Below are 144,179 nucleotides of genomic sequence, written 5' to 3'. Positions count from 1 at the left end.
AAGGTTTGGAAGAGAAAAGATCATTTATCTTCTCCACACAACGTGAAACCAAAAAAAGGACGAGTTAAGTCTAAACAGACTCTCAAGAACCATGCACCAAGCAGACCGAGCTACCAGTGGCAAGAAAAAGCTCAACAGCCGTCTAAAATGCTCCCCACAGCTAAAGAAATCACCGTGCTTAAACACCCTGATGGTACTATCAAACAGAGAGCACAAAGGCTACAGGATTTTCTCTTTGGAAGACATCAACAGCAAACCTCACCATCGGAAACCCTTGAGTTACTTACTCAAGACCCAATTCTTGCACAACATGTTGAGTTGAATTGCGTTGATCTTCATATCATGGTAGAGCCAATCACGGCTCTGCATAGACACAATTGTTCAACCCATGCACACAGTCGTCCCGGAGAACGCCATCTAGGAGGGGTGGAAGGATACTACTAGATACTAAGTAATTAAGGGCAGTGTTTGAAGAGGGAGGAAAAAAGTTTCATGTTAACGTGTGATTTTTTGCAAAACTACCTAATAATGCCCTTATAATTCATCAACAAGGGAAAATTCACTGATAATATCTTTTCGATGAGTGTAAATAGTGTATATACTATCAAAAAATCATCAAAAATAGTCCTTTTTTGTGTAATTTTCATCATTTTTTTGAAAAGGAGGTTTAAAAATGGAGGAATCCAACAAAAAACAATAAAGTTGTGTTTTTCAGAGGATTTTCTTAATTAGTGGATTTTCACCTTGCTTTTTTAGAGCATTTTTATATTTTCTTTGATTTTTCAAATAAAAATATCAAAAATTAATGATAAATAGCAGGGAAGCTCAGATGGAAAAATGGAAGACACGATGGTGATCAGAAAGACAAGGCGGACAAGCACAAAAATTTCCAACAAAATCAGAAGATGGAAGCGGGAAGCCTAAATTAGGCGGCCAGACCTACTTCTACAAAATTTTTGCAGAATGAGCTACAAGAATCCGATTTGGGAAATTTTTGAGCCTAACATAGATCTCACGGCCTAATAGGACTAACGGGGGAATCTGGGGAAATTTGGTTCGGGAAGTCCAGGTATAGATATCCAACTTAGGCTAAAACCACCTCATTTCCACTTGGAGCTTTGCAGAGAGAGCATTTCGGCTTCTTTCGCGCGTCATTTCCGTAGCCCACAGTTGACCTTTTGCAGCGCCGTCTCACACGAGACATGAGGGTAAGTTCCTTACTAATCAATGATCCATTTTGTACGGCCGGTAGCTAGTCTAAAGCCCTAGAAAAAACCCTAGAGGCCGAGCAGTGTATGAAGACCTACGACCTAAAAGTGACCATAGCGGTCTATCAGCTTGACCAAATCGGATGGAATTTGAACCATAGCATGCCCTAACATAATAGAACTATTCCATACCGTCAGATGATCATTTGGCTGGGGTCAAGGGGGTCCTCAGTAGAGAATTAGGGTTTTTTGAGACATGCGAGAATTCCGACCTGACCCCACAGATGGCTTGCTTATAAGGCTCATATACAATGTATATGATTGGTTTGGGAGAAATCCATCGAGTAAAGCCCTCGAAAAGCGAAAAATGGCTTGAAGGTTACAAAGCGTCAAATTCGACATACGAGGCCAAACTGACTTCAAATGAGCTAGAATTGGACAAGTAGCTTCACGATGATGTTACGGACAAGTCCAAAGCCTCAAAGTTGACCGACCAACCCAACAGACAGAGTAGTCACAAAAGACGATGATTTCAGAGTCAACAGAGCATAAAGTGAAGCCGGCATAACCAAACTTGACTAAATTCAATTTTTGACTTGTATTAGGTGTATGAAACATGTTTAGGTCAAAATTTATGTGAATTACAAAGTTTTTGTCACTGTTGTAAATAATCGCGATTATTTACTTTTGCAAAATTTTTGCATGAAAATTGTCAATTCACCTCACCTATCATGTGTACACACCTATCACATGCCAAAAATCAAGTATGAGCCAAAATGACCACCCATTACTTGCAAAAATGCCAAAAAACGCAAAGAAGTCTGTGAAAGCCAAAATTTGGGTTATGAACAACTTTTCTTGATCCAAATCATCTCATAATTCATAAACAAGGTTTATATCATGCCTAGAACCAGTCTATGCCAAAAAATGTCATTTTGGGAAGAAAAGTTAATAATAATGATTATCTACTTTTTGGCCAAAATGGGGCAATTTTGAAAAGTTGTCATCATACATCCAAAGTACATTATGTGATAAGCCCACTAGCCAATTTTTAATCAATTTGGATTTCAAAATCTCAAATTTCCTTTATATCTACTGTTTCAGAGACCTCAAGCCAAAATCTGGTACCATTTCCACCCTGTACATCCAAATGAGCCCAAATTTCCCTCAGAGCATGCAATTCGCACTTACTTCAAACCTATAAAGCCAAAGTTGCAAAAAAGTTGGAAATTTTCCGAGCTGTAAATAATCGCGATTATTTACTTTGGATGCAAATTTTTGTTTTGACCATACAATTTTGTTCCTTGCATGATTTTATGCATCTGTGCTTGTTCAAAAATTGATTTGAAGCAATTTGGACCAGATTATCAGCATTTCAGTCTAAAAGGACATTCTGGAGAAAAATCGGACAACTCCGCTAACTTTGCACTCTATTCACTGAACAGGAGCAATGCAAGCCACGGAGAAGGACAAGAAGAAGTTAAACCAAAAGGAAAAACTGCAAGAACTGCCACCGTATCAATTGGACCCCGCATCAGTAAAGGGAGCAAAGGCATCTTATCTTTCTAAGGAGAAGTTAGAAGAACACCACACCACAGTCTTCACGGGTAGAATTAAGAGTGAAGAAGGGAATCAGGTGGAGTTGCAGATCTTGCCCAAAGAGGTTTATGATGTCGCAGCAAAGCTAGAAACCAAAGAGGCTAACCGCAGGTTGGGACTCCGACACTTCTATGAATAGGAGCCCTGCGGAGTAGACTTTCAGAAGGCTTATGAGCTTCTGTCCACCATCAAGGAAGATGGAACTGCTCAAATCTCAGACAACCAAGGAAATAAGGTAGAGGTTGTGATTAAAAGGAAATAGTGGCAGAGGCACTCAGATTGCCCACTGAAGGGATGACTATGCGGGAAAGAGATAGGAAAATAGCGGGCACGTTTACAAAGGAAACAGTTGCGGCTACATTTGCCGATCTCATCCACAAGCAGGTGGAAGAGCCAGCTCATCTGTACCATCAACATTTCCATTTCCTAGCGAAAAGGCCACCAAGGTACACTACACCAAATCATGCCGTGGCCACCACTTTTACACAAGTTCTAAGTCAACCACCAGAACCTGTGGACCACGCGCAATATGTGTTGACAACGCTGAAGGCCACCAAGAAGGAGGGAAAGATAACCTACTTGGGCGCACGTGAAGTCTTGACCAGAATAGCCTATCATGCCATCAGCATGGCCGACAATCTTTCGCCTGCCCCGGATCAGAACACATGGATCTTGGCAGCTCCACCCTCTCCAAGATCTACAAGATCTGGTAAACGATCATTTAAATCAAGTGATGAATCCGATGATAGTTCATCCGAGCAGCATAGTAGTGAAAGCTCTGACAACGAAGAGAAAAGAGCTAGGAGGGAAGAAATGAAGCGAAAAGCTGTGGCTTCTCACCAAGAGGAGCTAGCTCAAAAGCAAGCACGATTTGAAAGAGAAAAACAGGCATATCATCGCACTAGGCAAGCGCAAGGAAAAGACCCAAAAAAGTGGGTACCTACCAGCTTGAAGGGACCTCGAACGAAACATCATTCAAGGAAAGAAGCCGAGGATCCCAAGGATCATTTAGAAAGAATCTACGAAGAGGCAGAGGCCTTGAAGCTGAAAGAGGCTAAAGAAGAGGCTAAGGAAGCTGAAGACGTGGCAACTAGAGAGCAAAGCCAACCATCTCCCCGACCCACCTCACCGGCCGTCGGAACAATAGGATTAACCCATGCCTAGTCCACCATCATCACCGCCAGGCGAAGAGACCACTGAAGAGACCGAGACTGACAAGGCAACAGAGTCTGAGTTCACCAACCAAACTGAAGCTAAACAGCAAACTGACCACGCCGAACAACATAAAGAAAAGGAAGCCGAACCAGAACCAGAACAGATAGCCGAGGAAACTCACAAGCCGGCAGATGAAACTCATGAAGAGGAAGATAAAGAAAAGGAGAAAACCACTACACATGCGGAAAAAAACCGACATTGAGAAGGTAGGGAGGCCTTCAATTGAAGAAACGGTAAGGGTTGAGACCACACAACATGTCTCCACTCAGACAGAAACTGCCGAGGTTTCAAAACCTCAAGATGGCAAAGGAGAAGCAACCACCTTTATAGAAACACCAGCAATAACAACACATCAAGAAACAACACAAGAAGCTACCGGCACATCCGAACTAGCAAGATAAGAGGAGTGGCAGTCTAATGATGAAGTCATTGTACAAGTGAACGAGTATGCAAGGCAGATGCAAATCATGACGGAGAAACTCCGCTCAGCAGCCTTTAACCGCAGTACTAAGGCCAAAGAATTAGAAATGGTCATCGATGCTCTTCAAGGCGAGCTCGACGACAGACTGACTACAATTACAGATCTCCAAAGGCAAGTACAGGAGCTCAAGACTTAAGAAGAACAACATCATATAGCACAAGACAGTCAACAGAAGGAAATGGAGGAGTTGGGTGACCTCCTGACTAAGCTATCTGATGCCTGCAATTGAAAGATGAGCAGTTGACAGAAGTGACAAATGAACTTCTCACCACTTCTCTGTCCGCTCAAAAGATTCAAGTACAATTAGATGTAGCCAACACATCATTGCAGTATTCGAAACAGACGATTAATGATCAGGCCACTTTCTTGCGGCAATTAAGAGAAAATCCAGCCGTGGCCTCGATCAAGGGTACAGATGAGGTGTATAAAGCACTTGAAAAGAAAAACAGAGATTTAGAGCTGGAGTTGAAGCTAGAGCAGTCACAACGCAGAGATCTGGCGCTCATGTGGATCCAAAGAGAGGAGGAGCTCCTTAAAAAGATTGCAGAATTGAAAAGAGTAAACCAACTCCTCAGAGATGGAAAGCCAGATATACAGGAGGAGGGAGGCACTTCAGAGCCGCCCCCAGTGGAAATTCCCTCGGTCTCTTTTGCTGAATTTGAGACACAATCTACAGTAGAGCCGAGTGGGGAAAAAGATTTTCAAATCCCAGTCACAGAGGAAGACACAGTGCCGATGGTCCAGCTATCCGAAAGGTTGAAGAAGATACACTAAAGGAGAAGATTGCCTTGGAGGTAGATGAGCAATGGAAAGCACCGATGGATTGGGAGTTGAGAGTTTTACACTCTATCAACGTCACATAGCTCACTCCCAATCAAATCAATGCCCAATGGCACCAACAATCCCTGCCATACCCTCTCATCAAGGTTGAACTCTTGCAAGTAAAGGAAAGATTATACCGAGATATGCAAGAAGATGGCATAGATCAAGACCACCCGAAGTGGCGGCTAAGCTGGTTGAACAAGAATCCAAGATACTTGATTCTGTTCACGAGAGCACCTGCGACCATACAAAAGGATCCAACATTTTGTCATGTACCTTGAGTAAGGACATGGCAAGCACACGAAGCACTACAGAGGAAGAGGCCAACATGACTAAACTTTCCCAGGCTGCCAGCTCCCGAGAGAGGTCAAGCAACAGAAGAATACATGGTGAAAACCCTAACGGGCGCCATGACATTCTTCAAAAGTCTGCCAGACTCTCTTGCGCAATGCTTTACAAAATGTGCAGGATACTACTTACTTGTATACAAGTCTTCAATGATCCTGAGCAGACAGGAGACCCATGGCTCTCATTTTTGGAAGGAAACAAAGGCCTCTGCTATGATCTAAGTGGGCAACCCTCAGAGTAAGTTCTATATGGCTTTTACGCCCGATGCATGTTTCTACCCTCGCACAATATGCTAGCTTTCGAGGAGGCCTTCTACACTGGCTTTTTCACCTGGCGAACGAAGATATTTGTGCCGGTGATAAGCAACCTCACAGCCAGATTTGTCGGCTACTCGGCAGTAGAACTCAAAAACAAAGTCACCATCCAGTTTTTGCAGGTGCGAGACAAAGAACGCAAAATCAGATATGAAAAAGCACTGGAAGCACTGAAGGACCACCTCGCCCGTCAACCCGAAGATTACCTCGGTCCATAAAGCTGTGTCAAGGGACGACACAGGCGAGGAGGGGGGGAATGTTAGCAGCAAGCTAACGTGGACACCATTTTTCGGAGTTCTCCTTGTACAAACAATTATTATTTTGATAAATCGGGAATATTGTAACTCCTGTTTTCTTGATAAACCTTGTAATTAATGAGTCGGGGCTACAAGCTTCCAGATTGTATCAGCCATTCAATTCCCAGCTTTGGTAGAACTCCAGATTATCACTTTTGACCACCCAAAAACCTTGGCTAAGGTATAAAACCCAATGTTTGTAAGTTTTATATAAGTTTTTGGATAAGAAATACACAATGTGAGCTAATGGCGCTCACTTCTCTCCTTCTCGCGTTTCCTACTCCCTCTCCGCTTGTCACATTGCGAATGCATTTGTTGCATTGCAACCGCATGTAAGAGCTCTACGCATTGATGTAAGCGGTTCACAGTATTTCATAGCTTTTGGCGTCGCCGACCCACGTCCTAATTTCATCATAACTAGGAATTTACACTTTCAAATTAAAAACTAAGCATAGGCGGGCTATTGGGGCATCATTGCTAAGCATTTAGATGCATTCTGGGTCGAAAACGACTAGGTCAAAAATCCACTGCTGTTAATAATCACGATTTTGGAACTTGACCTAAAGTGGGGTTTGAGACCATAGGCATGTGTGCTTAGGTCTTATAAACTTGTCCTAGAAGTTTTGTTATGTTTGGATGTCATTTGATGCTGTAACAGATGCGATTTGCTTGCCGATGAGCGATTGGCTTTTGGTGATTTCAGTCACTTGAGTGTAGCTTGAGTTAGATGCGAGTTGTTAGTTGTTTTCCAAGAGATTGACAACCTCTTGTAGCCTCTATGCACTAGTCGAGTCAGCTTCGTCCCATGTTTTGACAAATTAATCGTGGTTCTTGCTAATACTGCAATAAGATAGGATAGTGAGGTTAGACATGCGTCCCACATGTTTGTGGAAGATTTTGTTCATCCTTTGTTGTCATGTACTAGAGATAATAATGTAAGCTCACATGACATTTATGATAGTTTGCTGCCTCTTTTTAGTGGTGGAAATTTGAATGTAAATTTGAATGAGACAAATGTACAGCTTATGGGGGTTTCTAAATGCTATGTAAGTTTGGACTTGAGGATTGCAAACTTATTGCCACTCCCATGGAAACAAGTTTGAAATTGAGTCTTCTTGATGCTAGTGATCTTATCAATGTCACTCTTTACCAATTGGATGCCTTATTTATGTATGCAGCATAAGGCCGGATATTCAGTTTGCAGTCTCACAGGTCATCAGATTTATGTATGGCCCAAGGTCTAAGAATTAGCAGGCTGTCAAGTGGATCTTTCGCTACTTGAGTGGCACTTTACATCTTGGGTTGTTTTATCCCAAGGAGGGATCATTGCAGCTAGACTTACATGCTTTTTTGGACACATATTGGGCTGGTTGTTATGACATGTGAGTGTCCACAAGTGGTTTTTGTTTCATGCTCAATAGTTCATTCATATCATGGTTGAGCAAGAAGCAACCTATTGTGGCCACTTTTAGTTGTGAGGCTGAGTACAGGGCAGTCTTCATAGCTACGATTGAGAGTGTATGGATCAGACGCCTTATGGATAATTTGGGTGTTGGACTAAACATTGCCAACACCATCTACACTAACAATTAGAGTGTATTAGCAGTTTGCGAGGAACCATGTTTTTCATGCTCGCACAAAGCACATTGAATGCATTACCACTATGTCAGGGAGAGGCTCTCAACAGGAGAAATCAACTTGGCTAATGTGCCAACACAAGACAACCTTGTAGATCTTTTCACAAAGGCGTCATGAGAAGTTCAAAGATTTCCACAAAGCTTTGGGCTTACTCCCCTTTGTGGATTGATCATGTCCTCGGGGCATGGCACTTCCCTATACTCTATGCGCTAGCTCTCGTTCACTGCATCACTCCCAAAGGAATTTGTTACCATATACATGTGGTAGTGATATGTGTGAACACACTTAGGACCGTAACGGCACACACTTAGGACTGTCGGGGCATTTTTTCCCTCACTAGGAGGTTTTTCCCCCGTGCATTGTATATAGGTCCATCAGTCTAGGGCTAACTTATATGTCCAATGTACGCCAAGTAATACACTCTTTGTTGTGTGCCTTGAGCTTCCTTCATCTTCTCCAAGCTATGTGTGTTTCCATGGAACCCTATTTCCAACATGTGTGAGGATTCTGACTCCTAAACTCTTTGTTAGTACTATTTGGTCTAGTCCTTCTAGGTGTACTACTGTCTGAAGGTATCCTTGGTGTCTGGTTTGCTCCTCTTGAAGCTCTCCCATCTAGGCTTACTAGGTGTTCCCCTTGGTTTAATTAATTAGAGTTCTCAAGGTATTGTTGCTACTACTCTAAGGGTAGTCACTTTTCAAAATATCTATCATATCACATGAATTAATAGGAGAGGGTTATTAATAGTCCAAAATGTATCTTTTATGTATACATTAGAAAGGGGTGGGGTTTTCTAAATGGGCCCTTAGGGTAAATATAACATGTACATAAATGGGTCCATAGTGTAAATATAACATGTATACTAAGGTATTATTAGTAATCAATTGAATGCACATGATATAGGGAGCATTTGATGAGTGATCTGATGAGTGATCATCCCAAGCTTTTGCTCATGTGCCCTTTTCCAGATCAAGAAGAAATGCATTTAGGTCGATTTCAGCTATGGAAAACATATGCATTGTCAGGACAAGGGCAAGGCCGAACTAGGCAGTGTGGAAAGGGAGTCCAACTAGGGCAAAGGGCTAGGAGCTTGCTATATAGTGGGAGGTTGGGAGGCGGACTCCAAGGCACTAGTTCCCTTAGTCTTACATTGGTATTAAGGGCCAGCTACTTTTTGGGAGGACAAAAATAGGCATGGAGAGCTTTTTGCATGTGCATGGGGGCATGAGACCGCGAAGCTTTCTACACAAAAAAGCTCGATGATTTTTTCGGTGGGCAGCCCCGCTTGCGAGGAGGAAGGCTGACTGTGGCACCTGCACAAAAACCCCGTTTTCGGGCTTGACGGATGTGCGAGCCCATGCTGGAGATAGTCCGTCTCTGTGGCGGGCACATTCAACCAACAATTGCAGCGTACTGAGCCTATCTTGCATCTCGACGCCGCCTGAGAAGAACGCCATAGCGCTGCAGTCTATTTTCTCCACACACACGGGTGCCCAAAACCTTAGGGTTAGTGGCCAAACCAAATTATTTTGAAGGTTTAAGGTTGGGTACCCACAGTAGGGCTCTCCCCCTTTGCTCGTGAGCAGATGGGATTGTTTCCCAAGCACTATATGTTAGTGATAACGTCATGATGGTGCAGAACTGCAAATATTGGCTTTGAAACCTTCCACCAACTGAGTCAAATCTCCTTGGTGCTCTTCAACAGATAAATTTATGATTTCATAAAGCTTGGACTACCAACAATATTTCCGGACGCTTCAAGCAACTTGGACTACCAACAAAATTGCCGGTCGCTTCAAGCTTGGAGCAAGAATGAAATTAGCAAGGCTGGTGTTTAGGGGATTCTTTCTCGATAATTACCGGTTGCGGTGCATCCTACATCTACGGGACATCTTCTCGACATCAGGTATTTTTCTTGCTAGTCCTTCCATTGCACTGTGTCTCCATGGATTCAAATATCAATATGACTTTTGATTTCAAGCATAATACGCCTGACCCTACCCGTGATGGCTTGCGGCCGGATGCTCTCACGGAGAGTGCCTGTGATGCTACGATGGGTGACGACCCATATGAACTGCTTGATATTCAAGAATTTCGTGCACTTCAGACATGCATATCAGTCATGGAAGGAAATTTTGCATCTTTAAATGAAAACGTCACTAAATTATCCACGTTAGTGATACAATTTATGCAACAGCAGGTTAAGGATCTTGCTGACACACACATGCATGAGCACGTTGCTACACAGGGGCAAGGCCCTTCTGATCATGGACAAGGTCCATCTGTCAATGCTTTAGACACTCTCACTACAAAAGAGGTGGATGAGTTGTTGAAAAACACCAAACCATCGCCTTTTAAGGGAGAAGACCGAGATCGCAATAAGGATGCACTGAATATCTTTCTCAGCAAGTGGGATGGAATTCACGCCTTACGGCGTACTTCGGACGTAGTCAGAGCACTGCAAATAAGCTTAACTCTGGAAGGCAAGGCCTATAAATGGTGGATGTCTCTCAAGGAGAAAAATATCATACCACAGAGTTGGGCAGCCTTTGAAACTATGTTTCACAAAGATTCTTGCCTACAAATGAGGTAGATCAAAATTGGATGGTTGGGACACGTGTTACACGCACCAATACCCATCATTACTTGAATATATATCTCACTATCGGGATGTTATCCTCAAGTTGGAAGGACTAGACATCTTTTAGCAAGTACTTGGGTTTATCCGTGGTCTGACGCCAGAGCTTAAGAAGCACGTCAAGACTCAAGACCCTAAAACACTTGAGGAAGCCATAGTGAAAGCACATATTCACGATGATCCCGATAAAAAGAAATCACATCATAATCACGTGCCTGCTAATACACATGGTAATACACACACACACAGTACGGGCACAATAAAAGGAAATTTATAGTAGCCAATTCACAAGCATCTAAGAAACCCAAGGGTCCAGAGGTCCTCTCTCTCCTGAGGACTTTGATAAAGCTAAGAAAGAGAAATTATGTTTCGAATGCTTGGGAAGCGGTCATGGAAAAAAGGATTGTCCCAAGGGGAAATCTGCTGCTCATGGCAAGGAGAAAGCAGTGCACACAATGCAATTGTTGCCTCTTGAGTCTTCCTCACGATTCTCTACAGTGGAAGTAACACACACCGGTGGTGCATGAATGCTGTCTCACAGCTTCCATGTGGCAACAGACCTTCAGACCACATGAGTTAGTACGTATGCACGGATCTCTGCAAGGGTACAAGGTGCGCATCTTGGTAAATGACGGTGCTACTCACAATTTTATCAATTATGGATTGGTGAAAAAACTCAAATTGCCTCAAACTCCGAGTACCCACCGCTACAAGGTAGCAATGATGAATGGACATGATGCCGAAATCTGCGATACTCAAGTCCGAGCTATCCCATTGGAATTTTTAGGGTATGAACATAGAGAGGGCAGACGTGGTCCTTGGTAGGGAATGGTTGCATAGCCTAGGACCATCACTGAAGCATAGCTATGAGCACAACAACTTGATGTTCGAATCCCATGGCGCACATGTGTTATTGTTAGGAGAGAAGGATGTACCTTCTTCACCATTGATATTTACAACTGAGCTTATGCAGCTCGTTTCTGATAATGAAATAGATCAAGTTTTATTGTGTTACTCATTGTCTCATTTTCTCTCTAACATTGAATCTATTGAACATTCCTCAATGCCGCATGCTTCTCTCTCATCTCTTCCACCAATGGCTACTTCCCAACAAGCAAAAGTTGCTAGTAAGTTAAAAATTTTATTAAAGGAATTTCACGATGTTTCCTAATGATTTGCCACCAGGATTACCGTCGACATGATTGATGCAACATAGCATCGATGTGGTTGCAGGCAATAAACCACCCTACCGCATGAGTTACTCTGAAGCTGCTAAGGTGGAACGTCAGCTTGCTGACTACCTTAGCAGAGGGTTTATCCAACACAGTTCTTCACCATGGGCTTCTCCTATCCTATTAGTGAAGAAAAAAGATGACAGTATGCGCATGTGCGTAGACTACAGTGGCTTAAATGCGGTTACTGTTAAGAACAAGTACCCATTGCCACGCGTGGATGAGTTGTTCGACAAACTCACTCACGCTCGTATTTTTACGAAAATAGACTTGTGGTCAGGATATCACCAAGTATGTATTCGACTTGCTGATATACCCAAAACTGCATTCCGAACAAGGTTTGGGCACTATGAGTTTTTGGTTATGTCTTTTGGGTTAACCAATGCACCCGCAACATTCATGACACTTATGGATAGTGTCTTGAAGTTGTACTTGGGTAAATTTGTCATCGTTTTTCTCGATGACATTCTAGTATACAGTGCTTTTGAAGAAGAACACTTACAACATCTGAGGCAACTGTTCAAATTATTACGAACAAATAAATTATATGCCAAGAAATCTAAGTGTGATTTTTTGAAAGAGGAAATTCACTATCTTGGGCATGTTATTTCAGCTACTGGCCTACATATGGATCAATCCAAAGTGGATACAATCCGGCAGTGGCCTTCTCCTAAAAATCTGAAAGAGTTACATATTTTTTTAGGATTTGCAGGTTTTATCGAAGGTTTGTTAAAAACTATACTAATATTGCTCTTCCCATGACGGATCAACTGAAAGGCAAAGGCAAAGCTTTTCAGTGGGGACCCGCTCAACAGCATAGTTTCGATATGCTCAAGGATGCATTAGCTACAGCTCCTATACTAGCTATTGTAGATCCTTTGAAACCATTCATTTTGGAAATGGATGCGAGTGACCGTGCTATTGGAGCAGTCCTGTTACAAGACAGGCGACCAATTGCATTTGAAAGCAAGAAGCTGGATGCAGCACAGCAGAACTACTCTGCTTATGAACACGAACTCTATGCAATAGTGTATGCCTTAAAAACATGGCGACATTATTTGTATGGTGCTCATTTTGAGATTGTGTTTGACCATGAAAGCATCAAATGGTTTACACAACAAACTGATTTGAAGGGTCGGAAAGCCAGGTGGGCTGAGATTCTTCAGGAATATGACGCCAAGCTCTGGTATCGTAAACGACAATATAATGTGGTGGCTGACGCTCTAAGTCGTATGCTGGAGATCAATTCTCTCTTGTTCACGGAACTTCGTAATGAATTTTTGGATTCTCTAAAGGGCAAATATGAGCATGATAACGCATATTCCAAAGTGTGGATCCATGTACAAATGAGGGATCCTTCTCACTCCAATGATGGTAGTGTAGTGTTAACCTCCACACATAGTTCTCCTCTGTCGAGTGATGAACTACAGCGATGGAAGCATTTCACCATCGACAATGGGTACCTACTCCATAGGGGAGAGTTTGTGTACCGACGGACACAGACATTTGGCGCCAAATTTTTTATGAATGTCATGATAGTCCAAGTGTAGGGCACCCAGGTATTAGAAAGACTTATGCTCTTGTACGACGACAGTTTTACTGGCCAGGTTTACATGGCTTTGTTCAAGATTATGTCTTGCATTGCCAAAAATGTCAGGTTAACAAAGCAGAGTGCCTAAAAGCAGGAGGACTCTTACATCCTTTGGAGATTCCCAATGGCAAATGAAAAAGTATATCTATGGTTTTTATTGTGGGTTTACCAACCACCGTATGAGGTCATGACTCGGTATGGGTGCTCGTAGACCGGTTGACCAAACTGTGTAAGTTTATTCCAACCAAATCAATGATTAAAACTCCAGAATTAGCCAAGTTATTTGTGGACAACCTATACAAGTTGTATGGTTTGCCAAGTAACATTGTCAGTGACCGTGATCCCAAGTTTAACAGTCATTTTTGGAGGGCTGTGTTTAAACGATTGGGTACACAAATAAAGCTCATTATAGCCAATCATCCAGAAACGGATGGTCAAATCGAACGAGATAACCAAGTGCTAGAGGATATACTACGCGCATACGTTAGCAAGAAACAGACTGGGAAGAATATTTACCTATTCTCGAGTTTGCCTACAATAGTGCTAAGCACGTCACGACTGGATTTAGTCCTTTCATGCTCATGTATGGTTTTCAACCTAGGTGACCTGTTACGGTGGGGTTGGCAACCAAAAAACTCCAACAGGTTAAGGATTTTCTCCAAGACCACATGGATATGCTGAAACTCGCTCGTCAGAATGTCCGACAAGCGCATGATCGGTATAAGAAGTACGCTGATGAGAAACATTGGCATGTTACCTTTGAGGAAGGGGAGGAAGTATTTTTACGTGTGCCAGAGCATTCAGAAAGTCTGAAAACTGGGCCAACACCTAAATTATTGTTGGGGTATAGGCGTCTGTGCATGCCCGGCCGCCCAGAGTCTGGACGCCCACTGACTTGTATACCTTATACATAGCATAAGTGTATAGGGGGCTGCTCACTCTTTTGAGTCTCCCCACCCACATCGTATGTGTGTCTCCTTCTCTCTATCTCTCTCACTCTCCGTCTGTGGTGCTCCCCGATCCCCTTCAATTGGTATCAGAGCGTAGGTGCGGAGGGAGCGCGTGTGTGCACAGTCACGACGACAGCGGAGAGCCAGTTTCATTCCCGAAATCGCGTCCGCGCGCGAGCACTTTCAAGAGTGCAAACAGGGTTTCGACTTCAACATCGGCAAATTCAGCTTTCCGAGAGCGTTTCCAGCAGGTGACCTGCAATTTTATCCCCCTTTCAAAGCCATTCGAGCCATGAGAAACCTCATTCGAGCTACGGTTGAGGAGCTGCATTTTTCAGCGCTCTTTTGGCAGTTTATGCTGCGTTTTTGGGTCGAAACGGAGGTTTTTTGGCATAGCTTTCACACCCGGACTCGGATACATGTGATCCAGGAGTCTACCTTGGGGTTTTGGCACGCTCCGGATGCGGTCGTCATATCAGAATTTTAAAATTCTGAACGCTGAATTTTTTGCAGCAGCAGTTGTTAATTGTGTGTCGAGGATTCCACACATGGTTTGCTCTCAGATGTGAGAGTGATATCAGGTGGGAGGATACAATGTATGCCTTATGTGGTTTGATGCTCAAGGAGACTAATGTGATTTCATTTTGAGCTCGGCAATGTATGCCTCGAGCATATTTTTTGGCAGTCACAGGTAGAGCAGATATTTGTGTACTAGGTTTGCAGGTGTTTGCAATGATGTATGCAAAGTGTGGAGATTGGTGCATGCATTTGGAGTGCGGTTTGATGCGCTTTGGTTGCTCATGGTTTTGAGCGTGTAGTCAGTTTGGTTACTGGTTTTGTGGACATTTTACTGACAAAACTCTGGCAAAATTTTCCCAGCAGTTTTATGCGCATCATTTATGCGATCTAGGTAGAGATTGCCAGTTGCACTCAGCATTTGCGTGCGGTGTTCTCTGCAGGTGGGAGATTTGTGCAAGTGTATGCATCGATACCGCACAGTGTGGGCTTGGTGATTAGCTCACAGATGTATGCTCTATGACGGCGTGTGTGCAGGTGATCTTCAGACCGAACAAGTCATAACTTCTTGGAGAAGTTTTGGGCTGATTCTTTATGCGCTACGGTTGGTAGTGTGGGGCTGAATTACGGACTGTTTTTGGCCATGCAAGAGGGCTGAGAATTTTGTAATTTTGGGCTGAATTTCAGGGCTGATTCGGTAAAGATTATGCACAAGGTTATGGTCGTCATGAATGCGTCTTGTAAGTAGTGCGTTTGATTGCAGTGTGATACTAGAGCAGGCGAGGCTTGTATTGACATTGCGGGAGCTCTATTTTGGAGTGTGTCTCACAGGTTTTACATTGTGTTTCTGGCCATATTGGTAGACAGTTTCCAGGTGTTGTTGGTGAGGTGGTTTTGCTTTCTAGTTTGCTACATTGTGCTCATGGCAGAGACAGGTGATCGATCAGATTGTGACCTCTCACAGATGCGCGTGTTTGATGGGTCAGACTTTGCGGCATGGAGAGAGTGTATGCTTGACGCATTGACACAGCGAGGGTTGCATGGACCATTGAGTGGTGATGCAGGTAGACCTTCAAACATGTCTGACGATCAGTGGCAGGAGCTAGAGGAGATGGCACTATCTACACTCTCTTTGCACCTTGCGGAATCTGTATATGCTCTTGTTATGTATGAGACTACTTCGAGAGAACTTTGGTGCAGATTACATGATATGTATGATAGATCTGAGTCATCACGGACTCCTGTGAGACATGTACATTCACAAGCACGCCGACAGGTGACATGTTGGTATTGTGGTCATTCTGGACACGTTAGACGGCGCTGTTTTCGTCGTATGCGACATCGTAGGAGACATGGCAGTCTCAGAGATGTATGTAGTGATGCCATGGACTCAGGTGCTTTGACAGTTGAGGCACATGTAGTGTCGGAGTATACTAGTGACGGGGATGTCACTTTTACCTCGAGCTATGCACGAGATGCTATACATGTGGATAGTGCACTCCCTTCGTAGTGGTTGCTAGACGCAGATGCTATGTTTCATGTCACGCCGCATCGTGCATGGTTTTGTAGCTATTCTAGCGGGATTCTTAGCAGTGTACGTTTGACCAATGGATCGGTGCATGCGATAGCAGGTGTAGGAGATGTGAGACTGTCATTACCGAGTGGTGCATCTTACTTGTTACGACATGTGCGCTATGTACCAGATTTGACAGTGAGTTTGATCTCGATTGGTCAGCTTAGAGATTGTGGATGTCAGATTTCTCTACGAGAGCGAGATTTTGTGATGCATTTGGGTTCGCTAGTGATTGCGAGAGGTGCCAGGAGTGGTACAGGTTACCCATTGCATGTGGATCACGAGAGAGACGATGTTGTCTCTGTGATCATGCAGCCAGGTAGAGAGCGAGAGAGCAGGCGAGTCTCTTTTGCTCATGGGTTGCAGGGTACTTTGCATGGAGTGCAGAGTAGTGAGCTCATTGTGCACACAGTTGGGGCACGACTTGAGCAGTCACACAGAGAGGTGACAGAGTCAGACATGCATGCTTCGCTAGTGACTGAGCAAAGCAGAGAGTCAGTTGTGCGAGATACTTCTATGCAGGATAGACAGGTAGAGCGGTCTTGCTCTAGTGAGTCACGACAGGAGGACGTTGTGCAAGAGTCTATGCATACGGAGTTAGAGCATGAGAGCTCTAGTGAGTCACAGCAGATTGAGTGGTCATGTTTGCAGTGGATGATTTCTGAGGAGGCTGAGATGTCAGCAATTATGCAGTCATTCCTTTCTATGCTCGACAGTGAGCATGGGGATATAGTTGTGCAGGATATGTCTTCCAGCAGACACCTAGAGCAGCTGGTTTGCTCTGAGGTTGCACGATAGGGTGATGCGTCTTTTGCGGACAGTCAGGAGATGCATGTGGCTGACACGCCTTGTCAGTCAGAGATGCCTATTGCCAGGGATATATATGTTGATGCATGCTCCGTAGAGCTAGCAGGGCCCGCTAGCATTGCATCGGCATTCGGTGGTCTCATGTATGAGATGTTGATCTTGAGACCGGATATCGCAGCTGCAGTGGGAGCATTTGCAGTTGGGGTTGTCAGTCGTTTGTTGACTGATGATAGCATAGTGCACGAGGGAGATATGCAGGTATTGCGTACATACTTGCAGTACGTGTGCGGTACGTCTGGTGGTGTATGGACTTACACGGGAGCAGGACAGTCGGATGCACACGATCACAGCCAGCCAGTGGGTATCGGTTGAGAGCGGTTTTCTCTCACCTTTTGTAGTCTTTAGACTAGGTTCTCTTGCTTAAAGGCACAGTCGCCTTTAAGTGGGAGGTTGTTGGGGTACAGGCGTCTGTGCCTTGCCCGGCCGCCCAGAGTCTGGATCCCCACTGACTTGTATACCTTATACATAGCATAAGTGTATAGGGGGCTGCTCACTCTTTTGAGTCTCCCCACCCACATCTTATGTGTGTCTCCTTCTCTCTCTCTCACTCTCCGTCTGTGGTGCTCCACGATCCCCTTCAATTATCTCCACAATATTGTGGGCCTTTCAAAATACTCAAGTGAGTAGGTGATCGTGCCTACAAATTATTGCTACCTACACATTCTCGTATTCATCCGGTGTTTCATGTAAGCCATTTACGTAAGCGGTTACATGGGGATGACAATGTCATTGGCCAACAGATTCTAGTCAATTTCGTTGAACCTCCTACTTACCGCATGAACCTGAACAAATTCTTGACTATCATGATTTACGTACACGTCATCATGTACGTCAACAAGACTTAATCAAGTGGAAAGATCGACCTAAGGAAGACGCCACTTGGGAAAAAATTACTGTTCTTAAGAAGAAGTTTCCCACTTTTGTTTTTGAGGACTAAAACTCTTCCTTAAGGGGGGAGTATGTCAAGACATGGGCAAGGCCGGACTAGGCAGTGTGGAAAGGGAGTCCAACTAGGGCAAAGGGCTAGGAGCTTGCTATATAGTGGGAGGTTGGGAGGTGGACTCCAAGGCACTAGTTCCCCTAGTCTTACATGCATCAAGGCTAGTATCATTTCTATCTTCTTAGTGCCATGGTTCTGACTCATTGGTTTTGTACATGTTCTAATGTTATTTGTCTCGACCTGAATTCTTATGTTTGGCCCCTGTAGAGAGAGTGTTTGGCTAGCATAATCATGTATTACCCTTGCACTTGTTAGCTCTTCAAGTCTCATTACTTTCTTACAATGTTCTAGTGTTATTTTTCTTGACCCAAATTCTTTTGTTTGGCCCCTATATAGTGAGTTTCTGTCTAGCATAATCATGTATGACCCTTGCACTCCTTAGCCACAGTCTTCCTAGCAGCATACTATAAGCACCTTGTACATCCATCACCAAAAAACTTGTCTTGAAGTTTTGAGAACCCACCTTGATTTGAAGTTTCTCCACTAGGCCACTAACTTGCACTATTTGTTGATATGGCATTGTGATTATGAATGGTGTAGGCTTCATCTCAGTGATCCCCAGTTTCTATCTGATGTGTTTGCCAAGTATATTCACATCAGCATCTCCATCTAGAATTACTCCAGGTAGCGGTTTCTATTGCTTCTAGACTTTTTAATCTATCTATAACATTGGTACCTCACCACCCTTAATATTCGACCAGTCTAGTGCCATGGATTTAGATTCTTTCTACCATTGCTTTTTAATGAACTTGGTGGCCTCACGTAGAGTCTTTATGATGTCATCTAGTTCTATAGTGAGCCTTTGGATTCTTTTGTACACCTTTACATATGTATAATATGTCTAATTTTTAGAACTTGAATATGAACTAGATGATCTCCCTTATAGGAAACGATTCTCACAGTGCCACACTTGTGCTAGCCTCCTCTACCTCTTGGTTGATGGATAATTTGGTGGAAAATTAGATTGTGCTTTCCCAACATTTTTTGTTTTCAAATCCTTTTTAGCAGCACTCTTTAAGTCTGCTCTGACTTGCAATACTCCATTCTCAGGATCTTCATGCCAGATCTAGTCATTGGAATTTTTGTTGTCATCTTAGGAGTCTACACACTATAACCAATCATTGGGATTCCTACCATGTGGGCTATTGAAGCTACTGGTGAAACATTTGGAATAGATCTAGCTTTTAAGCACTCAGCATCTCATGCTTTCTTAGCTCGAGATCTTGCACGATCTGAGAAGCCAAGACCCTTTGCTCCTGCCACTCATCCTTTTCTTTGGCTTTCCATATTGTCCTTTGATTCTCCCACTCCTGGCTCTCTTCACTGCGCTTGGGTTGTCTAACTGGTACCTCTAGGATGTCCTTCATGACAACACCAGAGCTTTTAGTGATCACACACACGAGTATGGGCTCTACCATCTTTCCCTCGGTCACTTCAACCTTCCAATTGTCAAAAAATTGTGCTAAAAAGTGCTTGTACTTCCCATAGGTACAAGAACTAAAATTCCTTTTGGTGAAATATGTTCTACCTTGACCTTTACCAAAAAAATTTGAGTATCTTCCTCTCCCAACCATACCACTGGTACTCGCTCCATTGTCTACGTTTACAATAGATGTTTCTTACTTAGCCAGTTTGGTCAGTGCAATAAGCAATGATACACCCTTTCATTCCTTAAAATGGTATATCTTGATTTTACAGTTGTTCCATACATGGCCACAAGCTTTGTAATATGTACACATAACACATTCATCAATTTGGTGCTCTTTTGATTTGCATCTGATATGCCAAGGTCTCTACCTTTGCCAGTGAGGGTCTAGTCTTTGAGATCTCAGATATCTATCTAGAAGGATCCTCAATTTTCTTTGTCCAAGATCCTTTCTTCCTAGTTTTGAGTTCTTCTTTAAAAGCTTGATGATATGTCTTTTGAAGAGTCACTGGAACTTGAGTTGGTCTTGCTTTTTGGTCATTCTCCTTCTTGGCCTATCATTCTAGTTTGAGGACTTTCTAAACTAAGTCATTGAATTTCCTGCTTGATACTCGTCACTTCTCAATCTTGAACCCACTCAAAAACTAAGCTTTCATTTGTTTTTCAGATGGTGGCTCATGTAACTATCTATTGAGTTCCTTAATCTTCTCTACATAGCTTCTTACAGATAGCTTGCCTTGTTGTACCTTATCTAACTTGTAGAGGATGTATTCATCCCCTTGGTTCTCACTGTACTCCAGAATAAAGTCCTTTTTTTAGTATACTATAAGTTCTCAGCTTATATGTTGGACAATGATTGTACCACTTCCTAGATACATTTTTCAGTATCTGAGGAAAGTTTGCCCAATCATCTTGATCAATGTCGTTCAGGTTAGCATATTGTTTGAAGGCTTGGATATGAACATTGGGTCATCCCTCCTGCTATCTTTGAATGTCAGGAATGGGATTTTTTGGTCATTGGTCTTTTCTTGGTGTTTAGGTTCATCATGGTACTCGACTTCTATCCATCAACGCCTGGGTTTGACTTGGTGATCAATTAATGTCTCCCAATGCTTGGGTTTTACATGGTAATTATTGCCTATCTCGGTTGCTATTTTTGGATTCTTTCCTATACGAGGTTTTATCATTGATTCAGACTGTTTGTGCTTATGTCTCCCTAAATGACTGACATCAGTAGTGACCTTAGACTCATCAATCATTCCAAATGCCCTTCCAATACAAGCTCTACATCCGTACAAAGGGAAACATGGAGTTTGCCAAAAGCAACCCTGACTTCTACACAGAATCCATTTGGAATGTTTTTCGGCCCTATGTTAAATGTGCCAGCAAATTTCTTGACCCTAAAGCTTCATGCAAATCTAGCATCATGTGGTTTGATCATGCCATATGGTTTATTCTCAACCATCTAGACCTACTCTTACCGAAAAAACCTGTGGACTTTCATCTCTCCCTTATTTACTCTTGGTTAGGTGGCCAAGCAAAACAGACAGTAATTGCTCAGATTGCTTTTAACATCTTCCGTGGGCTAATGCTGGATATTCTGAAGGAACTAAAGTCTGATGAACCTGGCATCTATCTAACCACTTATGCCAATTACAAAGGTTTCTGTGAGCCCATGTGGAAGGAAGTTTCTCAACAAAAAAGTTCCAAGCTAGGAATTTATTTACGTATACTGTCTCTTTTAGAATGAGCTTCTCGATTGGGTACATCCTAAAACACTTTTTTGTGAGTGCTTTGACCTACTTTTTGGCAATCACAAACTACTGGATGATGTACTTATCGACTGGAAATATCAAAAACGCATTAAAAACTTGGTCTACAGTAATGATTTTCTTTGACATAACTCAGTCCCGGAATGCATCTACAATCATTTTATCACATTTTGCAAAGACTTTTATACAAATGGTATGCATGTTTGTACTTGTGATCTTACCATCATTGAAAATATCAAAGTCCGGAAAATCTTGGCTAAAGGGCTTAATCACATACCTAACTTTCCAAAAAACCCATATCTTGCTCTATTAGCTTTACTTAGCTACCTAACTGACCTTGTTAGTTCTCTCCGAGTGGAGAAGATAGTCCTACTGGACTTAACCAAAGTAGTGGAAGAATGTTTTTTCCAAGAAATCTCACAAGTACCTAGGAAATGGTTGTCTACAGATAACTCCTGGCTAACACCACAAGTCGCATATGAGTTTCAAAAAGTATCGAAGATGTGGTTCATTGTTGATTTAGATAAAAGCTCTAATTGTCCCACTCTTATTTGTAAAAACTTAGCTTGGAAAGTTGCTCATTCTTGAGTATCCGGAAAGGAGTTTACAAGAATTAATACATATCTACAAAAAATTACCAATAACATCTCAAGACACTTAGAAAAATTGGGATATTTTCTTCAGGATACTAAACTGCCAGTACTTTTTCCTAGCTATAAGATTCATAAACATAAATTCAAATGGATATCAGACGCTTTAAATGGCATCTTTACAGATATCACCAAAGATATCACTCTTTGTCTTGACCTTATATTAGTAGAGTGTGAACTTATCTGTGCATCTAAACAAAAAATCTGCCATAACTTTCTACAAGTACAATACAACCCCTTCTGGATACCAAAAACTCTATTGAGGTTTCTCTTAACCTCCCTAAACATATTTTCATCTTTTCTCAGCAAATATTACTCAATGTTATGAGAATATTCCATTAGAAGGTGATATTGGGCTTAAAGATGTACTTTCACAGGTTATCAAACTAGCTTTTGTTAAAGCTAGCAAGAGAGGTTTTTTATGCATATCTCTTTCCAAAAAACCTAGATGGTTAAAAAAGACACACTTTTCCCACCCCTTACACTTCAATGAAGAGAAGTTATGTCTCTACATATCATGGTTACTTGAAAATTATACCATTCTCTCTGGAGGACATTGTTTTTACCAAAGCCTTGGCATCCTCATGGGGTTTTCCTGCTCCCCGCTTATGTGTAATATATTCCTTGCCTTCTTTAAATACAAGTGGTTTATCAAAACCATGGGAGATAAAACTAGTAAACTTTTACTATTCAAACACACTTACAGATATACGGATGACCTACTGAGCATCAACAACAAATACTTTTTTGAGGAGATCTGTCATATATATCCTAACTGCTTAAAAATAGAACCAAATTCTTTACAAGGGTTCACAACACCTAATGGATTTTTCTGCACTTAGTACAATTCCTTAATTTTTCTATTTCTTTTCATATACCCTGTGTTGGTGAGTATGACCAAAAATTTATATGGAAGAGAGATCTTCTAAAAACTTCCACCTTTTGAGTTCATAAAAAGGAATAGTAATAGACCCTACAATGCAACTCTCAGCACTTGTATCTGTCTACTTTACCTAATTATCTACTCCTCTTCTAACTACCTCCTTGCTTGGGAAGATATTAAGATACTTATAAACAAGTACCGCCTGAATGGCTTCAATAGATACGACATAATTGATAAAATTCTACTATCACTTACTTGACATGACTGGCCGGAATTACATTTAAACTTTGATATTCTCATCTCTTTAATAAGGTAGTAGGCCCATTCACAATGGGCCTACTATCGACCCATTGTGTATGGTGCCTGAGACAGGGCGGGTACACACACACACATCACTACTTGCTGATAGTGTTTTTAAGCTTCAAATAGTGTGTATCATGCCATAGATTGTCGACACTCTGGGGTTATAAAAAAACCCACACCTTTTTGCTAGATATGGGATAGGACCCTTAAAAGGGTATGATGGTTACAAGGCGTGGCTAAATTAACCACTTATTGCCCTCATTTACCATTCCGTGAGACGCTATGGCAGCCCTACTGTGTCGAATTGCATCGCAAGCGGCTACTCGTGTGCAAATCCCTAGGGGGAGCTCAATCTACTCAATACACTCTGCAAGCAACTAGCCATGAGTGATGGCGGCTTTCCTTCTTCTATTTAAAGAGGTGAGGGTGCATTCTGCCCCTCACTTAGCTCTGCGTGTGTTTTACTTTTGTTAAGTGTGAGGACTGCGTGTTTTTTTACCTCTGTTGCACCAAACATGGAGCTTACAACACAACCAACTCAGGTTGGTTACTAAGCTTAGCATCAATGATCTCGTTTCTGTCATTTTTTTAATTTAAATAGTAAGCACTATCGCATAAAAAAGCCTGTACTTAGCAGTGATTTACTTAAACATTCGGGATGGCTATACTTAGCAGTGCATGATATAAATGGTTGGACCACTGTATGGTTGGCTCGGTTTGACAGTAACAATCATTACTAAGGGGTATTGTTCCTCGTTCTTCAGCCTGGTACGATCCACTACAATGGTCGGCTATGACTAGCATCATATGATAAACAGTTGGAAAGGTTGTTTTGGGGCATGACTGAGGTATTGTTATGGGTTTTTTTGCCGCTGTTCATTATTCATAACTAACTGCAGGTACATAATGTTCAAAATTTTTAGATAATGGGGTTTCCTTACCCGATATTCACTGTTGATGACGATACATAAGCAAAAACTTGAAAAATATTGGGCGGCATAACCGGCCGCTTAGCCTGGTATAATAAACCACCGTGTGGTTGGCCTAACTTAAACAAATTACGGCTTTTGAGGATTGATGTTCCTTATTGCTTAACTGGGTAAAACCCAGTATGTGGGTTGGCTAGGTTCATATGGTAAAGGCCGAATGGGCTAAGCAAACATGAGGTAATGATCCTGCTCTACTGCTTACGGTGGCTCTGCATTGTACATTGGTTGGGGGTTAGCCTATTGGCTTGTGGCATACTAGTTGTACCTTATTGTTTACTGGTCTTTTTGGACTTGATAAAGGTACTAGTTGTTTTCTTTCACTTAGCACATGTATTACTGTAAGAAACCGGGTTGTTTCTCGATTGCATACTGACTTTCTGGATAAAATATGTTCGGTGGATTGTTCTGGGTGGGATCCCCATCGGATGCATACTGCCACTAAGACTTGGTGGTTTACTGGTTTTTTTGGTATTGCTATATGGTTTCAACATTCCTATAAACATGCTTAAAAAAAAGCGCATAAAAAACACACACACTCACTTTTTTCATGCACTTGGTCTAGCTAGATACCATGCTTATATCTAAAGATCTCTGCTAATTGGCTTACTCATCAGAGAATGAAGGTAAGTAACATACAAAATTTGAGGAAGGAGAATGCCATAAACCCTATTTGGGGTTAAACTTTATATGTCATAAAAAACTTGTTTGATATTCTTAAAGGAAATTTTATTTAAGCTGGCGAAGTAAGTATGGAGCTTCATCAATGGAGCTGGTTCACTTGGTTTCAAAGGTGGTATGGCCTTCTAAAACATAAATAAACCTTACACTTTGGGTGATAAAAGTCTTTATAAATACTTTGGACTAGGCTTGAAAGTTTCTAAAAAAAACTTTTTAAGATGGACATGGATAACAATTGGTATAGTCTATTTGATTCCTGTAAAACACATTCAAGGATAACGTATTTGTTGTCTTGTTTGGATGGATTGAGGTAAGGACTCTATCTTATCTTTGGAGGTTTTTTTTTGCTTTAAGCAGTTTTCCTTACATGATTACACATGCACCTATGGCAAGGGAAGTACTTCTAATATCTGTATACTGGAATGAAGCTTCATTCATATAAACATTGTACAAAGATGATTCTAAGATTGAGTTATTTTTGTACTTATCATTCCTTCTCTCTGGAGCCAGCTGTCTTTTGCATGTAAAAATTTCAATTATGTCATTATTTATGGTAAAATAGCTACACACACGTCCTAAACATAAGGTTTTTCCCATTTTATGGGGAAACTGGGACGCTGGCTTTAGAGAATAATTTTGGAACTTAGTTCTAAGTTGGACCCACAGTCTGTAAACTCTTGACCGATTGACTGGTGTTAGGTGGCCCCTCATAGACTATGTTTTTGGTCTCTTGCTCATGACTATCATAGTCTTTGACTTTGCCAGTTTAAGGATTGCGGGCCCAATCCACAAGACTAATTCTATGTTTATATATTTCCTTTTAGGATCACAAACACTTTAGAATGACAGCCCGCATGAAAGTAAAACACAACCCTAAGAATCATACAAGGATTCTAGAGCAGATTAAGTTTTACCTAAAAGACCATACTCCAAAAAATGCCTAAGCAGTTAGAACCCCACCTTTTCTGGCAAGAAAGGCCAAATATTGTATTACTTACTACAATAAGTAGTCATAGCCTCATTAACTTTTTGGTATATTGTAGACCTTTGCTCTCTCACAAGGTTTGGAATTATCCTTTGAACCCTTCTCTGTGGCAACATCCCTTGTCCTCAGATGTATTAGCAGCCTCGATGCTTCTCAACTAATTTATGACTTGGCTCTTACCTCAGACAAAAAGATGCCTATCCTACACATGTTATCTTTTAATGATTGGGTCAAAATTTTGGCTATCTTAGACAAGGATTCAAAAGATGGTGTTAATTTGATTTCCCAATACACAACACAACTTCCTATACTCTCTATACAATATCAGTAAGAGCTTCCTCATTCTCATCTTCTGTGGTGGCTGATCTGTCCAACTTTTTGAAAAAACTATGCGGCCTCAATCCTACCTTTATAAGTACCCCGGCTACCCCAACTATCCCTCAAACAGGTGGCATCTTTTGTAGGGATAGTGCTACTCTGGAAGCCGTCAAAGAATTTGAGAGCAATCTCTACTCCCTCAATGACTCTAACCTCTTAGAAATGGTACCAAAAATCTCCAAAGTCTTTCCTTTCCTACCTGTTAGGTAGATTGAAATTGAATCTTTTGGGGTAGACCATCAGCTCTGGGTCTTACCTAACAAATTCCTTTTAGCACCTATTCTAAGTGAAACCTGGGTTTACCTTGCTAACCTCCCTGCCTCTACTATTGAAGACTACAGACTCAAAATTCAGAGAGAGAGAGAGAGAGAGAGAGAGAGAGAGAGAGAGAGAGAGAGAGAGAGAGATTTTATTATCGTCCTCGGAGGTCAAATATGACCTATGGGACCAAAGATACATGTGATGTAGTATGTGTATTGCTGATGAGTGACTTTCGATGCTCCAAAATTGTGGTGATGAGAGTCACAATGGAGAGCTGGGAGAGGAAAGTGTGTAGGTCTAAGTCATGGCTGAAAATGTGAGAGAAGCAAGTTCGGATGTGACCATACACTCTAATAGTGTGTGGTACTTAGACTATCAAACTTGCAGTGAGCATAATGTGCACAGTCGATTTGACTCTTCTCCATTGCCCCAACACCCTGTCTCGCATCAAAGCGAATGGGAGCTAAGCCGGATGGCTACGATAGTGCATATCGTCGACAAGGGGATAGGTTCAAGCATGTAAGTGTGAGTACGATTTCCTCTTTTAGCAAAGAACATGGTTTTGCACAATATGGGTGGTGTAATGTATGAAGTTTGACCCACCCAATTTCTCCCAAGCCATAATACATTGGTGTTGTAGAAAAGCTTCATTCACTTGGGAGTCAATTGAATTATCATGTAGCAAGTGTAATGCATCCCATCTCCAAAATCACTCCACAGAGAGAGAGAGAGAGAGAGAGAGAGAGAGAGAGAGAGAGAGAGAGAGAGAGAGGGAGAGAGAGGTTGAAAAGTGTGTGTTTGGTGGAAGTGCCTATCTTTTTGAGGTTGATATCATCCTTTCTCCATTTAGCTTACCATGGGCAAATTTTAATCTTTTTTAGAGAGTTTTTTTCATATGGTTTTTCCAATCTGCCCATGTGGCTAGTGGTATTCAACTCTCAGAGTTCCAGTTTGTTGCTTCATTTCCATCGGAATCATCACCATTTGGGCATTCTTAGAGTTGATTTCAAGTGATACAATCATCGTCTTTTCATTGAGAGAGAGAGAGAGAGAGAGAGAGAGAGAGAGAGAGAGAGAGAGAGAGATAAAAATTCCTTTTATTGCTCAGATGTAGTACAATGGTAATCACAATTTGAGTTTTTCGTCTCTCTCTCTCTCTCTCTCTCTCTCTCTCTCTCTCTCCCCCCAACCCCAACCCACTATTTATCTATCTATGTGTGCGTGCAGTCAATTCACTTTTTCATTGCAAGGAAAACCCCGTTTATCATATTTTACCAAAAAGTGAAGATACGTTCATGTGAGCAATGTTGAAAATCAACCTCTCATATCTCTTTGTCTCTCTCTCTCTCTCTCTCTCTATCTCCCCCCCTATCTTCCTTTCATTGATCAATGCCAGTGTGATTTCTCTCTCTCTCTCATACACAACCACTTTCTACTCTCTCTTCTTCTCATTGATTAGTGCCCTCTAATCTCTCTCTCTCTCTCTCTCTCTCTCTCCTCCTCTCTCTCTCTTTTACATGCACACACATGTACACATGCATTGAAAGTAGCCTATTTACGATCCTAGAAGGCAATCCACAAAAGTGGATGTGCTCCTGCCAAATTTGAGTTTTTGTTAGTGTCTCTATCGTGTATGTGCACACACTCACTTCAGTATTCGACGAATTGGGAGAGGAGGGGCAGTTGCACAGGTGTAACATTCAACAATTTTCCAAGCATTTCAAGAAAGAGTATAGAAGTCTCTCTTTATAGTGATTTTTTTAAATAATTATATATTTGCACAAATGTTTAAAAAATATCAATAAATTGATCTCCAAAAAAGGCCCTTGAAAAGACAGAGCTATATATATACATTCAAAAATCAAATTTTCATTGAATAAGAAAACCTCCACCTTTCTTTGTTGTGTGCACTTAATCTGGTACATTTATTTTATATAAAGTAGAAAGTTAAAAGCTTTTCATTTGTTGCGATGTTACCCTTCACTTTTGCATTTTAAATCTTCTTATCTTTCACTTTTTCATTTTAGATTAAAAGTTTTGTAAGGGTTTCTTTGAAGTCAACCAATGTGTGAGGTTTCTTTGAAGTCAACCAATGTGTGAGACCGGGATGCCCTCTCCTTCCTTGAAAAATTTAAGCTCCATTGTATATAGTATAGACAGATGTCTGCCCCTTCACTTATATACATGGATTTGAATATCTTTTTCTTTTTTGTTCATGTAGCGTGGAACCATCACTCTAGGAACCTGTAGTATCCATTGGAAGTTAAACATTGGCCTTAAAGACATCTATGAACTTCTTCTCAAATTACGCTCTCTTAATGTATGTGTATGCTCAATGGAAAGCATATTTGTGTGTGTGTGTGTGTGTGTGTGAGAGAGAGAGAGAGAGAGAGAGAGAGAGAGAGAGGCAATGTACTACAAATAAAGGAAAATGCACATGCCCCTCCAAGCCTATGTACTACAAATAAAGGAAAATTCACATGATTTCTTTATATCTTTTGATGATGTTGATAGCTCTTAATAGAGTGTTTCACATGCATGCAAGAAGTAAAGGTAAAGGAAAAGCTCTTTAAGATTTTCATTCCAAACAAGATGCTCCAAGGCTGTTATTAGAAAGTAGTAATTTCTTTACATTTCCAAAAACTAAACGTGTCTTTGTTTTTTTTCGTTGATGTAATTGTTGCAAGAAGCAATTTAATGCCACTAAAGTCTCAGAATTGGTCACTACGCTAGAAATTGCTCTAAGGTGACGATTGTCACCAACCAAGTGGTCAAATTTTCTTGGAGGTGAGTCTCTAGAGAGGTCAAGCCACCTACAAGTGCAAGCAAGCCAAATGATATTTGTCTGTGATCGAGATGTAGCTATAGATGAAATGATCAAGGAGGATGATCATCCTACAACAAATAAGCATGAGAAACAAGTAAGGTAATAGAACCCTAGCTATAGGTGTTGATGATTGATGAAACCATTTTGCACAACATTGTAGTCGAAGACATTCAAGGGCAGAAGATAGATTTCATTAGCCACTTTATTGATATCTTTGGGTCCTTGAACAATACCAGCTTGATAAAAAAGAAGAAGTGACTTCATTGCCATTGTATTAAGTCTATGATTATATGGGTTGCTGGGTCCTTGTAAAAGCTAGTGGTTTTTAGTCATTGTATCCCCATGGCAAGCGAGCATTGCATGGGCTAGTTTTGTATCTTTCTTATTTCTGTTAATACGAATATCCCACATAATGTGGAAATTGTAAAATAAAAATAAAAATGATGAGATGTTGGAAGCTGCTAACAAAGCTTAGTAGAAGACGAATTACTATGCTCGAAGAGGAGATGTCTTCAATCTTCGACGACAATGAATAGGTTACTTTGAATTAGCTCAATGATAATTGTATCTATGTCAATCTCTCGTTTTGGCGGGTGGGATTTGTCCTTGATTTTCTCTCTCTAATACAATCTCCCACTCTTATTATAAAAAAAAATAGGTTACTTTGAATTAGCTCAATGTTAATTGTATCTATGTCAACCTCTCGTTTTCACGGATGGGATTTGTCCTTGATTTTTGAAATTTTTTTGTTCTCTAATACAATCTCCCTTTTTTAAACAAAAGCAACGAAAACACATCTTAGAATAGTTTTATGTGTGTGTGTTTGTGTGGGTTTATGCATTTCTCTCTCTCTCTCTCTCTCTCTCTCTAGCGTTGTTAGAGGAATTTGAGTGCACCACCTGATTGGGCTATACGGGCAGCGAATGCCACTATTAACACTGAAAGATAGTAATTATCATGTTTTTTTTTTTTTTTTGGGGGGGGGGGTGGATAGAGGGATTTATGGTGGGAGACACTTGTACAATTTCAAGGCAAACTAAATGTGGCCAAGAGGCTCATGCGACTCATGCACCCCTATGCCTCGAACTTGTGACCTCTTGCTTGGGAGGCCATATGCACATGTAGAAGAATATGTTCTCATCACCCCTTATTGAATTTAAACTAGGAAATACCCCATGCCAAAGTTTACTTCTCCATCATGGGTAGTTTCCCAATAGATTGAATTACATTGAGAGCTTTGAGATCCATACGTGGCTTGCATGTTGGATATCCCTTTGTGCCCCCTAATTCATGTTATGTACTCTAAAGTGTTTCCGGTGCTTACGCACCAAAATGTATCCCTTTTGGATGGGTTGAACGATGGATACAATTCTTTAGGTCTTGATAGTACAGTTTATGCTAGCAGAAACATCTTTCCTATTGGTTGTGGGCAAAGTTTTGACGGGTGGGGTCGATAGAGGCGAGTCCCATTGGGGGCGTGCAATGTTTGTAGTGCATGTGAAGGGTCTTGCTGTTGGCATTGTATGCACTATAATATATGCAGTTTTGCTCAATTTTTACATGGCATCCTACTTGTCGAGCCTGTAAACGAACCCTTCTGACGTACAAAAGGAGGTTTCTCTTCAGCTAGCATGAGCACTCACAAAATCTTTCATTGGTTATAACCGGTCTAGATGTCGCTTATTAATGATGCTATGAGGCCCTTCTATGTGCTGCAAGCACTCTAAAATCTCGGAGGGACTCAACTCATAGTTCAAGCTTCGCTTAACGATGGGGTTAGGAGGAAAGGCTACCCATGACCATGGGCGCTCCCTTCGTGGGCTGCCAACGTTGTGACGGTGCGTCGTGGCCACATTGGCACTCTGCAAAGTTTTCAGACTCTGCACCGGTCCAAAACACAAAATGCTAGCCTATGGGCAGCCAGTGTGTAAGCTCCCTTAGGCAAGCCACGAGTTTTTGAATGAGCACAAGATCTTTATCGTGTCAGCAGAATGAAAGAATCCAGCCAAGATAAAGACTGAGAGCGAAGCGAAGTATCATTTGTGCATGATAACAACGAGGAAGGGTGCTGTCAAACAGGTTTGGATATGGCGCCCATCGTGGACTCACAGTTTTGGAACCAGGAGACGGAATCGTCCAGGACAGTAGATGGAGTGGTACACACTCTGCCTTTCGAGCCTCCTCCTCTCGGCTTTCAGCGCAGCAATAGACTCATTCGCAGCCAGCAGCTTCTCCTTCTCCAGGAATATGGATCCTTTCCTGTCACTCCCTCCTTCTCCGATGGGGCATTCTCTCTTGACAGCGTAGTTGCTGTCTCTGGTGGCATCAACTGGTACCCTGTTCCCTCTTTTGCTTGATCTTGTTTGCTTTCTTCTCAGAGAGAGAGAGAGAGAGAGAGAGAGAGAGAGAGAGAGAGAGAGAGAGAGAGAGAGAGAGAGAGAGAGAGAGAGAGAGAGAGAGAGAGAGAGAGAGAGAGAGAGAGAGAGAGAGAGAGAGAGAGAGAGAGAGAGAGAGAGATCTTTTTTAAAGTCACGGTAAAATGGGCTTGATATCTTCACACTGGGTTTATTATTTATGGTAATGCAATGGGTATATTGCCTCTACAAAAATCACAGTTTTAGGTGGCAGTTCAGGGACCGGTATAGGATTTTTGCCAATTGCTTAACTAGAACAGGCAACTAGGGGTGAGCACCCAGTGGGGATAGGGTCGGTGTTGGGGTTAAAAGTGCCAAAATCAACAAGTATTCACCTAGTATTTTTAGGTTGCAGTTCAGGGACCGGTATAGGATTTTTGCCAATTCCTTAACTAGAACAGGCAACTAGGGGTGAGCACCCAGTGGGGATAGGGTCGGTGTTGGGGTTAAAAGTTCCAAAATCAACGAGTATTCACCTAGTATCCTTAGCATGTCAAAGGCCCTTCAACGAGTGAATGTGATGAACTAGTTTTTGAGTGAATGCCATAGGGAGTATACACAAGCCCAACTAGAGTTGAGTCATTTGAGGAGACACCTCCTAGTGCATCGCAAACCGGCAAAAGGTTCCTTGGCCGGCTCTGACAAAGCATATCTTCCTATATGTGTAGCTCAAGAGAGTACAACTGATGGAAAACCCTCACTTTGCCGTCGCCCTTGAGGACATATCAAGCAACCATGCATTTAGTGAGACTGTATATCTTGACTGGCCATATCCTCCTGTAAGTGCATTCGAAGAGAGTAAAAATTCACATTCAATGAAAACAACAAAGAGCTTTAGTAGAAAGCTTCTGGACCCTTTCGTTGTGGGCAAATCTAGTAGCTATGCATTCCAAGAGACCGCTGCTTCGATGGTGCTTCAGCGATGGATTTGATTCGAGTTACCTGATTCTTCACAAGCTGACTGGTTTTTATACAAGTAGATTGGAACCTTGGATGATGGGATTCAAAGGAGCAGTTCATTGATACGGAGCTGGCTGATTTGTTCTAGGTTTGGATGGCTGGCCAACTTGAGTTTCTTTTGGATCGAGTTATTTGTCACAAGTGTGAAGATGTGGCATGGTCCTTGTGGCCATTCTAAGGGCCGCCACTAAAGAGGTGTACCATGTGGCACTTCATATGGATGCTATACGGCTAGCTTTTACATAGTTTGTCGCGTGGATGTTTTTAGCAGAAAAAAGCTATTGCTTTTGGACACGCCAGTTTCAGGGCCCTCTTGTAAAATGTTTAGAAAGAGTGCCAAGGCTTCGCTCGTAGCATACGGCGCCAGTCTTTGGGGCGAATGCATCTAGAAGCGGAACTCTATCGCTTTGTGTCGGCTCTCCTCTTCTTCTCTCTCTATTGAAGCTCAATTATTGCAATCTCTGTTTGTGTGTTGCTATTGGTTTCTCGCTTGGGTGTCCAAGCATGTTACAATGGTATCACAGATCAAACTATTCTTCTTCTACGAAGGATGTGATTTTTTTTTTTTTGCAGCCCACATGGGTTCTAGGAGTGAAGCCGACAGAGAGGACAATGTTTTGCTAATTACCTGTCTCCCGGAAGATAAAGAGAACTCCAATCCCAGAGAGGGAAAACGGAGAGAACCAACAAAGATTTCAAGTGGAGCAATCCTCCTTTTGAGGAATCAAGAGAGGAAAAATGGAAAATTTTCGTCGGAGGATCTCAACAAAAAGGAGTGCAAGCATCAGCTCCAAGTTGATTGTCATAAACTGCTAACGTGTCAAGCCATTGAAGAACGGAGCCAACCTGCAGATCTCGGCCAAGGGGCTTAAACCCTAAGAAGCAAAAGCAGCAGAAGAAAAAGAAGTTTTACCAACTTACAAAGTCTTGCCGAGTGGCCTACTTTTAAAGAAGAGTTCCTACCAACTTTTGGGACCCCGTCCGATGGGACCCATGGGACTTAAAGAATAAATAAAGCAGGATACACACACACACACACACACACACACACACACACACACAGATTTGTGTGGAGTTGATAACGTGGCAGCAACAATACGGATTTTTGGATTTTGTGCTGACAGTGCTGACGTGGTAGCAAAAGTATGGATTTTCGCAATTCGCGCTGACAGTGCTGATGTGCTAGTTGTACGGATTTCCGTAAATCACGCTAGCAGCTTTTGAGCATTTGCTTTTGGACCAGATGCTTTTGAGTTTGAAGGCTTTTCATGTAAACTGCTTTTCATAGGCCAAGGGGCCTTTAAATAAGTGCAAAGGGCTCATTCTCTAGCATGTTCCGCGAGAGGTGCAGAGGATGGAGTATCGACATTATATTGAGTTCAAGTAATATAAAGAAATACCGAAAGGGGTGCCAAGGTTTGGAGCCAGTACTCTTTGGGATGGAATTCCGCCACTCCGTGTCACGTGTGCTCTCTCTTCCAGTTTAGTTGTTATTGAAGTGCTAAAACTTAAAAGCCTGTTCAGTCTGTTCTTTTCTATTGGCACGTGGTGCCCGTTTTGTGACAAGTGGCGTGTGCTTTTCTGAAAGCATACCGGTGCTGTAAAAGATCAGACAAAGCAAACTAGAGGCTATTGGAATTTTATTTAATCTTCGGGTCTTGACCCCGGACTTATTAGCCACTCCCACCCTTACTTCATCGCGCATCGGACGCGCTCCCGTCTTCGTCGCTCATGTCTTACAGGGCATAAGCCAAAAAGATCACTTGCAAGAGAAGGATCCAAGATTTGTTTCGAGCTGCTGTTTTTCTTAGAGGCAGTGCCATGCAGTGGTGGAAGTCTATAGCTACCAAGCCATGGTAGAGTGGGGTACTTGAAATGCTTGCCATGGAAACCCTAGCAGATTATAATTAGAAATTTCTCGACATCTCTCAGTAGGTGTCTCTTCTCGAGGTGATAACCTTGGAGGTGTAGTGTGATTGGTATATCTTATGACTACCATCACCGCTAGAGGAACAATGTTTGTCCAAGAGCTTATGGACCATGGTGTGGCCGTGTCACAAATTGCTGACGTGTCAAGCCATTGAAGAACGGAGCCAACTTGCAGATCCCGACCGAGGGGCCTAAACCCTAAGTGCAAAAGTAGAAGCAACAGAAGAAGTTTTACCAACTTGCAAAGTCTTGCAGAGTGGACTATTTTTAAAAGAGAAGTTCTCGCCAACTTATGGGACGCCGTCCGATGGGGGTCAATTAATCCAAAGACATTAAAATAAAGTGGCTGATGACGTGGCAACAGTACGGATGCTCCGCAGATTGCGTTGACATGCTGACTTGGCAGCATGTACGGATTTCTGCGATTTGCGTTGCTAACGTGGCAATTGTACGGATTTTCGTAAATCACGCTGACAGCTTTTGGACTAGATTGTTTTTAGTTTGAAGGTTTTTCATAGGCCAAGGGCCTTTAAATAAGTGCAGATTAATCTTTGGTACGCTTCAGGGAGAAGGTGCAGAGTGTTGTACGGATTGTCACTTGCGCTCCTCATCCTTTTCTCCCAAGATTTACATCTTCTCCAGATTTACCAGGCATGTTGCATTCTCCTCGACAGCTTCTCCGCATCTGTTGTTGAGGGGGGGTGTTAGATTCTTCATCTCCAGATGCTTTGCACATTGTCTACATGCTCCTCACCACTCACATGCACTGGCCTTTGGTTGTGGGTTGGCCATCTGTACACCTGCGGGACAGGGATCTCATGCACACTTAGGGTTGTTCGCACATTTCCCACTTTAGACCTGTTTTGGTCACATATTCCCCCGTTTATATTGGAGGGTCATATTTTTAGGTCATTGGGCTATATTGAGGATTATTGCCCGACCAATGCTCCTATATATAGGAGGGGCGGCACCCTCATTGTATTGTTTCACACCATGTAGCCATGTGGAGTTATTGGGCTGCCAGCTTTCCACCATCTGTCTCTTGTCATGTCTCTCCTCTCTCTCTCTCTCTCTCTCTCTCTCTCTCTCTCTCTCTCTCTCTCTCTCGTGCCATTGTCTCTTTCTCTCTCTCACCTTCCGTTGCACACTGTGACAAGGTTTAGCTCCTTTAAGACTTCTAGAGGCTAAGGTTCCAAAAATTAATTAAAAAGTCAATCGGCCAAAGGTGGGGAAAATTGGACGGCTATGGGAAGACTAAAAAGTCTTCCCACATCCCGAGGAAGGAGGGGGCGAGCCCTAAAGGTAGGGGAAGAGAGAGACACACATACACACTCCCAAGCTCTCCCTTTACAGAAAGGGTACAATGGATACGTGGCAGGCTCCTAGCCTAGATGCCCCCAAGCTCCCCTCAAATCCTATTGGATGACCATAGAGGTGGACCAATGAGAATTAGGCTAGAGTAAAATTAGTCTAATCAATTTAAAAATGCTTTATAAAAACCAATAGGAATTAAGCCCCTAGAAATCTATTGGACAGTCTACCAAGGGGTCCAATGAGCATTAAGCAACCCAATGGCTTGCTTGATTCCTATTGGCCAGAAGACTAAAAGGTCCAATGAGAGTTTAAATAAATTATTTTAATTAACTAAAGCTCTCACAAAAGGGGAAAGGGGGACACTTGTCACAAGACTATCAACTATGCTTCTTAATTGCCATTGGCTAAGCTTTGCAGGAGCCAATGGGAACCCAGCAAGAGCAAACGGGAAGAGGGATCGACCAAGAAGAGAGAGAGTTGGCATTTTTAGGCTAACTAATTTTGCTACACACACACACAACTCATGTGTTGAGCAAGAACTCCATCTCTTTCTCCAAGCATTGAGAAGTAGAGGCCTACATCAACAACTCTTGGCTATGGAATGCAAATCCAACCAAGAGCCAAGCTTCAACGGCATGCTCATTTCCTTTACCATGCTAATTACTAAGCTAAGCTATGCTATATGTGAGGAGAATACTTCTTTCTCGTAAGATGCATCTTCTTCCTCTTCATCTTTCCTCATTCCCTGCTAGCTCTCACCATCTTTGAAGGTGTGTGAGGTCTTGGGACTGAGGCTAGGTCCACTATGTGTGTTTTTCAAGCATAATTTGGTGCATGAAGCTTCCATCTCCTTTGCACCAATGAGTTTTGCCAAGGAACACAGAGATTGAATTGTACAAAAGTCTCCCTTGATGGGAGAAGCTATAATACAAAGCCTTTTTGGAGGGGGGACTGTAACAAACTTGGACACTCCAAGTCAAGAATCAACCGCGACAGCACCAAATAACCACTTCAAAACAATTCACAGATCACAATAGATTTGCACTGGCCCGGCGGAGTTCCGTGCCTAGAGATATTGGCCCCATAGACTGGCGCCCCTTTCGGTATTTCTTTTTGTATTAATCAATCATCAAAGTACAAGAGAGCGGTTAGGGTTTCACTCTCAGACTCTGCGTCCAGATGCTCTGAGAAGTGAGGCCCTCACCACTAATTTAAAGGTTACAAGGGATGCCCAAAAGCAGAGCCCCAAAAGCTTTTAAAATCAAAAGCATCAGTTCTCTCTCTCTCTTAGAGAGTCTTTTCTCTTTTTTTATAAAAAAACGCAAAAGCAAAATTCGCGTCGCTCATCATTTTCCAAATTTTTTTTTTAAAATAAAAAAAATAATCCGCCTCCGCGATTTCCGGAATTTAGGGTTTTTGGCAAAAATTAGGGTTTGCAGGAATTTTAGGGTTTTTGGCAGAAATTAGGGTTTCTGTTGTCCGCCTTCATCACTTTGTGACATACCCCCCTCTTGAAAGCATTGTAATCGACCGCGATTACGCCTGCAAAACCGACAAAAGCCATAAACCGTCTTAGCAGACACTGACTGTTAGTACCTACGTACTAGGAACGCACACCTAGCACATGTACAAAATCGACAGTCACATCACACGACATCACAGGACATCACCAGACATCACAGGACATCACATGACATTCAACATTCATTCGGATCTTAGACCATGATTTATCGGCAATGTAGCTAGCAATCACATCTAGGTCCAATCGGGACCTCATCGATGTCCGATTGACTAACCCCTATTGCAACCATGTCTATTCGAGATCAATCAGACCAAAATGCTGCAGTCATTTCGGCTATCAGTTCCTGCACTCACAAGAAGTCAAGAACAAATCAGTATCATAATCAGGAATTCCATTTCATAAAGTCATCCAGCAGAATACTGTCAGCTCTCAATATCCCTGAAGCTCAAAGAGACATCAGTGACTTTAGTATCAAAATCGAGGCATCTGTTGACAAAGGAGTGGAGTAACTCCCCTCTTGTGCATCCCACTGCACCAGATCTTCGGCCAAGCTGAATTCTGGGTTCCATTTGGAGTAGACTATGCTAAACCAAAAGCATCGAGGTAAAGTTTCACAATCTGAGGAGTATCTGCTAGGTCCTCCTCCTCCATCCACTTCGCATCAAGTGCAGGATAATTCTTGAACTTAACCAAGAACCGCCTTCGGACTTTACCTTAGTCTTCGTATCCTTATGTGCCAAAATCTGTTTAGGAACAAGGATCTCCTCGTTTTCTTCCACTTCGGGTTGCTCATCAGGCTCCCCATCATCAGGCACATCACCTTTAAAAGGTTTCAAGAGATTCACATGAAATGCATTGTGAATCCTCCAAGTATCTGGCAGTTTCAGTCGGAAGGAGACTTCATTTATCTTTTCAGTAATCTGGAAAGGGCCGTAGTATCGCATACTAAGCTTTGGAAAAAGCCTCTCCTTTCCCTTGTTCTTTCGTAGGCGTGCCTTCTCAAAACGTAAGAGCACCCAATCATCCTCCTTCAATTTCATGTCGCGATGATGGCGATCCGCTGCCTTTTTCTGTCGTTCTTGAGACTTCTGCAAAGTCTCGTGAGCCTTGGCAAAAGCCGTATTCAGATCTCGCGTATATTCATCCGCTTCAAAGATCTTATCTTTCGTGCTCAGGAAGGGTGGAACCTTTGCAGCACCTTCAACAATCTCAAATGGCGCCTTCCCTGTCGACGAGTGCATCGTGTTATTGTAGGCAAATTCCACCAAAGGTAAATATCTTTCCCATTGAGTCTTCTGATCTGAGATATAAGACTTCAATAAATCTAGAACCACTGAATTGGCAATCTCGGATTGCCCATCAGTCTGCGGGTGGAACGATGACGAGAACTGCAACCGCGTGCCAATGTTCTCCCAAATTGCCTTCCAAAACAAACTCGTAAATCTGGGGTCTCTGTCGGAGACAATTGTCTAAGGCATGCCATGTAATCTGAAAATCTGGGCCACAAACAGTCTCGCTAAGTGATCCGGCTTGACTGTTTTCTTCACTGGAATGAAATGAGCCTGTTTGCTAAATCTGTCAATAACAGTCCAGATACCATCATGACCACTCTGTGTTCTCGGGAGATCAAAAATGAAATCCATCGCTATACTTTCCCAGGGGCGGGTGGGTATGGGTAAAGGCTGTAACAATCCCTGTGCTTTATGCCTGTTAAACTTGACCTTCTGGCATACCAAGCAACTGCGCACAAACACTTCCACATCTTTCTTGAGTCTCGGCCAAAAGAAATATCTCTCTACCCCTTTCATGGTGGTAGCAATGCCGCGGTGACCCGTAAAAGGTGGACAATGGCATTCAGTCATAACCTTTTCCCTCAACGGTTGTGTAACGCACAACATAGTCTTTTTCATCAAGTAGCCTTCCCGAAGGGAGTATCCAGCTACTATCTCCCCATCCCGTATCCGTGTGAAAATATCTGCAAAATCTGTATCTGCGGCATACTGATCGACCATATCCTCGAAGCTCCTATGATGTATCGCGGAAATAGCCAGAACCAACGGTTTGCGAGACAAAGCATCTGCCACCACATTCTTCTGTCCCTGCACATGGACAATCTGGAAGTGGAATTGTGACAAGATGTTCGCCCACTGCAGCTGTTTTTCCGAAAGCTGCTTCTGTGACAAGAAGTAGCGCAAACTCTGATGGTCTGTAAAGACAGTAAAATCCGCTCCGAGTAGGTAATGCCGCCACTGAGTAAGAGCATGGATAACCGCCAAAAGCTCTTTCTCATAGATCTGTGTTGTCATCTCCGGCCTAGAGAACAAACGGCTCTCGTAAGCTATGACATGGCCTTCTTGCATCAAGACCGCACCCAGACTACGACCACAAGCATCACAAAATACTTCAAATGACTTCTGCAAGTCCGGCAAAGTCAAAATAGGTCCCGTAGTCAATTTCTCTTTCAACGTCTGAAAGGCAGTCACCTCTGGGGGTCCCCACGAAAAAGGTACTCCTTTCTGTGTCAAGATATGCAAAGGGGAAGCAACCTCTGCAAACTTTCGTATGAACCGCCTGTAGTACGAACACAGTCCCAAGAAGCTTTTAACTTCATGGACATTCTTCAAGTCGGGCCAATTACGGATAGTCTCTATCTTGGCCGGATCCATTTGCACTCCTGCGGCTGACACAATGTGTCCCAAAAAGTGTATCTCTGGTAGGAAAAATTCACTTTTCTTTGCATTAATCACTAACTTGTGATCTCGTAATGCCTGAAAGACCTGAAGCAGATGATCTCTGTGTTCTGCCTCATTCTTGGAGAAAACAATGATGTCGTCAAAGAAAGTGCCAACAAATAGCCTGTACTCTCGAAAAATCCTATCCATCATCCGGTTAAATGTCGCAGGAGCATTGGTTAAGCCAAAAGGCATCACCAAAAACTCAAATAACCCAAAAGTCGTCCGAAAAGCTGTCTTGTAGACGTCTCCCGGTGCTATTCTGATCTGATGATATCCACTCTTCAAGTCAATCCTGCTAAAGCATGAAGATCCCTGTAACCTGTCGAGTATATCATCGATCCTAGGAATCGGAAATCTGTTCTTGATGGTGATTTTGTTGAGAGCTCTATAATCGATGCACATTCTCCAAGATCCGTCTTTCTTCAAAACCAACAATATTGGAGAGCAATACGGTGAAGTACTAGGCTGGACAAGACCCTTTTCCAAGAGGTCTTTCACTTGGTTCATAATCTCTTCATTCTGTGCTCGGCTCACACGGTAGGGTGGCCGGTTCGGTGGTGTACTACCAGGTATCAGATCAATGGTATGATCTTCAGGACGAGCAGGTGGTAACTCTCCTGGCAGGCCTTCTAAGAAGCAATCGGCGTGAGAGTGTAGAAAATCTTGGCGTTCTTTATCAAGTTTAGACATATTTGTCCTATCATCATCACTCAACTCTTTCATAAAGATCGAGTAAACAAACAGACTGGATTTCATTAATTTTGAAATGGCCGAAGCCGATATAATAGGGACAGACTCGCCCTTCAGTTTAATATCAAGTACAATTGTTCTGCCCTTTTCTGTAGTCAAAGTCGCTTTTCTCGCCCGTTAATCGACCACGGCGTTGTTCTTGTGGTACCAGGGAATCCCTAAGAGAACATCACAACCCTCCAAAGGCATTATGAAGAAGTCCTCATGCCCCAAATACCCCTGACAATGCAACCGAAGTTTGCCAATGACAGGTGTAATGGCTACGTCCCTGCCGGGTGCCGCTAGAACTGCCTCTGCAAGTGGTCCCATCCGATCGGGAGTCATCTCGAGCCGCGCCGCCAATTCCGGTGAAATGAAGTTGGCCTTGGCTCCTCCATCAAAGAAAATCAGGGCCTCTTGATCTTTCACTTTGTCCCAAGCTCGGCAAAGTTCTGTACTCTCATCCATGGTGTCGGGATCAGTACCCACACAATCTGGAACCAGTCCTGTTTTCATCTTGCCTTTTTGTACACGGTCCTTAGCTGCTCTCGAACTCTCAGGCCTTTCGTCGTCCTTGTCATTCTGTTCTTTCTGTGCCTTTTTAGGGCACTTCGCGGAGATATGTCCAGTTTCCCCGCATCCAAAGCACTTCCCCTCCCTGATGTAGCGAGTCCGCTCCTGAGGAGCAAGTCTGGGTCGTGCATCCTTTTTCTTTGGGTTGCTCTTTCTTTTTCTACTTTCATTCCCAGAAGTCTGTCCGGTTCGTTGTGTCGTGACCTCATCTGTGGGGTAGGTTAGACTGCCAGAGTGAATTGCAAAGCCCCGCTTCGCATGACTCATCAACTCTTGAATAGAAGCTGACTTCTGTTCCAAGCAGTGGTCCCGGATCTCTGTAGGTAGACCCAATGTAAACCGCTGAATCTGTTCTCTGAACGAGATCTTCTTGAATGAAGAGGCAGGTAGAAAAGAGTTCCAAAATCTTTCACAGTAAGAATTCACTGTATCGCTCTTGGTCATCCGGAGATGGTTCCAAGCAGCTCGTATATCTCGCTCAAACTCTTGAGTCAACCAAGAAGAAATAAAAAGCCTCTTGAATTTCAGCCATGTAATTGGCACAGTCTTGCTTAATAGAAGCGTGGACCACCAAGTGCGAGCATTCCCCTTAAAATAAGAGGCAACTCTCCGAATCTTGGAGTGCTCTGAATAGCGTCCTCCCACGAAAGCGATGTCAAACTGCTGTATAAAAGACAAAGCCTTTGAAGCATCGGAGTATCCCGAAAAAGTATCAAACTTAAGTGCTTGGCCACCTTCCTTAAACTCTCGGACTTTCTTGCTTTTATCTTCGAGAAAGTCATATTGGTTGGCTTTGTAAAAATTCCTCTTGTTTGCATAAAAGTTTCCGTTGTCAAAGTCTAAACTGTCCGTAGACGAGTCCTCTGTAGAAGTGTCACTCACTGGACGAGACCTAGATTTCCTTGCCTTTTTCTTGCCCTTTCCGAAGCGTTGTTTCTTGCTTCGCTTTTTGCTTTTCCTGTCTTCTTCGCTCGAGTGTGAAGAGCTAGAAGAACTGTCAGAAGAAGAAGAAGAATTGGGTAGGCCTTCAAACTTGACGCGCTTCTTCAGTTTCTTTGCTTTGTCGAATGTCGACTGGCGACCCAAATATCCCGGGAAGTCAGTACCTTTGTTCTGCTTTTTGCCGTGCTTTTTGCCTTTCTTTTGCACGTCGAAAAGCTGAGCAATCCGTGCATCAACGACGTTCTCCAGTTCCTTCTCCGTATATTTCTTGGAGGCAGAAGGTTTCTTGAGAGCGGGTTTCGGGAGTGGTGTTGTGGTTCTCTGCCACTCCCTCTGTACCTCTTCCAAAGAGGTCTGGTTCATATATTTTGCCATCTTCGGGTCCTTGGCAAAATAGAGCATCATCTTTGTTGCATCGCCAATCAATTGACGACGCTCCATCTCTCTTTGCTCCGCCTGAGTAGGTCGAGGCGGGCCATACTCTCTGTCTGAATCTTCGTTGTGATCCCAGCCCGCATCTCTAGATGCAGAGGGAGTCGACTGATCATTGCCTGAAGCCATAGGTGCCGCGGAAAAAAATTCGGGGATCGGATTTCCCGTAGAAGAGAAATCGGCCGGGCTCTGATACCACTGTAACAAACTTGGACACTCCAAGTCAAGAATCAACCGCGACAGCACCAAATAACCACTTCAAAACAATTCACAGATCACAATAGATTTGCACTGGCCCGGCGGAGTTCCGTGCCTAGAGATATTGGCCCCAAAGACTGGCGCCCCTTTCGGTATTTCTTTTTGTATTAATCAATCATCAAAGTACAAGAGAGCGGTTAGGGTTTCACTCTCAGACTCTGCGTCCAGATGCTCTGAGAAGTGAGGCCCTCACCACTAATTTAAAGGTTACAAAAGATGCCCAAAAGCAGAGCCCCAAAAGCTTTTAAAATCAAAAGCATCAGTTCTCTCTCTCTCTTAGAGAGTCTTTTCTCTTTTTTTATAAAAAAAAGCAAAAGCAAAATTCGCGTCGCTCATCATTTTCCAATTTTTTTTTTTTAAAAAAAAAAAATAATCCGCCTCCGCGATTTCCGGAATTTAGGGTTTTTGGCAAAAATTAGGGTTTGCAGGAATTTTAGGGTTTCTGGCAGAAATTAGGGTTTCTGCTGTCCGCCACGTCATCACTTTGTGACAGGGACCGGCTCCATGTAAATCCGGTCCTTAACTATTATTGTTCTATTTCTCTCTCTTTTCAAGTATTGTCGATGCGAAACTAGCTAGGTGTAATTGCTATGTTGCTTTCTCCAACTAAGTACTTTCTCTATGCTCATTAGGAACTTGTTCTTAATGAAATGCTCACTATGTTATCATTTTCCGCTACATACAAGTTACTAGTGCATTAAATGTTACATGCGAAGGACAATTCAGCAATTCAGCCGGCACGTTATGCGCCAAGAGGTGCGAGCATGAAGAGGCAGCAGCCAACGTGGAAATGCAGCCTATGTTTCAGAATTCAGCAGCGTTTCCAGAAATTCAGCCGACGCTTGGGAAAGGGTGTAATCCTCTGGGAAGGGGTGCCACAAAAGTGGAGGGGTGCCCTTTCGCGAAGATGTGCCCTAGTGTCCTTTCACATGAAGAGGTGCGAGCGCAAAGGTTTAATTCAGCCAACGATTCAGCAATTCGTCGATTTCAATCCGGCACTTGTGCACAACGGCATGTCACTTTGGGGAAGGGCGAGGGGTACTACCCGAGAAAAGGGCGCGTGAAGAGGCACCAACAAATGGGTTCTCAAAATGCATTGGGTACGTAGCCGACACACATCTGTGTTTTGTTCTTTATTTATAGAATTGGAACAGAAAAATTCATGTTACCTTATACGTGTATGCGTGTGTGTATACCACCTTTCTTTTGCTTTCATGCAACTCCGGGAAGGGGGTAGAGGGTAGCGGCGAGGGTGAGAGGCTCACAACCTTCGGGTCCTGGGAATTTTTTTTGCTCTGATACCACTGTAAGGATTCTAGTTGCTAATCCTTCATTAATTACTTAAACTCATGATTAAGACTTAAGAAACTTGAACTGAACGACTCAGAAGACGTTGTGTTTGATTCATTGAAACTGAGTACAATGGGCTACTTTTATAGGAGACGAAGAGTCACAAATAAAAAGTCACGTCTCATGGTGAAGAGACGCGACTTTAGATGTAAAGACACATCCTTTCGGCGAAGAGTTGCAACCATTGGGCGAAGAGTCTCAACCGTAGAGCGAAGGGGTGTGACGAGTTGTCGAAGGAGTGTGGCTTTTGGCGAAGAGGCACGTCTCTTGAGCAAAGGGTCGTGACCATCCAAGCGTAGGGGTTCTCCTTGGCATGGCACTCTGCGTATCTGCAACTAGGAGTAGATGTAATACCGTAACATAGTCACAGTCGTGACAAGCTGAGCCATTGCTTTCACCAGTAGACTTCCTCTTGATTTCTTCATTCAGGGTGGAGCCACGAACACCATCAAAGATTAAAGCAGGATTGTTGCTAAGTGAAATAACCAAAGATTCCCAGCTATTAGGCAAAGTCATCAACAAGAAAATAGACTTCAATTTATCATTAAAGTTTGATAGACTTGAATCGTGCCACTGACTCAAAATCCTGGTGAAAGTATTCAGATGCTCAAATGTTGGCTTAGACTCATCCAACTCTATGTTCACAAGTTTATGCATAAGATTCACTTGATTCACAAGAGTTGTATTTTCATAAGTGTCCTTTAGCTTATTCCATATAGCATAAGATGTATCAAGACACTTAATGTGTAACAGACTTGGACACTCCAAGTCAAGAATCAACCGCGATAGCACCAAATAACCACTTCAAATAATTCACTGATCACAATAGATTTGCATTGGCCCGGCGGAGTTCCGTGCCTAGAGATATTGGCCCCATAGACTGGCGCCCCTTTCGGTATTTCTTTTTGTATTAATCAGTTCAAAGTACAAGAGGGTTTCACTCTTAGACTCTACGTCCAGATGCTCTGAGAAGTGAGGCCCTCACCACTAATTTAAAGGTTACAAGGGATGCCCAAAAGCAGAGCCCCAAAAGCTTTAAAAGCAAAAGCAGATTCTCTCTCTCTCTCTCAATGAGAGTAAAAAAATAAAGCAATTCAACTCTCTCTCTCTCTCTCTCATCCAATTCTTCACGTAGCCAAAAAGCCAGCAAATTGCATCGCTTAGCTTTTTTTCAGCCCCGTGATTCGCGCCGCAAATCCGTACCTTCTGCCATGTGGCATTTCCCCGCCAGAATTTAGGGTTTCCAGCCAGCAGTTAGGGTTAGGGTTTCCAAAAATTAGGGTTTTTGTAAAATTAGGGTTTGCAGGATTTTTAGGGTTTCTGGCAGAAATTAGGGTTTCTGTTGTTGGTAGCCACATCACCACTTTGTGACATACCCCCCTCTTGAAAGCATTGTAATCGACCGCGATTACGCCTGCAAAACCGACAAAAGCCATAAACCGTCTTAGCAGACACTGATTGTTAGTACCTACGTACTAGGAACACACATCTAGCACATGTACCAAATCGACAGTCACATCACACGACATCACAGGACGAGACCAAACATCACAAGACATCGCATGACATTCGACATTCATTCGGATCTTAGAGCATGATTTATCGGCAATGTAGCTAGCAATCACATCTAGTTCCAATCGGAACCTCATCGATGTCCGATTGACTAACCCCTATTGCAACCATGTCTATTTGAGATCAATCAGACCAAAATGTTGCAGTCATTTCGTCTATCAGTTCTTGCACTTAAAAGAAGTCAAGAACAAATCAGTATCATAATCAGGAATTCCATTTCATAAAGTCATCCAGCAGAATATTGTCAGCTCTCAGTATCCCTGATGCTCAAAGAGACATCAGTGACTTTGGTATCAAAATCAAGGCATCTATTGACAAAGAAGCGGAGTAACTCCCCTTTTGTGCATCCCACTGCACCAGATCTTCGGCCAAGCTGAATTTCCGTGTTCCGTTTGGAGTAGATATGCTAAATTGAAACATCGAGGTAAAGATGCACAATCTGAGGAGTATCTGCTAGGTCCTCCTCCTCCATCCACTTCGCATCAAATGTAGGAAAGTTCTTGAACTTAACCAAGAACCGCCTTCGGACTTTACCTTAGTCTTCGTATCCTTATGTGCCAAAATCTGTTCAGGAACAAGGATCTCCTCGTTTTCTTCCACTTCAGGTTGCTCATCAGGCTCCCCATCATCAGGCACATCACCCTTAAAAGGTTTCAAGAGACTCACATGGAATGCATTGTGAATCCTCCAAGTATCTGGCAGTTTCAATCGGAAGGAGACATCATTTATCTTTTCAGTTATCTGGAAAGGTCCGTAGTATCGCACACTAAGCTTTGGAAAAAGCCTCTCCTTTCCCTTTTTCTTTTGTAGGCGTGCTTTCTCAAAACGTAAGAGCACCCAATCATCCTCCCTCAATTTCAAGTCGCGACGATGGTGATCCGTTGCCTTTTTCTGTCGTTCTTGAGACTCCTGCAAAGTCTCGCGAACCTTGGCAAAAGCCGTATCCAAATCTCGCGAATATTCATCCGCTTCAAATATCTAATCTTTCGTGCTCAGGAAGGATGGAACCTTCGCAGCACTTTCAACAATCTCAAATGGCGTCTTCCCCGTCGAAGAGTGTATCGTGTTATTGTAGGCAAATTCCACCAAAGGTAAGTTCTTTTCCCATTGAGTCTTTTGATCCGAGATACAAGACTTCAATAAATCTAAAACGACTGAATTGGCAATCTCAGATTGCCCGTCAGTCTGCAAGTGGGACGATGACGAGAACTGCAACCGCGTGCCAATGTTCTCCCAAATTGCCTTCCAAAACAAACTCATAAATCTGGGGTCTCTGTCTGAGACAATCGTCTCAGACGTGCCATGTAATCAGAAAATCATCGTGATCATCTGTGTTCTCGAGAGATCAAAAATGAAATCCATTTTAATACTTTCCCAGGGGCGGGTGGGTATGGGTAAAGGCTGTAACAATCCCTGTGCCTTATGCCTGTCAAACTTGACCTTCTGGCATACTGCGCACAACTTTTCCACATCCCTTTTGAGTCTCGGCCAAAAGAAGTATCTCTCTATCTCTCTACCCCCTTTACGGTGGTAGCAATGCCGCGGTGACCCGTAAAAGGTGTCCGGACAGTGGCATTCAGCTATAACCTTTTCTCTCAACGGCTGTGTAACGCACAACGTAGTCTTTCTCATCAAGTAGCCTTCCCGAAGGGAGTATCCAGCTACTGTCTCCCCATCCCGTATCTGTGTGAAAATATCTGCAAAATTTGTATCTGTGGCTTAATGATCAACCATATCGAAGCTCCTATGATGTATCGCGGAAATAGCCAGAATGAACGGCTTCCGAGACAAAGCATCTGCCACCACATTCTTGTCCCTGAACATGGACAATCTGGAAGTGAAACTGTGACAAGATGTTCACCCACCGCATTTGCTTTTCCGAAAGCTGCTTCTGTGACAAGAAGTAGCGCAAACTTTGATGGTGTGTAAAGACAATAAAATCCGCTTCGAGTAGGTAATGCCGCCACTGAGTAAGAGCATGGATAATCACCAAAAGCTCTTTCTCATAAATCTGTGCTGTCATCTCCGGCCTAGAGAACAATCGGCTCTCGTAAGCAATGACATGGCCTTCTTGCATCAAGAACGCACCCAGACTACGACCACAAGCATCACAAAATACTTCAAATGACTTCTGCAAGTCCGACAAAGTCAAATCTGGTCCTGTAGTCAATTTCTCTTTCAATGTCTGAAAGGCAGTCACCTCTGTGGATCCGCACGAGAAAAGGGACTCCTTTCTGTATCAAGATATGGAAAGGGGAAGCAACCTTTGCAAACTTTCGAATGAACCGTCTGTAGTACGAACACAGTCCCAAGAAGCTTTCAACTTCATGGACATTCTTCATATCGGGCCAATCACGGATAGCGTCTATCTTGGCCGGAGCCATTTGCACTCTTGCTGCTGAGAGACAGTGTCCCAAAAAAGTTTATCTCTGAAGCAAATGATCTCTGTGTTTTGCCTCATTCTTGGAGATAACAATGATATCATCAAAGAAAGTGCCAACAAATAGCCTGTACTCTCGAAAAATCCTGTCCATCATCCGGTTAAATGTCGCAGGAGCATTGGTTAAGCCAAAAGGCATCACCAAAAACTCAAATAACCCAAAAGTAGTCCGAAAGGCTGTCTTGTAGACGTCTTCCGGCGCGATTCGGATCTGATGATATCCACTCTTCAGGTCAATCCTGCACAAGCACGAGGATCCGTGTAACCTGTTGAGTATATCATCGATCCTAGGAATCGGAAATCTGTTCTTGATGGTGATTTTGTTGAGAGCTCTATAATCGATGCACATTCTCCAAGATCCGTCTTTCTTCAAATTCAACAACAGTGGAGAGCAATACGGTGAAGTACTATGCTGGACAAGACCCTTTTCCAAGAGGTCTTTCACTGGGTTCATAATCTTTTCATTCTGTACTCGGCTCACACGGTAAGGTGGCCGGTTCGGTGGTGTGCTTCCAGGTATCAGATCAATGGTATGATCTTCAGGCCCTCTAGAAAGCAATTGGCATGAGTGTGGAGAAAAATCTTGGCGTTCTTTTGTTCAGGTCAAAACATATTCAACCTTTATCCATGTTCAGGTCTCTCCCATAAGAATGAGTAAAGAAAAACTGAAGTTCATCAAGTACAATCTCTGAGCCCTTCATTTGTCAAAGTCGCTTTCTCGGCCCGGTAGTCAACCACGGTGTAGTTCTTGTGGTACCAAGGGATCCTAAGTAGAACGTCACTCGCGTGCCCTGAACACCCCTGTCATTGCAAACGAAGCTTGCCAATGCTCGGGGTAATGGCAACATCCCGTCCGGGTGCCAGTCAAACTACCTCCGTCTGTGGTGTCAGTGAAACCGGCCTATTCAATCCAAAAAGGGCGGTAGACTTTACTTCAAACCTTGATTTAGCTTTCACCCATTATTAGTCGTCTATTATACCTGCGCTATAGTGACACAAGAGAGGGTAATGGGATACAGATGCTAGAATGCACCTGTATGAGAAGACCGACACCAGATTGGCCCCTAACTTAGGCGCCCCTTTCGGTATTTCTTTATTGTTTAAAAGAGGGAATAAACGCTGTGGTTCTTTCCAAGCTGCCCCGCACAACCTTGGCTGAATTTTGACTGTTCTGGCCTGATTTCGGCAGCATAACTGTACTAGAACCCTTCACAGTCAGTATTCCCACGCATTGACTGACTTTCCCGACGCATACGGGCACTTTGCAAAACCTGGCGAGAATCTGCAGCACGCTGAATTCTCTGTCTTCAGCCCTGAAAATGCGCCAGATCGCCTGTACAGCGGTCCCCTTGCGTCCCCGAACCTCCTGGGGGTATTAGGGTCCGTTTAGGGCCAAAACCCTAAACCTGCAAAAATACACAGCAGGCTGTAATTCACGGTTTTGGGCTCCGTTTCGCGTGCCGGTCGCAACCGTAGCAAGTCCTCGAGCTCCCGCACCTGTAGGGTTACTTGCCCTTTGAATCGGACGAGATTTCTGGCGTGAAATCTCTCCGAATTCACCTGTACCTGCGGGGGGATTAGCCGCTAGCTAATCCAATACCCTGTACAAGAGGCTCTTGCCTCGGCAATCGCGCATGAATCCACACAACTGTACATTGGTCAAATGAAGAGCCCACTAGTGGGGCATAACATACTGCCAAAGGGGATAGAGAGGGCAGTGCGTAGCGTGCAGGGCATCACTCCTGGCACCGCACTGTGCATAAGAGAGAAAGCAAGCACTCCATAGCTCTTAACCTGTGACAAATTCGGAAAATCAGCCTCCTCTCTCATTTTAGGCGCCCCCTCTCTGGCCAGGAGTAGCAGAATGCTCACAGAGTGCCACATGGCACATTTTCCGATTTTGGGCATTCCCGGCTAAAAATATCTCAACTGGTGCGTCAGTTGACTTTGCAGCAGAGCAAGAAAATGTTCCCTTTGTCATTCCAGAGGTAATGACGTCAACACATTTTCAGGTCCCAAAATAGCAGTTCCCTAAATTTTAGGAGATGCTACCATTGTATCTTTCTAGGTCATCCGACCCTCTTTGTACACTGCGGCCACATCCAGAACTGAAATGTAGCCTCTGTAGCAAAGGATTCCACTTTGGCTAGTCAATGACCCCACTTGGCTAACCATAGTCCTTGTCCAACCTTAGTGCTCTCTTGCCCTCAGGCCTGGACTCCCTCTGGACAGTTCCACACTAGCTATGCAATGCAGGGCAGTTAGATTTCCCGAGGGGTGTTTCCAAAAAGTGAAAGTAAATAGATAATAAGAAAGAAATCAACAAAAAGGATAGATAGTAGTCACACGCTGGTGACAATCAGTGTGTCGGACATAATTCCAAATTGAGCCGCCAATTCCAAGTGAAAAGAAGCTGGCCTTGGCTCCTTCAGAAGAGCTTCCTGATCCTTCACTTTGCCCCCAAAAGCGGCAAAGTTTGTACTTTCATTCATTAGATTCGGTGCAGATCCCACGCCATGTGGTACCAGTTCTGCTTTTCTATCTGCCTTTTCTGCCACGTTCCTCAGCTGCTCTCGAACTCTCAGGCCTGTCATCTTCTTTATCATTCTGTTCTTTTTGTGTCTTTTTAGGGCACTTCGCGGAGATATGTCCCTGTTCCCCGCATCCAAAGCACTTCCCCTCTCCGATGAAGCGAGCTCTCTCCTCAGGAGTAAGCTTGGGTCGTGCATCCTTTTTCTCTGGGTTGCTCTTTTTCTTTCTACTTTCATTCCCAAAAGTCTGTTCGGCTCGTTGTGTCATGGCCTCATCTGTGGGGTAGGTCAGATTGCCAGAGTGAATGGCAAAGCGCCGCTTCGCATGACTCATCAACTCTTGAATAGAAGTTGACTTCTGTTCCAAGCAGTGATCTCGGATCTCTGTAGGTAGACCCAAGGTGAACCGCTCAATCTGTTCTCTGAACGAGATCTTCTTGAATGAAGAGGCTGGTAGAAAAGAGCTCCAGAATCTTTCACAGTAAGCATTGATTGTATTTTTCCTGGTCATCCGAAGATGGTTCCAAGCAGCTCGTATATCTCGTTCATATTCTTGCGTCAACCAAGAAGAAATAAAAAGCTTTTTAAATTTCAGCCATTTAACTGGCGCAGTCTTGTTTAAAAGAAGCGTGGACCACCAAGTACGAGCATTCCCCTTAAGGTAAGAGGTAGCTCTTCGAATCTTGGAGTGCTCTGAATAGCGTTCTCCCACGAAAGCAATGTCAAACTGCTGTATAAAAGACAGAGCCTTCAAAGCATCTGAATATCCTGAAAAAGTATCAAACTTGATCGAGTGGCCACCTTGCTTAAACTCTCGAACTTTCTTGCTTTTATCTTCGAGAAAGTCATACTGGTTGGCTTTGTAAAAATTCTTCTTGTTTGCATAGAAGTTTCCATCATCAGAATCTGAGCTATTTGTAGACGAGTCCTCAGTAGAACTGTCATAATAATCAATATCTAATTCTCCTAAATGATTTTCTCATGTTAAACTGATCATTTAATATGGGGAAGTGCCAGGGGAGAAAAAGCTAGAATATTGGTTAAGTTGGCAGACCGGCCACAGTAGGGATCCAAAGGAGGGAAAATAGGTATCCAAAGGGGGGGCCATCTGCAAAAGAGCCATGTGTAACAATGGGCTAAAAAGACCCTAAGGTTCAGCCCATTAAGACTTCCAAAATGCTAAGGTTCCAAAATTCAAAGGTTGTGTCCAAAGGTCAACCTTAACACTAGGTTGGTAACCTAACAGAACATAAAAGTGTCCTTTCAGGGTTTTGAAAAAAACCTCCAAAACCATAGTAGATCTACTCATTTTGTAAAATCCCTTCATGAGGTTATAGTTCAAGGCCTACTACACATGGAAAAAATAAGAAACTTGTAAAATTTCTCATCTTTTGGTCACACCAAGCCTCCAAAGTTGATGGACCAGTACATTTTCATCAAAACAGTCATTTCTTATGTTTTGTTGCATAAAAATAAGATTAGGGATTTTTGTAGGACTTGAGATAAATTCCCTAGTTAACTTCAATGGGTTGGTGATCAGAACTTATGATTGCTTCTCACTCACTATTTTTTGTTTTGCCAAAAGAAATAGGTACAAAAAAGTTGAATTTTTACCATTTTGCAAACCTATCATCAAAGTTTCTATAGCCACGCTCAGTACAAATAATATATGCATGTTTTCTTAGTTCCCTATTGTTCTTTAGGTTCATAAGGATCCATGGAGCATGTCAAAAGAATAATACATCTCTTACCAAGGGGAATCTTGGGGACAAAGATGAAGTGCTAAATACAGCAAACATGAAAAAATTGGGTTCAACATTATGAGTTGTAGAATCCCATAGAAACTATTCAATATCTAGCCAAATTTGATCCTTATGACTGGATATGGTTACTACCTACAAAATGCATGTAGTTATCACAAGAAACTAACAATATTGAAAAAGCTATACTTGATATACTAGAATGTTTCTTTTTCTTCTATAATTGAAAAAATCAACCATCGTTGTCTACTATGCAAAATACGGTATTAGGTGCCCCAAAACTCAAGGAATATTAGCTTGATGTTACAATATGCACCATAGAAAATCAAAACTGCATTTGGATATCATGAAAGCTACCAAAAAAATCATAAAAGAGCTAAAATAGGATAAAAAACAGGATTTGACAATTTTTGTAATTTGGTCATAACTTACAACTTTAACATTTATTTCTCCCTAGAAGCATCAGGACATGTTGAGGACTATTAAAGATAGTTCTCTAGCATTATAGACCTCACAAACATGAATTTTAGAGTGGTATAGTTGCAAAAGTTGAAAAAAGCCAAAAACAGGACCCGTTTTGTCACACAGTTTAGGTTGTGAAATGTTGTGCAAGGATAAGGTTAAAGATGGAATTGATATTCCAAAAAAACGTTGAGTTTTTTTCAGCTCATGAGACAACTTTCTAGATAGATAGCACCTCAAAATCCATTTTGAAACTCGACATAATTCAAGGAAAATGGTCACTTAACAGGACATAAGAGTGTCCCAGGACATAAAAGTGTCCCATTACCAACCTAGTGTTAAGGGAATTGGATGCTTTGTGTGTGTACAAAAAAGTCTTTGCAATCCCTACTTGGGAGGGGGCGAACCTTGCATGTAGGGGATGAGAGAGAAAGCCACACACACACACACAAGCTCCCTTTACACAAAGGGAATGGGGGACACATGTCAGCTCCCTAGCCCAGATGCCCACAAGGTGTACCCAATTCCTATTGGATGGCCTTGGAGGTGGACCAATGAGAATTAGGCTAGAGTAAATCTAGTTTAATTAATTTAAGAACACTTAATAAAAGAACCAATGAGAATTAAGTCCTCTAGAAGACTATTGGACAATCTCCCAAGGGGTCCAATGAGCATTCAGCAGCCCAATGGCTTGCCTGATTCCTATTGGCTAGGAGGCAAAGGGGTCCAATGAGAGTTTAGTTGAATTATTAAATTACCTAAAGCTCTCACAAAAGGGGAAAGGGGGACACATGTCAGAAGGCTATCACTTATGCTGCTTAATAGTCATTGGCTTGACCTGGGGAGGTCCAATGAGGGTAGAGCAAGAGCAAATAGCAGGAGGGCTCGCCCAAGAGAGAGAGGGGGCTGATTTTTGGAAGGCATTATCACACACACTCTCACACAGTCTATGTGGGAAGTAAAGAAGACTATCTCTTCCCAAGCTTTAATGGAGAGCTCATCACCTACTCCAAGCTTGTGAGATAGAAGCCTACATCGACACACTCTTGGCATGTGGATGCAAATCCAACCAAGAGCCAAGCTTCAATGCATGCTCATCTTCTCTACCATGCTAATTACTAAGCTAAGCTATGCTAATATGAGTGAGTATGTGAGGAGATGTAGATCTTTCTCGTAAGATACTCCTTCTTCCTCTCAATCTACTCTCATACCCTGCTAGCTTTCACCATCTTCGAAGGTGTGTGAGGTCTTGGGTCTGAGACCAGGGATAATTGATGTTGTGTTTGCTAAGTGTTTTGCTTAGTGCATGAAGCTTTCATCTTCATTGCACTAGCTAGTCTTGAAGGAACACAAAGAATTGTATTGTACAATGTCTCTCTTGATGGGAGAAACCATAATACAAAGCCTTTTGGAGGGGGGACCGGCTCCATGTAAATCCGGTCCTCAATTGTTGTCAATAGCTTAATTTCTCTCTCTTTTGAAAGTATTGTTCATGCTATCTAACTAGGTGTTATGCTTTTTGTTGCTCTCTCCACCCAAGCACTCTTGTAATTCTCATTAGGAATCTATTCTAATGAAATGTCCACTATGTTCATGCTAATTTCCGCTACACACAAGTTTTTAGGCCATTAAATGTTACAAGAACTGTCAGGCTGTGGGCGAGATTTAGCATTCTTTGCCTTTTTCTTGCCCTTTCCGAAGCTTTGTTTCTTGCTTCGCTTTTTACCTTTTCTGTCTTCTTCGCTCGAATCTGAAGAGCTAGAAGAATTGTCAAAAGAAGAACTGGGTACTCCTTCAAATCGAACACGCTTCTTCTATTTCTTTGCCTTGTCAAATGTCGATTGACGACCCAAATATCCTGGGAAGTCAGTGCTTTTCTTCTGCTTTTTGCCGTGATTTTTGGCTTTCTTTTGCGCGTCAAAAAGCTGAGCAATCCGTGCATCCACCACCTTTTGTAATTCCTTCTTTGAGTACTGTTTGTGATCAGAAGGTTTCTTGAGAGCGGGTTTCAGGGGTGGTGTAGTGGTTTTCTGCCACTGTGCATGCACTTCCTGAAAAGAAGTCTCGCTCATATATTTTGCCAATTTCGTATCCTTCGCAAAACTGAGCATCATCTTTGGTGCATCGCCGATCAATTGACGACGCTTCATCTCTCTTTGCTCCGCCTGGGTAGGTCGAGGCGGGCCATACTCTGTCTAAATCTTCGTTGTGTTCCTTGCCCGCATCTCCATATGCAGAGGGAGTCGGCTGATCCTTGCATGAAGCCATAGGTGCCTGCCAAAAAAAAATTGGGGATCGGATTTCCCGTAGAAGAGAAATCGGCCGTGCTCTAATACCACTGTAACAAACTTGGACACTCCAAGTCAAGATTCAACCGCGACAGCACGAAATAACCACTTCAAACAATTCACAGATCGCAATAGATTTGCACTGGCTCGGTGGAGTTCCGTGCCTAGAGATATTGGCCCCAAAGACTGGCGCCCCTTTCGGTATTTCTTTTTGTATTAATCAGTTCAAAGTACAAGAGAGTGGTTCGGATTTCACTCTCAGACTCTGCGTCCAGATGCTCTGAGAAGTGAGGCCCTCACCACTAATTTAAATGTTACAAGGGATGCCCGAAAGCAGAGCCCCAAAAGCTTTAAAAGCAAAAGCAGATTCTCTCTCTCTCTCAATGAGAGTAAAAAAATAAAGCAATTCAACTCTCTCTCTCTCTCTCTCTCATCCAATTCTTCACGTAGCCAAAAAGCCAGCAAATTGCGTCGCTCAGCTTTTTTTCAGCTCCGTGATTCGCGCCGCAAAACCCGAAAACCCGTACCTGCTGCCACGTGGCATTTCCCTGCCAGAATTTAGGTTTCCAGCCAGCAGGTAGGTTTAGGGTTTCCAAAAATTAGGGTTTCTGTCAAATTAGGGTTTTTAGCAGAAATTAGGGTTTGCAGGATTTTTAGGGTTTCTGGTGTTTCTGCTGTCGGTAGCCACGTCATCACTTTGTGACATAATGTCTGTAAGTACATCAGACACAACCATTTTAATGTATGCAATGGCCTTCTTATTGAGTCTAACCCAATCCTCATCTGGCATGATCACAGGCTTAGTTTCCAAGAGCGCAGCATTGCAATCCTTGAGAAACAAAATGCCTTCCATTATGTCCTTCCACAGATCAAAGCCAGTGCCATCAAACCTCTTGATTTCAAGAAGGGATTTAATGTTACTGCTATTGGAAGCATTAGCGGTCATAATTTAACAATGCACTAAAGACATAAATGCTGTGGTTTTTGACAACAAATAACCAGTTGAATAGTCAGCCAAGAACAATCAAATTTCTGAGCAAGATAGAGAGGAAGGATCACCACCACTGTGTTCAAAACATGTACAGTAATGAAAGTGATAATTTTCAGCAGAGAAACTGAAAATTCAGTGTACAACACACATACATTGCCATCTAGTGGCTCGCACTTCAACAATATCACCAAAAAGGCATTTGCGACAGTCCCAGATCTGCAAATGATCTCTAGATCAATTGCAACATGAATATTCAGCAATATGATAACTCGATGAGAGTTGCCCGACGCACGTACTGCATACATAAGATTGCGTATTGAAATCTGATACACAAAACAATAATAAATCTCTGCAATTTCTCCACAATCTCACACGTGGGAGGTAAAACCACAATTTACTATACAAAATTTTGCTTCAGCAATGTCTCCAAAGTGTATTACACGCATCAATTTTGCCAAAATTCAAAAATTTCAACAAAACCCCCAAATTTCTTTGCCGAATTTGCGCTAATTGCATCAATAACTGATCCCTTAAGCAAATTATGAGCAATTTCTGCAAAATAATCCCCAAATTTTTCGGGTTCAATTGTGCACGAATGTCAATGAAATTGACTTAGCCGAGTGCAATTTCACTTGTACATGAAAACCCCCAAAAATCTGTGAAGCGTTTATGCACAGAACCTACAATTTTGTGACGCAAATTCTGATGTTGTGGAAGAATAACGCCGATGCTGAAATTTTTCACGTGAATTGAGTCCCGATGTATCTTGCGTGAGAGGGCTTTTTTTCTGAGAAAAGATCCTTCTATTAGTTAATAAAACTGCCCATAGGGCTACAACCACGTCTACTAGAGAGGGCTACATCAACCACAAGGGGAGACTCTCCCAATGAAAAACAACATATGTACAATGAGGGCTAAATAAAGAGATGGGAGGAGGGGAAAGCCACACAGGTGGACGGTAGTGCCATCTGAGCTCACGCCGGACCATGGTGAAGAAAGGCCTTCTCTGTGCGCTCCCGCATGCGGTCGGAGCTGCCCTGAAGTCTCTCGAATTGTCCCAGAGTATGGATCAGCTCCAGTGAAAAATCTCGAACAGTCTCCGCCGGTGGCACAATTCGAGCCTCGAAGATGCGGAGGCAGCGGACCCGCCAAATGGACCAAAGTGTCAAGCCACAAATGAGCTCCCAACACACCTCTCTCTCACTGCACCGCTCCTGTGGGGTAAGCTCTGTAGCAAGCTGGAGTGTAGGTCGACCCCTCTGTATCACTATCATCCTGCTGGTGGAGGATAGCTCAAACTGTAGTGCAGGGCCCGTGAGAGTGGACCAAGCAGTTGCTCCCCAAAGCGTATTGTCGTGCGGTGGAAAGAGCTGGCATCAGCCGAAGGACCCGAAGCCAAACCTGCTGTGCAATAGGGCAGTCCCACAAACAATGACGCTGACTCTCCAAAGGATGGTCACAAGCTCCGCATGGTGCCAAAAGGCCACTATGTAATAGCCAGCTTCCCACTGCTGTAGCTCTATGTGCAATTAGCCACTGGAACAGAGTGACTCGCCGCGGTTGTCTGGCGTCCCACAACCTCGCCCAAAAGGTTGACAAGAACTCAGCTGTGAGACCCTCCTCTGCAAATGAGGTGCTGCAGCAGGACGAGCCTCTCTCCGTGCTGCTAGTATGTGACGTCCCAGTCGAATAGTGTATTGAAAGAAAGGGACCCCTGGATGGTCGGCTGAGGAGAAAGGGTCCCTCCAAAACCACTCCCCAGGATCCCATTGCACTCCTGCCAATGGACAACTCTCCCAAGCCCAAAGCCTCCATCAGCCCGTCTCAAGAGCTGCTGGGTTAGGATCGATGACACAAGTCCTCCCCCAAATGCCCACTACTCGGATCCTCTGAAAATTACACTCTGCAACTTGTGGAGCCTCTACTGAGACTCTGTGTAGTCGACCCTCGCCCTCTATCTCGCAGAACATGGAGGGTACAGTCTCTGAGCAAGCTTGAACTTGTTGGAATTAGGGTTGCAGGAAAACACACACAGCTTGGAGAAGACGAAGGAAGCACAAGGCACACAACAGAGTGTTTTACCTAGTGTGCAATGGAAAGATAGATAGTGTAAGGTGCAGTGGAATGAATGTCGAACTTTGCTCAAGATGAGTGCTCTGAACTGTGCTCAAGGTTCCTGTCACGATTGTGACGTATTCTTTACCTTCTTTACGTGATTCTCTTGCAGATACAAAGACGTACCAGATCAGAGACCCCTATTCTCGAAAGGATGCGTCTCTTCGACCAAGAGTTGCACCTGTTCGGCGAATAGCCATGCCTCTTCAGCGAATGGCTACACCTTTACGCCGAAGGGTTACAACTCTACAGCAGAGAGACACGACTATAGGCCTAGAGTCATGTCTATTGGCCTATGGTCATGTCTCTTGATCGTGTCTTTTCAGATTCTATATAAGAAACCCTCTTGTAACAGATTCAAAGAATCAAACACACATTCCTCTCTTGTGTCTTTGTCTCTAGTCTAGTTCAGTTTTCAGTTTTCATCTAAGTACAATTATGAGTAAACACACTTAGTAGTAGTGTTCTTCACAGTGGTATCAGAGCATTTTTTTTTCCCGGGCCTTTGGACTTGGCGTCTACCTAACTTCGCCGTTGCTCACCCTACCCGCGACAATCTACGTGTTGTATGGCAGCAAAAGAACGGTGGTACACACATGAATATGAGTATGAGGTAACTTAAGTGTTTTCTCCAATTCATACTTATACTACACTACAACATACAGTGATGTGTGTGTGCGACATGTGTGTGTGCAACGTACCCGGCAACTTGCGAGTCCTTGTTCAAATTGGCCACTCGCACCCTTTCGCATGAAAAGTCTTTCCAACAGACACACCCTTTGGGCACCAAGAGACAGGACTCTCTCCCAGCGGTACTACTTTCCCAGCGATTGACTCCTTGCAGCGTTTCACACATAGAATTCGCTGGCTGGCTGTTTTTTTAACGTACTGCACACAAATTACGTGGCTGAAATTGCCCTTTATCGCTGGCTGAGTTATTCGCTGGCTGATTTTTTTACTACGCTGGTTAATAACCTTACGCTGGCTGGAAAGTCTTTACCCACTTACATTTATTAAAAAAAGGTTCTGCCTGCCCAAAGTTGACCGGCCGCCCAAAGCCACTTGGTTTAATTTACCAAAGGTTACATTAAAAAAAAAAAAGAATGGACAGCAGCGCAACCTTCTTACGGGAAATCTACAGCGCTGGCTTTCCGACACACACACTCCCTTGCGGTGATTCCTGTGCGGCAATCCCGCACTCCTCATGGAGAATGACGCTTACGATGTTCCCGTTCCGTACCTGTCTTACGTAGACGAAGTGCCGGAAGAAGTTCTCCCAGAGAATCCTCTTCTGCCAGAACCTGCTCCTGCTCCTGCGCCTGTTCCCGAACCCATTCCAGTTCCGGACATTCCCGCCGCCATTCCATCGCCGGTGTACTCTCCTGAACCACCGAACCCGCTGGAACGTGAATACTTGGTACACATTTGTGAGCACCGCTTTGGCTTCCAGCGTTGGTCGATTTGGAAAGTGACCATACAGTGTCAACAGGACGAGTTACAGCATTACGAGTTCATCCTTACTCGTTTTCCGCACTTGGCACACCATATCCCCGCGTGTTTCGTTGATAGTCTTTCGGAGATTCAGACTGCGCACACGTTGGTTCCTTTTCATTCGGAGGAAATTGTGCCAGATTATACTCCTCTTACCCCAGAGCCCGACGAGGTCGAGGATCTCACAGAGGACGATCCGGCGTTTGCAGAGTTCTTAGAGCCAGTTCACACACCGCCAACTTTGGCTACAGGGTGGAGTTTTTTAGCTTCGCCTCGCTACGAACTTTGACTTCATCATGTCAGAAACAGACCCAGGACAGGGACAGATGGATGCTACTGCACTCTTGGCTGCTATCCAACAGCAATTCGCAGTCCAAGCGTCATGTCAAGAGCAATTTGAAACACTACTTCATTCCTTATCAACAGAGGTCAAATCATTGAAGCAATCGACTTCTTCGCCAGATTCTAGTGCAGCTTCTTCCGTGAAGGGCGGAAATCATCCGATGCCAGATCAACCAGAACAAGTTAATAATCCTGAACTTCAATATCTTTTTCGCTTACTCACAGAATCTAATAAAAAGAAAGTAGACATTAAACCGCCAGAACCCTTTGATGGCCGCCGTAATAAGCGAGTCATTGACCAATGGCTGTTCAAAATGGACACATATTTCAATAATCTTGAATTGCCGGATGACAAGAAAGTGGCCTTAGCTGCTAGTCTCCTTAAAGATAGCGCCTTCCTATGGTGGCAAAATCGGGTAACCTTAGGCAAACACACATCGACGTGGGCAAAATTCAAGCGAGCGTTGTGTAAGGCTTTCGTGCTAGCTAGTGCCGATTTCCATGCACGCTCTGCTTTGCGTCACCTATGCCAGACAGGCTCAGTGGCTGCATATGTATCTCAGTTCCAAAGGTTGAACTTGGAGGTAATGACATTCAGTCCCGAGGACAAATTACACTATTTTGTCGATGGATTGGAGCCCACCTTACGTGATGATGTACATAAGGCTAATCCCTCTACACTTGAAGAAGCCATCAGTTATGTGGAAAGACTAGGAGACTATCGTAGAGAAAATTTTCCGTCTGGTAGAGCCGGTGATCGCCCATCTGGTCGCGGACCCCGTGCTTCTTTTCGCAACCAACGAGAAATCTCTTATTCAGGCAGCAGACAACAAAATGGCCCTAATTCTATGCAGTTACAATCAACTGCTAGTTCTTCATCCAGGTCTAATGTTTGGAGTTCTAGAGCACAGAATGGTAGACCTAATTTCCAAAATGATTGGTCTCTTTTCAATCGACGTCGTCGAAGCTGTCAAACTTTTCGGCCAAATTCATATTCAGACAGACGTTCGTATGGCAATCAAGCTTCAACTTCTGTCGCTCCTCCTCAGCAGTTTACTTCACAACAGTCCAAAGATGGATTGTGTACAATTTGTGGTGGACCACACAGATGGTACCAATGTGATAAGCGACCTCAACCGTCCAATTTGCAACGCAATGCTAATGCAGAGACACCTTTAATGTTACCTTCCACTTCTGAGCAATCTACACCACAGCAAGATAAAGGCAAGCGAGTGGTTAGTACAATTCGTGTTTCTAAGGTGGCTACATTTCTTATGAAAAATGCCAGTAATGCTCAGTCCTTGCCGAACACCTTGTCTAACCAAGTTTTAAGTCTTCTTGGCTTCATACATGGCAAACCGATTAACATTTTGGTCGACAGCGGTTGTTCTAATAACTTTGTGAGCACCAACATAGTGCATCGACTTAAATTGCCTACGGTCCAAAGTATTCAACCATATGATGTTGAATTAGCTGATGGTTCATTTTTGACATGTAACACAATTGTTCAGCACTTGCCATTTGATGTCCAAGATTATTAAGACAGCCTTTCTTTTGAAGTAATGCCATTATCAACTTATGATATGATTCTTGGCCAATGTTGGTTATACCAATATGATCCTCTTATCAGTTTTCGAGGACATTCAATAACACTTTGCAAGGATGGTCAACTCATTACGATGAATGGCTTATTTCAAGTACAACGAGTAGCTGTTGTTTCTGCTTTACAAGTTAAGCGGATGGTACGAAAATCTGAGAATTTTACAGCACTCTTAATGATACGTAGCACAGATGATGCTTCATTGGATACAATTCAATCCACACCAAAACCCAATCCAGCAGCTTATCTTGAGCAACCATTCTATAAACTATACTTGGACCTCTTTCCTTATGAATTGCCGAGCACCTTACCTCCTCGTAGACCAGTGGATCATCCTATTGATTTAATTTCTGGCAGTGCTCTGCCTACACGAGCTCCATATCGAGTCTCATATTCTGAATCTCAGGAAATTCAGCAACAACTCGCTGATTTGCTTGATAAAGGTCATATTCGTCCAAGTAAAAGTCCTTTTGGTGCTCCAGTTTTGTTAGTAAAGAAAAAAGATGGTTCTATGCGCCTGTGCATAGATTACCGCGCGTTAAATAAGCTGACAATCAATAATAAATTTCCTCTTCCAAGGATTGATGAACTTTTTGATCAACTTTTGGGTGCTAAGATATTTTCGAAGATTGATTTGAAGTCTGGATATCATCAAATCAGAATAAAAGCAGGTGATGAGTATAAAACTGCATTTAGAACAAAATATGGGCATTATGAATTCTTGGTAATTTCTTTTGGACTAACCAATGCTCCTGCATCGTTTATGACATTGATGAATGAGATTTTTGGTCCATATCTGGATAAATTCGTCATAATTTATTTCGATGACATTCTCGTTTTTAGCAAGAATATTGCAGAGCATAAAGAACATCTTCGTTTGGTGTTTTTAATATTGCGGACTAATGTGCTTTATATCAACAAGAAAAAGAGCGAATTTTTCAAGGATCGGATCGACTATCTTGGCCATGTTATATCAGCTGATGGAATAGCAGTTGACCCTCAGAAAATCAAAGTTATTGTCGAGTGGCCTCTTCCAACAACAATATCTGATGTTCGCTCATTCTTGGGTTTGGCAAATTTTTACCATACCAAGGTTTACAAGTTTTCGGACATTGCTGCTCCTCTTTCAGAGTTGACGAAATTTGAAAAGCTTACATGGTCCACAGAAGCAGAAAAGTCTTTTAATGATCTTAAACAGGCTTTGACTACTACTCCAGTCATGGCCATTGCAGATCCTCTCAAACCATTTTTAGTAATGACAGATGCTTCAGATTGTGCTTCTGGTGGAGTATTAATGCAAAATGACAGAGTTATTGCCTTTGATAGTAAAAAGTTTACTGCTATACAGATACGTTATCTAGTCTATGACAAAGAGTTCCTCGCCATTATCCATGCCTACCGTACATGGAAACATTACCTTTTGGGAGCCAACTCTATTGTCAAAACAGATCATCAATCATTGCAGTATATTTTTACACAACCAGTTATGAATCCTCGTCAAGGTCGATGGGTGGAATTCTTGGCAAATTTCCACATGACTATTGAATATGTTCCAAGACTTTAGAATTCGGTAGCAGATGCACTCAGTTGAATGCCACAAGCTACGAACATGGCAATATCTACAGTTACTTTTGACATTCCTGATTGTTTCAAGAATGAATATTTGACGGATCGAGATTTTGCTGAAGTATTTCGAGTACTTCGCACAAATACTCCCACACAAGCAGAAATGAATCTAGTTGCAGCATATACAATAGAAGATAATCTGTTATATTATGAAGACCGAATTTGCGTACCACACAATTTACGCATGAGGAAGATGATTATTCAAGAACATCATGAAGTTCCTTATACAGCTCATCCTGGAATCAATAAAACGTATAAATTATTGGCAGCTGTATTTTATTGGCCTCAAATGAAGCAAGACGTAGTGAACTTTGTTAAAGCTTGTCACTCCTACCAAACTATGAAGGCCTCAAGACAGTTACCACAAGGATTATTACAACCTTTACCAATTCCAAATGAACGCTGGGAAAGCATTAGTATGGATTTCATTACAACGTTGCCTAAATCATCAAAAGGCAATACTCAGATATTGGTGATTGTGGATCGATTTTCAAAGATGGCACATTTCATACCTTGCAGAATTATTGCTTTAGCACCAGATATTGCTTCGTTATTTGTGCAACATATATTTCGAATCCATGGACTGGCAAAATCAATAATTTCAGATGCATAACTTGGACTGCCAAACACACTTAGTAGTAGTGTTCTTCACAGTTCCTTTTACTTAGGGAAGGGAGAGCCTTCTGTTCTTTAATGAGAGAGTGCAAGTGATCACAACAAAGTGAATAAACACTGTGCATGAAGGTGCTGAGACTGAGAGATAGAGAAAGAAGAGAATACGACACCGGAAAGTTGTAAAACCCTCCTCCAAGGGCCCCACTCTCGATGGCGAGAGTGGCTACTATTGATTGCACAATCTGGTACAAGATGCTGATGCAAATCTAAGTGGTGCTATGTCGAGGCCGACGGTGGTGCCGATGATGACGAGACTATGGCTGATAACTGAATGCTTCGAAGATGACGGTGACGACGACGACGAACCTCTATTTGTTGCTGTGGCTTTGAATGATGAAAACGTTGCTTCTTCTTGCTGTCAAAAATGCTGGCTTGCTGATGGAGAAACGTTTGTTTTCTTGCTTGAAAAACGCTGGATCAGTGGCTGAAAAACGCTGCCTAAGGCTGCTGAAATCGCCACCATGCAGGCTGAAAAACGCAGGTTCATTGGGGCTGAATTCACTGCTGTAAAAACGCTGCAAGGCTGGCTATGAAAAACGCTGGGCTGGCTGGGTCTCAAAGCTGAAAGCGCTGATGGTTTAAAGCTGAAAAACGCCAGGTCTTTGGGCTGGTTCTTCCTTGAGAGGGGGAGAGAGATGCCTGTTGCAATTGCATTGCCCGGTGCACTTCCTCCTTATCCCCAGGCTGTGCTAGCGCTAGGTTGCTTATATATTTCATTAGCAAAATTGCCCTACCTAGTTCCCAACAAAAGTCACTTAATAAATAAGTGAAAAATGTCAAAAATAGGAAAAATAGGTTTTGCGCGTTGGAAAATTCCCCTGATGGATTTCGATGGTAATGCTGATGATCATGCTGTGTGCAACCAGAGGATATGCATCTACTCTAAGTGTCTGGACATGCACGGTCTGCGAACACTCACAAAAGTGCCAGATCACTTCCTATTCTAGACTGACTTGACTGACTGAACCCTGTTCATGCTGTAGCTTGTCCACGGACACATAGGGTTGGATGTGTCACGTGACATCCCCTTCTTTTCAAAGTGAGGCACTAGTAATGAACTGTATGGCGTCGAGGGAGATCGCCAACAGGGTCTGGAATCCTGGAAAGGACTCTTCGCCGGCCCACTTTGATGTGTCGGTCTTGCGATACTTGAACTTCATAAAGGTCTGCAACGCTTGTTTCTTTGGGCCACGCCGAAAGCGACACAAAGTCTTCTGGGGTTCCTTCAATGCTTCAACTTCGTCTATAGTCATGCGTCCAACTTCTTCAAGAATCTCCGATGCTGAAATTCCTGAAACCACTTTTAACACAAAAACATGAACCTACCCATTCCAAGTAAAGTGACTGGAAAAAAATCTTGCCTTCTATCAAAATTTTGCATGCAATGTAGATGAACAAATAGATGGAGTTCACCACACACACGCAAACAATGAGAGCGAATCTTGTGTTTCTGATCTAAATCAATCAATTGTGGCAAATCACAATGGACATGCCCATGCTTGATGCTCAATCTTTCTTGTGCTTTTTTCTACGACTGTGTCATGCCAAGGAATAGACATGGAATGTGACTTCCTTGAATGCAAACATTTCAGCTATCCATGAACAATCCGCATACATCCGTGCTCATTCATGAGTGAAAAGTGCTCAACGTACAATATGTCATGCCTAGGAAAAGGGATCACATAAAGACGCTGACTAAAATATAGGAAACGATCACGAATGAAACACTCGAACAATGCTTGCTGACTAATCATTCGAACACATAATACTTCCTGTGGGGGTTCGCTGGACCTAGGCTCGAGAGCCAAGATCGGTTCTTCGTGATCGATCGAATCTGCCTGTGGGGGTGCTGTGGACCTCAACTCCAAAGCCAAGATCGATTCTTCGTGATTGATCGAATCTACAACGAGGTTAGCTTCACTAGGAAAGCATCAACTAAACCATCATCCTTGTGAACAATCATATCTTTATCATACAAATCATCATGCTCGTGAGAAATCACATCGTGATCATCATGCTTGTCATTATCAGGCAATTCATCATGCTTATTGTCCTGCAAATCCTGTGTGTCGTGCTTTGGAGAAGACGAGACTGAGAGAGTCTCCGTCTCTTGAATCCTTTCACTCTTCGCCTGCACATTAGAAATGAGAGATGAAGAATGAACAACTTGCTCTCCACGAATAACAATGGGAGAGTCACTTTTGGCATTGAAAGTGAGCGTATTTTCCGCCCAATCAATGAGAGGGTTATGCTCACGAAACCATCGAATGCCCAAAATCATATCACATCCTGAGAGAGGAGAGACTAAAAATTTTCTACGGAAAGCAGCTTGTTGCATTGTAAACAACATATGAAGGCATTCTTTCGTGATGAGAGAGTCCATACCGGGAGCGAAGCCAGAAACATCGAGAGGAGATTTTTGACTAACCTCTAGGCGGGCTCTCTCAATAAGAGAGACACTAATCACATCATGCATACTGCCTGGATCAAACAATATGATAAAGCGCTGACCCTTAACTTGACCATAACACTTAATGAGAGACTCATCAATGTGTGTGTCAGAGACATGAGAAGATTCAACTTGGTTCATTAAAGTGCTTGTGGTTGCTATGGGTGCCTTTGGTTCTTTAGGTGGGACTGTCTTACGACAAGCCTTCTTAATGTGACCCTTGACGTTGTTGGGTTAAAAGCCCAAATGGCCCCCTTTAATGTATATTTTAAAGGTTACTAACCTTTGGCAAAGTTCACATTGAACTTGGCCACTAACTTATAAATTGGTCCTATACAAATAATAAAGGGAATGTGAGTTTTAACAACTCACTCACTTATTCCCCTGCAAAATATCGTGCCGTCTCTCTCTCTCTCTCTCTCCTCTATCGTTCTGCTAGCGCCCTGCTTCTTGCTGGCTTTTGCCACGTCTCCCTGCACACACACTGCACTTCCTCGCGTGCTCTATCACTTGCACACACCGCCGCGCGCTCATTAGACTGCACTTCCTCGCGTGCTCTATCACTTGCACACACCGCCGCGCGCTCATCAGACGTGACATTGATAACATCTACCTTCCTTAGCATAAATCACTTGTTCTTCAGCCGTGATGTATCCTCCTATAATTCCTTGTGCAGCTTTTTCATCCGGGGTCAGCTTAGGTTTTGCAGGTGCTTTAGCTTTACCCTTAGATTCATTTTGAGAGTTCTTTTTCGAAGAATTAGAGGAACATGGGCTAGAAGAGTTACCATTCTTACCGTTCTTACCATTCTGCGGGTTTTGAGAAGTCTGAGAGGTTCCTTGAGAAGTCTTGTTCTCCTTAGGCTTTCCCTTATTGTGCTTCATCTCCTGTGCGAGAGCAATCGGTACCGCTTTGTTGAGATCGATTGGATCAAGGACCTCCACATCAAACTTGATATACTCGTCCAATCCATAAAGGAATGCCTCTTTGTGCTCCGCATCCGATTTGCGTAATTGAGTGCCGAGCTGCAAGACACAATTAGAGAAAGACATAACTGGCATACCATTTTGCTTGAGAGCGCGCTAATTGTCCTTCAATCGTGCGAGGTACTGGGGTGGCATAAACCGCGCCTTGAGCTTGTCTTGCAAGTCGGCCCAATTGAAGGAAAGGGGCGCATCTTCGTCGGCTTCCTCTAGGTGTGCGGCCAACTGTGCCTCTTGCCATGCGTGGTACCAATTTATAACATCACCGACAAGGTACATTGCTGCCGTCAAAACCTTGCTATTCCTTGTCTTCTTAGTTGTCGCAAAATAAGATTAAATTGATGCAACCAAGAATGAATAATCGTAGCATCCATCTTACCATCATACTTACTGAATGTGATCTTCTCTGTGACGGGGTTGTTGGAGTCTGAATCGCGGCTTGCACCACTTGAAGAACCACCAACATCTTTGGCCGGCTCGGGTTTGGAGGTGAGGATATGTAGAACCAAGTTGTTCATGCGTTGTTCTCTCTCGGTCTCACACTCTAACTTCAAGGCCGCTTTTCTTTCTTTGCACGCGTCTCCCTCGTGCTCCATGGCTGCCATTCTGTCTGTGTTCACGACCCAAGTCTTCCTTTTTCTTTTTGGCCGCCAAGCGCGCTTGTTTCAGGTTGGCCTTCTTTTTTGCTTTTCTTGGTTCTCGTTCCTTGGCCGCCAAGCGTGCTTCGCTATCCAAGGCACTGCGATCCGCTTCTTGTTGTGCCATCGCAACGCGATTCGCTTCTTGTTGTGCCATCGCAACGCGATTTGCTTCTTGTTGTTGTGCCATCATGTCCATCATCGTCTTGACCAAAGCCTCCATAGGATTTGATGCAATCCCTGGCGTAGATGGCGAAGGGGGAGGGTCAGGAAAACCTCCATGGTGAGGAAATTCTTCTTCACTACTTTCATGCCCATCACCTCCATGCGAAGTATCCATTCCGCTTCGGGTGGTGACCATACACTGGGATCTTTGGTTTTTAAGTTCACGAGGAACTTGGGTTCTTGTGGGTCCTCGGGTCTTGAGGGTCTTGAGGTTCTTATGTTCCTTCTTTTGCTTGCAATGTGTGTTAGAGAAGGATCCGAGTTCTGCTCTTTTCCGCGGGCGCACCCCTTGCGGTCTTGCGCTCACACCAAGGTTGCTTTTTCCGACCTCACGTCGATTGGCCGGCCGTAAGTGCACGGTCCGCTCTCAATGAGTGAAAAGAGGCACAAGGGGATGCTGGACAAGCCCTTCTTTCTTGGGATTCTTGTCACTCTTCAAAAACACGATTAGGAATCGACACGCCCAAGAAATCTTGGGTTATGTGCGACCGCAATAAGCAAAAAAAATTCTTGTGATTCTTGTGGTTCTTTCCTTGAGTGATACAAAACACTGCCAAAGCTCTGATACCAATGTAAGGTGCAACGGAATGAATGTTGAACTTTGCTCAAGATGAGTGCTCCGAAGTGTGCTCAAGGTTCCTTTTACTTAGGGAAGGGAGAGCCTTCCGTTCTTTAATGAGAGAGTGCAAGTGGTCACAACAAAGTGAATAAACATTGTGCATGAAGGTGCTGAGACTGAGAGATAGAGAAAGAAGAGAATATGTAACAGACTTGGATATTCCAAGTCAAGAATCTACCGTGACAGCACCAAATAACCACTTCAAAACAGTTCACAGTTCACAATTGATTCACACTGGCCCGGCGGAGTTCCGTGCCTAGAGATATTGGCACCAAAGATTGGCTTCCCTTTCGGTATTTCTTTTTGTATTAATCTAAGTTCAAAGTACAAGAGTGCGGGCAGGCGTTCACACTCAGACTCTGCGTCCATATGCTCCAAAGGTACAAGGGTTGCCAAAAGCAGAGCCCCAAAAGCTGAGAATCAAAATCTCAAAGAGCTTTGTAAAATAAAGCAGAAGTTTCTCTCTCTCTCTCTCTCTCTCTCTCTCTCTCTCTCTCTCTCTCTCTCTCTCTCTCTCTCTCTCTCTCTCTCTCGCTAAAATAAAGCAAGAGGCCTTTTTTTTTTCTCTCCCCCAAAGCGTAGGAAAAAAGAAGCCAAAAAACTGGACCTTTGTACGGCTGGCCGCAAAACGCGCCGTAAATCGTGGGCTGCTGCCACGTTAGCACTGTTTTGGACTGCCACGTGTCATTTCTGCAGCCTACTCATTAGGGTTTCGGTTTCTGTGCAATTAGGGTTAGGGTTTTTTGAGTTAGGGTTAGGGTTTCCAATAGCGGGCAGCTATGTCATCACTTTGTGACATACCCCCCTCTTGAAAGCATTGTAATCGCCCTCGATTACGCCTGCAAAACAAACAAAGGCCATAAACTGTCTTAGTAGACACTGACTGTTAGTACCTATGTACTAGGAACACACATCTAGCACATGTACCAATCGACAGTCACATCACACGACATCAGAGGACATCACAGAACATCACATGACATTCAACATTCATTCGGATCTTAGACCATGATTTATCGGCAATATAGCTAGCAATCGCATCTAGATCCAGTTGGGACCTCATATATGTCCGATTGACTAACCCCTATTGCAACCATGTCTATTCGAGATCAATTAGACCAAAATGCTGCAATCATATCGTCTATCAGTTCCTGCACTCACAAACAAGTCAAGAACAAATCAGTTTCGTATTCCGGAATTCCATTTCATAAAGTCATACAGCAGAATACTGTCAGCTCTCAGTATCCCTGAAGCTCAAAGAGACATCAGTGACTCTAGTATCCAAAAAATTGAGGCATCTTTTGACAAAGGAGCGGAGTAACTCCCCTCTTGTGCATCCCACTGCACCAGATCTTCTGCCAAGCTGACTTCTGGGTTCCGTTTGGAATAGAATATGCTAAATATTAAAAGCTTCGAGGTAAAGTTTCACAATTTGAGGAGTATCTGCTAGGTTTTCCTCCTCCATCCACTTTGCATCCAATGCAGGATAGTTCTTGAACTTAACCAAGAACCGCCTTCGCACTTTACCTTTTTTCTTTGTGTCCTATGTGCCAAAATCTATTCAGGAACAAAGATCTCCTCGTTTTCTTCCACTTCGGGTTGCTCATCGAGCTCCCCATCATCAGGCACATGATCTTTAAAAGGTTTCAAGAGACTCACATGAAATGCATTGTGAATCCTCCAAGTGTCAGGTAACTTCAATCGGAAGGAGACATCATTGACCTTTTCGGAGATCTGGAAAGGTTCGTAGTATCTCATATTAAGCTTTGGAAAAATCCTCTCCTTTCCCTTCTTCTTTCTTAGGCGTGCCTTCTCAAAACATAAGAGCACCCAATCATCCTCCTTCAATTTCAAATCGCGACGATGGGGATCCGCTGCCTTCTTCTGTCGTTCTTGAGATTTTTGCAAAGCCTCGCGGACTTTGACAAAAGCCGTGTGTAAGTCGCGCGTATACTCATCAGCTTCAAAAATCTTATCTTTCGTGCTTAGGAAGGGTGGAACCTTCGTACACCTTCAACAATCTCAAATGGCGCCTTCCCTGTCGAAGAGTGTATCGTGTTGTTGTAGGCAAATTCCACCAAAGGTAGATACTTTTCCCATTGAGTCTTCTGATCCGAGATATAAGACTTTAATGAATCTAAAACCACTGAATTCGCTATCTCAGATTGCCCGTCAGTCTGCGGGTGGAAAAATGACGAGAAGTGCAACCGCGTGCCAATGTTCTCTCAAATTGCCATTCCAAAACAAACTCGTAAATCTGGGGTCCCTGTCGGAGACAATCGTCTCAGGCATGCCAAGTAATCTGAAATCTGGGCCACAAACAATCTCGCTAAGTGATCCGCCTTGATTGTTTTCTTCACTAGAATGAAATGAGTCTGTTTGCTAAATCTGTCAATAACAGTCCAGATACCATCGTAACCACTCTGTGTTCTCGGGAGATAAAAAATGAAATCCATTGCAATACTTTCCCTAGGACGGGTGGGTATGGGCAAAGGCTGTAACAATCCCTGTGCTTTATGCCTGTCAAACTTGACCTTCTGGCATATTAAGCAACTGCGCACAAACTCTTCCACATCCTTCTTGAGTCTCGGCCAAAAGAAGTATCTCTCTACCCCTTTCATGGTGGTAGCAATGCAGCGGTGACCCGTAAAAGGTGGACAGTGGCATTCGGTCATAACCTTTTTCCTCAACGGCTGTGTAACGTACAACATGGTTTTTCTCATCAAGTAGCCATCCCGAATTGAATATCCCGCTACTGTCTCCCCATCCCGTATCCGTGTGAAAACGTCTGCAAAATCTGTATCTGTGACATACTGGTCGACCATATCCTCGAAGGTCCTATGATGTATCGCAGAAATAGCCAGAACCAACGGCTTCCGAGACAAAGCATCTGCCACCACATTCTTCTGTCCCTGAACATGGACAATCTGGAAGTGAAACTGTGACAAGATGTTTGCCCACCGCATTTGCTTTTCCAATAGCTGCTTCTGTGATAAGAAGTAGCGCAAACTTTGATGGTCTGTAAAGACATTAAAATCTGCTCCGAGTAGGTAATGCCGCCACTGAGTAAGAGCATGGATAACCGCCAAAAGCTCTTTCTCATAAATCTGTGTTGTCATTTCCGGCCTTGAGAACAATCGGTTCTCGTAAGCAATGACATGGCCTTCTTGCATTAAGACTGCACTAAGACTACGACCACAAGCATCACAATATACTTCAAAAGACTTCTGCAAGTCCGGCAGAGTAAAAACTGGTCCCGTAGTCAATTTCTCTTTCAAAGTCTGAAAGGCAGTCACCTCTGTGGGTCCCCACAAGAAAGGGACTCCTTTCTGTGTCAAAACATGCAAAGGGGAAGCAACCTCTGCGAACTTTCAAATGAACCGCCTGTAGTACGAACACAATCCCAAGAAGCTTCTAACTTCATGGACATTCTTCAAATCGGGCCAATCACGAATAGTCTCTATCTTGGCCGGATCCATTTGCACTCCCGTTGCTGAGACAATGTGTCCCAAAAAGTGTATCTCTGGTAGGAAAAATTCACTTTTCTTTGCATTAATCACTAACTTGTGATCTCGTAATGCTTGAAAGACCTGAAGCAGATGATCTCTGTGTTCTCCCTCATTCTTGGAGAAAACAATGATATCGTCAAGGAAAGTGATAACAAATAGCCTGTACTCTCGGAAAATCCTCTCCATCATCCGGTTAAATGTCGCAGGAGCATTGGTTAAGCCAAAAGGCATCACCAAAAACTCAATAACCCAAAAGTCGTTCGAAAGGCTGTCTTGCAGACATCTCTCGGCGCGATTCTGATCTGATGATATCCACTCTTCAAATCAATCCTGCTAAAACACGAGGATCCCTGTAATCTGTTGAGTATATCATCGATCCTAGGAATCGGAAATCTGTTCTTGATGGTGATTTTGTTGAGAGCTCTATAATCGATGCACATTCTCCAAGATCCGTCTTTCTTCAAAACCAACAACACTGGAGAGCAATACGGTGAAGTACTAGGCTGGACAAGACCCTTTTCCAAGAGGTCTTTCACTTGGTTCATAATCTCTTCATTCTGTGCTCGGCTCACACGGTAAGGTGGCCGGTTCGGTGGTGTGCTTCCAGGAATCAGAATGGTATGATCATCAGGATGAGAAGGTGGTAACTTGCCTGGCAGGCCCTCTGAGAAGCAATCAGCATGAGAGTGGAGAAAATCTTGGCGTTCTTTATCAAGTTTAGACATATTTGTCCTATCGTCATCACTTAACTCTTTCATAAAGATGGAGTAGACAAACAGACTGGATGTCATTAATTTAGAAATGGCCGAAGCCGATACAATAGGGACAGGCCCGCCCTTCAGTTTCATGTCAAGTACAATGGTTTTGCCCTTCTCTGTAGTCAATGTCACTTTCCTCGCCCGATAGTCGACCACGGCGTTGTTCTTGTGGTACCAGGGAATTCCCAAGAGAACATCACAACCTTCCAAAGGCATTATGTAAAAGTCCTCATGCCCCAATTACCCCTGACAATGCAACCGAAGTTTGCCAATGACAGGTGTAATGGCTACGTCCCTGTCGGGTGCCGCTAGAACTGGCTCCGCAAGTGGTCCCATTCAATCGGGAGTGATCTCGAGCCGCGTCGCCAATTCTGGTGAAATGAAGTTGGCCTTGGCTCCTCCATCAAAGAAGATCAGGGCCTCTTGGTCTTTCACTCTGCCCCAAGCTCGACAAAGTTCTGTACTCTCGTCCATCGTGCTGGGATCGGTACCCACACAATCTGGAACCAGTCTTGTTTTCATCTTGCCTTTTTTCCACGTTCCTCAGCTGCTCTCGAACTCTCAGGCCTTTCGTCGTCCTTGTCGTTCTGTTCTTTCTGTGCCTTTTTAGGGCACTTCGTGGAGATATGTCCTGTTTCCCTGCATCCAAAGCACTTCCCTTCCCTAATGAAGCGAGCCCGCTCCCGAGGAGTAAGCTTGGGTTGTGCATCCTTCTTTTCTGGGTTGCTCTTTCTCTCTCTACTTTCATTTGCTGAAGTCTGTTCGGCTCTTTGTGTCATGACCTCATCGGTGGGGTGGGTCAATGGCCAGAGTGAATGGCAAAACCCCGTTTCGCATGATTCTCAACTCCTAAATAGAAGCTGACTTCTGTTCCAAGCAGTGATCTCGGATCTCTGTAGGTGGACCCAAGGTAAACCGCTCAATCTGTTCTCTGAACGAGATCTTCTTGAATGAAGAGGCGGGTAGAAAAGAGCTCCAGAATCTCTCGCAATAAGCGTCCACTGTATCTTTCTTGGTAATCCGAAGATGGTTCCAAGCAGCTCGTATATCGCGTTTATACTCTCGAGTTAGCCAAGAAGAAATAAAAAGCTTCTTAAATTTCAGCCATTTAAATGGCACAGTCTTGTTTAAAAGAAGCGTATACCACCAAGTTCGAGCATTCCCCTTAAAGTAAGAGGTAGCTCTCCGAATCTTAGAGTGCTCTGAGTAGCGTCCTCCCGCAAAAGCGATGTCAAACTGCTGTACAAAAGACAAAGCCTTCGAAGCATCTCTATATCCCGAAAACGTGTCAAATTTAATTGACTGTCTACCTTCCTTAAACTCTCGGCCTTTCTTGCTTTTATCTTCTAGAAAGTCATATTGGTTGGCTTTATAAAAATTCTTCTACTTTGCATAAAATTTGTTGTCTTCAAAGTTGAATTGTCTGTAGACGAGTCCTCTATAGAACTGTCTCTCACTGGGCGAGATTTAGACTTCTTTGCCTTTTTCTTGCCTTCTTGCTTCGCTTTTTGCCTTTGCGGTCTTCCTCGCTCGAGTCAGATGAGCTAGAAGAACTGTCAGAAGAAACGGAAGAAGAAGAAGAAGAAGAACTGGGTACGCCTTCAAATCGAACACGCTTCTTCTGTTTCTTTGCCTTGTCAAAAGTCGATTGATGACCCAAATAACCCGGGAAGTCAGTGCCTTTCTTTTGCTTTTTGCCGTGCTTTTTAGCTTTGTTTTGCGCGTCAAAAAGCTGAGCAATTCGTGCATCGACCACCTCTTCTAATTCCTTCTCTGTATACTTCTTCGGAGCAAGAGGTTTTTTGAGAGCGGGTTTTGGGGGTGGTGGTGTGGTTTTTTGCCACTGCGCATGCACTTCTTGAAAAGAAGTCTTGCTCATATATTTTGCAAATTTTGGGTCCTTTGCAAAATTGAGCATCATCTTTGTTGCATCGCCGATCAATTGACGACGCTCCATCTCTCAACGCTCCACCTGAGTAGGCCGAGGCGGGCCATACTCCTTGCCAGAATCCTCGTTGTGATCCCTTCCCGCATCTCCGAATGCAGAGGGAGTCGACTGATCCTTGCGTGAAGCCATAGGTGCCGCAGAAAAAAAAATTAGGGATCGGATTTCCCGTAGGAGAGAAATCGGCCGTTCTTTGATACCACTATAACAGACTTGGACACTCCAAGTCAAGAATCTACCGCAACAGCACCAAATAACCACTTCAAAACGGTTCACAGTTCACAATTGATTCACACTGGCCCGGCGGAGTTCCGTGCCTAGAGATATTGGCCCCAAAGACTGGCGCCCCTTTCGGTATTTCTTTTTGTATTAATCTGAGTTCAAAGTACAAGAGGGCGGGTAGGCGCTCACACTTAGACTGCGTTCAGATGCTCTCAGTTGTGAGAGGCCTGCTCACAAATTTAAAGGTACAAGGGTTGCCAACAGCAAAGCCCCAAAAGCTGAAAATCAAAAGCTGAAAGAGCTTTGTAAAATACAGCAAAAGTTTCTCTCTCTCTCTCTCTCTCTAAAATAAAGCAAGAGGCCTTTTTTTTCCTCTCCCCCAAAGCGTAGGAAAAAAGCAGCCAAAAAGCTGGACCTCCGTACGGCTGGCCGCAAAACGTGCCGCAAATCCCGGGCTGCCACTTTTGCATTGTTTTCGGCCACCACATGTCATTTCCGCAACCTGCTCATTAGCGTTTCGGTTTTCGTGCAGTTAGGGTTTGGAGCACCTGGCAGCCACGTTGTAATAAATTGCTGACGTGTCAAAGCCTAAAGTATGGAGCCAACTTACAGATGCCGGCCCAGGGGGCTAAACCCTAAGAAGAGCAAGTAACAGAAGAAGAAGTCCTACCAACTTATGGGGACCCCGTCCGATGGGGCCCCGAGTGACATAAGGATTAAAAGCAGGACCCGCACACACACAAATATTGATGACGTGGCAGATTTTCGAAAATTGCGTTGGCATGATGACGTGGCAGGTTGTACGAATTTTCGCGTTTTGTGTTGACTGATGGCGTGGCAGCTGTACGGATTTCTTTGATTTACGTTGGCAGCTTTTTGGCATTGCTTTTGCACCAGATGCTTTTGAGTTAAAAGGCTTTTCATGAAAAACTGCTTTTCAGGCCAAGGGCCTTTAAATATGAGGTTAGGGCTCATTCTCTGGCATGCTTCTTGGAGAAGGTGCAGAGTCTGGAGTATCGGCTTGTACTGGGTTGATGCAACATAAAGAAATACCGAAAGGGGCGCCAGGTTTGGGACCAATACTCTTTGGGGTGGATTTCGTCACTCCGTGTCGTGTGTCGTCTCTCTCTATTTTAGTTTAGTTGTTATTGAAGTGCTAAAATTCTGTTCAGTCTGTTCTTTTCTATTGGCACGTGGTGCCCGTCTTGTGACAGTGGTATCAGAGCATCAGGCGTGTGCTTTTCTGAAAGCATATCGGTCCTACAAAAGAGCAGATAGAGCTTTTGGAAATTTATTTGAGGTATCTTCGTCCTCCAACCCGGACTTATTAGCCACTCCCACCCTTACTTCATCGCGCATCGGGCGCCTGTCTTCACCTCTCATGTCTTACAGGGCATAAAAGCCAATTAAGATCACTTGCAAGAGAAGGATCCAGATTTGTTTCAAGTCACTGTTTTTCTCAGAAGCAGTGCCATGCAGATGTTGATGTCTACAGCTACCAAGCAGCATACTCCAAGTACTTGGTAAGCTTTCAAGACTTTTTTTTTTTTGCCCGAAGTTATATGGTTTCTGATATCTTCCTTCGGGGTGCAACTTCTAGCAGAGTGGGGTATCCTGAAATGCTTGCCATGGAAACCCTAGTAGATTATAACTTGAAGTTTCTCGACATCTCCCAGTAGATGTCTCTTCACGAGCAGGTGAACTTGGAGATCCAGTGTGATTGCTATCTTGGGACTACCATCGCCGCCAAAGAAAACACTCTCTGTCCAATAGCTGATGGACCATGCTGTGCTCGGCTACGACCTCATGGAAGGAACCTAACCCTAATTTTTGGTGTAGGTTTCAGGATGGAAAGTCAATCTACTTTTCGAGCTCGATTGATGTCAAGATTTCTTTTTAAACTTGAAATCTGTTTGAGAACTTGTTTGGTGATCCTATTCGGAATTTGTTTGAAATGGATGGTATCTGTTTTGAACCTGTTTGGATGCTGATTTAAATTGTTTGACTCTGGTTTTAATACTTGATTCAATGATTGGTGATTTTACTCCCGGGTGGAGTAGTGAGAAATAATGTTTGAGAATGCTTGTTCATACTCATGGCACCCTTGTGGTTATTTACTGGGGGGGGGTATTGAATGATTGAAAAGTGTTGTTTTTACTCATGACCCGGACCCTTGTGGTTATTTACGGGGGGAGTATTGTTGTTGTGACTCCCGGTCCGGACCTGGATGGTTATGCGGGAGGAGTATTAAGAAGTCTGAGCAGTGGTTACTCTCAGCACCTCTAAACGACGCAGGCTGCGGTCTGGGGTGGCGCTTGGTTGTAAAAGGCCTCTATATCTCTCGGCCCGGACCTTTTTAGGTTATGCGGGAGGAGTGATAAGGGAGTCGTTGAATATCTCCCGGCCCAGACCTTGTTAGGTTATGTGGGAGAAGTGTTCATCGGCGACTTTATGTTTCTATGTCTTGTAAGATGCATATGTGAGCATTTGTGTTGCATTGTGATGTGCCAACTACTGAATATTCCTAATTGGATGAGATTGCCTGGGTATGTAATTTTAGTGCATCAAGACACCCGTGGAAGATCAGTACGGTCTGGGTGTGATGGCTAATTTTACTACGCCGGAATATCAAGAGTTCCGATCTGGACGAAAGGAGAAGCTAACTCCTTGATCAAAAGAGCCGAAGGAGAAGCTAACTCCTTGATCAAAAGAGCAGAAAGGAGAAGCTAACTCCTTAATAAAAAGAGCAAACTGATTGTCCCTCGGAAATTTTTGAGCTAACTTGAGTTGTTTTGCAGATATGCTGTAATCGCGGACGATTACTCTCTTTCAAGAAGGGGAGATGTAACAAACTGCTGACGTGTCAAAGCCTAAAGAATGGAGCCAACTTACAGATGCCGGCCGAGGGGCCTAAACCCTAAGAAGAACAAGTAACAGAAGAAGTTCTACCAACTTATGGGGACCCCGTCGGATGGGGCCTCAAGTGACATAAAGGATTAAACTAAAGCAAGACCTGCACTCACACAAATATTGATGACATGGCAGATCTAGAACAAAGAGATTATGAACCAAGTGAAAGACCTCTCGGAAAAGGGTCTTGTCCGGCCTAGTACTTCACCGTATTGCTCTCCAGTGTTGTTGGTATTGAAGCAAGACAGATCTTGGAGAATGTGCATCGTTTATAGAGCTCTCAATAAAATCACCATCAAGAACAGCAGATTACAGGGATCCTCCTGCTTTAGCAGGATTGATTTGAAGAGTGGATATCATCAGATCCGAATCGCACCGGGAGACGTCTACAAGACAGTCTTTTGGACGACTTCTGGGTTATTTGAGTTATTGGTGATGCCTTCTGGCCTAACCGATGCTCCTGTGACATTTAACCGGATGATGGATAGGATTTTTCGAGAGTAAAGACTATTTGTTGGCACTTTCTTTGACGACATGATTGTTTTCTCCAGGGATAAGGCAGAACATAGAGATCATCTGTTTCAAGTCTTTCAAGAATTACGAGATCACAAGTTTGTGATTAATGCCAAGAAAAGTGAATTTTTCCTACCAAAGATACACTTTTTGGGACACATTGTGTCAGCAACAGGAGTGCAAAAGGATCTAGCTAAGATAGAGACTATCTGTGATTGGCTCGATTTGAAGAATGTCCATGAAGTTAGAAGCTTCTTGGGATTTTATTCGTACTATAGGCAATTCATTCGAAAGTTTGCAGAGGTTGCTTCCCCTTTGCATATCTTGACACAGAAAGGAGTCCCTTTCTCGTGGGGACCTACAGAGGTAACTGCCTTTCAGACTTAGAAAGAGAAATTGACTACCAGACCAGTTTTGACGTTGGCGGACGTGCAGAAGTCATTTGAAGTATATTCTGATGTTTGTGGTTGTAGTCTGGGTGCGGTTTTAATGCAAGAAGGCCATGTCATTGCCTACGAGAGCCGATTGTTCTCAAGGCCGAAATTGACAGCATAGATTTATGAGAAAGAGCTTTTGGCGGTTATCCATGCTCTTACTCAGTAGCGGCACTACCTCCTCGGAGCGGATTTTACTGTCTTTACAGACCATCAGAGTTTACGCTACTTCTTGTCATAGAAGCAGCTATCGGAAAAGCAGATGCGATGGGCGAACATCTTGTCAGAGTTTCACTTCCAGATTGTCTATGTGCAGGGGCAGAAGAATTTGGTGGCAGATGCTTTATCTCGAAAGCCGTTGGTTGTGGCTATTTCCGCGATACATCATAGGAGCTTCGAGGATATGGTCGATCAGTATGCCATAGATACGGATTTTGCACACGGATACGGGATGGGGAGACATTAGCGGGATATTCCATTCAGGATGGCTACTTGATGAGGAAAACCATGTGCATTACACAGCCGCTGAGGGAAAAGGTTATGACTGAATGCTACTGTCCGCCTTTTTACCGCGGCATTGCTACCACTATGAAAGGGGTAGAGAGATATTTCTTTTGGCCGAGACTGAAGAAGGACGTGGACGAGTTTGTGCACATGTGCTTAGTATGCCAGAAGGTCAAGTTTGACAGGCATAAAGCACAGGGATTGTTACAGCCTTTGCCCATACCCACCCGTCCTTGGGGAAAGTATTGCAATGGATTTTATTTTGATCTGTCGAGAACACAGAGTGGTCACGATGGTATCTGGACTGTTATTGACAGATTTAGCAAGCAGACTCATTTAATGCCAGTGAAGAAAACAGTCAAGCTGGATCATTTAGCGAGACTGTTCGTGGCTCAGATTTTCAGATTACTTGGCATGCCCGAGACGATGTCTTCGACAGGGACCCCAGATTTACGAGTTTGTTTTGGAAGGCAATTTGGGGAAACAATGGCACGCAGTTGCAGTTCTCGTCATCTTTCCACCCGCAGACTGACAGGCAATCTAAGAATGCCAATTCAGTGGGGTCCGACAGGAACCCCAGATTTACAAGTTTTGGGAGAACAATGGCACACGGTTGCAGTTCTCGTCATCTTTCCACCCACAAACTGACGAGCAACCTGAGATTGCCAATTCAGTGCTTTTAGATTCAATGAAGTCTTATATCTTGGATCAGAACACTCAATGGGAAAAGTATCTACCTTTGGTGGAATTTGCCTACAATAACATGATACACTCTTCGACGGGGAAGGCGCCATTTGAGATTATTGAAGGTGCTGCGAAGGTTCCACCCTTCCTAAGGACGAAAGATAACATTTTTGAAGCCGATGAGTACACGTGCGACTTGGACATGGCTTTTGCCAAGGTCCGCGAGGCTTTGCAGAAATCTCATGAAAGATAGAAAAAGCCAGCGAATCGCTATCGTCGCGATTCAAAATTGAAGGAGGATGATTGAGTACTCTTACATTTTGAGAAGGCATGCCTGAGAGAGAAGAAGGGAAAGGAGAGGTTTTTTCTGTAAGGTGTAGCGGAATGAATGAACTTTGCTCAAGATGAGTGCTCCGAACTGTGCTCAAGGTTCCTTTTGTTCTTATGGAAGGGAGAGCCTTCTTGTTCTTAATGAGAGAGTGCAATGGATACAAGCAAAGTGAATGGACACTGTGCATGAGAGTGTATGAGACTGAGAGATAGAGAGAGAAGAGAATACGACACCAGAGACGACGTAAAACCCTCCTCCGAAGGCCCCACTCTCGTCGGTGAGAGTGGTCTACTATTGATTGCACAATCTGATACAATGATGCTGATGCAAGTCTAATGGCTATGTTGATGTCGACGGTGTGGACGATGAGGGCGAGACTATGCCTGAAAACTGAATGCTTCTATGGCGACGGCGACGATGACGACGATGCTACCTGCTATTGTGCCTTCGTGTGCAACAAACGCTGTTTTTCTTATGGCTGAAAATTTTGGACTGTTGTCTTACAATCACTGCTCTGCTGCTGTCCAGAAACGCCGCTCTTGCTGGTCGCTTGTTGCTGAAAAACGCTGATGCAATGCCCACCAAAAACGCTGATAGGCTGAAGTCTGTTGATGCAAAAACGCTGGTATGACTGGCTGAAAAACGCAAGTTGCAGGGGTGCAAATCGCTGATCTTGCTGGGCACTTGCTTGTTGAGGAGCCTTGCTGGAATCTCCAGGCTAAGGGCTGGTCAAAACGCTAGGGCTGATGTTCTTCTTGCGGTGAATGCTGGGTGAAAACGCCAATGCTTGGGAGTCTTGCTTGGAGGGAAAAACGCCACCAAGGGTTCTTACTGAGAAGTTGCCTGTTGAGCAATGGTGCTCCTGCTGCCTCTTCTGCCAGAAAGTGCTAGCTCTGGTTTGCTTATATACAAACTTAGCAAAATTGCCCTATCTATTTTCCAACAAAAGTCACTTAAAAATAATAAGTGAAAAATGTCAAAATAAGGTAAAATAGGCTAAATGCACTGGAAAATTCCCCCGAAGGGTTCTAATGGATTGTGATGTGAATGCTTATGATCATGCTGTGTGCAACCGGAGGATATGCATCTACACTAAGTGACTGGGCATGCACGGTCTGCGAACAGACTCACAAAAGTGCCAGATCACTTCTAAATCTAGACTGACTGAACCCTAGTCGTGCTGTAGCTTGTCCACGGACACATAGGGTTGGATGTGTCACGTGACATTTTCCAAAGCTTAGTATGAGATACTACGGATCTTTCCAAATCTCCGAAAAGATCAACGATGTCTCCTTCCGACTAAAACTACCTGACACTTGGAGGATTCACAATGCATTTCGTGTGAGTCTCTTGAAACCTTTAAAAGGTGATGTGCCCGGAGATGGGGAGCCCGATGAGCAACCCAAAGTGGAGGAAAACGAGGAGATCCTTGTTCCTGAACAGCTTTTGGCACATAAGGACAGAAAGATTAAGGGTAAAGTATAGAGGCGGTTCTTGGTTAAATTCAAGAACTATCCTGCATTGGATGCGAAGTGGATGGAGGAGGAGGACCTAGCAGGTACTCCTCAGATTGTGAAACTTTACCTTGAAGCTTTTGGTTTAGGATAGTCTATTCCAAATGGAACCCCGAATTCAGCTTGGCCGGAGATCTGGTGCAGTGAGTTGCACAAGAGGGGAGTTACTCCGCTCCAAGGTTGGATCAACACGTATGTACTGATTGGTTCCGTACCGTACGGATGTTCTTTACGGATCCATACTGTACGGAACGATCCGTACGCCGTTTTTATTTTATTTTATTTTATTTTATATAATATTATTTTTCATTTTATAATAAAATTTTTTTGGTGTGGTTTTTTTTTTTGGGGGGGGGGGGTGTGGAGCCTGTACGGTGCTGATTTAAAATAAAAATCTAAGTCTCTTGCAGTAGTTATATAGTATGTGGTTGTCTTGTAAAACGTGTCTTTTAATGTCTCTATAAGTTGTTGGCTTCTCTCTGGTTTTTTATTGGAAATGTCCTAGAGAATCTAGTACTTTGCGGTTTTTTTACAAGAGTACGTATTTTTACGTACATAAATTTTTTTCCTGTACGGAACAACGTACAGTACGTACATATACGCCACGTACAGTACGTTTGGTACCACCTTGCTCCGCTCCTTTGTCAACAAATGCCTTGATGTTTGAATACTAGAGTCGCAGAATACTGAGAGCTGACAGTATTCTGCTGTATGACTTTATGAAATGGAATTCCGGAATATGAAACTGATTTGTTCTTGACTTGTTTTTAAGTGCATGAACTGACAGACGAAAGGACTGCAGCATTTTGGTCTAAATGATCTCGATAGACATGGTTGCAATAGGGATTAGTCAATCGGGCATCTATGAGGTCCTGAGTGGATCTAGATGCGATTGGTAATTGCATTGCCGATAAATCATGGTCTAAGATCCGAATGAATGCTGAATGTGATTTGTCATGTGATGTCTAGTGATGTCCTGTGATGTCGTGTGATGTGACTGTCGATTAGTACATGTGCTAGATGTGTGTTTCTAGTACGTCGATACTAATAGTCAGTGTCTGCTAAGGCAGTTTATGGCTTCTGTCTGTTTTGCAGGCGTAATCGAGGGCGATTACAATGCTTTCAAGAGGGGGGTATGTCACAAACTGGTGACATGGCTGCTGGTTGCTGCCCACTAGACCCACACACACACGTCGGAAATGCTGACGTGGCTGACTGCCGGATTCTACGGCGAAAATCACGGGCTGGCTAACACGTGGCAGCTGTACGGATTTCCGTGTTTTGCGGCAGCAGGAAAAAGCAACGTTGATTTTTGGACTTGCTTTATTCCATGCAAATTGGAGAAGAAGCTTTTAAGCCTTGCTTTAATACCATAAGAGCGCTTGAGAGGGAGGATTGAAAGTTGCTTTATTTTAGGGGTAGCTTTTTATGGACAATTTTTAAAGCTTTTGGGGCTTTTGATTTTTAGCTTTTGGGCTCTGCTTTTGGCATCTCGTGTACTCTTTAAATACGTGGGCAGAGCCTCATAACTCAGAGCATCTGGACGTAGAGTCTGAGTGTGAGCGCCTGCCCGCACTCTTGTACTTTGAACACAGATTAATACAAAAAGAAATACCGAAAGGGGCGCCAGACTTTGGGGCCAATATCTCTAGGCACGGAACTCCGCCGGGCTAGTGTCGAATCAATTGTTAACTGTGAACTGCTCTGAAGTGTTTATTTGTGCTGTCGCGGTAGATTCTCGACTTGGAGTGTCCAAGTCTCTTACAACACAAACATCACTATGCAGAAGCTGCAACTTGCATGTGGCCCTAACTGAACCATCCTTTGGAAACTTAGAACGCTGTATCTTACCCAAAATACAGTCTTCACAAATGTGTGTGACAGGTGCTTCAAAAGGCGGCAAAGAAGCAACCATATGAGATTTCTGCAAACACAGCAATCTGGCAAAATTCAGATGACCAAAACGTGCATGCCAAAGTTTTGCTGTCACATGCACATCTACCCTATGTGTACATGGACAAGCTACTTCATGACATGGGTTCAGTTCAGTTCAGTCAGCCTAGCTTAGGAAGTGTTCTGGCACCTTTGTGAGTCTGTTCGTAGACCGTGCATGTCAAGACACTTAAGAGTAGATGCATATCCTCTGGTTGCACACAACATGATCATCAGATTTCAGTCAGACCCCATTAGGAGCATTTTTTAACAGTGCATAGACCTATTTTCCCTATTTTAGCCAATTTTTACTTCTTATTTTTAAGTGACTTTTGTTAGGAACTGGGAAGGGCAAAACGAGCAAGGATCTATATAAGAAACCCTAGCGCTAGCACTCTTGGGTAGAAGAGGCAGAAGACCACCATCAAGTGCACCTTCTTAGCAAGAACCGCAAGAAGACCCTAGCTTTTCAAGCAACCAAGATCAGCCAGCGTTTTCATTTGCATTGCAGGTCAACCAGCGTTTTACATTGCAGATCCAACCTGGCAACAGCAAGACACAGTAGAAGCCTAGCGTTTTTGTTGCAGACCTCAGATTCAGCCTAGCGTTTTTACATCAGATTTTCAACATGGCGTTTTTGCAGATTTCCGGTGTGAAGACATTCCCTGCATCAGCGTTTTCAGTTTTCAGCGTCTAGACTCCGCACCGCAAGTCCCAAACCTCGCTGATCTCACCTTTCCGCAACAGATCCTCGCCGCACGGTCAGATCGACCGAAGTTTGCAGATTCAGCCCCAAAAACACAGATTTCAGCATCTACATTTTCAGCGTGTTGTCGTTGTATCGTCGTCATCGCCGTCGTCACTGACATAGAGTCAGAATTCAGCAGATAAAGATTTGCAGATTTCAGCCATTAGCATTTTCAGATTTCAGCCCGTCGTCGTCCTCATCGTCGTCAAGTCTAAAGCATTGTAGAGATTTGTGCAATCAATAGTAGACCGCTCTCGCCATAGAGAGTGGAGCCTTCGGAGGAGGGTTTGACAACATTCTGGTGTCGTATTCTCTTCTCTCTCTATCTCTTAGTCTCAGCACCTTCATTCACAGTGTTTATCCACTTTGTTTGTGACCACTTGCACTCTCTCACTAAGGGAAAACGGAAGGCTCTCCCTTCCGTAAGTAAAAGGAACCTTGAGTACAGTTCGAAGCACTCATCTTGAGCAAAGTTCAACATTCACATCCGTTGCACCTTACATTGGTATCAAAGCTTTGACAGTGTTCTGTATCACTCAGATTTTTTTTTGGCTTGTTGCGGCCGCACGTAACCCAAGTCCACTTGGGCGTGTTGATTCCTAATCGTGTTTTGAAGAGTGACATGAAACCCAAGAAAGAAGGGCTTGTCTAGCCTCCCCTTGTTTCTCTTTTCACTCATTGAGAGCGGACCGTGCACTTAGCAGCCAACCAATCGAGGTGAGGTGGGAAAAAGCAACTTTGGTGTGAGCGCAAGGCCACCAAGGGGTGCGCCCGCGGAAAAGAGTAGAGCTCGAGTAAGAGAAGATCCTTCTCTAACACAGATTGCAAGCGAAAGAAGAACCTCAAGAACCTCAAGGCTCCAGAACCTCAAGAACCTCAAGACTCAAGACTCAAGAACCAAAGAATCCAAGAACTCGAGACCCACAAGAACCCAAGTTCCTCGTGAACTTAAGAACCTAAGACTTCAGTGTATGGTCATTACTCGAAGTGGAATGGATACTTCGCATGGAGGTGATGTGCATGGCAGTGGAGAAAAAGAATTTTCCCCACCAGGAGGTTTTTCTGACCCTCCCCCTTTCTCATCTACGCCAAGGATTGCACCAAATCCTATGGAGGCTTTGGTCAAATCGATGATGGACATGATGTTACACCAAGAAGCGCAACGCGTTACCTTGAAGCGTGAGCGCCAAGAAAGGCAAGAATCCATGGAACGGGATTGCCAAGAAAGACAGGATTCCATGGAACGGGAGCGCCAAGAAAGACAGGCATCCTTGGATCACGAGTGTGAGCAAGCGCGCTTGGCAGCTAAGGAATGAAAAGAAAGGCAGCTATTGAGCAAGTGCGCTTGGCGGCCGAAGAACGTTATGCAGGAAGGTGTGTCTCTTTCCTTCAATTGGGCCGACTTCCAAGATAAGCTCAAAGGCGCGGTTTATGCCACCACAATATCCAGCACGGTTGAAAGACGATTGGTGCAGTCTCAAGCAAAATGGTATGTCAGTTATGTTTTTCTCTAATCGTGCTTTGCAGCTCGGTACCCAATTACGCAAATCGGATGATGAGCACAAGGAGGCTGGCTTTCATTTTCAGATTGGACGACTATATCAGGTTTGATGTCGAAGTCCTCGGCCCAATCGATCTCAACAAGGCGGTAGCGATTGCTCTCGCACATAAGATGAAGCACAACAAGGGAAAGCCTAAGGAAAACAAGACTTCTGCAAGTACCACTCAGACTCCTCAGAATGGTAAGAACGGTAAGAATGGTAACTCTTCTAACCAATCTTCTGATAGTCTTTTGAAAAAGAACTCACACAATGAACCTAAGGGTAAAGCTAACACAATTGCTAAATCTAAGCTCACTCCATATGAAAATGCAGAACAAGGAATTTTAGGAGGATACATCACGTTGGAAGAGCAAAGCATTTATTCTAAGAAAGGTCGTTGTTATCACTGTCACATCAAGGGTCACATAAAAAGAACATGTCCTAAGCTTGAATCTAATGAATCTAAAGAACCCACAGAACCCACTTCCTCTGTCAATGCTATAAATGAGAACACGAGCGTGACCCAAGTCTCTCATGATCCTCCTATTGATGAGTCTCTCATTAAGTGTTATGGTCATGTGAGGGGTCTCATATTGTTTGACCGAGGCAATATGCATGATTTGATTAGTGACTCTCTTGTCGAAAGAGCCCGCTTGGAGGTTAGCAAGACATCTCCTTTCGAGGTGTTAGGCTTCTCTCCCGGTATGGACTCTCTCATTACGCAATTTTGCCTTGATGTTTTGTTCACTGTTCAACAAGTATCCTTCCGCAGAAAATTTGTAGTCTCTCCTTTTTTAGGATGTGATATGCTTTTGGGCATTCGATGGTTTCGTGAGCATAACTCTCTTATTGATTGAGCGGAAAATACGGTTTACTTTCAATGCCAAAAGTGGCTCTCCCATCGTCATTCGTGGAGAGCAAGTTGTTCATTCTTCATCTCTCATTTCTAATGTGCAGGCGAAGATTGAAAAGAATCAGGAAAAGGAGACTCTCTTAGTCTCTTCTTTTCCAAAGCACGACACACATGATTTGCATGATAATGATAAGCGAGATGATAAGCATGATACTTTGCATGATCAAGATGCGATTATTCACGAGCATGATGATTTGCAGGATAAAGATGTGATTGTTCACACGGATGATGGTTTAGTTGATGCTTTTTCTAGTGAAGCTAACCTCATTGCAGATTCGATCAATCATGAAGAGTTGATCTCCACAGAACCCCCACGAGAAGATTCGATCAATCACGAAGAACTGATCTTGGCTCTCGAGTCGAGGTCCAAAGAACCCCCACAGGAAGTATTATGTGTTCGAATGATTAGTCAGCTCGCATTGTTCGAGTGTTTCATTCGTGATGCTTTCCTGTATTTTAGTCATCGTCCTTATGTGATCCCTTTTCACAGGCATGCCATATTGCACGATGAACACAATTCACTCACGAATGAGCACGGATGTATACGGACTACTCATGAAAAAATGAAATGTTTGCATTCAAGGGATTCACATTCCACGTCTCTTCCTTGGCATGACATAGTCTCGGAAAGAGCACAAGAAGGATTGAGCATCAAGCATCGGCATTTCCATTGTGATTTCCACAGTTGATTGATTTAGATCAGAAAGTCAAGATTCGACCCCATTGTTTGCATGTGTTTGATGAACGGTTTGGCACTCCATCTATGTGTTCATCTATATTGCATTCACAGTCTTTATAGAAGACTCAAATTTTTTAGTCACTTTACATGGAATGGATATGTTTATGTTTTCGCGTTGCAAGTGGTTTCAGGAATTTTCATCCTCGGAGATTCTTGAAGAAGATAGACGCATGACTATCGACGAAGTTGAAGCATTGAAGGAGCTAAAGATGACTTTGTGTCGCTTTCGGCGCGGCCCAAAGAAGCAAGCGTTGCAGACCTTTTTGAAATTCAAGTATCGCATGACCCACGCTTCAGAGTGGGCCGGTGAAGAATCCTTTCTAGGATTCTAGACGCTGTTCGCGATCTCCCTCGACGCCATACACTTCGATACCAGTACCTCACTTTTAAAAGGAGGGGATGCCACGTGCACATCTAACCCTATGTGTACGCGGACAAGCTACTTCATGACATGGGTTCAATTCAGTTCAGTCAGCCTAGCTTAGGAAGTGTTCTGGCACTTTTCTGAGTGTGTTTGTAGACCGTGCACTTCTAGACACTTAGAGTAGATGCATATCCTTTGGTTGCACATAGCATGATCATCAGATTTCAGTCAGAACCCATCAGGAGTAGTTTTTACAGTGCATAGACTTATTTTCCCTATTTTAGCCAATTTTCACTTATTGTTTTTAAGTGACTTTTGTTGGGAACTGGGTAGGGCAAAATGAGCAAGGATCCATATAAGAAACCCTAGCGCTAGCACCTTTGGGCAGAAGAGGCAGAAGACCACCATCAAGTGACCCTTCTCAGCAAGAACCGCAAGAAGACGCTAGCGTTTTCAAGCAACCAAGATCAGCCAGTGTTTTCATTTGCATTGCAGATCAGCCAGTGTTTTGCATTGCAGATCCAACCCAGCAACAGCATGACACAGTAGAAGCCTAGCATTTTTGTTGCAGACCTCAGAATCAGCCTAGCGTTTTTACATCAGATTTTCAGCATGGCCCTTTTGCAGATTTCCGGCGTGAAGACATTCCCTGCATCAGCGTTTTCAGTTTTCAACGTCTAGACTCCGCACCGCAAGTCCCAAACCTCGCAGATCTCACCTTTCCGCAGCAGATCCTCGTTGCACGGTGAGATCCACCGAAGTTTGCAGATTCAGCCCGGAAAACGCAGACTTCAGCATCTCTGCGTTTTCAGCGTGACGTCGTTGCATCGTCGTCATTGCCTTTGTCACCGACATAGAGTCAGAATTCAGCAGATAAAGATTTGTAGATTTCAGCCATTAGCGTTTTCAGATTTCAGCCCGTCTCGTCGTCGTCCTCATCGTTGTCGACAAGTCCAAAGCATTGTAGAGATTTGTGCAATCAATAGTAGACCGCTCTCGCCATAGAGAGTGGGGCCTTCGGAGGAGGGTTTGACAACATTCTAGTGTCGTATTCTCTTCTCTCTCTATCTCTTAGTCTCAACACCTTCATTCACAATGTTTATCCACTTTGTTTGTGACCACTTGCACTCTCTCACTAAAGAAACGGAAGGCTCTCCCTTTCGTAAGTAAAAGGAACCTTGAGCACAATTCGGAGCACTCATCTTGAGCAAAGTTCAACATTCACATCCACTGCACCTTATATTTGCATTTGAAATAGCCTTTGAATCCACAACTGCATTTGTAAAATTTTGCCCACACTTGTGATACAAAGTGAGCTTATACATCCCATGGCATAAAATGCCAGATGCAACAATTTCATCATTGAAACTGAGATCATGTATTGTACATCTGTCATCTACAAATTTGTCTACAAGACCAAGTCTAGCAAGTGTAGATACAGAGAAAAGATTCTTCTTGATCCCTGGTACATAAAGTACATCAACAAGTGTGAAAGAATTGCCATTTGCAGCAGTAAGTACAATCTTTCAAACTCCTTGAACCGGATAAGAGGCATTGTTGGCAGAAGTAACTGAATTTCCATGAGAGACAGACTCAAGAGAGGTGAACAAATCACGATGTGAGGTAATGTGCTTTGTAGCACCACCATCAAAATACCACACATGTGAATCTGCAACAACTGACATGCATGCATCATGGACAATAGGATTATAGGTACACTCTACACTAAAAGCCCATTCTGCATCAACGTCAACATCATAGTCTCCTTTCACAGAAGACTCAACAATAGTTGCATTTGTAGTGGAACCAACGTTTGCAGTGGAACCACCCTCTTTCTTCTTAGCCTCTTTGGCCTTCAACTTAGGACACTGCTTGATCAAGTGATCATTAGCTTTACAATAATGGCAATGCATCTTCTTTTTATCCTTATCACCAGAACTTCCAGACGAATTGCTGCAAGTAGAAGCATTAGGAACATGTGATTTTCCACTCGCAGAAGAACCATAAGAAGTGGCCGCATTGTTGTTACCACCCTTTCTTTGAGCAACAATAAAAGCCTGTTCAACTGCACGCTGTCTAGTTGTGTTTTTTCTGGAAAGCGACTCTTGCAACAACAATGTGTACAATGCATCAAACTTGACAACTTCGGGATTTCCTTGGGTCATGAGTTTCCAAGTACTAGCAAAAGTCTGGTAAGAGTCTGGCAAGGCATTAAGAACAGTCTGCACAAGGGAACTGTCTGAAACGATTTCACGTGCAGAAATAAGTTGCTCATTGATATCCTTGACACCAGCAAGGAAAGTGTCCATATCATCTTCCTTATTGATAATGTTCGACTCTAGCTCTTTACGCAACAATGCAATTTTTGCCTCATTGCTGCTTGTATAAAGACCAGCCAGAATATCTCAAGCTTGTTTTGCAGATTTCGTTGAACAAATGTAAGGAGTAATGATGCGCTTCACAGACAACGCAATTAATGCTTGAGCCTATGCATTCTTTACATCCCAACGAGCTTGCTCTGTGTAGGCAAAATAAGTCTAACAGTAGCAATCCTTGCAGCATTCTCAACATCGCATACATCCTCAGAATCAGGACGTACATCCATGCCCTGCACAATATTCCAGACGTCCTTTGACACAAGAACATGTTGCATCATGTAAGCCCAGATAGGGTAATTGTCCCAATCCAATCTGTCCTCAACAGCAAACATCTTGAACACATTTGTGTTGTTGTCAGCCATGGTAAATGCTGCACCTGATGCGAAAACTGCCTGAAAAGAGAAGAAACGAAGCGGGAACAACACGTGCTGTATAGCACAAACCGTAGAAGACTGTAAGAGACCTGCTATGCAGAAAACGGCACTGATAGAGATTTTGCACAAAATGACGAAATAGCCTGTGTAGTACTGCATGTAGTGGAAACGGAGGCCGAAATGAGCCCAAATCTGAAATCTGAGCAGACTAAGCTCTACGAGCTTACCCGAAATTTTTGTGGACGTGCGAACGCTTGCCAAAGCCCACTGAAATTGAGGAAAGTGAGCAGGCGTGTGCTGGAGCTGCTGGCGACTAAGCTCCGGAGGACGCAACGTGCTCTGATACCAATTGTTGGAATTAGGGTTGCAGGAAAACACACAGCTTGGAGAAGACCAAGGAAGCACAAGGCACACAACGGAGAGTGTTTTACTTAGTGTGCAATGGAAAGATAGATAGCCCTAGAATAATGGGCGGGGGAAAAAAACCTCCTAAAGAGGGAAAAAATACCTCGGCGGTCCTAAGTGTGTTCACACACATCACTACCACATGTATATGGTAAGAGAACTGTGATGAGGACCTCCAGTCGCGTGAAGGCTCCCATCCATCTGGGAGCTGCTGTCTCTAGAGTTGTGAGCTACTTAGCTGGTACTGCCTCTGTGATGTCCTGACACATGCTCTGCACTTCTCTCATGCCCTGCAGTTGGATGCTCTGTAACTCTTCTGGCAAACCTGAGAACTTAAGCCAGTCCCCTAGAGTGCGTGTTGGACCCTCTGCCATGGAACCCCAAGAAACATGAGGCCTATTACCAACCAAGTGGCCTCTCTGAGTGTTGACCATGGGGTTCCAAACAAGGGGCTGTCTCAAGCACTCCTCCGTACAAGTGGGCTTGTGTTGCTCCAGGTGGAACCGGCCCGTGGGGCGGTAGGCTTTGGCTCTCACCTGAAATCTTTTACTTTAGACACACACAAAGAGAACGTGCAAATGAAACCTGCGACGGGAAATTGGTGTCCCTTTCGGTATTTCTTTATACTTTGAGAGGGTAAATTACAAAGAAGAGTCGTGGGAATCCTTTAACTTTATCCCGCTAGATACCGCCTGTTTTGGCCAAATTTCGGTAGCATAACAGCCCCAAAACTTGCACGAAACCAATTTCCTTGCTGGAACTCACTTCCACTGGCATAAACCCTCCGATTCTTGCCCAAAAACAGTAAATTCAGCACGCTGTATTTACTGGTTTTTGCCCTGTTTTCAGCTCCAAACAGTCCCCTAACTGTCCTCTGCTAGTGGGGCACTATTCCCAATGGTTCTGGTGTCGGTATGGCTGAAAAACAGTCAATTTACAGCACATACACAGCGCTGAAAATGCACTTGTACGGTGAGGATATGACCCTCACCGGTGCCTGCTTTGGAGTAGCAGTTAGCTACCCCTGTTCCTGCTCAAGGAGGCTCTTGCCTCAGCACAAAAGCATGAAAGCACACAACTGTACATCAGTCAAATGAAGAGCCCTCTTGTGGGGCATCACATAACTGCTTTTAGGGGAGAGAGAGCAGTGTGTAGTGTGGAGGGCATCACTCCTAGCACCACACTGTAGATGAGAGGGAAAGAAAGCACTCCATAGCTCTTAACCTGTGACAAAAGCTGAAAAATGAGTCTCCCAGCTACAAATTCAGTGCTACTTCTTGATGCAAGAGGAAAGTGCACAGAATCCTGCCACTTGGCGCGATTACAAGCTTTTTCCCGTTTCGGGGTTGCCGCCTAAAAATCTCCCGACTGGTTGCCCAGTTGACTCCGCGACAGAGTTGGAAAGTGTTCCCCTGGTCATACCGAAGGTAATGATGCGAACACATTTCACGGCCCAAAATAGCAGTTCCCTAATTTTTAGGAAGTGATTCCGTTGGGCTCCCATTGGTCATCTGACCATCTATCCTCATTGGGACCGCATCCAAAAGTGCAATGTGGCCCAATTGTTGAATACCTTTTGTTGCTGATTCCACCTTGACTTTATGCCTTTATTGAGTTCACTTCCTAGTATCCACCAACTTGCTAAGTGCGACGGGGGGACCTATATGATCTTGCACTGAGCCTAGACATCCTCTTACTATATGAATTCCAGTGCCGACCAACTTCCCGTGTGCGGGTGAAACTACCGTTCACATTGGCCATACAATGTTCGACCGTTTGCAACTTCAAAAAGAGGGTCTCAAAAATAAAACAAAAATCATTGGAAAGAAACCAACAACTAAGGTTAGCAGTTGCCACGTCCTCGTGACATAGTTAACAGCTGCCACGTCCTGGTGACACCAGGCCTCTTTGCAGCTGCCCCCAAGAGCGAAGCAGGCTCACAGTGAAACGATCCTCCAGTCTCCTGCTCAGACCAACTCTGCACATCTTTGTAAAGATCCATCTGATGGAAGGTCTCCAAGGGCCTCCTGCGCGAGGCACTCGAGCTCTAAGCCGTTGAAGCAAAAACTCCTTTCAGGGCTCCTCCCCTGGAAGCAATCCTCTGACTACAAACTTCCCAACAAGGGCTCTGCTCTTCTGTGCTGGGTCTATGATCCCTAACCCCCCCCTGAGAACAAGGTTTGGCCCGGGCTATCTGAGTGTCACGCCCTGACCAAAGAAAGTTCCCGATCAGCCTCTGCTGCTCAGGAGACAAGTCCAGGCCCCTGCGTGAGAGGGCTTGCCCTGCTTTGACCCGAAAAACACTTGCTTGGGCAGCGTTTTGACTTTTCGCTGGCTCCTGTGTGTGTGGAAGCGCGCGAAGCTTGCTTTGATACCAGTTTGTAGGTAGTGCAAGCAGCAGGAGGAAGTAGTGTTGGCTTTCTGCAGGTTCAAACGTGAGAGAGAGAGATATATAGCAGGCAGGAGAGATTATGTGTATCAATGATGATACACTAAAAAATCAAAGTGTATATTATGTATGGTTTTTAGCGTATAAGGGTGTGTTCCCACCTTGTGAGTTAGTGGTGTGAGTTAGTGTACATAAAGAGAGAGGAGAGGGCCTTTACATACCCAACAAATACAGTGTGTTACAATTTATATTCAACGGTTAAGATTAGTATGGTGCATATTTAAAAAAAAACATTAAGAGTTATTCAATATCATACGGTGTGTTGTATCGTTCGGCAATGAGTATGGCTGTAGAGTATGGCGTATTTGTACGATATGGGCATTTGTACACCGTATGGAAGCTTCCATGAATGTAAGTCTTTGCTGCTGTGATGTCCCTGTTGTGATTCCTTTAAGGTTGAGTTCTGATGCCAAAAATTTGGTTAGGTTATTTATTTTGCCCATCTCATCTTTTGGCTTAGTCATTTTTATTAACCAAATAAATTCAATGCTAAATTAATCTTGCTTCATCATCTTCTTCCTTTGGTAGATCATTATGTCTTGATATTTGTTGCGTATGCAAGAAGTTTACCCCCTCTTATCGTTTGTAAGTTCAGACTTTTTGACCTTAAGCCAGTGTATATAAACGTGGGTCAGTCACATGAAGTTCTACGCACCTCTCCATGTAGTCAATACTACTGCATGTACCACTGCACAGAGATCTCCCCAAGGTTTGCTTCAGCAGAGGAAATTAGGAAATTCAAGACTTTTTAAATTATTAGCATCTCACAAATAAGTTGCAATGCTGCAGGTGGAGTACATTTACAGCAAGGATACAAACTCATGGTTTGGTAAACCTTTTGCGAGAAGAGTTTGAAGGCGACCGTACTCCGTCTGCAAGCGGTGATGGCTGGGCAAAAGCTAAGCAATTGTTCTGTCAGTCAATGAATGCACTGGGTGTAACCTCAAGAGGGCGGCTCAACTCAAATACGCTGGTTTCTGTCAGCTGTGAGGTTGATGACGGTTTAGCGCGCCTTTTATCCTGTAATAATCTGACCGGGGGTATTCAGAAACCATGGCATGCCCAAGCGTCTGTGACACATAAGGCAAGTGATTTTGTTTTTATATCTACTATAATCTGTTTCTCTGTCTGAAGCATGATGTGACAAAGTTTGAATTTAATTGACTTAAAATAGCAGCTTTCATCGAAGCTTGATCGTCTGTGAATATCAGTAGAACACATAGGAGACTAGCAGCTAGTTAATGATATGTGCCATTGTTCAAGGGATGTGTAAGGGAACAACAGACTAATAGGCTGCTGAACATGGCACCTTGTGCTGGCTTAGGCATTTTGTTGTTTTGTGTATCTATATCACTATGTGGCTCATAGCCTCTGCTCTTCCATTATGCAATCTAACTTCTTACATTATGCATTAAGTCCAGATTTTCTCAAATGTGCTTGTGTTTTACTGGACAAATTGATGTTCTATGTATGCCATCACTTGTACGTTTTATGTAATCTTCTAAAACCAGCAAGTGGGAAGTGTGTTGTGCATTGCCCGTTGATGCAGGGCTAAGTGATTGTTTGCAATTTCAATCTGGTAGTATTGACTTAAAAAGGGCAGCGTCCTCTTGGGTATGAGGTTTCTTCTTTTGTAGTTTATATCAGCCTATGTAGACATAGTTTGGAACTCCATATCCTTTTTCTCACCTTTTGTTTCTTTGGTTGCAGTTGAAGCAACATGATGTTCTTCTGCAAGGTTCTTGGAATGACAAGTGCGTTGACAGGAGAGGAACTTATTGGAATGTTCCTCATATGCTATCTCTTGATCTTGTATCTCGTGGTTCTTCTGGGCTTGGGTACCGGGCAGGTGTGTACCAAAGTTCTGGAGTAGATAGGGATTCATCAGAAGAAGCATCTGCACCACTTCCATTTGGAGCACTGGCTGGCATTTGTGGTCGAGCTGCTGTATATTGGGAGAAGAAAAAGGATTTGTGGAAAGATACACGGAATCAACCACATAGGCCTTTCAACCTTTTGGCTTCTCGTCCACGCGTGGCACTCTCTACTGTCATGGGTAACCAACAGGTCCAGATTTTCTGTAATGCTGTTTAGTTGAGCCAGCTTTTTAGTATAAAACATATTTCTGTAGGTGGCATCTTGACGGCAGACAGTTTAAGAGGTGGGGATCGGCAGGAAAGGCTTATATTGATGGATACAATTTCCAGAGTTTCTGTGGATGTGTTTGCATCAGCTGGTGTTTCTACTCAGCTTGGTCATTTTCAAAGGTGGTTTCTTGACTTCTCAAAACTAGATGTCAATGTGAATGTTGCCTCCGCCGCTGCACTTGTAACATCTACACGGAACCCCGAGCAAATAAACAAGGAGATTTCCAACCTTCCTAGTTTGGAATTGACGTTTCAGCAGCAGGTGAAGTTAAGAGTCCGTATGACTGTGGATTCTATGTCATTTTTTCTTTCCTTCCTGCAAACTACTGAAGTTGTTTGCATTGTTAAACAGGTAGCTGGCCCTTTCTGTGCTCGAGTGGATTCCCGGTTTACACTGGATTCTCTCTCTTTCAAGAGGTATCCTCAGATTCAGGACCTTAATTATGGATTTGAGTGGTGCCCAGAGGCATCTGGAGCCTTGAAGGTTGTTGCATGGTACTCTCCCATGCGAAATGAAGGGATGATGGAGTTTCGCTTGCTTGAAAAATAGACAAGGATTGGACCAGCCTCTTTAATGGTTTTCTTGAGAATTTTCTGGACTTCCTTTTGCACCTCAATGTGAGTGTAGCCAATTGGTCTCTGTTCAAATGGTGGGGTATCTCCTGTTTATGGTCAGGTGACTAATGGAGGATCATGGAACCCAAATGTTAAATTCTTCTCGATTTGGAGAGGGCTGATCATCCAAGCCTGCAGATCACCCGAGGTTTCATGATCCTTCCAAGGAATAGCAGAGTGGTAAATCAATTCTAATTATGTGCTTGATATCAGGCCATGGTTGTTTATACAAGGCCTCACCACTCTTGATGCTTAAAGCATTGGTGTTAAATGCGAGCAGCCTTGAATAACCAAGGCTTTTGTATGATACTACAGAGATGGCAAAGCTCTTTTGAGTAATAAATCTAGCTTCCATGTGTCACCTTCTCTCTAGAGGGTCATGATTTGAAGGAGTTTTGAGACTATTGTTTCTTACCTGCCTTTCAGAGCCCCTTTTTGCTACTGTGGTATCTAGTGTGTCCTGTTTCTAGTACTGTATATTATGAGAATGGTCTGTCATTTCAAGAAGGATTCTTTATGCAATTGCTCCTCCTGCAGAAATCTGGCGATCTGACTGTGGAAGGGCAAGGACGAGTTAAGGTTGGGAGTTATTTACAGAAGTGTTTCTCTTGCCATTTGAGGAATGTGTCGGTTTTTAGTTTGTGAATTTTTATGACTCACTTTGGTAGCACTGCTTTTGGTGCGGGATTGCGTAGTATATAAATGCTGTAGGTTTGTGGAGATGTCTGAATTGATTAGAAAAACCTTAGTTCCCATGTCCATTCATGCTTGAACAAGAGGTATGCTGCTTCAGTTTCACAACAAAATGTATTATAAATATATGTAAGCTTTTGGGATGAAGCACTATATGTTCCGATGGCTGGAAACTTGAGGACACGTTCTTACAAAACACGTTGGCCAATATGCATGCAATTGTGCTGCAACTACCAGAGTTGAACAAAGCCATTGACAAAATTTCAGCCATAGATGACATTCATGAAATGTTCTTACTGCAAGGTATGTACAATCTGGGGAGGGACAAGAATCTTCAGGTTTGTTTCCATTGGATGGGAAGTGAGGGCCATTCTCCAAATTCCATCACCTATGCTTGCATCTTGAAGGCCATTGGTAACACTCACAAGAAGCTGACACAGGTGAACGCATGCAATAGTTACATCGAGAGTTGTATGCTCTTGAAATAGAAATTTCGATCTCTGCAATGCTTTGGTTGGCATTTATGTTGAATGTCGTGTATATTTTGGAGTTTCAAAACTTTTTGTTGTGCTTCATGCCCAGGATGCTATGTCTTGGATTGCATGGATTACAAGATATGAACACTAGGTTAGGGCTAAGAAGCATTGATCGGAGTGATTTTCTCGTGAGTTGCAATCAGCTATGCTTACATGTTGAAGGCATGTGGCATCAAGTAAGAAGTTAAGATGGGCAACCTTATAACTAAGAATTCTTTCTTTTGTAACCTCATAAAGCCTGTGGGAGTCAGATACACGCTGATATTCGTGCTAGTGGGCTACATGCCTATGTATGTTCAATGTTGTGTACTATTTTAAAGCACAAAAAGGGGGAGAAGCCCTCACTTTCCATCTACATAGAGCCTCGTTGCCCAATCCATGTTGGCGGTACAATAAGTGTAGTCCAAGAAATCGCAAGGATTGGAACCTCATCAATCACACAGATTGCTTTGGCATACATACCAATGTAGGTGTTCCCTGAGCATGTATCCTTCTCAAATAATCCACTGCTGTAAGTATTGACATCTATCTTGTTTTCTTAATCACCTCTAGAGACAAAACCTCACTTTGCATTCGCTTGTAAAACTCCAATGCTGCCCTTCCTGATCATTTATTGCAATTGAATCATTGCAAAAGACCGCACCCACACAACTGCCCAACAAGGACAAGGCCAAGAAGCCTTGGCCTATTTCTAGTGTAGAGTAAGGGCTCTCTCCAATGCAATCATGTATGCCCACACCTTATTGCAACTTGTGTCTTGCATGGGAAGAGGGCAAACAAGCTCAAAGTAGTTTTTGAGACACTTCCAATGCAAAATGTTGTCTCTTGGACTGCATTGCTTGCAGAATATGCCCAACAGTGGTAGGGGCAGGGGCAGGAAGGTCTGGGCTATTTTGAGCAAATGTGGAGCCATGGTTTCTCCGCAAATGGGGGTCACCTATGTTCACAACTTGAAGGCATGTTGCATCATGCAAGGCATATGGTGTGCGCAAACATATCCATAATGAGACTGCTAGGGACTGTTGGAAAGGGACGGCTGACATGTATGCTAATAAGTGTGTGTATATGTATGTGCATACTCTATACTTTCTGAGGAACCCGGCAATGATGGACGAATAGTTGAGGGGAGCCTTTGATATATGAGCTTCCGGTTGGCGTGCGCGCGCACATACACACACACACACACACACACACAAAAACAAACAAAACAATAAATATATTCATAGAGATATATACATACATGTATGTGTATATACTGACATCTACATCTCATCTACATCTGTAACACATGTACATCTATTCTATCTATTCTATAATCTCTCTCTATATACTAAATGACGGTGAGCCACCAAAAAATGAGTGTGAGCTCACCGTTTGCCAGTGTACCTCTCTCTCTCCCCCCGTTCGGAGGATAGGTCAAGATGGCAAATGGAGATAGTTGCCATGTGTCTACATATGCCACCTTCTTGCTCTTACATAACGTAGGGATTGGGGACAGAGAAAATTCTACAAAGAGATAAGGCATCTTTGTCACCCTCGAAGATTAAACAACGAAAAGGCCAAGTGGGTTGGCATTCGTGAGCGCACAGAGAGCTTCCATGGGAATCACAATTTTTGCAAAGGCCGCTTAATCATCTCTTCTTTGGGAAACTTCCCACTCACAGATTCTGCAAAGTCCTCTTAATCTCTTCTCCTTCGCCTCTCTGCTCTCATGTCCAATGAGTCTCTTCATGTGTGTGCCCAAAAGGCTGCCGGGGGTTTCCAATCACCGAGCAAAGCAACTTGATACAAGAGCAACAATGGTGAAATAAAAAAATTATGCCATGCACATTACTTTCACTACACAATCGACAAACAATGAGATTTTAGAACCATTATGAAAATTGAATACTAGAGACACAAGCAATCTCTTCATACTCTAAACATAAAACAACCCACCAAAAATTTGGCACCTAGATTTGCAAAGAAATTAAACACACAACCTCATAAGCCTAGGATGCTATCCGGAACCTCCTAAAGCATGAAACAACTCCACTTTTGTAAGCAAGCGAAAATAAGTGCCTAGAGCAAGCGGAAACAAACACACTCTCTCTCCCCTCTCAGCTTCACAATGCAGCTTGAGATGCCCTTCCTTTTCCCTTGCCAACTCGGCACTAAAATGGCAGCAACAAGCTGTGGATGCACCTGCTGCAACTACATTGATGGCATATGCAGTGGCAACGATGAAGTGATATGTCCAATGCATGATCAGTTCAAGCATACACAAATGCCTCATGACCATCTAAATGAGATTCTTGAGGTAATATACCGTATGATTTGTCTACTGCTTTTTACCAGACTTGCCTAGCAGTTAATCCATGTTAAGATTTCTAAGTCAAAACATTGGATTGCAGCCATAGACGCCCCTCCCTTTCTCTTCCACTACAAATGGTCCACGTGGTCTGCCAGTGAGACTGCCTTGAACTGCGGACGAATCTCTCTCGATCCTTACTGCTGGCGGCTGGGCGTTGGCTAGCCTAGGCGACCTACCTTCACCTGCGGGCTCCAATTATTGGCGCATTCATGGCTACAGATTGTGGGCTCCAATTGGCACACAGGCATGAGGTGCGGGCCGCGAGCTTGCCGCTCCCGCCATGCCTTCAGTTTCTGCCATAGCTCCCTCCCTACGTGCTAACCCTCTTTCAATTATAAGTTTCTCTCTCCCCTTCTTGATTCTTTCTCCTCCTCCGATGACTCTAATCCTATATTCCATGCTCATGGCTCTGCTCCTCTATCGTTCTTCCTGCTCACTATTGCTTGGGAGACCTTACTACTCATGGTTCACGATTCTGATTGTATATGGTACCTTGGATTGGGGCTTTGAAAGGTATTTCACAGTCTTGATGGGCGGTTAATAGGTGTGCAGGGCTACCAAACGATAATACGTGCAATGGATACCAAGAAGTCTATGGTGCCTTTGAAACTTCAAATTGAACGTGAGAGAGAGAGAGAGAGAGAGAGAGAGAGAGAGAGAGACCCTAACACTAATTGTAGCTGCCATCGTCCTCGCCCCACCACCTTCTGCCATTGCTAGTATGCCCTCACCATCACATTGCCGGTGTCGCTCTACTGTCGTCCGCCCTTGCATTGCTATCACCATCATCACATTGCTGGTATGCCCTCGACATCACATTGCCAGTGTTGTTGTACTGTCATCTGCCCTCAAAACACCTCAACATCATGCCGCCTCACCATTGTCGGCAAAAGAGGCACACACCTAAATTATCTTCCCCCGCCGTAGACTGTTGCCTGCCCATCTTCCCCATCACAAACTGTCGCCTATGCCCTTGATTGGGGTTGATCACCTACTACTCTCAGACACAACTTACACTTCGATGAATTGCTACCTATAGGAGAGTGAATGCTTAATCCCTATGCTAATGGTACATACCACTATAGGACACTATGTGGTATGCAGTTGGAAGTCATTTGATAGGTTGGGAGAGTGCTCTTGGAAGAATTTTGGAGACTATAGATGGAAATGTATTCCAAGTGGATAATATAGGTGGAAAGTGTTAGAATAGCAGATGCTAGGTGCCCTTTGCTTGTCACAAGCGTCGAAAGCTCTGCTGTAACAGTTCCACACTGATGCGGCATGGTTTCCTCCAACACTTGCGACAAGCCGGGGGCTTTTCTTTTGTTCCATGATTGAAGGGATGGGGACATTATTTTGTTCCATTGAATAGATTTCTCTCTTTAATGTAATAAATGCAAAGACTTGTTTGCTTTCTTGATGATTTTGTTGATAAGTACACTGACAATAGTGTTTACGGTTTATAAAATTTTCAGAGCTCCCAAATAGCTAGCAATCGGTAATCACATTGAAGATGGGCATTGTCGTTAGGTAAAGTGAATTTGAAGATAGAGGCTATGAAAGAAAGGAGAAGCTTCAATTGTTGGAATTAGGGTTGCAGGAAAACACACACAACTTGGAGAAGATGAAGGAAGCTCAAGGCACACAACAGAGAGTGTATTACTTAGTGTGTAATAGAAAAATAGATAGCCCTAGAATGAATAGGCGTATATACAATGCATGGGAAAAAAACCTCCTAGAGAGGAAAAAAATACCCCGACGGTCCTAAGTGTGTTTACACACATCACTACCACATGTATATGGGGGCGCAATTTTTGGGCGAGCAATTTGTGGCGAGCGCTTTTTAAGAATCGGACGAGCGGATTCCCAAAAGAAGGGACAATCTACCCATCTCTCTCTCTCTCTCTCTCTCTCTCTCTCTCTCTCTCTCTCTCTCTCTCTTTTCAACTAAAATTTGATTGTTGTTTCACGACCAACTTACATTCAAACAAAAAACACCATGGATTCATTCAATACACTATTAATAAGAGAAACAGAAGTTCTTTACACACAGTTATGGTCTATTTCATATAGCAAACCCCAAATCTATGTGTTCCATTGCATCAAAAGTAAATGCATATGGGGGAAGATACATCATGGGTGACGTGGATGAAAGAAGGGCGGTGGGGGGCCATATGCTCTGGGAGGAAACAAAGGTTGTGCCAACGGGGGGCAGTGCACCAAATGGTGGGGGAACTCCTCCGAATGGCAGAGGATACGAACTATATGGGGGGGGGCGGCTGTAGATAGTGAAAGAGGCAATGGATCAAATCCGGACGGGGCCTCAGATGTGGAGGCAATGAATGCACTAGGAGATGGTCCAGTTGCACGCCATGCCAAAACTGGGGCCGTGAAAGTGGGATACGGTGCTGCTACTACCCCGCCCTAACTGCTGAGTGGTGTCGAGAAAGGTGGCTCGAGCGGATGAAGCTGCTTTGACACCTGCTTCACTTGCTCAGCTACCTGAGGTCTGACACTCCTATGAAACATCAATGTCAAGCCCAAATCGGAAGGCAGGTGCTGAGCTGGCTCCAGATAAGCATTGAAAACTGTCCAATCCTTCTCGCAACTGATGCAATGCCTACATAGTAGTAGTAAACATTGTGCTGCCAATGTCCCCACTCCTGCAAAACAATCCAACACAACATCTCCCATGTCTGTGAAGGTACCTAGTAGCCATCTACAAAAAAAAAGTAATCTTTAGATTTATTATGCCTATAATTTTATAGGAACAATCAGAAAACTTCCAAAAAGTTTCTACCACCTGGCAAACGCTGGACTCCTCTCACCTCTACGATAAGGCCGGCCCATACGATCAAGCGTCCACTGTGTGAAATCTGAACCTGGTACCTTCTCCCACAACATGTCATCATCTGCAGAGAAGCCACGTACATTTGTTGCAATCTCTCCATCCGCTCGATCATACCTCGGAAGCCGACACCCACCGGTTCTAGGGGGTGAAAAAATGACCAGCAACAAAGTACTAGCTTAGGAATGGAAGTAAAACATTACTATTTTGAAATGCAAACATCGAAGTTACTATTCATTATCAAAACAAAAAAAAACATACCCCCTCTAAATAGTCATGAACAGTTGTACAACTAGACTCCGGCAGCCGTATGTACAATATCCTCAACAACCGAAACCAACTCCCTCTGTCTTCGAAGTGACAATGGACAGATGTTTTGTACGACATGTCGCCACAACCATGCCATCAACCAAAAGAAACTCGGTTGCCAGAAGGAATGCAGCATCCACAAGCTCAGTATCTCATTGGTTCCATAAAGGAACTCCACCCGTGCTAGCTGCATGTGGCCTAGTGTGTAAGGGAAAGGCCATGTACACCAAACGTACTCCACCAAATCTCAAGCTGGGGTTCATCTGCCCTGTTCTTGATAGAGAGCCCAAGAATCTATGTAGTGACTGCATAGAACTGCATGCAATCTTTGTTAGCACTAAAATTGTGCACATAAGTATGATTGTAAATTAGCGTGGCTTACCTGTCATTGCACAACACATCTGGAATAGCTTTTGCCAACTCCTTGGCACTAGCATGCACTGCAAGGTGGCGTGGCTCTACATGCATATCTGTATGTAGCAACATAAGATCAAATATATCTTTCAAGCAATGCTAAAGAGAACAACACAACATTAACCATTTTCACATACCTGGATGGTTATCTCCCACAACTCTGGCCATGTCTGATAGGTCCTCTGCAGCCCTGCCATGTGATGGTGAACATGGAGGGGACTCCTGGATGCCCCCCGCTGGTCTTGGAGTGAAGGATAGTGTCGGTACATTGTGGCTCATAGCACCAAGGCTATGAGCACTATCGCTGACTTCTATAGAATACTCCGTAACCACATGCTTGCTCTCACTGTCACTGGAAACTACAACCCTCTTCTCTCTTCCCACGTTGCTTGTCAGCGCCGGTTGTGCTTGCGAGTCTTTCTTTGAGGCCTGTTTCTTCTTGTCTGGTTTCTTTGATGTGTTTGGAGATAGAGCCTCTATCATAACCGCTTTCTTCCGTGACGCAGTATGCTCCGCTATTAATTAAAAAAGAACAGTTATTGAGCCCATGTTGTATTGATGCATGGCAAATGTAAAAACTATATAGAATGATACCTATTTATAGCTCTTCCTCTTAGGGTGGGTACTCCTTGTCTGAGTAGTCCAACCACCAAGGACACTTGAGCCACACTCCCTTTGGCCGCAACTCGTCTATCCAATCATCAGGATATAAGCCCGTCTCCTCTCTCTACGACATGCACCATGCATCACTGGGGTGCTCGGGAATGGAAAGACAAGAGCATCTCTCCACCATCTACAAGACATACCACAATGTTTTGAGCCACCAAGAACAAGATTAGTGCGTCCTACTACATTCTTAATTTGTCAATTAAAGATGTCGAACCTGTACAACAAGTGTCGTGCCGTGCAAGCAAAGTGGGATTTCTCTTCGGGATCCAGTGTAGACTTGATCCGAGCACTCCACTTCTTGAAGGCCTTCTCAAAGTGCTTGTGTCTGTATGTCAATAATGTGTGGAAAAGTGTGCAACCATGCCTACCTTCAGCCTTCTCGTGTTGGATAGCAACATCATGATTCTCGGCCTCCATTTTCTCGGCCATCTCAAGCACTCTCCTGCAACAAATAATAAGTCACATGTTAGATTATCAACAAATTGCTAGCTGGTGCACATAATCACTAAATCTAACCTTTCCAATTGCCACTAATACACGTGATATCGAAGCCACTGGATCCAGGCCTTCTCCGTCAAACCTATGCCATTCTTCTTCAAGGATGCATCACCGCCTTGGAGCAAATCAAGCAAGCGACACTTCCTAGCAACGGAAAAGCGAGACTTATTTTTCATTGCTACATAATAAAAAAAGAATTATATCGAATGATTTAAATGACATTTACTTACTCTTTCGGAGTAATGCGTACACGCGCAACCTCTGCCACTCTCGAGGGTGTCATTTTCGTGGTCTTCTCGTCCCAACCTGTAAATGATATACATTTCTAGAAAAAATCGTTGCCATTCTCTGGATTTTCAATGGTGGCTATCTCAAGCCCTTTGTGCGTAAAATATTGCTCCGTTTGAGATAGCGCTAGATTGATGCTTTCCTTGTATGCGTCAGGTGCCAACTCGTAGTCAAAACTCCCTTTTGATGGCAGCCCTTCCGTTTTACTACTAAACATATGATCGAACTCTTCCTATCATTTGCCAAGGACTCAATCAAAATACACATAATAAGATTTTGCAATCAAAACATATTCTCATTTAGCATTGGTTTAAAGCATACCTTCCAAATTAATTGCGCAAGGACAGCCATTGGCAATTTTAGCCACTTTGACTTGTTTGGACCTCTAAAATTCAAAGCCCTTTCTGCTGCCAAACGCGCTATTTCGGGGAATTTTTGCAAAAGTGAAGTAGGGTCCGCCAACCCTAGCTTTCTCATCATGAAAATATCATGAGCAGTTGTGTGAGGCACCGAAACCCTCGTGGCCCTGTTTAACACTCGATTGTAATTTACATAGTTAAAAAATAAGATTCATTTACATACACAAAAAAAAAGTTGGGCTTACCTATTGATCATTCCCAAAACCAATAGAAACTCCGCTGTCTCATGGGGCTGGAAATCAACTAGAACGCACTCCACCTTTGGTGCCTTCTCAATTGGGATGTCATTCTTGTTCATCCACCACATCCATGCCTCCAATCGGTGATTACCATCCCAAACCACAAAGTACCTCTCGACCATGTGACTAAGCTCGGGGATTTGACGAAGCTCCTCATCCAAATCATATGACATTGCAAGATCCCTCGAAGCGTGACCACGATGAGAAAATTGTTTGTGATCCTCCCCAGGAATCCGTTCACTAACAATAAATCTTGCCATGTTTGGTTGGTAGCTTTTGTTTGCAATGGAGAGTTGCAAATCACCCACATGGTCATCATGCCTGCGGATGGCGGGGTTTGAAAGAAGTCGACATAGAGGCAAGCGTGGAAGTTTGCCATCGTATGGTGCTCTATGAGAATCCACCCAGCCCAATGAAATGTGCTTGTCGACCACGTTTCCAAACGCTTCATCTCTTACATCTTCAATTGCGGTACCTGTTTCCACACGATGACTGGGTCCGACGCTCGATTGTGTTATTCCATCCACTCCAGTTACAATGACACTCAAGGCTTGAGATTTTTCGGTATCCTGTGTGCATCGCGGAGATACTTCTTGCGACGTAGTAACATCAATCTCATCCATGACACCCGTACTTTTGGATTGATTTTTTGTTCTCATGGTTGCACTAAAGAATTAAAGAAGATAGATATAGGTTAGATTTATGAGAAATTGTAGGTAAGAGTTTGAGAAAGATAAGTGAGCAAAAGAAAACTTGAGAGAGAGAGATATGTGCAATAGAAGAAAATAGAGATGAGGAAAGTGAAAAGAGGAAGTCAATGCTCTTTATAAAGCTTTCATTTTTATTTTTAATTTTTAATTTAATTATTTTGACTTTGTTTGTGTGTGAGAGAGGAGGGTGAAGGTGTGTGTGTGTGTGTGTGTGTGTGTTGGCGTGTGCATGTGTGTGTGTGCGTGCACGTGCATGTGTGTGCGTGCATATCCGTGGGTATGCACATGTGTGTGCACACACATGCATGCGTTGACGTTTGTGTGTGTGTGTGTGCACACACGTGTTGTACGCAAGCGCGTGTGTGTGGTGTACACACACACACGCTGGCACACACTGTGTGTGTGTACACAAACACGCGACTGCGTGGATGCGTGTGTGTGTGTTTGTGTGTGTGTGTCACACACACATGATTTTTTGCAACGTGTGTGTGTGTGTGTGTGTGTGTGTGTGTGTGTGTGGACACACACACATGACAGTCCACGTGGCCACGCTACGGCCACACGTGACAGTCCTACGTGGCCACGCAGGACGCCAGGTGTCCACGTGGACTTGCCACATGTACCTTCGGTGGCCGACGGTACACGTGGCAGGCCACGTGGATATGTGGCGGCCTGCGTGTCCACGTGGACTGCCACGTGTGCGATTGTGTGTGTGTAATCTGCCTCTGGCCACGCGTTGGCCAGAGGCGGACACCCGCCCCCATGTGGGTGGGGGCGTGTGGGCGCCTATGACCAAAGCGCTGGCCATGAGCGCTTGGCCGCCCATGGCCAACGCCCCTCTCTCCCCCGCCTTCCCCCCCCCCTTGCAAATGTGTCCCTTCCCGCCCATGGCCAACGCGCCGGCCCGCCTGCCTCCGCTCCCCTGCCCCGCCTGCGTCCTTGCCCCCGCCCTCGCCTCCGCCTCCACCCCAAGTAGCGGCCTTGCATGCAAACCCCACCCTCCCCGCTCTGCCTCCCCCTTACCCCGCCTCTGTCCCCGTTAGCGGTAACGCACACGCCCCCCCCCCCCCCCCCCCCCCCTCTTCCTCGCCGCCCGAATGGCGTGGGAGGGGGACGGGGTGTACTATCTCCTAAACGTCCCCGTTACCTGACTCTCCAACCCTTCGACTTCGACTTACAGCTTCTTGCCTCCCTATCCTTAGGACACCCGACTACTCACACATCTCCCTTACACATAAACATTGGAAAAAAATTTAAAATAATTAAATTCACGTGATCACACAGTCACAAACAAATATTTTGTAAGAAATATGTTTTTTTAAAATATTTTGTATTTTTTACATTAATTTTTCAAAATACTAAAATAATATTAATTTTAAATTTATAATGGCTATATTATTAGACGTGAGTATATAAACAATTTGTTAGTTTATACAATGTGATCTTGTGCTTAATTATTTGCTTTGCATATTATCATGGCTTGCTCTTTATTTTTCTTGGGTAAAGAGTTTTCTTATCCTTTTTACAATGATAAATTTATAATATCTGAATCATTCTTTTACAATTAGTTTCTCCAATGCAATTTACAACTTTAGATGCAGTCATCGAAGTTGGGGATATTGAAATGAATTTGCCTCTTGAGAGGACGCTCAACAATTTGGGTGAATTCATCTATGTACTGGATGAACAGCTTTCACGTAAATACAAAGTCAACGTATCCCATCAAACAAACTATGGAGGCTCACCTAGCATGGCTCCCATTGCCATTGTGGATAGTCAGTCAAAGGGGTAATTTGGTCAAAAGGAGTTAATAGATCTATGTACCTCCCCTCGAGTTTTGCTCTCAAATAGCTTCAAAAGGAGTACAAGACAAAAACTCTTACAGGCCAAAAAGAAGGGCACATTGACGAAGCTTTTAATGCAAATACAACAAGTGGAACAAGTTACAGAGATTCCAAGGTCTTACAATGGTGATCTCGTTCTAGAATTTCCACCTACCATGGGAAAGTTGCACCATATGGATGCGATGGAGCATAAGTATGATCCTCATTTGTGGTCGAAGCCACAAACGTCCAATATTGTTTTTCCAGGTGTAGTGGGCCTTAGTCATTGCATAGGATCTCTCAAGTGCATGAATGAACAATGTGTCCGCTTGGTTAATTATCATATTCCCAATACACGTCATTTCAACGGGTACATACAAAAGGCAACTGCACCCGGACAATATTGTAAGATTGGAGATAAGAGCCTTACATGCCACTTTTGTAAGGCAATTGCTTTCTGTATTGCAACATGTGATTGTGTAGTATACCATGTCATGCCATCTGATGAGACTTCCACTAGAGTCATGATTCATCGTGGCACACATCGACACGATGTGCGCAGCGGCACATCCAAAACACTTACGGACAACACCAAGGTGATGGTGGTAAGGATTTTGACTATTGACCCATACGCATGAGCCAGGAAGGTTCAAATGTGTTTGGCAAAAGAAATTATAAGTACAACACTTCTTTTCAACAACACCAATGAAGGAATTTTAAGCTAGCTACAACTATTTGCAATCGCTGAGGAGTTGGGGCCATCTGTGCAAGATAATTGGTATGAGCATTTCCTAGATTCTTATTTCAATGCAAAACTCTATGCTAAATTATGTTTATCTAAACACTTTTAACATTGTTAGGTTTCGGAGGTCAGTATCTATTTTACGTAGAGGGGTTGACAAAGAATCTTTTGGCATTGATGCACTCCTAAAGCTGAAGCGAGACTACACATATGAGTTTTTCCATGGAAGCCGGTTTCCAGGGGGAGAAATGTTATGTCTTCAAAATGTCCACAATTGGTCCAACATCCGGTGTGGACCTAGTGAACCGAATGAGACAAGATCCGGATGGCAATCTTCGACGTGCGTGGATTCAGTTTGATCACACCAGACGTGTTAACCAATGGGTGACTATGGCCTGTCATGTCTATGATCCAAGGTACATGGCGCACCTTAAGAGCTTTGTGGCTTGCCTTTGACTCTCTCTAAAACAATTTGTTTGCAGCATGCAGGACCTTTTGACTATTGCAACTTGTGAAATGAAACAGGAAGACATGGAAATGCAATTTGTGAGTGCCTCAATGATGTAATGATATCGTGTGGGAGTGACAAAGCTAATTTCTTTGGCTTCATGGCGGATGAAGCTCAAGAAAATTGGAATGCAGTTCGAATTGTTTTCAATGGTGGTGACAAGACCAATACAATGAGCGGTCGAGAGCGTTCTTGTCTTTTCCATTGGAAGAAAAACTTGAATCAACACACAATGAAGTATGTGGTGCAAGCTTCTCAACACACACACAAAGAAATGTGTGAGCAGTGGACGTAAGCAGCAACAACAGAGGCTGCAGCAACAACAAAGGCTCTTCTGATACGCCAATGGTGGCGTAACGGTCATTTCATAGACCGTAACATTCCATACATGGATTCATGGCTTAGTTGGTGGGAAATTCGTATTGCACATTGGGGTGGCATTATGACATGCGTAGAAAGTAGCTATGGTGGACCAAACACTCCACACACTAACCATGCGTAGAAAGTAGCTGGCTAGCAGGGGAGGGTTTTCGTAAACGCATTTCATTATATGATGCATGTACAACCGACCTTGAGAATTCCATCTTACAGAGCACAAAGGCCATTTCATACAACCATGGCACATTGGGAAGGGTCCATCAATACAAAAGCTTAGGGAACACCATGAAAAATTTCCCAGCCAAGTGATAAGAGCAGTGAATGCGGCTATTGAGGGCACTCCAATGTATAAACAACCAACTCCATTGACAGGAGATAAGGAGACAACAAGGCAAAAACGCAAGCCAAATGAGGTTATCAACGTGGAAGATGATGCATCACATAGGCCTGAGTACAACTCGGTCACCAAAGATCGCAAGAAGTGTGGAAGATCACGTCAGATCAACTTTTCAGAAGAAGGGTTATCACAAACCCCAAAACGAAGTATAGGTTTTGGTGGGCAGTATGTAGTTGAGTGCAAGGTCAATGAGGCAATGTGGGCCATACGCCAAACTCCACAAGGTAGTAGGGTCACATGTAGCGGCACGCCAAGAGGAGGATGCAGCTGTGGATGCAGTATAGCAAGTTCTAGCCTTGGTATACCAACCCCATCTTTTGAAGGATATCGAAAACTTCCAAATGGTGTGGTGCGTCAATGGTTTTGGTTTTGTCCGGATCATGTCTTGCATTGCCATATAGTAGAGCAAAACATTGAGCCGCAGCCTCAACATCCACCACACACTTGGCCCGTGCATGTGGGCACCAACCTATTGGAGGATGAGGTGCAAATATTGCATGAAGGGGGGTATCAAGTGGAGCTCAGCAACCGGTTGCTCCTGCACAAAATATGACCAACTCTCCTTTCAAGTCAAAAGATACATCCACTCTTGAAGGCAGTTGAAGAGCCACAGTGTGAGATGGTGTGCATGTACGGTATCGAACTTCCATTTTCGAGGATGCTGCTCGCAAGATCGGTTTAGGACTAGCCCTGAGAGCGAAGGTCGTAGAAGAGATATGTGCAATAGATGGTGTTAATGAGGTCTTCGAAGTAGAGACCAAAAGTGAAGATGGTCATGTCGGAATGTACAAAGTTTGTATTAGCAACCAGCCATTGTGCACATGTCCTGACTTCATGGAACGAGTGTCAAAGCAAAAACCATATCTTGTATGTAAGCATTTGTATTTTATTTATCTGCATGTGCTAGGGTTAAGACAAAATGAGAACATGTTTATCCATCAACCAATCCTGGCAGATGCTGATATCTTCAGGGCACTGAGCCGAAGCCGAACCTATCCAGGCATGGATGCATAGCATTTGTCAATCTCACTTTTTCTTAGTATGCTTCACTTGGACAGTTGTACTAGTTTCTAATTTTCTCTTATGATGGCCACATTTTGGTACATTCATTTGCAATGTTTTTTCATATTTGAGAACTGGTTGTTTATGTGTCAAATCGTGTATAAGGTAATATAATATTTGCACAGTGGCTATAAATTGCCGAGAAATTGCCATAGCTTGAATTATTTTTGTGAAAGCGTCCACTAGCTTCCATAGCACACCTCTCTTACTTTTCACGATGTCCGACGATCTTGAGAATAAAATCAAGTCTGTGTGGGATGCCATGGAAGCCATTCCCAATGGAGAGGTGTTGTATGGAGCCGACTGGTTTAGGGAGGCTCTAAAGACAACAATCACTGTGTATCGCCTCTATCAATGCTGCAAGGAACTCAATATGCGGAGCTTACTCAGCTTGAACGAGAAGGAACAATTTGCTTTCTCTTGCTGGAAGAAGATTGGGCTCATCACAGAGGAGGATGAGGAAATGACGCAGCAGCTAGGGAACCTGGTGAATCTTCATTTGCCACTCGAAGGCATCACATCTACTCCTAAAACCGGGCCTTCCAGAAGATGAATGCTTCTTGCCTATATAATGCAAGTGCAATAAAATGTAACTTTCTATTATTAATGGGTGTTCTTGTTTTAAGTACCCTTGTCTCTGTTGTTTTTGAAACAATTTGTTTAGCTTCCATATCTTTGATTATGTCTCAACCTCCCTAATACCTCTCTCTCTCTCTCTCTCTCTCTCTCTATCTTTGTCTATGTCTCAACCTCCCTAATACCTCTCTCTCTCTCTCTCTCTCTCTCTCTATGTGTCTCTCTCTCTCTCTAAGAGAGAGAGAGAGATAGAGATATGAAAAAGACGAAAGAGTCGACAAGGAGGAAGAGAGAATCTTTTTAGAAATCTACTCACTTGATTCCTAAAAAGCGCTCACCAAAAATTGCTCGCCTGGAAATATCCCCTTGTATATGGTAACAAATCCCCCCTGGAGTGATACGGTGAATGAGAGCTGACACATGAGTAAAGAGAAGTGCCATGCCCTGAGGACATGATCAGTCCACAAAGGGGAGTAAGCCCAAAGCTTTGCGGAAAGCTTTGAACTTCTCACGAGACAATGCCTTAGTGAAAAGATCTGCAAGGTTGTCATGTGTTGGCACATAAGCCAAGCTGATCCCTCCTACTGAGAGCCTCTCCCTGAAATAGTGGTAATGCACCTCAATGTGCTTTCTTCGAGCATGAAAAACTGGGTGGGCCTTACAACTGCTAATGCGCTCTGACTGTGAGTGTAGATAGTGTTGGTAGTGTCCTGTCACCCAAATCAGCCATAAGATGTCTGAGCCATACACACTGAACCATAGCTATGAAGACTGCCCTGTTCTCAGCGTCACAACTCGAAGTGGCCAGAGTAGGTTGCTTCTTGCTCAACCATGATATACATGAACTGCCAAGCATGAAACATAAACCACTTGTGGACACTCGCGTGTCAAAACAACCAGCCCAATCTGAGTCTGAAAAAGCATGTAAGACTGGCGGCAATGATCCCCCCTTGGGATAAAACAAGCCAAGATCTAAAGTGCCACTCAAGTAGCGAAAAATCCTCTTGATAGCCTACCAATGGTTAGACCCTGGGCTATGCATAAATCGGCTGACTTGTGAGACTGCAAACTGAATATCCGGCCTCGTGTTGCATACATAAATGAGGCAGCGAACAACAGTTTGGTAAAGAGTGACATCAGCAGGATCACCAGCATCATGTAAACTTACCACATGTTCCCATGGGAGAGGCAATAGGTTTGCAATTCTCAAGTCCAAACTTACATAACAATGTCTCTATGTAACTTTTCTGACACGAGGCAATACCACCATCATACTGCTTAAACTGTATTCCCAAGTAATGATGCAACAACCCCAAATGTTTCATCTTGAAAGTAGCATTCAAATCAGCCTTAAATTCAGCAATATGTGCCTCATTGGGACCAGTGATCAACAAATCATCTACATAAAGAACAACAATGAGAAGTACATCGCCCTCACGCTTGACATACAATGTGCTTTCTATTGGATTGTTACGAAAGTCTCGTTTGACCAAATGAGTGTCAACTTTCTCATACCAAGTGCGAGAAGATTGCTTCAATCCATACAAAGCCTTCTTACATCTGCACACTTTGTCCTCTTGTCCTTTCTTGACAAAACCGCGAGGCTGCGTTACATAAACTTCCTCAAATATGTCACCATGCAAGAAAGCAATAACAATGTTTGACTGATATACATCCCAACCAAAATGAGCTACCAATGCGCATAGAAAATGAACAGTAGTCATAAGACAAGTGGGAGCAAAAGTTTCTTCACAATCTATGCCTTTCTGTTGCGCATAGCCTTTTGCAACAAGTCGAGCCTTATAGTGATCAACCTCACCATCCGGCGTGCGTTTCAACTTGTAAACCCACTTTGTACCAATGGACTTTTTGCTAGGAGAAAAATCACATAAAGTCCATGTGTCATTTTCTGTAAGTGCATCATATTCTGATTGCATGGCAGCAATCAATTTTTTTGAATTTTGTGCTTCATAAAAAGACAGAGGTTCCTCAACATCATGTAAGCTAGACACAACCAAAGAATAACAATATGATGCATAAGATGCATGGCAAGAGCCTGAACGAGTGCGACTAGACAAAGGTGCATCCAATTTATTGTCACACGCGAAGTGTGTACCAGCCATTTTGGCATACCTCTAGTCTGCTCATGTTTACCGTTTCCTCATCAAGTACATCATGTATATTTGCATCAGTAATAGGCTGATCTATAACATTTTCAGAAACCCCCATAGGCTGTACATTTGCCTCATTGGAATTTACATTCGAACTTCCACCACTGAAAAGAGGCAACAAAGTGTCATAAATGTTCTGTGGCTTACACTGATTACTGTCTGTAGTACATGATAGCAAAGGCTGAACAAAATCTTCCATAAACACAACATCATGTGAGACTAAAATACACTTTGTCTTTATTTGTGGATGGTACAACCTGTAACCTTTGCTTTCAGCACTGTAACCAACAAAAATACATTTGACAGCCTTATCATCCAATTTTCTGCGTTGTGTTTGTGGCACTAAACCATAAGCCAAACATCCAAGAACATGCATGTGCTCAATAGATGGCTTTCTATCATGCCATGCTTCATATGGAGTCATAGACTGCAAGACTTTCATACGACACCTGTTGAGTACATAAGTGGCACACATGACAGCCTCGAGCCAAAACGAATGTGGTAAAGCTTGACTCTTGACCATACATCTTGCCATTTCCATAAGAGACCTGTTTTTTCTCTTAGCAACACCATTTTGTTGAGGGTATACGGCATTGTACATTGGTGTTTTATCCCACGACTAGCTATAAATGCATTAAATTCATGAGACATATACTCCCCCCCCGATCGGAACGGAGGGTGCCCATATTGAGACATTTTTAGCCATAGCAAGAAATTGCTTGAAGCTCATAAATACTTCGGACTTCGCTTTAAGCAGAAATACCCATGCATACCTAGAGTAGTCATGAATGAAAGTCATGAAGTAAAGGTAATCGCCCAAGGATGGAGTTTGCATGGGCCCACAAACATCACTATGCACAAGCTGCAACCTGCATGTGGCCCTAACTGAACCATCCTCTGAAAACTTAGAATGCTGTATTTCACCCAAAATATAGCCTTCACAAACATGTTTGACAGGTGCTTCAAGAGGCGATAAAGAAGCAACCATATCAGATTTCTGCAAATGCAGCAAACTGGCAAAATTCAGATGCCCAAAATGTGCATGCCACAGTTTTGCATCTGAAACAGCCCTTGAATCTACAAATGCATTTGCAAAATTTTGTCCACACTTGTCATACAAAGAGAGCTTATATAGCCCATGACACAAAAGGCCAGATGCAATAATTTCATCACCAAAACTGAGATCATGAACTGCACATCTGTCATCTACAAATTTGACTACAAGTCCAAGTCTAGCAAGTGCAAATACAGACAAAAGATTTTTCTTGATCCCAAGTACATAGAGTGCATCAACAAGTGTGAAAGAACTGCCATTTGCAGCAGTAAGCACAATCTTTCCAACTCCCTGAACCGGATAAGAGGCATTGTTGGTGTTAGGTTTAATGGCCATGTGGCCGATCGCCCATCACTAACTGCTACTAATCCTAAGTGTACAACTATGTACTTGTGTAAGCCACTAACACTAAGTACAATGTGTATTATGCCTTAGTGCATAAGATAGAGAAGAAAGAAAGGGCACACAATATGTGTTGGCTCTGCTCCTCCAACCTGTGTGTGTGTGGCTATGGTGGTGCGTGTGTGAGTGTGTGTGCGTATTCATCTTCTGTTGTGCTCTCGACTCCTCTCCTTCATCTGGTATTAGAGCGGTTTCATTCTCGAAATTGTTTTCGTGCACGCGCACTTTCAAGAGTGCTAATAGGGTTTTGATTTTGGTATCAGCAAGTTCAGCTTTTCGAGAGCGTTTCCAACAGGCGTCCTAGGGTTTTACCCCCCTTTCGGAGCCATTTGAGCCATCAAAAATCCCATTCGAGCTATGGTTCAAGAGTTGTATTTTTTAGCCCTCTTTTGGTAATTTGTGCTATAGAGCTTCCATAGCTAGTTATAGGTACCATTGTTGTAGTCTCTTCCATCTACGAGAGCCCACGACTCATTCGTGAGTGTGTAGCCTCTTTCGGGGTGGCTTCATACACACACATAGAGTGGGAATTTGATGGCATTGTCTTCTTCGACTATAGGTACAGATACAGGTACATAGAGCGGCTTGGTTAGCTTCCTCAGTGCTTCTCGACCTTGATCTCGGCTTCAGCTATGGCATCGGCATCAACTCACAGGCTAGAGATTTCAGTGCTTGTGATACTCTAGTTCCAGTGGGAGCAGTTGTTTATGTGTACATGCATATGTTGACGCTTTTGAAAGTGTTTGAGCTCTTTTGAGAGCGGTTTGACTCCATGCAGGGATGCTTATTTACATGCACATGCTTTTGAAGCCTGTTTTAGCGTTCTAATAGACTTGTACGTCTTTGTGGATACTGCCATTGTACGCTTTTGTGGAGCCATATTTTGGTTAGTACGTCAGTCCCAGCCATTTCTGAGACTTGGTCTGGAAGATAGCCATTTCTAGGAGACTTGGCTATACGTTTTGCTGCATAACGTACATTGTTGAGGGTCGATAGTGTGAGGTTTTCATTGAGCTGTGGTATTCTCAAATGTGGAGATACCTTCGGTGATACAGGTAGGTGGAGCAGCCCTTATGAGGCCTCGCCACCATAGGACATGTATAGAGTGGTATAGGTGCTTTTGATGCCGAGTTGGTGGTGTATGGTCAGTTTGACGGTTTATGAGTCTCAGTTGGTCTCTATACAGTGTGCTTTTGAGAGGCATTGCCCTCTTTTATGCTTTGTGAGTGACATACTTGGTCAATTTGTCTCGTATTTTGGTTGACATAGTCCCAAATACAAAGGAGACTCTGTGCCGAAATTTTCCCAGTATCTTTTGGTAGTTTTGTCACCATGTCTACTAGCAAAGACCGTGACATTTATGACATAAAGAAGTTTTATGGCACTAATTTTCAGCTTTGGAATAACCAAACACATGATGTGATTGTCCAAAAAGGGAAAAAGTTTCTATTGCCTATGCGGCTAGAACTGAAGATATGCACATGACTCAGTTTTAGTGGGACGAGCTTGATGAGCTATGCAGGTCTACGATTAGACTACACCTTGGTGAGTTGGTGGACTTTTCAGTGTTAGAATGCGAGACTGCTCATGCTTTATGGCAAAAATTATGCGACACTTACGAAAAGGATACGGCTAGCAATAAGGTTTTCTTGATGCAAAAACTTTTCAACCTTCGTATGAAGGAGTCAACTAGCGTTGCTAGTCATATCAATGATTTTTGATTCTCTTTTTGCCCAGATTCAACTTACCGTCTTTGTCATTTTCAGATTTTCCCTTTTGTGAGCATTGTCAATATGGAAAGCAAACACGAACACATCGTACACATTCTTTTGACAAAGAAAGAAAACCCTTAGAGCTTGTGCACATTGATTTATGTGAGCCTATGCCTTCTAAATCCCATGGTGGTGCGTCCTATTATGTTACATTCATTGACGATGCAATACAACATGTTTGGGTCTACGCCATGAAGTCTAAAGATGAGACCTTTTCTTGCTTCAAGAAGTTCTTATCTAGTGTTGAAACTCGGTCTGAACATAAGTTGAAAGCTTTGCGCTCAGACAATGGTGGAGAATATGTCCATTAAGAGTTTACAGGCTTCTGTTCACGTAGGGGAATTAAGCATGAGTTTACAGCTCCTTATACCCCTTCACAAAATGGTGTTGTGGAATGAATGAATAGGACCATCCAAGAGCGGATCATGTCTATGCTATCACATGCTAATTTACCGCAAGCGTTTTGGGCTGAAGCATTATACACATCCGTGAACTTGATCATTAGATCTTCACATGCTTCATTACAGTTTTGTGTACCTTTGGAGTTATGGTCAGGACATAAATTGTCTTATGAAAAACTCCGCACATTTGGTTGTGAAGCTTATGCACATGTACCCAAAGAGTTGCGTGCTAAGCTAGATCCTAAGTCCAAGAACTGCATCTTCATTGGCTATGGTAGATGGTCAATTTGGCTATCGTTTATGGGATCCGAAAAGTTGATCAATGATCCGTAGCAGTGATGTTGTCTTTAATGAGACTAAGATGCATAGACAGCCAGTGAAAGAGGTTGAATTAAAAAAAGTGACGTTTTTTGATGTATCACCTCCTGTCCAGATAGTACCCGAGACACTTACTACACATGCTAGTACAAGTTCTGATCAGCCGCCGCGGAGATCTTAAAGAGTCTCACATCTGTCAGAATGTTTTGTTCGAGGCGTGGATTTTGTTTTGTTGACAGATAGTGGTGAGCCTTCTTGTTACAGAGAGTCTATGCTAACGAATGATCAGGTTCAGTGGGAACATGCTATGAAGAGGAAGATGTCCAATATTGCAAAGAACAAAACATGGAAACTTGTTTTGTTGCCAAAAGGTAGTAAACAGGTTTACAAAAAGAAGGTTGACAATTACAAAGCTCGTTTAGTGGCCAAAGGTTTGGTTGCCATTGAAGATATCCACACTTGCTAGACTTGGACTTGTAGTCAAATTTGTGGATGACAGATGTACAATTCATGATCTCAGTTTTGGTGATGAAATTGTTGCATTTGGCCTTTTGTGCCATGGGCTGTATAAGCTCACTTTGCATGACAAGTGTGGAAAAAATCTTGCAATTGCAGTTGTAGATTCAAGGGCTATTTTAGATGCAAAACTATGGCATGCACGTTCTGGGCATCTGAATTTTTCTAGTTTGCTGCGTTTGCAGAAATTTGATATGGTTGCTTCTTTGCCACCTCTTGAAGCACCTGTCAAACATGTTTGTGAAGGCTATATTTTGGGTAAAATGCAGCGTTCTAAGTTTCCAAAGGATGGTTCAATTAGGGCCACATGCAGGTTATAGCTTGTGCATAGTGATGTTTGTGCGCCCATGCAAACTTCGTCCTTGGGCAATTACCTGTACTTCATGACTTTCATTGATGATTACTCCAGGCATGCATTGATATTTCCGCTTAAAACGAAGTCCAAAGTTTTTATGTGCTTCAAACAATTTCTGGCTATGGCTAAAAATGTCTCGAAATGTACTATGGGCACCCTCCATTTCGATCGAGGGGGGGAGTATATATCTCATGAATTTAATGCATTTATGGCTAGTTGTGGGATAAAACACCAATGTACAGTGCCTTATATGCCTCAGCAAAATGGTGTAGTTGAGAGGAAAAATAGGTCACTTACAAAAATGGCACGATGTATGGCCAAAAGTCAAGCTTTGCTGCATTCTTTTTGGCTTGAGGCCATCATGTGTGCCACTTATGTACTTAACAAGTGTCCTACAAAAGCTTTGCAGTCTATTACTCCATATGAAGCATGGCATGATAGAAAGCCTTCTATTGAGCACATGCGTGTTTTTGGTTGTTTGGCATATGCATAATGAGAAGTACATCTACATAATGAGAAGTAGATGTACCATTATGTAGAATGTATGCGTGAGGGTGATGTACTTCTCATTGTGGTTCTTTATGTAGATGATTTGCTGATCACTGGACCAAATGAGAGACATATTGCTGAATTTAAGGCTGATTTGAATGCTACTTTCAAGATGAAAGATTTGGGGGGACTGTTGCATCATTACTTGGGTGTATAGTTTAAGCAGTGTGATGGTGGTATTGCCTTGTGTCAAAAAAGTTACATAGAGACATTGCTATGTAAGTTTGAACTTGAGGATTGCAAACTTATTGCCACTCCCATGGAAATAGGTTTGAAATTGAGTCTTCATGACACTGGTGATCCTGCTGATGTCACTCTTTACCGAACTATTGTTGGATGCCTCATTTATGTATGCGACACAAGGCCGGATATTCAGTTTGCAATCTCACAAGTCAGCAGATTTATGCATAGCCTAGGGTCTAAGCATCGGTAGGCTGTCAAGAGTATTTTCCGCTACCTTAGTGGCACTTTACATCTTGGCTTGTTTTATCCCAAGGGGGGATCATTGCCGCCATAATTACGTGCTTTTTCGGACTCATATTGGGCCGATTTTTTTGACACACAAGTGTCCACAAGTGGTTTTTGTTTCATGCTTGGCAGTTTATGTATATCATGGTTGAGCAAGAAGCAACCTACCGTGGCCACTTCAAGTTGTGAGGCTGAGTACAAGGCAGTCTTCACATCTACGGTTGAGTGTGTATGGCTCAGATGCCTTATGGCTGATTTGGGTGTTGGACAGGACACTGCTAACACTATCTACACTGACAGTCAGAGCGCATTGGTAGTTGCGAGGAACCCAGTTTTTCATGCTCGCAAAAGGCACATTGAGGTGCATTACCACTATGTTAGGGAAAGGCTCTCAGCAAGAGAGATTATCTTGGCTTATGTGCCAACACAGGACAGATCTTTTCACAAAGGCATTGTCTCATGAGAAGCTCGAAGCTTTCCACAAAGCTTTGGAATTACTCCCCTTTGTGGATTGATCACGTCCTTAAGGCATGGCACTTCCCTTTACTCATGTGCCATCTCTTGTTCACCGCATCACTCTAGGGGGATTTGTTACCATATACATGTGGTAGTGATGTATGTGAAGACACTAGGACTGTCGGGGCATCTTTTCCCTCTTTAGGAGGTTTTTCCTCGTGCATTGTATATACACCCATCACTATAGGGCTATCTATCTTTCCATTGCACACTAAGTAATACACTCTCAGTTGTGTGCCTTGAGCTTTCTTCATCTTCTCCAAGCTGTGTATGTTTCTTTGCAATCCTAATTCCAACACAGAGTGTAGACATACTACTGACCAAATTTCATGTTCAGAAGTGGTTCATGTACCTTTTCACATTTGGGACTGATATTTGACGCGTACATCTTTGATAACTAGTCAAACAACTTTTCCAAAAGGCACAATGTCAAAAAATTTAAAAAAAATGATCAAAACACCAAAATTTTGCAAGATAGCCAAAAACCACAAAGCATATACAAAAATCTGCTTTTGGTTGGGCAAAAGTAATTCAAATTCAAAAAGATTTGGGAAAGAGTGTCACCATAACATGGACTATAAGTTGACCAAGTTTCATGTCAAAATGAGGTCAAACATGGATCACGATCCATGTACCTCATCATGATCTTTGGCTAGAAATTGACAAGTAGGTAGCTGATACCATTTGGAACAACTTTGCCAAATGAACCATTTGCAAAAAAGTTGAAAAAAGTGGTCAAAAGAGGCAAAAATAGAACATTGTCAAAATTGTCACAGCAAAACGTAAAATTCATTTTTCGTTGGGCAAAACTGTCCAAATTCAAAAATTTATGGATGAGCAGTCTACAAAGATCATAAGCTATTAGGACAAAAAGATCAAGTCCAAATGTAGTGGAACATGGATCATGATCCATGGTCCCTCGAGAAATTTAGACAAAAACTTTACCAGCCTCTAGCAGAGACCATTTTTGTGACCAAAAGTCCCCAAAGAAGCATTGTCAAAAAAGTTCAAAAATTGGGTCAAAAATGCCAAAAACAGTTCAAGGCAAAAATCCAAAAAACAGACCTAGGGATTGATTTTTGCATGTCCTAAACAAGTCCAAATTATGCAAAAACCATATAGCAGTGATTAGTGGACCAAGGGAAAGTTGTGAGTCATGTTTTAGTACCTTTTGACACAGAGGTACATGGATCGCGATCCATGTAACCTTGTCACAGACTGAAACCAAACTTGTACCATAGCTGAGCATATCATAGGGAGTCTAGTGGTCTTTTCAAAACTGGATTTGGATATCAAAAACCAAGTCAAAAGAAAAACTATCAAGCATACTGACAAAGCGCAAGAATTGACCTAATTTTCAATCCAGAGGTCCATTTCCAAACAAAATTGATACCATAAGACCTACTAATCATGATGATTCTGGTGGTACCAATAAAAGTCAATTTGGGCTCCAAACATGGATCGCGATCCATGTACCCATAGTGAAAGCTTGCCCTCAATTTCCTAGATCAGTAGTGTATACACAAGGAAACATATTCCAAGTCCAATTTTGGAAAAAAATCAAAACATTTCAGTCAAAAGGGAGCAAAAATGGTGACATACTAGAAACTGCAGTGCAGACCTAGTATTGGGCATTTGACCTGTCAAAACAAGTCCAAATCCAAAAAGATTTGAGATTGAGCTTGTGAACATAGTCAAGAACAAACTCCTAAGAGATCAAGTCCATATGTGGTTGAACATGGATCGCAATCCATGTACCTCAACCTTAGAATTTGATGAAAATTGATACAGAGCCTACATACTGTCAAAATTTGGAAAATTTTTTTTGAAAGAGGAACATGGATAGCGATCCATGTACCTCAGCATAGTGGGGGTATTTGACTTGATGATCTTGTATACATATTTGAGGACATTCCAAATCTCAAGTTTGAGCTAAAAATACCTAATGGAGACCAAGATACAAGCCAAAGTTCCTGTGGCCTAGTCCTGAAACTGTTTTGAGTGTTGTTTCAAGTATAGTTCACCAAAATTACTCTAACTTTGGATAGAAAACAAATTGAGTCAGGTTTAGCCAAGCAAAAATCTTGCAGGCAATAGAACTAAATTTTTTTAGGTTTCCTAAATCCAAACTTTTAGGGTACCCAGAACTAGTTTTCAAAGGCCAAAAGAGTCACAAATTCCTAACTTCTGAGAGACCCGATCAGGGGCAAAAAGGGATAAGTTGCACCAAGAAAAAGTGGGCTAGTAAGAGACTACCTTGAGAGTTGAGTAAGCCTTAACCATGACAAATCATCCACCACCGAGGTTTCCTACTCCACTTAGAGACATGAAATAAGCAAGAAACACTGCAATACCTTTGAGAGTGAGAATCAACAATACCTAGAGGAGAGGCATCCTCTGATCAACAAACCAAGTGTGAGATTTATCAAAACCAACGAAGACTTGAGAGTTCTAATGGATTACGCTTATGAAGACTTGTATAGGTTCACAAATGGAGATTCATATATCTTCTACAGGTGTGTAAAGCCCTATGCTAGAGAGTTGACCTCTATCCATAAGAACCTCTATGCATTCAGGTAGATAAGATATAGACGTGAGTAAAAACTTGTTGATCCACTTCACTTAGAACAATATACGCACAAGGGTACTCCAATCTCTACTTACTTTCAGCCAAAAACGATGTTAGAGCATATATCAGAGAGGATTCCATCGGGATTTTCTCCAAGACAAGAGGAGAGAGCGATAGACGTCTTTCCACAAGACCACAAACTGGTGAAATTGGTGACTAGACCACAACGGTTAAGGCCATATCAAGTGGCTGAATGTGTTAAGACAAAGTGCAATGGATCAGGGGATCCATATGCTCATGTTTCACTCTTCAAACAAGTTTTGAGAGCTGAAAAAATTGCAGATTTCCATACTTAGTATGAGGGATTTGGGTTAACATTGGAAGAAACAACCTTCACTTGGTTCCAACCACTAAATAGAGATGATTTTACCAACATAGCACAACTCTTACAAGAGTTCGTAGAGGAGTTCTTAAAAAGGGGAATCAAGCACAACATGGTATCATAGATATACGCTTTCGAACAAAAAGCAAACAAAATAGTGAAGGAAACTTTGCTTCGCTTCAAACAATACATAGACAGATGTCCCGTGACAGAGATCCGGAAGATGAGAGATTATCATTTCTCTTCATAGAGAGCTTGAGAAATGAAACTGTCAAAGGACCTATATTTGAAAGGATGCACGGTGTTTAAGCAAGTCACTAGAGAAGCTCTATATTTAGTTGACAATTATAACGCCTACAAAGAGGTGAAGTACGACATAGAAAGCGTGACTAGTAGTGCCTCTTCTCCAAAGAGCAAATCAACAACAAAGAGAAATGTTCAAACTCCTTGGGAACAAAGCATTGATCAAGTGGTCAAGGAGGTGATTAGAAGAATAAACCAAGGCTATAAACAAAACTTGAATGTGCAACAACCTCAATTGAGGAGATGGGAGACTTGTGGAGGGGATCACCCCACTCCATGGTGTAGCACTCAACCAAAGCCGCAACCTATGCTAGGATAACAACCACCTCTTCTGAATTTAATAGAGTAGTAGTCAACTATACTCAACCAACACATGTTTTGCAACACATGAAAACCCATTACTCCATGGATGCGAATATGCTTACGTTCATAGCCAATCATGAGTATGGTTCAAAGAACATTCTTACCAAGCAAGAACAACCATTGGTTGGATCGTCATCTATGAAGCAAGACGGTCCATGCTATGAATGTGGAGGTGAACATTGGGCACAAGGTTGTCCAAACAAGGGTCCAAAAAAAGAAATATTTGTATTATGTGACGGTTGTGGGAGAGACCATCTACTCCAACATTGTGCTAAGAATCCAGACTACAAGGGGAAAGCAACAATGAACATTGTAGGAGTGATACGATCTTCAAGTGGATTTGAGGTAGAATCGACAATTCCTTTAAAGGTGATGACTCAAGCACAAGCTCAAGAACCTACCAAAAATGCACCCATTGAGGAGGAACTCACATTGCCACCTCAAACAAAAATCGAGAACATATCGATGAGAACTGGACAAAAATCTTGGAAAGCCAAATGAGGTAAAATGAAAGCGAAGAGGATGCAGGAGAAAAAAAAATTTAGAAATAGAACTACATGAAACAAAAAAATAGCTTAAACACAAACAAGAAAGTAAGAAAAACGCAAAGGAAGTGAAGGATTCAAAGACTGACTCAGGCGGTTTAGTCTTGGTGGACAAAGTCTTTGAACCTTTAGATGCAATTTTGCAGGCCTATGAAGCTAGGCTAAAATCCAATCAAACCCAAGAGCATAGATGGCTATAGGGTATAAAAAAGAGAGGTTGCAAATGTGCAAGGATCTCATCCAGGAGGCCCAAGCTCTTATGGAACCACATGTTCCAGATTCTCCAAAAACGGAGGTGGTAATCCGCAAAAGAATCCAATAAATGGAGAACCATTGTGTTGTAAACAAAGATCATGAAAAGCTGGAAGTCGAGGCACCTTTAGATACAAGGAAAGTAGCCAATACCACATATGGGGTGGGCTCATAAGCAGTGATGCCAATTCTGGAGGTAGAAGAATCGTGGCCACAATCTTTATGGGAATCAATTAGAAACCAAAAAGATGGTAGTGTTCTTTATAGTCAGCACCTATCCCTAATATAAACATGGAACATGAATTTTTCCTAGGGGATATACAATCTCTATATGGGGATGCCGGGTCTGTTGCATCAAAAGAGAAAATCACACTTTGCCATCTTTCATAGGAGAACTAGAAACAAAATTGGAGGTTAAAGTGGTACCTTCTCAGTGAAAAGCCACACCAAAAATGATGGATACCAAGAGCTTGCATGAATTGATGTCTTCTTTTATATAATGCACACTTTCTCTCTCAGATGGGTTGAAAATCCGTTCACATGACCAACTTGCAAATGAAAACATGGATGAAACTTTTCCTAAGAAACCACAAGCAAAATCAATACTAGTAAATAAGGTGGGTGATGCGTTCTTCAAGAAAATTTGAGGTAGAATTTATAATTCCTTTAAAGGTGATGACTCGAGCTCAAGCTCAAGAAACTGCCAAAAATGCACCCATTGAGGAGGAACCCACATTGCCACCTCAAACAAAAATCAAGAACATATCGATGAGAATTGGACGAAAATCTTGGAAAGCCAAACGGAATAAAATGAAAGTGAAGAGGCTGCAAGAGAAAACAAATTTAGAAATAGAACTACATCAAACAAAATAACAACTTAAACACGACCAAGAAATCAAGAAAAATCAAAGGGAGTGAAGGAGTCAAAGACTAACTCAGGTGGTTCAATCTTGGTGGACAAAGTCTCTGAGTCTTTAGATGCAATTTTGAAGGCCTATGAAGCTAGGATAAAGCCCAATCAAACCCAAGAGCATAGATGGCTGACGTATCCTCATATAGGGTATGAAAAAGAGAGGTTGCAAATGTGCAAGGAGCTCATCCAGGCAAGGAAGAAAACACCACCTTACCACTTGAGTACAAAGGAGTGAAGACGGTTGCGATATTAGATTGTGGGGCAAGAATTGCGATTGTGACCACAAAGGGATGTGGGAAAAATGGAAAAAACTTTCTCTTAGAAAAACTTGAATGAAACTACAATTAGCGGATGGATACATGGAGTGATAGGAATGTTAGAACAAATCATTGTATCCTCGTGGCATTGAGTATGAGAAAACCTTTGCCATAATGAATTTTGACAAGAGCAGCAACTTTGATATCATATTGAGCAGACCATTCATGCGTCAACTCAAAATGGTACAAGACTGGGGCTATGACTATATCTACTTGAGACACAAAAAGTTCACTACAGAAATTAGTTTCAAAAATCATAGTTATAAAGATGTAGAGCAAACCTCGGGAGAAGAATTACATTCCACAATTGAACAGAAAAACATGGTACCTGCTTGGTTGCAAAGCAAAGCACATATTTGGATGTGTGGGGCATCAGAATATGGGAGTCTTAGAAAGAAATATTGCATCCTAAAGCGTTCAGTAGAAGATGAAGCTTACGTTAAACCCTTTGGATGAGATCAAATACTCGCGACTCTAGATGTCTACGTAAATGAACCAAATTTTGCGATGAAGATGGCTATGATATAACTACCTTATTTACGATAAAGGTGTTGAAGGAAGCTAACAAGGTTTGTGAGTGTGAAGGCAGAAAATGTGAGACAATTGGCTATGTCATGGAGCATGACGCCAAAATGCAAATGAAGGAAGCAGAGCAACCATGAGAATATGTCATCATTGACATACTTGAAGAATTGACAAAATTTGTTTCAAAGAAGTCGACTCCAGAAAGAGCGCAATTGAAAGCAGATGAAGGAGCAAGGTTTCCAAGTTGAACGTCGTCAAATGTTCAACAAATGCAAGATCAAGAGAAGAAAAGAAGATCGGTTGTCTCCTACAAAGATCAGATTTAGCATATGCGAAGAAACATGACTCAAAATCACATGTTCAGTTGTGATAGATCCAGAAGTGACAAAGATTCCAATGTCTTACAGAACATGGATAATGATGGGAAAGCCGCCAATCAACGAGCTAGAAGACATAGTGTACACAAGTTCTAAAACGGTAATTTCTAGCTTTGGAGTGGCAGAAGCCGTACTCAAGTTGAGTACTAGGGAGTACAAGGATACTTTCCAAATAATCGACTCCCATCACATCAAAGAGAGTCTAGTTCTGACAGAAAGTTGGAGAAATATCTTCTTTTGACAACAACCAAAAGCTTCAACAATGCAACAATAAGAGTCCAGGAATCTTCTCAAATCCATGTGGAGAAAAAATCGTGAACCATCGCGGAAAAAGGTAAAGCTAAGGTCAATACTGGAGAAGATCAACCTCGCAAGACGACTTTACCTTTGACGAGCCGTCATCAAACTTCTCGCAAAACCTCTTCATCAAGAGACAAACCATCAACAATGCAATGGAAACGGAAGGAAAAATTCTATCAACCAAAGTTTCCATCACAAAAAAGTATCCAAAAGAAGCCAAAAATAATCAATCAAATGTTGTATTCAAAGACCATATCAAAGTCAACAGCCTAGTTTGGATACATGAAGCATAAGTTCAACCTCAACAACAAAAGGTGATAGGGTGGGTAGCATCAAATGAGTCGATCATTACTAAAGACTACTTCCAAGGAAACACCAATTTTTGGGGCAAAAAACCTAAAGTCACAGCCTGGATCTACTCACCTCAAGAACGAAGTTCTACAAGTAGCAATCCGAGTCATCAACAAAAGACAAACAACTCAAGAAAGAGTAGAAACAACCACAAAAGGCATTAAAAAAAACCTTCAAAGAAGCAAGCAATGCAAAAACTTTGGGTGCCAAAGTTGGACTTCAACCAAGCTACCCAACAAAGACAAGTGAAGCAATGGGTGATTCCCGTCAAGCTACTTGAAGCACAAGGATTTTATGAAGGTAACACTCAAATATGGCTACCAAAAACTGTACCTCAATCTAGAACAACCAAGAGAAATCATGCAGCACAAGCTTCTACCCAAAGGCAAGCAATGACAACCAAGATCCCACAAAAGCCAACACAATCGAGGGTGATAAGACCTCTAGATGGATACCTCGTCTTCAACTACAACATCAACGCTTCTACGACGGAAATCATTAAATCTGGCTACCAAAGCATAGTGTCCATCAAGTCATCGAGTAAAAGAAGAAAATACAAAATAAGGTCACACAAGGACCAAGTACAAGATGGGTTCCAAAATCGCTTGTAAAAAATCAATCACAAGGAACCCACTCATATCAACAATTTCTTCTCATGGGAAACAACACAAAGGCTACATCATTCTCTACAAGAGCTGAAGAACTTGTTTCACAAAGCAGTGTGAACATACGACAAGCAAGTCAAGAGGAGCCAAAATATGCCAACCTACTCGACAAAATTGTGGCATTCAAAAACCAACACAATGGAAGATGCCTAAATTTTCAAAACTTATGGAATTGGGTTTCTAGCCTTGAACTGGTAAGTCCAAGTCGCCATTAAAAACACATGGCATCGAAGTAAGAGTCGAGCAACTAAGACACCAAATGAGCGAGGTGTTAGTCCCAAAGCTTCAAGTAGTTTTCTGCGGCTAAGCGTCTTAGCTATTCTAGGTACTTCTCAAGATTGAAGAGTTGAGCGTAATTACTTTGTGTCGGTCAAGTTGGTACAGGTGAGCAAAAGAGTCGATGTCTATGTATATGACGTATCAAAGCTCAAATCACGTATCAACAACACGGAAAATATGAATCATTCAAGGAAGGGGGGAGCGTCATCAATGACAAACACTTCCCAAGCTAAAGACTAACAAGGAAGACAAAGCTAAAGACAACCCTATGACAAGATTGAACATGGTCATGTCAAGGGAGGACACAAGCTAGGAAAGGGGGAATGCTAGCCGACTGATTGAACAGTGCCAACCTAGCCGAACACATAGCCGGGCACCACATTTGTACTCTATTAGTTTTTTGAGCTAGTGTAGTGATACTCCGTGTAAATCCTGATTCCAGAGTAGCACGTCAATTCCTTGAATTGTAATTTTGTCATGACATTTATAAAAGTCCATGTGAACCAGACAATGGCCATTTAGAAATCCCTAGGTATAAAGGTCAATAACTTTAATGCAAAAAGGAGGCTTATCTTTAGAAGAGAAAAGAGCTCTACTGTACGTACGCTCAAGCGACTACGAAGCTCCGATTAGTAATCATCGCAACTAATGATTGGGTAATCTATTTTCGATTTTGAAACTTGCATTGTGTTCCTCTTTCCATGCTCTTTCAATTAAGTGTAAGCATTTTCAATTTTGTTGAGGTTCACGACTACACGTTAGTGAGTCTAATCTTCAGCTTTGAGTACTTTAATCACTGATTTTAGTCGCTTTAACCATATGAGAGTATTCCTAGACCATAGGGCGACATTTCTAGATAGTTCTGTTGTAGTTTTTAGGACCTTTTTGATGATAGATTGTGATTTTGGTACCTTGTTGGATTACGACAAGACATGGTAGGATAGTGACCCTAGGTGTCCTAGACCTCCTCCCAAAGTTCCATTGCATTTCGAGCCCATTCAAGTGCCGAAATGGCATGATGACCTAGAGCAGTGAGAAAGGACATAGGCAAATTTCCTTGATCATTGAGTGGTGGTTTGCATGCTGATTTGGTTTGTTGCTTTTGTTAAGATTCACTTCTTGATATTGACAACCTCAAAGAGTCTCCGTACCCCATCCGAGTCACTTCCCTAAGTATTGACATTATGTTAGTGCTAAATAGCTATGCTACAGACGTCCGTTGCAGCAAACCCCTAACACAATGCTTTGTGAAACAAGTTCTTCGGCTGTTGTAGGGACTGATGTAGCCTTTGATTTAATTTCCATGAGAATCTGTTGTCGATATGTGTGGGTTCTTTGTGATTGAGTTTTCATGAGCGATTTTAGAACCCACCTTGTCTTTGGTCCATATGTGACGATCTTTGTATTTGCTCCTTTTTCTCAATGACTTGATGGACACTAGGCTTCAGTAGAAAAATGTGATGATTTTTGTTGTAGAAGCCTTGATTTTGGAGTAGATGAGGAGGTATCCATCTCAAGTTTGTATCACTGTCAGTTTTGATTGGCTTTTGTTGGCACTTAGTTTTGACTTTTTGGCTTTAGATGGAGCCCTCTGTTTCCTGACTAATCTTTGGTGTTCCAAGTTGAGCTATGAATTTTGGTAACCATATTTGAGTGTTACCTTCATAAAAGCCTTGTGCTTTAGGTAGCTTGATTGGAATCATCCGTTGCCTCACCTACGTTGGTTGGATAGCTTGGTTGAATTCTGGCTTTGATAACCACACTTGTTGCATTGCTTGTGGCTTTGAAGGTCTCTTTTGATGCCTTTTGTGGTTGTTTTTACTCTTTCTTAAGTTGTTGGTCTTTCGTCGATGGCTCGGCTTGCTCCTTGTAGAACTTCTTTTTTGAGGTGCTGATGGCCGGCTTTTGAAAATCCATGGCCGTGGGAACCAACCCCAAAGGGGGAGCATAAAATAAACAAAACAAATTGTTTTTTTTTACTGCTGCAGACCGCCACCCCACCTCCCCTCCCTTTCTTGCACGCATGTCGTGCCCCCCCCCCCCCCCCCCCCCCTCTCTCCTCCATTATCGCCACCCCCCCCTCTCCCTCTCGTTCGTCCGCAAGCGGCCAACCCTCTCTCTCCCTCTCGTTTGTCAACTCGGGGCCTGCCATGAGTAGCTCTCTCTCTCTCTCTCTCTCTCTCTCTCTCTCTCTCTCTCTCTAAACACATACCACACACACTCTCTCTTAGTCTCTCTGTCCCCATCTCTCACACCTCCCTCTCTCTCTCCCTGTCGTTCACTCATGCTCTCTCTCTCTCTCTCTGTCTCTCTCTCTCTCTTCACACACTCACGTATACACACACACATACACATACACATACACATACACTCACACACACTCACAAACATACACACACATTTACGCTACACACTCACAAGAACATACGCACTTGCATGCACACATTCAAACAAACCCATGCACGTTGTACGCATGCACAAGAAGAAGACCCTGAAAACTCAACATCGATGCCCAAAGCAACAAAGAATGATGACCGAAATCACGTGATGGAGATGAAAAATCAAGAAATAACGCAAAAGGCATGCCTCGATCGGCCTCAAAAGTGACAAACGCGTTACATCGACGCACCAGCAAAGCCTGCCATTCATCCGCATCTCGTCCACGAATGCACTCCGCAGTAAAAATCCGTAGGGTAATCTATTTTTCCATGTTCAAGCCAAAACCTTGTATAAAAAACATTCGTATATTATTGCCACCTCTCTCTAGGTGATGGTCACAAAGGCCCGCCTAGGAGATATCATTTTAAAGTTCTCCTAAAACAAAGCAACGGTCAACCATTTGGACCCGGCTCCTTGCTTTGTCTCTCCTGATCAGGGCCCTAAACTAATCAGGTTATCCTAAACTAATACAGCTTGCACCTATAAAAGAACACTGAGAGGTCACTATCAAGGGCAGCACTTGGGAGTCAGCACTTGAGAAGGAAGCCATGCACACACATTGACCCCAAGCGTTGCCACCACACAAGAGTAGGATCTTTGTGCATATGGAATTTTCCCTAGAAAATGCACTATAGGCTCTCTCTCCCCCCCCCCCCCTCCCTCTCTCTCTCTCTCTCTCTCTCTCTCTCTCTCTCTCTCTCTCTCTCTCTCTCTCTCTCTCTCTCTCTATCACCACGGTCTCCATCTCGCTGAAACTAGGTTTTTAGTAAATACCACTTTGAATCAAGTTTTTCCTCATATCCTAAGGGGTTTTCATCATCTACACCTACGTCTCTCTCTCTCTCTCTCTCTCTCTCTCTCTCTCTCTCTCTCTCTCTCTCACCACGGTCTCCATCTCGCGAAACTAAGTTTTTAGTAAATACCACTTTGAATCAAGTTTTTCCTCATATCCTAAGGGGTTTTCATCATCTACACCTACGTCTCTCTCTCTCTCTCTCTCTCTACGGTGTATTGTATTAGTATTATTTTAATTACTATTGTCCGCATCCAAGCCGCTCAAAGCTAGGTGGTGCCCCCCCTGTTCACTTTTCATGACGAGTTCTGCGTGCACAATCCTGGCGTAGAGGCTAACGGGTCCATTTTGCGCTTGCGCTTGTCATTTGGTGCCCCCACGGAGGATGGCGTTTTGAAAACCTTCAATTTGCAACACTAAAAATGATGCACATCATTGACCATGGACAAATGGCTACGAGAATTCTCCAATTGGAGAATGGAGGAGGAAGAAATTGTAGAAGCACTGACTGCCTTCATCGAAGTGCTGCTCTAGGAATACACCGTCGTCAACATCTAGGAATTAAGTTCTCTGTCTTGCATCTGTCACTCTATCCGCAAATCGAGGGTCACTAGAGGGAGGGTTGCATGCTCCTCTCATTGCGGTCACCCATCGCACACTATCAATGAGTGCCAGCAACGGAGATAAAGAAGGAGCGGAAATCCTCTACATCCACGTCCACCGCAAAGAAGTCATCCATGTAAAGGGAGGAAAGAGGTTAGTAAGGCCTTTCTTCCCCAAGGAATCTGAAAATAGAAGTGTAACCTCTACTCCCGTGCAACTCATCGGGAAGAAGCTATCTACCATGGGTCAAACCCAGTGGGCTAAAGATGAGCTACAACTAAATGGTGTGGAGTTCATGCAACGAGCCGACTACGGTATCTACTTGAAACTGTTGCTAGCTAAAAGGCTAGGGGTGGTCAAACACGTGCCCATCACTCCATACGTGCTAAGCAATGAAGGGAAGGTGGAGCCTATGAAGGGAGATAACCTCCTGTGGATGTGCCAACTTGTCAACACCGGCATGGTAAGAGTATAAGTGAGTACTCTATACTCTGTGCATCATGGAAAATGGACCAACCACTTTTCCGTTTAGGTTTCTTCAACACATGCACGTAAATATATATGTAGATAGGAAAATATTCTATCGATAGAAGATTATGTATTTGTTTGGTGCTATGGTGCTAGGAGAGATCCTTAGCTCCCCAAACCCCATTATCCTCCCCGTGTTGGATTACCATCACTCCTTCAATGTTTCCATTTTCATCCTATTCTGATCTATCCACCCAACCTTGTAAGAAAACCGCTATAAGCTGCTAAGTACTGGTGTTTAAGAAAAAAAAGGGTTTGTAATTGTTTGAACATTGATTTACTACCATGTTAACTATCTCTTTTCCCACATTCAGTGGCAAGAAGGGAGAAGACATCACCACCGATTTTTTGGATAACTTTGACATCGCTTGTGTGGTTTCCAACAAGGATGACGATGCCTCACAGCTATGAATCTTTCCTCTACTGATGAAAGAAGAGGCCAAGTCTTGGTACAATGCTTTGCCCCAAGCTACCAAGGATGCATGGGACTTGCTACGTGCTGCCTTTGTGAAAAGGTTTGGTGGAGGCACAACCTCAGAAAAGTTATGGCAGCTACTGACAGAGTTAAAGCAGGGAAGTCTACTAGAGTATGCCACTTACAAATCCAAGTTTGTGGATTTGTAGGAGCGATGGGTTGCCTCACTGGAGGAAGGTGAAGGAGCACCTAATTTCCTGAAGAAGGATCATTTTGTTGTTGTCCTGTGGTCGCCGCTTAAAGAGAAGGTGAAGGGGAGATTCCCTACAACATATGAGTTGGTAGTGGAAGTAGCCAACCTTAAAGACAAGAAGCTGCACATGCAAGCAAGAGTCAATGAGTCTGAGGAATCAAGCTCAGTACGACTAACCCGAGTGACTACAACAACCGCTCAGAACCCAACCACAAGAGGCATCAGAAGAGCGGTAAGACCTATTGAGTCGCATCACTACTCAGCGTGAGAATCTATTTGTGTATTTGGTACAATAAGGGCATGCACACAATCGCAATCAAGAGCAAGGGAGAGGACAACGAAGGCAAAACCAAGAATACCACTGCTACAATTGTATGGAGGATGGCCATGGCATGTATTGCCCACATCCAAGAAGGCAGAACTTCAATAGGGGAGTGAGGTAGAATCAAATCTCTCCACCAAGGGAGAGACCACCACCACCCAAGCAACCAAAGCAGATTCCATTGGTGCAAATCCTTTAACCACCCGGACAACCACCACCACCGCAACCTCTCATTCCACCGCTACCTCCACCACCTACTAGAAACCAAGCAGTAAGTGTCATCAGTCTTGAAGCTAAAGGAAAGGCGAAGGTAGAAGAGCATGTCAAAGAGAAGGACAAAGGAAAAGGACAAGTAGAAGAAGTGGATGCCATGGGAGTGAAGCGTTCTAGGCATGAAGAGGCCTCTCAAAAGGAGAAAAAGATGAAAGGAAAAGGACAGTCTAGCAAGTATGTGTCTAAGCCTCGGTGAAAAATCGACCTCGTGGATTTTTCGTTGGGTGAGTATGCCAAACCATATGACCTAGTTCAAGATGTTTTAATGCAGGGTCCAAAAATAACCTGGCCCCAACTACTCCATCTTGCACCAAGAATGAGGAGACAATGGATGAAGATGGTAAAGACTATAAAGTCAAGACCAAGGATAGATGGGGCTATCTCTAGGAGGAATCTTGTCGACATTCTACCTGTCATGGATTCCCACATCAAGGGGCAACGTATCTCAAATGTCTACATAGATGGTGGCACACAAATATGTATGCATCATGAGTGAGAAAATGATGCACCATTTAGGCCTAGAGGTAAGTAGGCCGGCACCCTGCCGAGATAAAATGGCAAATAACATCAAAGTGAAGTGCGTAGGCATTGTGAATGCAGTCAAAGTGAAGGCATTCAACACAGAAGTGGAGGTAGATATTTTTGTCATGCCACACAAAGGGGAGGGCTATCCTATCATTCTTGAAAGGCCATGGCTCATGGCTATGGAGGCTAAGCAAGACTGGAGTACCGAAATGATCCAGATTACGGATGATAAAGGGAAGCCCATATTCTATGACATAAAGACTGGGAAGCAACACAACATGATCTTGGAGGCATCGGAAGATGAATTCACCAGTGACTCTTTGACCACCTTGGGAGAAGAGATGACAACAACTAAGGAGAGCGACAATAGCATCGAAGTGATGGGAGTCATCCTCAGAGATCCAAAGAGATTGACACAATCTAAAACACCACCGAAGAACCAAGATGGACCATCAAGTACGCAACCCTTGTTGGATATAAGTAAGTTACATTGGATGCTCTCTAGTGAGCTAGCTAGTGAAGAGAGAGAAGAATACATCTCTATGCTGAGTAACTTCACCACACTTTTCATTGATGGTTTTGACAAGATCACAGGCATCACAGTGGTGCAACACTGCATAAGACTCAAGGAAGGAAGTAAGCCTGTAGTGCAAAAGCTCAAAAGTCTTGGGGTAGTTCAGCAAGAGGCATTGCTCACAGAGGTAAGGAATTTTCTACTGGCAAGTTTCATTTACCCCGTCGAAGACTCAAAGTGGGTCTCTCCATTGGTGGTCACACCAAAGAAGAGCGGTAAGTGGAGGGTTTGTGTAGACTACAAACCTCTCAATGCCTCAACAAAGAGGGATCATTTCCCCTCCCATTCCAAGATGAGATTCTCAACGAGGTAGCAGGTCATGAGTGCTACACAGTATGTGATGGCTACTTAGGCTACTTTCAGATTAGCATTGAAAAAGAAGACTAGAAAAAGACAACCTTCATAACACCATGGGGATGTTTTGCTTACAGAGTGATGCCTTTTGGCCTCACCAATGCTCCAGCCACATTCCAATGCTATGTAACTTTTGTCTTCCAACCATACTTTGGTAAGTCAATATGAGTTTTCATAGATGATTTTTGCATCTATAGCTCTCACTCCCTCCATTTGAGCAAGGTTTATGATGTCCTCGCTAGGATGCAAACCTTGGGTGGCAAGCTTAACATAGATAAGTGTCACATTGGTGAAAGCAAGGTCACTCTTCTCGGCCATGTAATTTCAGCAAAAGGAATTGAGGCTGGCCCAAGCAAGGTTCAAGCTCTAGTATCTTTGTCACCACCCACAATAGCTAAGCAATTGGTCTCTTTCTTTCAGAAGGTAAGGTATTTGAGTAGGTTCATTCACTTGCTCTCTCAAGTGGTTCTCCCTTTACAACAAATCACCCATAGAGATGTCTTTCAGCAAAAGGAATTGAGGCTGACCCAAGCAAGGTTCAAGCTCTAGTATCTTTGTCACCACCCACAATAGCTAAGCAATTGGTCTCTTTCTTTCAGAAGGTAAGGTATTTGAGTAGGTTCATTCACTTGCTCTCTCAAGTGGTTCTCCCTTTACAACAAATCACCCATAGAGATGTCTTTCTATGGAGTGAAGAAAATGAGTAACAGTTTAGTGAAGTGAAACAGATTCTAGCTTCACTTCCCACCATTGCACCCCCTAGATGGGACAAGCCATTTTATGTTAACCCCAGTGTAGGAAGTGATACACTTGGAGCCGTACTAATGCAGAAGGACCCCCCAACCTCTTTCATGCGTCCTATCTACTTCTCTAGTCGTGTCATGACCACTAGAAAAAGGATTCACTACGGTAGAGCACATGGTGCTTGCATTGATGTTTGCCACTACAAAGTTCCGCTCCTATCTATTGCCTATGCCCTTTGTAATTCTAACAATGGAAGAAGTCTTTCCGTATGTGATGCAACACATGGATGTCTCATCTAGAATCTCTAAGTATCTTGTTAGATTACAAGAGTTCGATTATACTATGCAAGTGGAGAACTCCATCAAGGCTAGTCTAGCAGGTATTCTTACTCATCGTCACTATGAGAGGAAGCGAAAGGTCAACACAGAAGGCAAAGGAGTGACACCAATGGTGAAAATTCCTAAGCTAGAAGGATCTCACTCTCTTTTCTTTGATGAAGCTTACAAAAGAACACTGGACCAGCAGGCTGCAGCATCGTCATTTTCAATGAGCAAAAGGAGAAGGTCGTCTCTATTGGGCAGCTGCTACACTCCCACTCCAACAACGAAGCAGAGTACACGGCCCTAATTTTTGGTTTAGAACAATGTGTTTTGCCAGGGGTTCAGTGCCTAAATGTGTTTGGAGATGCCATGCTCTTGATTAAGCAAATAAATGGCACTTGGATTTGGAAAAAATAGGTTTTGCTTGGCCAATTATGCCAAGTTAAGAATCTTTTAAGAAAGTTTGAAGCAGTGCAACTATTTCATGTCCCTAGGGCAGAAAATCAAGAAGCAAATGCTCTAGCCAAGGAAAGAATACAAGATGTTCCCGTAGGAGCAATCAAACTAAAGCTTCCCCTCTTTTAGGGTAGTGATGCTATGCCTGATATCATCAGCTTCCTAGATACAAGAGAATGTCCTGAAGTGTATACCAAGGGCCAGAAACAATGGCTTGTCCAAAAGGCAACAAGATACCGCCTTATAAATAGAAACTTATACTGCAAGGGCAAAGACCAAATTCTCAGGCAAGTGCCAATCTCTAGTGAAATCACGGAGGTGATCTCAAGTTGCCATGATGGTGTTTGCGGCAGCCACTTTGCTCTAGATATTACTAGTAGGAAGATTCTATAGGAAGGATTCTCTTGGCCTAGTCTGAACAGGGATGTGCATTATTGGTGTAAAACGTGCAGAGCTTGTCAAGTATCCAGTGATCAAACACTAACCTATGAGCCACAGACTCCTATCATCTCATATGGCTGGTTTGAGAAGTGGGGAATAGATGCAATTGGTCCTTTACCAAGAGCCCAATTAGGTAAATTGTACATTCTAGTTGGTGTAGACTACATGACCCGATGGGCGGAAGCAGTAGCCACCACATGCATTACAGCCCAAGAAGTGGCAAAGTTTATATTTGAGCACATCTGCTGCCTCTTTGGCACACTTCTGGAGATAATATTTGATAGAGGGCCAGGTTTCAGAGGCAGCTTGGTGGGAGAACTAATAAAAAGCTGGGTATCACGTGCCGACACTCCACTTCATACTATCCATAGTGCAATGTTCTAGTAGAAAACATAAACGACATGATCTGTAAGATCATCATAAAGTAGATGAATAACCACACAAGTGATTGGGATAAGCATCTCATGGCCGCTCTTTGGGCCTACCGCACGACATTCCGAACATCACTAGGTTTCATCCCTTTCCATCTGGTATATGGAAAGGAGGCCATTCTAGTCATGGCTTGTTATTATTACAACGCCCAATTGTTAGTCAGCTACAATGCCCAATTGCCCATCTCCGCAACCACATCTTAGATCTAGAAAGGCTTCAGTTAGATAGGGAAGATGCGATCAACTACTATGCAACGCAAGCAGAACGACGCCGACTCACATTCAATCAAGGGCTCAAGGAAAAGGTTCTGAAGAAAGGCATGTTAGTATTGAGATACAACAACAGATTCGACACTATGAAAGATAAGAAGTTTCAGCCCAGATGGAAAGGGCCATTCATCGCCAAAAAGTGATACACCAATGGGAGCTACAAATTGATGGAAGCAGATGGTCGAATTCACAAAACTAGAGTCAATGGATGGAGGCTCAAAAGGTACTTCTTAAGGTTTGACCTGGAGTTCATGGTAGATATTCCAGAGGAGGGAGAGCCCTCCAACTCCATTGCTAGAGAATCGGAAGCAGAGCTAGAGGCATGAATGCCTCTAGCCAGAAAGGGAGGGCTAATGATAGCCTGCTTTTGAAATTCCATGGCCATGGGAACCAACCCCAAAGGGGGAGCATAAAATAAACAAAAAAAAAACTTTTTCTTTTATTGTTGCAGATCGCCACCCCACCTCCCCTCCCTTGCTCGCACGTATGCAGTGCCCCCCCCCCCCCCCCCCCCCCCCCCTTCTTCCTCTCATTCGTTTGCAAGCGGCCAACCCTCTCTCTCCCTCTCGTTTGTCAACCAGGGGGGCGCCATGAGTACCTCTCTCTCTCTCTCTCTCTCTCTCTCTCTAAACACACACCACACACACTCTCTCTCAACCTCCCTCTCTCTCTCTCTCTCTCTCTCTCTCTCTCTCTCTCTCTCTCTCTCTCTCTCTCTCTCTCTCTCCCTATCGTTCTCTCTCTCCTATCACACAAGTCGTTGTCCAAGCAAAGAATGTGGACACTCAAGAATTGCAAGAACGACAAAAACGCTCAAAGAACATCGTTATTCGTGGAATCAAGGAGGAAAGCATGGAAACACCCCAATCTCTTGTGGTTGCTATTGAAGAGTTTTTTGCTACACACTTTGGCATGTCACGAATCATGGCTTATGGTGCACATCGAGTTGGAAAACAAGGAGTCCCTCCCTTGGGAGAAAGACCTATTGTATGTACCATGGTTGATGAGGTAAAGAGAAAGATTATCCTTGACAATAGTTGGATCTACCTCAAAGGAACGGGTTGTAATGTATATGAGGATCGCAATCTTATGCAACAAAATGTACATCGCAAAGCATATGAGGAAAGAAGCAAGAAGGTTAAGGTGTCATCTCAAGAAGAAAAGCCACTTGAGGAGGATGCAAGTCCACCCAACAAATAGGGACACATAATCTATGAGACCAACTCACGCTTGCGAATAATCTTTTGGAATTGTAACGCGTATCCATGGAATGCGAAAATTGGCATTGATGAGCTTACCAATGACTCTGATGCGATACTTCTTATCGAAACATGGGAGCATGATGCGCAACGAATTCTTGGATTTGACAAATACAATGTGCATTCTTTGATGTGGGCCAAAAATGCAAAGCAAGGAAGAGGCCAAGGAGGGGTAGCATGTATGACCAAAAGGGTTTGAAAGATGTTTCCATTGTCAAAGAAGATAAGTATAAACGCTACTTATGGCTGAAAAGCAGCCCACCAAATGGTCAAGTCATGTTTGTGGCTGGTCGCTACATTCCTCACTATGACTCCAACTTTTATGCTCGCTTGGATATGGATAGAGATAAGCCCTTTGTTGAACTAGAGGAAGACATTGCTCGGTACAAGGATCAAGGTGAAATCATTGTTTTTGGAGACATGAATGCTCGCACAAATACGTTACAACACGACACACAACAAGTCAACATGCCGCATGTCTCAAGAAGGATGGATGACTCATACATATATAATCGAAGTTCTAATGATGCAAAATAATTGGATCAATATGGAAAGTCACTTCTACATATGTGCAATAGTATTGGAATGCTCATTACAAATGGTGTATCTCTATGGCAAGGCACCAATGACTTTACATGTAGAAAGCACAATGGTGATAGCGTGATTGACTATATGTTGTTCTCAGAAGCCACTCTAGAATGCATACAAAGATTTACACTTGGTGAATGGAATCCGGAATCGGATCATAGGATGTTATGTATTGACCTCAAGTGTGGTAAACGGCATGTAGCCTCCAATCATGATGTGAATCATTTCTACCCATGTCTAGACTTCAAACGAGCACTTATATATGCTAATATGGTGGACCAAATGTTAAGCATGATAGAGCATCAAGAGAGCCCAACATTAGAATGCAATTGGAAAGTTTTCAAATAAGTAATTTGCTCTTGTACGAAGGAATGCTTTTCGGTGAAACACATGTCTTGCAAAAGGTCTAAGAAGGGTAGCACCAAGAAGAAATGGTTTGACATAGAATGTAGTCAAGCCCGAAAACACTTGCTAAGATTGGATGCAAGCAAAGACAAGAAAATTTACTTGGAATGTTCACACATATACAAAGCACTTGTTCAAAAGAAGAGGAGAAGGTGGGAAGTCAAAAAACAACTTCTTTTGCGCAAGAGAAAGCACATGCATGTGGCAAGTTTTGGCAAAATTTAAAAGGCAAGCACGTTGAGAGCTTTGGTGACTGACTTTTGAGGATATGTATATGCATTGCAAGAACCTCTATGAGCAACCGAATGTTGATAAGATGGAGTATTGTAGCTCCCTTCCGTTTATGTCTCCCTTCTTTACCATTGAAGATGTATGCCGCGCGCTTGAGAAAGTTGCTACTCGCAAGGCAAGGGACCTTCAAGGTATCAAGGCTGAAATGATTAAATGGACAAGCAATAAAACACAATATTGGATATGTGATATGCTTAACCTTGCACTTCAGCATGGCATGTCTCATGATTGGAGTGCAAATTGGATCAAACCTTTGCACAAAGGAGGAGATGTAAGCAATGTGAACAACTATCGCACTATAATGGTTGGTTCTTTGATGGAAAAGTTATTTGGATGTATCATGGAGATGAAGATAAGTGAATGGGATGAAAAGAATGGCAAATGTGCACTTGGCTAAGCAGGTTTTTGAAAGCATCATAGCACTATTGATCACCTTGTCACTCTTCGAGTTCTTATGGAAGCATCTCGATTGAAAGGAAAAAAGTTGTATTGTTTCTTTGTGGATTTCAAAAAAGCTTTTGACATGGTACCGCAAGGAAATCTTTGGAGACGTATGCAAAGCCTTCAAGTGCTGGGAGAATTTATGCATGCAGTCTTTCGCATCTACCAAAAAGTGATATGTCGATTATGTATGGGAGATGGAATTTCAGAATTTTACTATTGGTGTTAAACAAGGATGCCCACTTTCCCCAACCCTCTTTGGGCTACTCATTAATGAATTGGAATGCATGGTTCTTGATTTTATGCAGCAAGAAGGTATAGAAGAGGTTAAGATTGGAAATGCAGTGATCATGCTTTTGCTTTATGCCAATGATGTAGTGCTCTTGGCACATACCTTAGAAGATGCACAAAAGCTTATGAGTGTCTTGCAATGCTTTTGCCTAAATAGCGGGCTGATCGTGAATGGATCCAAAACCAAGGTTATGCTTGTAAAGACCCTCAATGACAAACCAAGGTTATGCTTGTAAAGACCTTCAATGACAAAAATCCATGCATTGTATACAACAATGAGAACCTTGAAGTGGTAGATCACTTCAAGTACCTTGGCCTTGAGGTTCCATCCAATCATAAATGGAAGTATTGTGCAATGCGTCGCTTGGAAGCCGGAAAGAGGGATTATTATGCCTTTGAGAACATGTGCAATGCTGGAGAGATCAAGTGTTGGGCTCTCAAAAAGTACCTCTTTGACACATTGGTGACACCGGTGCTTCTTTATGGAGTGGAGGTGTGGGGTGGAAGCATGGGGAAGTCTACTTGGAAAGAGTTTGAGAATGTTCAAAAGCGTTTTCTCACCAACTTTCTCCAAGTCAAGACACAAACACCCTACATGCTCTTACTTCTTGAGTCCGGATCGCTTCCCATTGAGGTCTTGGGCATGCAAAGGGTTGTGGAGTACATGCTTAAGACACAACGTAGCCCTTTGCATCGACTTCCTAGAATCGCATATGAAGCAAGTCAAAAGGTCCAAAAGACATGCAAGAGCAAAATACTAAGTTCGGGGTGGATGCTTGACATCAAGAAATGGTTTGGAAGATGGGATGCATGTCACTTGGTCAAGGATGCGTCGATCGACTCCCAAGTTAATGAGGCCTTCTTACAATGCCAATGTATCACGGCTTGGGAGAAATCCGAAGGTTCTTGCTTCAGCCATTACACCACACCGGTTGCCCCAAACTTCAAATCTCTCTTCTTCTTTGAGCGAGGTAACCGAACCCATCCCTACATCCTTGAGCCCATCTGGTTGAGTGCGATCTGCACCATTTCCTCCATTCATCTTAGCTCCCATTCTCTACGCTGCAAGACAGAACGTTGGGGCACTGGCAAGGAGTCTCATCGACTTGCACCTTATGCCCTCGTCAAGTGCGAGAGAGTGAGTACCACACACTACTTGAGTGCTCAGCTTTTGACCACATTAGGTCCTCTTTTCCCCATATATTCAGCCATGAGCTCTCCCTACATACCTTCCTCTCCCAACCACGATGTGGACTCTATTGCGACGCTCATTTCAACCATTTTTGACATCAAGAGTCACTTATGATCTCCACTCACACCACGTGACATGTTCATTTGGTCCCATAGGTCATATTTGACCTTTGAGGACGATAATAGAACTATCTCTCTCTCTCTCTCTCTACACACACACACACACACTCACCTATACACACACACATACACATACACTCACACGCACTCACAAACACACACACACATTTATGCTACACACTCACAAGCACATACGAATTTTTATGCACACATTCAAACAAACACACGCACACCATACACATGCACAAGAAGAAGACGAAAAAAAATCGACATCGACACCCAAAGCAACGAAGAATGACGACCGAAATCACGCGATGGCGATGATGAATCAAGAAATGATGCTAAAGGCATGCCTCGGACGGCCCCGAAAGTGACAAACACGCTACACCGACG

The 144,179-nt window shown here is 43.2% G+C and overlaps 1 protein-coding gene across 1 annotated transcript; it reads left to right on the top strand.

The window, feature by feature from the left end:
* Window positions 1–31,414: 31,414 nt before the first annotated feature.
* LOC147429114 (TRIGALACTOSYLDIACYLGLYCEROL-like protein) lies at window positions 31,415–97,692 on the top strand. Its single transcript, XM_086495499.1, has 5 exons — window positions 31,415–31,772; window positions 95,362–95,656; window positions 96,283–96,628; window positions 96,704–96,981; window positions 97,072–97,692. The coding sequence occupies exons 1-5, from the start codon at window positions 31,528–31,530 to the stop codon at window positions 97,267–97,269; spliced, it is 1,362 nt and encodes a 453-aa protein (XP_086351625.1). The 5' UTR covers window positions 31,415–31,527; the 3' UTR covers window positions 97,270–97,692.
* The last annotated feature ends 46,487 nt before the right edge of the window (window positions 97,693–144,179 follow it).

The sequence above is a fragment of the Adiantum capillus-veneris genome, chromosome 22, assembly GCF_014529385.1.
Source record: "Adiantum capillus-veneris isolate H3 chromosome 22, ASM1452938v2, whole genome shotgun sequence".
Lineage (NCBI taxonomy): Eukaryota > Viridiplantae > Streptophyta > Polypodiopsida > Polypodiales > Pteridaceae > Adiantum > Adiantum capillus-veneris.
The sequence above is the reverse complement of the archived record's forward strand: the minus strand, read 5'-3'. Positions and strand labels throughout refer to the sequence as shown.

What these genes read in the sequence shown, in the direction of transcription:
- LOC147429114 (XM_086495499.1), top strand. Translation starts at nt 31,528, where the DNA reads ATGGCGCCCATCGTGGACTCACAGTTTTGGAACCAGGAGACGGAATCG. An exon ending in AAGCGTCTGTGACACATAAG is followed by an intron (nt 95,657 to 96,282) that starts GCAAGTGATTTT and finishes CTTTGGTTGCAG; the next exon opens with TTGAAGCAACATGATGTTCT. An exon ending in AATTGACGTTTCAGCAGCAG is followed by an intron (nt 96,982 to 97,071) that starts GTGAAGTTAAGA and finishes ATTGTTAAACAG; the next exon opens with GTAGCTGGCCCTTTCTGTGC.